The sequence below is a fragment of the Oncorhynchus mykiss genome, chromosome 7, assembly GCF_013265735.2.
Source record: "Oncorhynchus mykiss isolate Arlee chromosome 7, USDA_OmykA_1.1, whole genome shotgun sequence".
NCBI lineage: Eukaryota > Metazoa > Chordata > Actinopteri > Salmoniformes > Salmonidae > Oncorhynchus > Oncorhynchus mykiss.
Window position 1 is genome coordinate 21,512,056 of NC_048571.1, and position 120,113 is coordinate 21,632,168.

General features: G+C 44.5%; 1 protein-coding gene across 2 annotated transcripts; it reads right to left on the reverse strand.

The window, feature by feature from the left end:
• Positions 1-1,776: 1,776 nt before the first annotated feature.
• Positions 1,777-70,999, reverse strand: LOC110527499 (zinc finger protein GLI2). Of its 2 annotated transcripts, XM_021608811.2 has the most exons (14): positions 70,497-70,999; positions 60,451-60,573; positions 39,605-39,710; positions 31,384-31,583; positions 28,746-28,925; positions 20,616-20,817; positions 18,356-18,554; positions 17,258-17,368; positions 16,131-16,271; positions 11,860-12,009; positions 9,720-9,884; positions 6,577-6,840; positions 5,055-5,424; positions 1,777-4,931 (listed from the first exon to the last, which is right to left on the reverse strand). In XM_021608811.2, exons 2-14 carry the CDS (start codon positions 60,563-60,565, stop codon positions 2,542-2,544), a joined length of 4,593 nt encoding a protein of 1,530 aa, XP_021464486.2. In that variant the 5' UTR covers positions 60,566-60,573; positions 70,497-70,999; the 3' UTR covers positions 1,777-2,541. The 2 variants fall into 2 exon arrangements, with proteins under 2 accessions (XP_021464486.2, XP_036838884.1); XM_036982989.1 differs by lacking the exon at positions 31,384-31,583.
• Between the last annotated feature and the right edge of the window lie 49,114 nt (positions 71,000-120,113).

A 120,113-nucleotide genomic window follows, 5' to 3' on the forward strand; every position in this document is an offset into this window, starting at 1 on the left:
GGTTAGGGTTGAACCAGGATGTGGACATGAAGCTAGGGTTAGGGTTGAACTGGGATGTGGACATGAAGCTAGGGTTAGGGTTGAACTGGGATGTGGACATGAAGCTAGGGTTAGGGTTGAACTGGGATGTGGACATGAGGCTAGGGTTAGGGATGCTAGGATTGAGGTTAAGGCTGTAATAAACCTGGGTTCTTTTAAAACATCTCCAGATTTCTAAGGACCAAAGTTTTTTTCCCTTCAATGTCTACCCAATATAGATGATGTGTTTGTAGTCTATGCATACTGCACAAGTCAGTACATCTCTCTATTATCATACTATTAGATCTACCAATACATTGAGGTGTTGCTAATTTATGACTTGAGTCTCACTAACCCCTTTACTGATACGACTTCATATCCTCGGGCTATTTTCTCGCTTTCATTTCTGAGAGAATAAGGAATGCCTGTGGCAAAAGCTCTCAAAAACCTCAGATCAAACGTATTCTCGGCTGAATTAGCTGTCAGAATAAAATCATTTGTTCCTCAGCGCCTACACTCTGCTTGACGCTTTGTCCCTCCCTGGACCTCACTCTCGCTCTTTCTCTCTCTCTCTCCAACTGGTGGGTGTTTTATGTGGTTTCAACAGGCATTTCCTTTGGGCTAATCTGACAATGCTAATGTTGGACTACACACAGGCTAACTTTTTAAACTGCTCTGTATGCGCTCTGCGCTTTTACAAGTGTGTCCTTTCTCATCGGTTTCTAGAGTGAAACTAGTATTGTGTCCATGCCAACATTACAAGCAGGGGCAAGACAGGGTCAGAAGAGCCTATTTCAAAGCCTCCATAATCACCTTGAAAGATAGCCGGTGTCTTATAAATGTCTGATATGATAGGATACGGTGTGGAGGGGAAGAAATGCTTTGTTGGCAGCAAGGAGGGAGAGAACTTGTGTGGCTTCAAAGAAGACAGTTTTTCTCCTGAATTATTTAAGCAATCAACACTCATATACTTCTGAGATTAAAGGAGAGGTTAACAAAGAACAGTTCAACTCTCTGATGTACCGGCTACTGTGTATTGTGTCGACTGTCTCCATGTTCAGTTTTGAACCAAGGAGTGGGAAATACAACAACGTACCATTTATATTGTGGCGGGGATTTCTGTACTTTACTTTTCTAGTAAAGTGTAACATGAATTTACAGGCCAATTTGAATTAAAATCGGCCTGGTACTGTATATGAGAGAGCTAAAACAACGCAACCTCATTTCAAACATGTCATATTCCACGAGAAAAAACGCCCATGGTTTGAAATAACTCACCAGACAGCAATTCTGTAAAAAAAAAAAAAAACAAGATTGTATTTCATAAAAATGTACAAAATATATATACATATCCAACACAACAGAGTTGCACGGAAGTATACAAAAAAAACTTTGATTCCTAATACTCTATGATATCTTATTATTCTCGTCATCATCAAGGACTGGAGAAAAAGTCATTTGACACTGAAAAGGAGGATCCTTTTTCCCTTTTCGATTTTTCCTAATTCATCACCAAGCGTTAATGGCAACGTTGTCACCCCCAGAATACGTATCAGATCAAGTATTTGCATATTCTTTTGAAATGGTTGTCTAATTCCAGTCACAACTTGTCCCCGACACTGAGACGTCACTGTTCATCTCAATAGTCCAACTCAACCACACAGACAAATAAGACAATGGCTCATATTGAAGACACTGTATGGAAGTAGACCTGACATGACTAAATAGATTCCAAAAAGATTTCTTCTGACTCTATTGAATTATTTAATCATTTTTCTCCCATATTTTTTTTTTTTTTTTTTTTTTTAGCAATTTCTCTGACAGAATTTTTTTTAATGAGTTTCAAATAAGATCTGAAAGAAAGAATCAAATCATTTTAGATCAAGTCATTTACACTATTTACATATATACGTGTGTCTTTAAGATCGAAAAATCCCAAATCCGTATCATACAGAAGGACTTGGTTGCGTTTCAACGTGAACTGTGTCATATGCTCGTCTTGCATATTCTGCGGCATAGCCAGGCACTTGGTAAACTTGTTTTACTGCAGAACTGCACACTATCTCATGTACAACATTAACAGAATTGTGCTGTGGATTACATTATACTTACTTACTCATCTAAGGCAAAATATGGCTTCTCAATAGATATGAAATCGCCATATTAGCTTCATAATGATACTGTACAGGATAATACAATAAGTAGCACAAACATAGTGGTGTTTTAGCATGAAGTCTTCAGAATCTCATAGGTTCCTTAGTCTCTGGTGGTCGTCAAACTTCTCCAATGAGGTGCTTAGTGTTCAATCACATGGTCAGGAGGACCTCTGCAACAATGTTAACTAGTAGGTCCCCCTCTTGTCATTCACACAGTCAGTTTAAACTCTTGGTGGTAGATATACTATCGTTCATAGAGCTTGGGTCACAATAGGTCATTTCTTTTAACACACGTCCTGGGCCAAATACACCAAGGTAGGTACCCTGGTTTTACCTCTGTCTGCCTTCAGTGTATTTGGGATCGTCCTTATGACATCATGTTGAGGAACTTGTTCTCTTCTGCAAGCGCGGTGAGCAGGGAGCTCATATCGCCGATGGCCATGTTGCTTCCCCCTGCAGAGAGGGGCAGGGAGGGCAGGGTGACAGAGTTCTGGGGGGTGGTGAGTCTGGAGGAGGTCTGGGACAGACTCTGGAGGATACTGGGGCTGATGGTGCCTGACATCAGGCTGGAGTGGTCCCCGTCATCCAGCATGGTGTCAAAGTCAATCTGGGGATCCTCTGCCCCTGTCCCATTGGACGAGTCCACCGTACTGGAGACCTGGTTGCTTACTCCCGGTGAGGTCATGGCGGTCTCAGTGCTGTCTGAGGGACATTGAAGGACGTCCACTACTGATGATGCCATCATCTGCATGTTGACGTTTCCGTTTGGCTCAAACACGTGTATCTGTCCTGTGTATAACATAACATTGCTGTTCTTGTTGTTGCCATTGCTGCAGTGATTGCCAATTGAGTTTTGTCGCTGCATTGTCATTGACCCTGAATGCTGTCTGCTTAGAGACTTAGGTTCTGTGGGCGGCCTTGGCTGGAGGAGTATTTGACCTCCATTTTGGATGGGATGCTGAACCTGGGACGCTATATTATACTTCTGTGAGATCATCCGCAAAGAATTCACACCGCTATCCTTAAAAGTGACTTGAGACGATTGACTCCCCCCTGGCTGCGCCCCCAGCCGGCTGTTCTGCGTGTCTACAGTGTGCACCGTCTGTTGTTGTTTACTGTTTTGGCTCAACATACCCAGAGTGCCACCAACTGCCATACTACTACAGGAGGACCGCTGGTTAGCGTTAGCGGTAGCATCGCTAGGACCAAGACCCTGGTTAAACCCATGCCCGAGACTCACTGGTTCATTGAGGTTAGCATTAGCAGGCTGCTGTTGCTGTAGGCTCTGTTGCTGGACATAGCTCAGCCTTGAGTCTGCCTTCTGCAGCTCTATGTATCTCCCCTGCTGGGCTGCGTGAGCCAGGTTGTGAATCATCTGTGCAATGTGTTGGTTGGAGTTAAGATTCTGATTCTGGAACGAGACAAAGTTCTGTTTCTGTTGGACCATGGTGAGGTTTGGGTTGCTTCGACTGAACGGCAGCTGTTGACTTGGGTTGTGAAGAGCTTCCACAGTACCTGAGCTGACCTCGTTCCACTGCACCGGCATGGTGCTCGTCTTACTGGGTAAGGAGGGGAAAGACTGCTGCGGATGGCCTGAGCTTAGGGCACAGAAGAGGGGCATGGTTTGTGGTGCAGATGAGGGGTTCATATTCATATTGGTGTCCACCACAGCCATCCTTTGCTGGTGGTAAAATTGCTGTTGCTGCTGGGGGTTAGGGTTTATTGTGTTTCCATGGAAACCACATTGTGCTTGTCGGTTGTACCCGTTGGCACAGTCTGACTCTCCAGCTCCGCCCTGAGAGGCGATGTAGTGAACTACGTCATCAGGAAGTACCATCATCTCCTCCTCACTGTTGTTGCGACTACCGCTCATGTCGCCGGCCATGGTCTCCATGGCCACGTTCTCAGAGATGCTGGGCGGCCGGGGGCAGTATGGGTATCGCTGCAGACTGCCGTCGGAGCGCGGCTGGTGGCTCTGGGGCGCCAGGTGGCGCCGCTCGGCTGCAGACGGGGCCTGGTTGGGCTGGGAGGCGTGTGGGTGGAGATTCTGCATGTTGCCCGTGCTGTTGTAGCGCTGCACCTGAGGCTGATGGGACAGCGGGTCCAGGGGCGGCGGTCGGGGGACGGGGTCGCTAGCCCGACGGGGAATGTTGGACGGAGCTTCGTGGGGCATCATGCTGCGGCCATTATAGCCTCCCATATCGCCGCTGCAGCGCCTGGGAACACCACTGGGGGCAATGGGGTTGAAGGAGGAGTAACCAGACGACGAGTCTCCCTGGGAAGCATCCCTGTAGAGGGCCATGCAGGTCTTGAGACTCATCCTCTCCATGTTGGGTAGAGGTGTGGGTGGGGCTCCGCCTGTAGCCGCCGCATATTTAGCCTTGAGGTGGTAGAGCTGGGCGGGGGTGAGGCTGAGGTGACTGGGCAGCCCTCCCCCTCCTCCACTCTGGCTGGCGTTGCTGGACCTCCGGGACAGGTCTGTAGAGATGGGGTCGTAGGAGCCGGTGGAGCTGATGTTGTGGTGGCGGTGGCCACTGAACGTGGAGGCGTCGCTGGAGCGGCGGCTGTAGTGGCAGGGGGAGATGCCAGAGGAGCGCCGGCTGATGTAGGCAGAGGAGACGGTGCTGGTGGCGCTGTCCCTGCGCTCCATCAGATGGTCCAGCTGGTTCAGGACAGTCACCTTACTGGAACACAGCTCACTGAGGCTGAGGAACGATCCAGGCCCACCATCCATATTTCCTCTCTCCAGAAGGGACCCTGAAGAGAAGAAAAATGGATTTCACACAGGAGAAATATAGAGTGGTTTTCTGAATGTACTGAATACTCAAAAAAGATAATTATGACAACACTGGTTACTTCTTTCTTTTTACGGTCACTCACCGCTTACTGGTATGGGCGGTAGCTTGGTGTTCTGGACTGGAGGAGCTGGATGATGATTGGCCCACTGGCAGGAGTCCCTCACCATCTTCTGTTTCTCCTTCTTCAGGTGTTCTAGTCTGTGGATGTGGCTGAGGCCTAGGTGTTGACGGAGGTGGAGGCCCACCCCGACCCCTGCTGTCCCAGACCAGAGGCCAGAGAAGGAGGAGTCCATGAGGGGCCCTGAGGGGTCGTCCAGCCCAGTCAGGTCCCCCATGCTTCCCCCGCTGCTGTGGAGGGCCATCTCTACTCCACTGTCATGGTTGGTGGAACTGCCAAGTGGCGACGGCTCGCTGCTACATGACGACTGACCACCAGGGCTGGACTGATACATCTAGAGAGAGAGAGAGAGAGAGAGAAGGAGAGGGAGGGAAGGGGAAAGAGCGAGAGAGTGGAAGAGAGAGAAGCAGAGAGAGAGAGAGAGACAACATGTTTATAAACTATCTAAAAAGGAAAGGGATCGCCATCTAACGAAGAGAAAGTGGAACAGTGATAACAGAACAACATAAGGAGATGTACAGTGAATCATGCAAGTTCTTTTCTCCACAACTTTAATTGTGAATAACGAGTGTTGGTTGGGGTGGCTACAGATTACAGCTCCCTTAAGACCGTCTGTGAATTAGAAATGGGGGAGATGAAAGGATGCTTGAGTACATGCTAAGCCAGCACACAGGGCTATGAATCTATGGCTCTCCGGGTTGTTGGGCTCCCCAGTCCCTCTTTATGTTGTACAGTACGTGGGACTTAAAATTCTGTAATAACTATTATACACATTTTTGGACTGTGTTCCTTACTGGCTGTGGCTTGTCATACAGCAGTAGTGCATGAAATGATGAAAGATATTCTGTATTGAACTGAAGCTCAAACTGAAGCTGTGCTCACCTTAGTAATGTCTGTCCTTAAGGAAAAGTTCAAAGAGAAGAGAAATGGAAAGGAAATGTGCAGAGAGTGTTAAATAGGAAGGATAAAAGTTTGTTAGGTAAGATTTGCATGCCATTGTTAGTAGGGGCTCAGACTGAGAAAGTAGAAGGGCATTATCTGACTGCACAAATCTATAAAGTGGCTTAACCATAGATTGGGAGGCACACATTTTTTATCTAACAAATCAGTTAACAACAAATTGTTATTTACAATGACGTCCTAGGAACAGTGGGTCAACTGCCTTGTTCAGGGGCAGAACGGCAGCTTTTTACCATGGCAGCTTGTGGATTCGATCTAGCAACCTTCCGGTTACTGGCCCAAATCTTTAACCACTAGGCTACTTGCCATAACCGTATGGTAAACATAACCGTATGGTAAAACTGCCTGTTTGCTGAATTATACTTCTACTCCAAATGATCTCTCATTGGATGACACGCTGCAACCCCAAATGATCTCTCATTGGATGACACGCTGCAACCCCAAATGATCTCTCATTGGATGACACGCTGCAACCCCAAATGATCTCTCATTGGATGATTGGCTGCAACACCAGATGATCACTTACCACAGAGTTCTCCGTCTTGATAGACGTGGCCTGGAGGTAGTCCTCCGTGCCTCTCGAGGTGCTGTCCATCTTCTCCTCCATGCCCCGGCCTGTCTCGTTCTCTCCATTCTCTTTGGGTGGCATGGGTCTGCTGGGCGGCAGGTCGCTGCGCTGTTTCTTGGTGACGTGGGCCTCTGGTCCGTGGACTGTCTTCACGTGCTTCCTGAGAGAGCTGGGGTCCGTGTAGCGCTTCGTACACCCGGGGACTTTACACACGTAGGGTTTCTGTGGACACAAATGTATTTATTTCACCTTTATTTATAAAGGTTATACTCAGAGAGATAAAATACATTACAATAGAGACATGTCATGTACATCTACAGTTGAAGTCGGAAGTTTACTTACACTTAGGTTGGAGTCATTAAAACTTGTTTTTCAACCACTCCACAAATTTCTTGTTAACAAACTATAGTTTTGGTCGGTTAGGACATCTGCTTTGTGCATGACACAAGTAATTTTCCCAACAATTGTTTACAGACAGATTCTTTCACTTATAATTCACTGTATCACAATTCCAGTGGTTCAGAGGTTGACTGTGCCTTTAAACAGCTTGGAAAATTCCAGAAAATGATGTCATGGCTTTAGAAGCTTCTGATAGGATAATTGACATCATTTGAGTCAATTCGAGGTGTACCTATGGATGTATTTCAAGGCCTACCTTCAAACTCAATGCCTCTTTGCTTGACATCATGGGAAAATCAAAAGAAATCTGTACAAACAATAGTATTCAAGTATAAACACCATGGGACCACGCAGCCGTCATACCGCTCAGGAATGAGACGTGTTCTGTCTCCTGGAGATGAACGTACTTTGCTGAGAAAAGTGAAAATCAATCCCAGAACAACAGCAAAGGACCTTGTGAAGATGCTGGAGGAAACAGGTACAAAAGTATCTATATCCACAGTAAAACGAGTCCTATATCGACATGGCCGTTCAGCAAGGAACCTGAATGGCCGCTCAGCAAGGAAGAAGCCACTGCTCCAAAACCGCCATAAAAAAAGGCAGATTACGGTTTGCAACTGCAGATGGGGACAAAGATCGTACTTTTTGAACAAATGTCCTCTGGACTGATGAAACAAAAATAGAACTGTTTGGCCATAATGACCATCGTTATGTTTGGAGGAAAAAGGGGGAGGCTTGCAAGCCGAATAACACCATCCCAACCGTGAAGCACGGGGGTGGCAGCATCATGGGGGTGTTTTGCTGCAGGACGGACTGGTGCATTTCACAAAATAGATGGCATCATGAGGCAGGAAAATTATGTGGATATATTGAAGCAACATCACAAGACATCAGTCAGGAAGTTAAAGCTTGGTCACAAATGGGTCTTCCAAATAGACAATGACCCCAAGCATACTTCCAAAGTTATGGCATAAGGACAACAAAGTCAAGGTATTGGAGTGGCCATCACAAAGCCCTGACCTCAATCCTATAGACAATTTGCGGGCAGAACTGAAAAAGCGTGTGGGAGCAAGGAGGCCTACAAACCTGACTCAGTTACACCAGCTGTGTCAGGAGGAATGGGCCAAAATTCACCCAACTTATTGTGGGAAGCTTGTGGAAAGCTCCCTGAAACGTTTGATACCAAATACTAATTGAGTGTATGTAAACTTCTGACCCACCTGGAATAAGATGAAATCTTTTTAAGCTGAATTAAATCATTCTCTCTACTATTATTCTGACATATCACATTCTTAAAATAAAGTGGTGATCCTAACTGACCTTAGACAGGGAATTTTTACTAGGATTAAATGTCAGGAATTGTTTAGAGTTTAAATGTATTTGGCTAAGGTGTATGTAAACTTCCGACTCCAACTGTATTTAATCTGAAGCGATTTACAGTTCAGTGAGTGTATACATTTAAATGTGGCCCCAGCGGGAAGGAAACCGACAACCCTGGCGTTGTTACCACCACACTCTTACCAAGTGAGCCACATAGGATCCAGAGGGAGATGAATATCATGCAGTTCATATTCTGTTTAATAACATTCAAATACATGACTGGGAATTAGAATATCCATCCCCTCCTACTTACTCAGATTAGCTGTGACTAGCAGTTGTTGTAAACACGCAATTAGAGTGTATAAATTATGTATGTAAGACCAGTGACTTGTTGGTTCTGCTTACAGCCACGGAGTATCACTAAGATTTATATGGTTTCCAGTAATAAAGTTAGTTATATTGGTGGGATGGATCCAGTCTTATTTTTCATCCCGAGGGGTTGTGTGTGTGTGTGTGTGTGTGTGTGTGTGTGTGTGTGTGTGTGTGTGTGTGTGTGTGTGTGTGTGTGTGTGTGTGTGTGTGTGTGTGTGTGTGTGTGTGTGTGTGTGTGTGTGTGTGTGTGTGTGTGTGTGTGTGTGTGTGTGTGTGTGTGTGTGTGTGTGTGGATCCATGGGATGCTGTGCTCTCCCCCTATACCTCCCTCCTCTATCTCCTGATGGATAGGCCAGTAGGAGGCTTGAAACGGTTCCAGGGTTCATTTTGTATTGGTGATCTGCAGGTGGTCTGGGTCTCCATTAGGGATGCCTACGCTTGATTCACACTAATCCGTTGTGGGGCTGCCATGCTCATTAGTTCTGTACATCATTATTTACTCATACACACGCCTGCATACACACACACACACACACACACACACACACACACACACACACACACACACTTAGGAACACACGCACGGCCGTGGTTTAATGCAAGAACAATCACTGTGCGTGATGAGAAAAAGTCCACACATCTCATTTCAGCCTGAATATGTAAAAGGCTAGCAGACAACATCATTTTCTTGATGCCACAATCTTTTGGCCCAGGACCTTACAGTAAGTCACAAAAGGTAGAAGAGTATTGATCCTATGGATGTCTGTCTAAGAGAATATCTAATGGGCTCTATAAGTGAGTCTGTCTGAAGTCTTGGCAGGGCAGAATGGAGCTGCAGTGCCGTGCAGTGTGGGAACGTGTCTGCATCCAAAATGGCACCCTATTGCCTGCGTAGTGCACAGTTTTTGACCAGGGCCCTGAAAGTAGTGCATTATGAAGGGAATAGGGTGGTGTTTGGGAGGCTACCCCAGTAGGACCTCAATGAAGTGTGTGTGTGCGCGTGTGCACACCTCGTTGGAGTGTGTGCGGTTCTGGTGCTTGGCTCTGTCCGAGGCATTGGAGAAGGCTTTGTTGCATCCCTCGTGGTCACACACATATGGTTTTTCCCCGGTGTGAGATCGCAGGTGGGTCTTCAGATTCTCCAGGCGAGAATAGGCCTTACAGCAGCCCTCAAACTGCAAGAGAGAGAAAGGAAAACACCAAAGCAGTCAAACACAGGATCTTTGTACAGTTTATTTCACATCTATCCTTGTTTTCCATTTCCGTTTCATTTCTATAAAGATGACCTTTGCAATTATTGTGTAATGAATGACACTCTGGTGTGGAGGCATGTACAGCGCATTCAGAAAGTATTCAGACCCCTTGACTTTTTCCACATTTTGTTACATTACATCCTCTGTCACGACTTCTACCGAAGGTAGCTCCTCTTCCTGTTCGGGCGGCGCTCGGCAGTCGTCGTCACCGGTCTACTAGCTGCCACCGATTCCCTTTTCTGTTGGTTATGTCTTTATTGGTTTTACCTGTTTCTTGTTTCGGGGTTATTGCAGGGCTATTTTAAGCCTGTTTAATTGGGGTCCACCTGTGGGAAATTCAATTGATTGGACATGATTTGGAAAGGCACACACCTGTCTATATAAGGTCCCACAGTTGACGTGGCTTGGCTTGTCCATAGAGCTCAGAGACAGGATTGTGTCGAGGCACAGATCTGGGGAAGGGTACCAAAAAATGTCTGCATCATTGAAGGTCCCCAAGAACACAGTGTCACGTCTGCTCTCACGTTCCTGCCGGTTCATTGGGCTTCCATGCCCCAACCGGCTTGCCCAGCGCCCATGACTCGGCCGGTTCGCCGGGGGGCGCCCCTAGAAGGGGGTGTACTGTCACGTCTGCTCCCGCTGCCCTGCATCATTGCACTCCTATCATCCATTACACACACCTGCCTTCCCTCGTCACCCGCATCAACGATATTGGACTCACCTGGACTCACCCATCACCTGTTATTACCTCCCCTATATTTGTCAGTTCCCCAGCTCTGTTCCCCACTTCTGCATTAGTTGTTTTTTGTTTGTTTTACCTTTTTCCTGACCCTGTTCCTGTCTCGTTCCATGTCCGTTCTATATTAAATGTTTTACTCCCCGTACCTGTTTCGTCTCTCCAGCGTCAACTCATGTGACACACAGTGGCCTCCATCATTCTTAAATGGAAGAAGTTTGGAACCACCGAGTCTTCCTAAAGCTGGCCGCCCGGCCAAACTGAGCAATCAGGGAAGAAAGCCTTTGGTCAGGGAGATGACCAAGAACCCGATGGTCACTCTGACAGAGCTCCAGAGTTCCTCTGTGGAGGTGGGAGAAACTTCCAGGTCAACCATCTTTTCAGCACTGCACTAGGCCTTTATGGTAGAGTGGCCAGACGGAAGCCCCTCCTCAGTAAAAGGCACATGAGAGCCCGCTTGGAGTTTGGCTGAAATCGCTGCCAGAGGTACTCCAACAAAGTATTGAGTAAAGGGTCTGAATACTTATGTAAATGTGATATTTCTGTTTTTAATTTTGTATACATTTGCAAAAATGTCAAAAAATCTGTTTTTGTTTTGTCATTATGGGGTATTGTGTGTAGATTGATGAGGGGGAAAAACTATTTGAATACATTTTAGAACAAGGCTGGGTCGTAACAAAATGTGGAAAAAGTGAAGGAGTCTGAATACTTTCTACATAGTCACCAATCCTAACTTCAGAAACAAATCTCCCCCTGACACCAGTGCATGATTTATGTGAAAAGTTAAGGATTTGGCCTGAAGAGAGAAAATCTTAGATGTTGTACATGAGGGACTTACAATACAGTACCGTAGAGGATATATCTAGGTCTTACTGTAAGAAGGACCCATTGCCCTTACATGATATAATGGTAATAACAGCTGGAACTACTAACATACACCCTACTAACCAGCTTAGGGACATCCTCTATGCGAATATGTAATGTAATCACACTGTGAGCACATTTTTCCTTCTTTTCTAGAATGATCACGTGAAATATTGAGAAAAGCCCAAACGGCATTTCTATATTTGTGTGTGTGTGTGCGTGACGGTACACTCTGCAAGTGTTTAGAGAGGCAAATGCTCAGCGAAAGGCCGAGCCTGGCGACGATCAGTTACTCACGGTACACTTGTGTGGCTTCTCCCCCGTGTGTCTCCTCATGTGAACCACCAGCATGTACTGGGCCTTAAACGGCTTCTGCTCCCTGGAACACTCATCCCAGCGGCACACAAACTCCTTCTTCTCCCCGTGGATGTGGTCGTTATTGATGTGCTGTGGGGGAGACACGCCCGGATGAGACTGGATCTCTACAACCTGTGAGACTTGCGGACCTGTCCAGGAACAACCCCTAGCCCCTAAACACTTGTGTCGATCTAAGGGATTTGGATAGGTGTAAAGCAACAGTCATTCGATTGTAGTAATTATTTTACATCTACATAAGTGCCGAAGGGGGCGGGATTTTCTTTCTGTGCATGGCCTGCAACTTCTCCTGTTGTTAATAAGGTTTACATAATGTGGACATATTTTTTCATTACTCATCTTATATATACAGTTGAAGTCTGAAGTTTACGTACACCTTAGCCAAATACATTTAAACTCAGTTTTCCACAATTCCTGACATTTAATCCTAGTAAAAAATCCCTGTTTTAGGTCAGTATCACCACTTTATTTTAAGAATGTGAAATGTCAGAATAATAGTAGAGAATTATTTATTTCAGCTTTTATTTTTTTCATAACATTCCCAGTGGGTCAGAAGTTAACATACACTCAATTAGTATTTGGTAGCATTGCCTTTAAATTGTTTAACTTGGGTCAAACGTTTCAGGGAGCCTTCCACAAGCTTCCCACAATAAATTGGTTGAATTTTGGCCCATTCCTCCTGACAGAGCTGGTGTAACTGAGTTAGGTTTGTCGGCCTCCTTGCTCGCACACACTTTTTCAGTTCTGCCCACACATTTTCTATAGGATTGAGGTCAGGGCCTTGTGATGGCCACTCCAATACCTTGACTTTGTTGTCCTTAAGCCATTTTGCCACAACTTTGGAAGTATGCTTCGGGTTATTGTCTATTTGGAAGACCCATTTGCGACAAAGCTAAAAATTCCTGATGGATGTCTTGAGATGTTGCTTCAATATATTCACATCATTTTCCCGCCTCATGATGCCATCTATTTTGTGAAATGCACCAGTCCCTCCTGCAGCAAAGCACCCCTACAACATGATGCTGCCACCCCCGTGCTTCACGGTTGGGATGGTGTTCTTCGGCTTGCAAGCCTCCCCCTTTTCCTCCAAACATAACGATAGTCATTATGGCCAAACAGTTCTATTTTTGTTTCATCAGACCAGATGACATTTCCACAAAAAGTACGATCTTTGTCCCCATGTGCAGTTGCAAACCGTAGTCTGGCTTTTTTATGCCGGTTTTGGAGCAGTGGCTTCTTCCTTGCTGAGCGGCCTTTCAGGTTATGTCGATATAGGACTCGTTTTACTGTGGATATAGATACTTTTGTTTCCTCCAGCATCTTCACAAGGTCCTTTGCTGTTGTTCTGGGATTGATTTGCACTTTTCACACTAAAGTACGTTAATCTCCAGGAGACAGAACACGTCTGATTCCTGAGCGGTATGACAGCTGCCTGGTCCCATGGTGTTTATACTTGCATACTATTGTTTGTACAGATGAGTGTGGTATATTCAGGCGTTTGGAAATTGATCCCAAGGACGAACCCAGATTTTTTCCCATGTTGTCAAGCAGAGGCACTGAGTTTGAAGGTAGGTCTTGACATACATCCACAGGTACACCTCCAGTTGACTGAAATTATGTAAATTAGCCTATCAGAAGCTACTAAATCCATGACATAATTTTCTGGAATTTGCCAAGCTGTTTAAAGGTACAGTCAACTTAGTGTATGTAAACTTCTGACCCACTGTAATTGTGATACAGTGAATTATAAGTGAAATAATCTGTCTGTAAACAATTGTTGGAAAAATGACTTGTGTCATGCACAAAGTAGATGTCCTAACCGACTTGCCAAAACTATAGTTTGTTAACTTGTAGAGTGTTTGAAAAACAAGTTTTAAATGACTCCAACCTTAGTGTATGTAATCTTCCGACTTCAACTGTGTATATACCGTATTCTATTCTACTGTATTTCAGTCTATGCCACTCCGACATTGCTCGTCCAAATATGATATATTCTTAGTTCCTTTACTTTAGATTTGTGTGTATTGTTGTGAAATTGTTAGATATTACTTGATAGACATTACTGCACTGTCGGAGCTAGAAACACAAGCATTTCGCTATAACATCTGCTAAACGTGTACGTGACCAACACAATTTGTTTTGTTTTGATTGAGCGTTTCTCTCCCCACAGAAGTCCCTCTGAGGTTGTCTTTTTTTACTAGGTCTCTAGTTGTGTTCTGTTCTGTCTGTCATTGAGTGCATTTGTACTACTTCGAGAGAACACACTATCACCTGGAGACAGAGGTTTTCTCTGTGACAGAGGTCCGTTAGAACAAGCCCATTTCAGCTTGTGACAGAGGCGGAGCAGCCATTTGCCTTTCAAAGAAATTAGGAGTAAAGCCATCAATCAAAGTTTGCCGGTAACTTTCCGTTTTGTCAGACAGTGAAGAAAGACGACGTGATTGTGTTGTTGGGTACGCACTATTTGCCGTGTGGCTCCGTTAGTCTTTGATAAATGAGTTCCACTGGTCTACACTCTTTCCACAAGAGGGATTCTACGGTTAGGGAAATTAAAATCAGTCGTCAAACGGGCAAATGCTCCTTTGCTCCGCTCTGTTTGTATGTGTCTAAAGGGGCAGCCTCTCAACACTTTCATTTAATGGAATTGCCCCGTGACGGATTTCCAACTCTCTTATCCAAGATTGATGTGGCATCCCGCTGGCTGGCGTGCATAGCCTAGGACAAATGGGTCTGGACAGGAATTGTGCTCTTCCCTCATTAGGGCTGTAGTTTTTAAGTGCAGGGGCCCAGTGAGTGTGGGGGGATTACATCTCAAACACCACCGTTTCCTGGGATCCCTTGATGAGCACATCTGCAGAAATAGACCTAATACCCTGAGAACATCAGGAATTACTAACAACCAGGTAACCAATAGGAGGCGTGTGTTTCAACCATGCAAGCTTATAGAGCTAACAAGCATGTATGCATTCACACACACACACGCACACATACACACACACACTTCAGTGCCAAGGACCATCATTGTGGTAGCTAAATGCCAGCATATTCCTTAGGCTACTCTCTCTACTTGTTGGTTTGATGTCTGGCCCATGATAATTAAGCCAAAGACACGGTTGAGCGTGCGTTGACTGCTCTCTCAGACAAGCAGCTCTTTGTCCGTAACTGCCTAACCTAAACCATCCTGGCCTATCATTAGGAAGGTGTTTGTGTGTGTGTGTGTGCCTATCATTAGGAAGGATCTCCGAGAGGTTTAACGTTCAGCTGGAGTGTAACTGTTGGTGACTGAGGGAAACAATGAGGACAGATAATGGAGGCCTTAGTCTGAGCTCTGCGTCACAGTGCCCCACCCCCCACCCTCTCTCTCTCTCTTCCTCTCTCTTTTATCTCTCTCCCTCTCTTTTATCTCTCTCTCTCTTCATCTTCTCTCTCTCTCACTCCCCCCCCCCTCTCTTTCTCTCTGCCACCCCTCTCTTTCTTTCTCTCTCAGTCTCTCTCTCCGTCTGTCCCCGTCTCTCTCTGCTTCAGTGATGGCCTGGAATGCCCCTGCTCGTCCAAAACTCTACATGCCAAAAAGTCCAATCGAGTAAAACAATCCCAGTCTCATGGAAGCTAAACACTTAGCGAAGCTTACTTTATGTGAACAACCAATGAATCAGCTGACTCTCAGTATCTATCTGGAGGAACGCATAATAAAACAGGAGCCCAGTTGAAGTACATTGACAAGCCTCAGTCTTAGAAAGCACTGAAATATGGACTCTTAAGTATGTTAGAGGTTACTGTGGAGACAGGGAAATCAGGGAGGGGTTAAGGGTTTAGTGTTCCTGGCCGGACGGCTTTATGTTGGGCTTCAGAGGTCAGAGGTTAGGGAGCACATATAGACCAAGAGGTCAGTGGGATTTATTCTGCACTTATTCCAGCTGCACTGAAAGGCAGACCTCCTCTCTCCCACCACACACTCATCAGATAGTGACCTTCCTCTGCTCTTGGCCCAGGGCCTGGTTTCTTCGTTAGAACCACAGGTAATATACTTAGCCGTAAGGTGCTTTTAGGAAACCGGCTCCAGGTTGGTTGATTTAAAACAGGCAGGAACATTTTCTGAGCTAGATAAGATAAGGAAATTCTTGTCTGATGCCTGTCCCCTGTCCCGTGTCCCTGTCCCCTGTCCCGTGTCCCTGTCCCCGTCCCCTCCTTACATGGACCAGTTGTTCCTGCGTGTCGTACTCCTTGGAGCATCCTTCCCAGTGGCAGTTGGTCTCATACACCATCTCTGGCTCATGCTTGCATTCATCTTTATCCAAGTCCTCCTTCATGTCCAGCATCCCACCTAGATGATCCTGTTACGAGAAAAGAAAAGAGGAAGACTTTATAGTTCATTCTATCTTACTGTCTAGGAAATGTGTATTTAATTTGAATTTTAACCCAACACAAGCCATTAACACTATTAACTGTTACTGATGTGGGGAGGGGACACCCTGGCATTATCTGAGAGAGCCCAGATTGACTTGACTGGAGGAACAGACAGATGTGTTCATTTTGTTTCTGACCAGGCAGGGATTCGTTGACACGGCTAAGACAGATCCCAGGCCTGCAGGCCGTGTGCGTGTTTGTGTGACGTGCAGCACATCCCCTGGTCTCTTCTTTCCCTCTCCACAGCGCCAGCCTCCCACCCTTCCCTGCTCCAATGTGCTGACTGCAGCATGTTTATCTCTGCACCTCGCCACTATCTTCATCAATTCTACTGGCCCCAAGACGACTATGTACACCGCCATCCCCATGCATCAAACCTGCCTCTGAGTCGAAGAGGAGGGCTCCGCAAATTTGTCAAAAGAGAGAGAGAGAGAGAGGGAGAGAGAGAGAGAGCGTGAAAGAGAGAGCGAGGGAGGGAGAGAGAGAAAAAAGCACCTCAGATGACAATAACGTGGGGCCAATATTTCATTGAAATGAAGTGCTGTGGCACAGTTTACAGCGGCCAGGGAGAAAAGAAGAGAGGGAGGAACAAACGAATGGATGCAAAGCTCTTATCACACAGAGTTTTTCTTCTTTCAGCCGTAGCAGAGAAAGAAACGGGGTCAGGGGACTGGATGGTTCCCAGGGGTCTGTGTCAATTCAGGACAGAGGAGTATTTGGGCAGAGGAAAGGAAGTAAAGGAAACAGTTTTTTTTTCTTGATCAGTTGCAAAGGACTGATCGTTTTTTAATTGCCCTCAACACATCATTCTCTTTAGATCCTATCAGCCCGTACGTCTCACTTCCTGTACAGGGCAACAAAGTTCATCATGACAACTGATTTATAAAGTAGTAGATCCTAATCCCATTCTTACCGGAGAACATGGGGACAGTGGCCTCGGACACTCCACCTCTGTCTTCACCTTTGACCTCTTGGTGATCATGGGATTGACTGTACTGCTCACTGCCGAGTCCCCACTTGTGTTCTGGAGTAGAGGAGCGGAGAGAATAGGAGAGGAGACGAGATGAGAGGAGGGGAGAGAGGAGAGGAACGGAGAGCGGAGAAGAGAGGAGAGGAGAGGAGTGGAGAAAAGAAGAGAAGAAAAGTTAGGGGTTAATACAGGGCTCGAGTCAAATAGACAATCATATATCAGAGTTGAGTCACCACAGAGACTAAACAATTTCAAGTGTTTTATGATGAGAGGGTGGAGTACAATATGAAAACATCCCATCCATCTACAGAGTGAGACCACTGCCCGGGGCTTCAGTGTAAACCTCAGGTGACTCCTGGAGAAACGAGAGTAGGCACACCCCACCACCTACACAGTTGATGCTTCACAATAAGCTGACATAGGCCGTATCTGGCAGTTGACTTTAATAGTCATGCTAGACTGGGATTCTGGGATTGCACTAAACCACAGCAAAGTGTTCCTAATCAGAGGAAGACTTTGCTTCTCCTCAGCATCCCACTGTGTTTACTGTGGTCTGTAACAGAACCGTGGGGTTGGGATCGTGTGTGTTTGGAGAATGAGGGTTTAACGTCCCCAGTCCCCTTATTCATGGGTATGGAGTTTACCTTACGGAGGGGCATTTCAGTGAATGGTATGATAAGAACCACAGAGACAACCACAAACCACAGTGGACGTACACAATGGATGAGGGAAAGGGACAGCAGTATTTATGTTTTAAATCATCTTAAAACAAGTTCACTGACAACGCAAACAAACAGAAGAAAATTGTACGGCTATAGATGTCATACTGGTTTAATTTGAGCGTCCCACACAATACCAGGATTTCCAGAAGGCCACAGGGCAAGGCTCACATTTGGCGGTTATGGATAATGAGAAGATCTACCTCGTACCAGACAATTTAGGCACAGTTCAGGAAGAAGATTGACAACCTGGAGGAAAAAGTCTACGCACATCAAAGCTGGTTTGCATACCACCGTTACCAAAGAAGAAGAGCAGTCTCACCTTTGACTGTGAGCCATTGTTGTGGTTGTGTGAGGCGGGGGGCAGAGAGGAGAGACCCAGGGCAGACTGGCGACTGGAGAAGGTGGGTGGGGGCTGGATGAGAGGAGGGGTGTGGCCGAACACACTCAGGCCTCTCTGCTGGGACAGGAGCTGCTGGTAGGCCATGGGGTTGATGTGATGGGGGAATGTAAAGGACGGACTGGAACACAAGACATTAACGCACATGAGAGATGTGTCTCTTATCTCCAACTGTGACACAAAATTCCACTTTCAACCCAGGTAGCCTAGAGGTTCAGTGTCTTGGGCCAGTAACTGAAAGGCTGCTGGTTTGAATCCCTGAGCCAACTAGGTGAAAAATGTATCAATGTTCCCTTGAGTTAAGGCACTTAACCCTAATTGCTCCTGTAATTCAAGGGTCTGCTAAATGACAAAAATCTAACTCACACGTTGCAAACTTTTCACCCGAACCCAATGTTAGTCATGTATAAGACTGTGGCAGCCGTGCAGTTCTGTCAGCCGGTGATTGTCAAGCAAATAACTGTCGGTCTCACGGTAATTGAACATGAATTAACATAAACACTTTTAGCAACTCCTGGCTTCCACACACAGCCTTACAAGCCACTGATGCAGATCTTTGGAACATCTACATTTTAAAAAGTCTAATGAATCCATGTAATATAGCCCACACCGTCACAATACATCCATTATTTATTTTAGACAGGTCTAAAGAAACATGATATTAAGGAAAAGTAGTCTATTTCAGAAGAACAGAATAGCATACTCTGAGTTGTCCTGATGCTAGGCCCTGATGGCTGTGGGCTACACTAGTTCATTCAGCAGACAAGATTTGCTTAGAATTCCATAGCATTTTTTATATTATTTTATAGTATCATGAATACAATTGAACATAGCTGAATAAAATAGAAAGGATAGTTTCTCCAAACAATTTGAGGGAGTGCACAAGTGGCTATTCTGTGTTGAGTTGTTAACAAAGAAACAGGTCCTCCCATATGCTTAATTTAGAGTTACATTAGTTGTGATATAAACGTTGGGCTATATGTTTGGATTTTTAATACATTCTAAGGCTGCATACTGCGACTCTAATGATGATTTGAAAAAACTTGAAAGGCATGAGCTCTGCTTTGTTTTTTTTTTACGCAGGTTGTACACACTTCATCAGTCTCTCATTCACAATTTGACAAGAACTTGATAATGCCTTACATTTCCTGGCTGCATCACCTTTGTGTGGCCATAATACCCCTTAACAAATCCATGCCTTTTGCGACCCAAGTGGCCGTTGTGCCGTTGGGCTGAATATAATAATTATAATCCCCTTCTCTCGGGCTCCTTGCTGAAGCACCTCTCACTCACATGGCTCTCTGTCAAGTAATCAGGTCTTTCTCACAGGCTACAAGTGAAGGCAGACACATCGGGGACTCAACTACGCACGTCCTTATCCAATTCCGAGGCGCATATTGAAGATATTGGAAGAACTGTCCACATTTACTTTTCGTCAGCCTAACGAGTACTGAGTAGGCCTAACAAACAGCAAAAGAACTAGCCTATGTCAATCTACTATCCCCCATAGTACAAAAGTTTACATTCTATTCTGTGCGAGAAATAAATATTCCAAACATAGTCTTGGACACTAGCATAAAGAAACTGTTTAAGCAATGAGCCTTATGCAACAGATGAGAACGTTTAGCCTAAAAAAGGCAATTTCTTAACATTATAAGTGTAGCAATATGCACATGGCAGTAGGCTATAAGCGCGAATGTTCCATAGGCAGGAAAACACCATTCTCAAAAGTGTCCACAAATGCGATTATGCATGTAATGCTTTTATCATCAAGGTGCATTGTTATGGTGAAAATTATCTTCCCCAAACTTGAAACTATGCCAGTTAGGCTCTACACCCATTGTAAAGCGGATTCATGTGCTTCATTTTATGACGTTATTTGGCCACTTTAGTTGTGATACAATCTTTATCAACATATATAGGCCTATGGGATAGGCCTTATGGGTCTCCCGGTCGGGACACAGCCTGAGATAAAAACCTGGGTCTGTAATGACGCCTCTAGCACTGCGATGCAGTGCTTTAGACCACTGCGCCACTCCGGAGGCATGTATAACTTTATATGACTTAAATGGAGTTTATAATCATGAGACCAGTATATCAGTTAACCCTATCCAAGCATCTTATATCAATCGTTTGAGCAATCAGTTATTACTACATATTGACTAGTTACTGGCTAGGGTACCTGATGCCTCCAACAGAGAGGTGTCCGTAGGAGCTGCTGGCTGCAGAGCTGGAGCGTGAGTTGTTGATGTAAGCCACCAGAGAGTTGGGTGAGGTACGGATCATGGTCTGCAGGTCGATGCTGGCATCCGAGAGAGGAGAGATGGACAGGGCTCGCTTTCTGTTCAGCCTGGGGGTCAGTCTGGGACTGGAGAACCGTGACACTGTGGAAAAGAAAAACACACAGACACATACAGACCGTTAGTCTGACAACCTCTGAACTTCTCCTCTCAGCTGGGCATAGTTGCATCTGATTCAAGTATGCAGAGACTTATTGTCGTAGTTTGCATATACTGAATACATACGTACATGTGTGACGCACACAAAATGTATGGTCACATTCGTGTTTATGTATTGTTTCTTTGTATTGGGGAAGAATGCTTTTACTGAATTGTCAGTCCCCCAAGGTTTCGCCATTGCTATGCGTTGATACTACTGTTGGCCAGTAGGGGGCAGTGAGACGTGTTCGCTTCGCACTGGAACTATATGCGATCCTGCACGTGTGTGTTCTAATAATCAGAGGTGGAAAAAGTACTAAATTGTCATACTTGAGTAAAAGTAAAGATACCTTAATAGAAAATGACTCAAGTAAAAGTGAAAGTCACCCAGTCAAATACTACTTGATTCAAACTCTAAAAGTATCTGGTTTTAAATGTACTTAAGTACTGTGGTGGAAAAAGTACTGAAGTGTCATACTTGAGTAGAAGTAAAAAGTAAATGCTATACATCAAATTCCTTATATTAAGCAAACCAGACGACACGGTTTCCTTACTTTTATTGTTATTTATTTATTTATTTGACAGCCAGTGGCACACTCCACCACTCAGACATCATTTACAAACTAAGCATTTGTGTTTAGTGAGTCTGCCAGATCAGAGGCAGTAGGGATGACCAGGGACGTTCTCTTGATAAGTCCGTGAATTGGATAATTTTCCTGTACTGCTAAGCATTTCAAATTGTAACGAGTACTTTTGGGTGTCAAGGAAAATGTATGGAGTAAAGAGTCCATTATTTTATTTAGGAATGTAGTGAAGTAAAAGTAAAAGTTGCCAAAAATATAAATAGTAATGTAGAGTACAGTTACCCCCCAAAAATGACTTAAGTAGTACTTTAAAGTATTTTTACTTAAGTACTTTACACCACTGCTCATAATTGAGAGAACCTTTGAAAGAGCCACGTTCTCCTGTTTCATAATTTATCCTGTCAGTAAAGTGCAAAAATACACTGAATATCACAATATAGTTATGTAACTTGTCCGTTGAAGTGAATGTAATGATTTTGAACAACATAGTAATTGTATAACTTTGTACTAGATAGAAAACGTATGTCGAGTGTAAAGTGAAATGATGGCGGGGAATTCCTTTGATCTAGAAGAAAACAAATGGTTAACTCCTGAACATTTTTATTTAAAAAAAAAAGACACTCCTGACAATATCCTAAGGATTTAGAGAATTTAATGTTGCAACTGTGATGTTTAATAATTTTGTAATTGTTGTACTGTAAATGTTAGAAAAGCTGCTAGCTTAGAGCTAGCTCCGGTTAGCTTTTGGCTAGTTCCGGTTAGCTGTTTGCTAGCTCCGGTCAGTTGGTTGCTAGCTTCGGTTAGCGCTGTGCTAGCTTGTTCAGTCATTTTTCAATAATTAGCATTAATCTCAGTTGCAATAGTATTGTCTTTCTATTATCCCTTCTTACACTTGGGTGAATGTATTTTGAGCATCGGTTTATAAAGTAACTTCTAATGAGTTATACCAGTCTTTAAAAGTGTTCATGCTTTAGAGTCTCCTATGGGGCTATAGTGAGCAACAGTCAACCACATAATTATAACCTAAACAAGTGAATTCCAGTTAAGAGTAAATGTGTGTGGGGTATAAATGTAAGGAATTTTTGGATTGGAATTCGATTGGAATGTAATAATTTTTATGTGTGAATTTATGTATTTTTGACATGTTTATGAAATAATATGTCAGGGATTTATAAGACAAATTATTAAATACACCTTAAAGAAAACAAAACAAAAAATGTAAATGCAATGAAAAGACAGAAAAAGACGATTTGTACTTGAGAAAATGTTGAATAAGATAATTGAGAGAACCTTTGAAAGAGAAGCCACGTTCTCCTGTTTCATCATTTATCCTGTGTTACAGGAACGATTATCTGCTCCACCAGTCCCAAAACTGGGACCTGTAACACATGCATTACATACAGTATATATACAGTACCAGTCAAAAGTTTGGACACACCTATTCCTTCAAGGGGTTTTCTTTATTTTTAGTATTTTCTACATTGTATAAGGATAGTAAAGACATCAAAACTATGAAATAACACAAATGGAATCATGTAGTAACCAAGAAAGTGTTAAACAAATCAAAATACATTTTAGATTTTAGATTCTTCAAAGTAGTCACCCTTTGCCTTGATGACAGCTGTGTACACTCTTTGCATTCTCTCAACAAGCTTCACCTAGAATATTTTTCCAACCGTCTTGAAGGACTTCCCACATATGCTGAGCACTTGTTGGCTGCTTTTCCTTCACTCTGCGGTCCAACTCATCCCAAACCATCTCTATTGGGTTGAGGTTGGGTGATTGTGGATGCCAGGTCATCTGTTGCAGTACTCCCATCACTCTCCTTCTTGGTCAAATAGCCCTTACACAGCCTGGAGGTGTGTTTGGTCATTGTCCTGTTGAAAAACAAATGATAGTCCCACTAAGCGCAAACCAGATGGGATGGTGTATCGCTGCAGAATGCTGTGGTAGCCATGCTGGTTAAGTGTACCTTGAATTCTAAATAAATCACGACAGTATCACCAGCAAAGGACCCCCACACCATCACACATCCTCCTCCATGCTTCACGGTGGGAACTACACATGCGGAAATCAGACCAAAGGACAGATTTCCACTGGTCTATGTCCATTGCTCGTGTTTTTTGGCTTAAGCAAGTCTCTTCTTCTTATTGGTGTCCTTTAGAAGTGGTTTCTTTGCAGCAATTCGACCCTGAAGGCCTGATTCACACAGTCTCCTCTGAACAGTTGATGTTGAGATGTGTCTGTTACTTGAACTCTGAAGCATTTATTTGGGCTGCAATTTCTGAGCCTGGTAACTCCAATGAACTTATCGTCTACAGCAGATGTAACTCTGGGTCTTCCTTTCCTGTGGAGGTCCTCATAAAAGCCAGTTTCATCATAGCGCTTGATGGTTTTTGCGACTGCACTTGAAGAAACTTTCAAAGTTCTTGAAATGTTCTATATTGACTGGCCTTCATGTCTTAGAGTAATGATGGACTGTCATTTCTCTTTGCTTATTTGAGCTGTTCTTGCCATAATATGGACTTTTACCAAATAGGGCTATCTTCTGTATACCACCTCTACCTTGTCACAACACAACTGATTGGCTCAAACGCATTAAGAAGGAAATAAATTCCACAAATTAACAAGGCACACCTGTTAATTTAAATGCATTCCATGCACCTCATGAAGCTGGTTGAGAGAATGCCAAGAGTGTGCAAACTGTCATCAAGGCAAAGGGTGGCTGCTTTGAAGAACCTCAAATATAAAATATATTTTGATTTGTTTAACACTTTTTTGGTTACTACATGATTCCCACATTATTCCTTATGTGTTATTTCATAGTTTTGATGTCTTCAGCATTATTCTACAATGTTGAACATAGTAAAATAAAGAAAAACCCTGGAATGAGTAGTTGAGTCCAAACTTTTGATTGGTACTGTACACACACACACACATATACATATTTATCCCACACCATGCTTGATCTATAATGGCTATCAGTTTAACCTTTTATGCCATGTATGTAGCCTGCTTTCTGCTCCTCCCCCTATCGCTCACTCCAAGCCAATTTAAAAGCCCAGTGTCTCTCTCTCTCTCCCTAAGGGAAGGCACCCACTTTACCACTGTGAGATATTACGAATGTTTGCAAATATTTGTGTTTATTTCATACAGGCAGAAATAATTATATCGAGTCAATCTTTTTTTCTCACTATCATTGTGTCATTTCCCCATCCTACCCTGCCCAACTCTGTGCTATTTCTGGAGCTCCAGCGAGCGAGACAGACCTAGAGGAATGCTCCAGCTCAGCCTAGCCTCTAGCCCAGCCTGGGACTGGGTGATGGATGCTAACGCAGCCTCCCTCCGACACCCAAACCCCCTGGGAAAAGAGCAGCACTATCAATAAGTGCTCAAGATTGATTCCCAGCTAATACAGTAAACAATTTGTCTGAGGTGATGGAAACCGAGCCTGGCAGAAGATATTGTTGCAGTAAAATAAACTCATCTCTTATCCGGTGCTGGAATTATAGCAGGGGAAGGAAGTAAAGCAGAGGACGGATACGGGATGGAGATGAAAGATGAAAATAAAAAACCTAAAACAACAATCCTCAAACAACTTTAATGTGCCCTAGTGACACACATTTTCCACGTACACAGTCTAAAATTTCAATAACACAAAATGCTCCAAACAAACGGCTTCTATTCTGTTTGAAAAGATCTTAGCTCTGTTGTCTTTCAAAATCGATGCATCGTAAATGGCAACCCATTTCCTACATAGTGCACCACTTTTGACCAGGGCCTTATGAAGGGAATAGGGGGCTATTTGGGATGCACCCATAGGCCACGGTGACCTCATTAAGATTCAGTGTAAAGGATAATACATCTAAGTCTAAATAATGTACTTTAATTAAAACAGATAAAAATCTCATTGTGATCGAAATAACATTCTGTACTTCACTTTGGTAAATGAGGCCAATTTAGAGAATTGATTTCAACTGAAATGCATGCAAAGTGTTTTTGATCACTCTTATGTTCATGGTTTATAATGTGCATTTTGTCACAGTTTGTTTTGTATACGTCGCTAAGCTACCTGGTCATACTTTGAAAAATGACAAGGTAGGATAATAATTACATAATAACAATCCAATAATTACTTAATGAAAAAGTGCCACTGTGTTTAATTTGCTACTAGCCAGGTACAGCAGTTACTGTAACCAGCTGTTTAAACATATTTTAAGACTAAAAGCCTTAAACTGTATCGGTAATGGCATTTTGTAAAAAAATAAATAATTCAAACACCAAATCACCGGTGAAATTCATAAAGCTGGTTATTATCTAATTTCCTATGATATGTAACCGGTGTGCTTCTGGAGTCCGTTGCTCTAGGGGGGCCAGTGATGTCAGCAGGAGAGCCAGTCAGCCAGTTGTTCAGGGCTCAACAGGTGCTAGACATTAGCAGTGGTGTTAGTGGAGCCAGTCCAGAGCAACAGTGTCATTAGGACCTGTGGGATAATAACCAAAGACAATGCAACCGGACGTCCATAATGGCTCAATAACATGTGTTGCCAACACCAGGCACTGCACCAGCAGCTCTACACAAACAGTGCCTCGGCTGATTAAACTCAGGCTACTGTACCACCACAGAGAATAACATGCTGAGCCATTATTCTTAGCAGAAGCTCTAATGGCTAACTGTCATTTCTACATTTTATCTCCAATACAGTAACACACACGTGCTCAGTTTTAGTGTTTTGGGACTTTCGGAAATGTCCTGGGACATATTGACCAGGGCTGGGGTCAATTCGAATTGAAGGCAGTCAGTTCAGGAAGTAAACTTGAATAACAACAATATATTTTTTTAAATGCATCTATTTTCAATGACTTCTCAATAAACAGATGAGTAGAAGATATTTATTTTTTAAAGTTTACCATTTACATAAAAATGTAAAAAATCACTTTTAAATTAAAATGGATCCCAGCCCTGAAAGGGACTCCACCACTGTCTCTCAGGTGATATTTCTGCTGTCAAACGTAGTATAAATACATTTCTCACATGAGCTGTTAAAGACATTGAGCACACGATCGGGGGAGGGGGTTCGCGTTGGAGAATAGGTGTTGTAATTTAGCGGTAGTTAACTAGTTAATAACTCAGGTTCATCCTAAAAAAAAAGCTGAGCTGAATTTAGCCCTTAGTATTTACATTGCATTACTGGCTCTATAGTTTCAGTGACTGGGACAAGCCATTCAGAAATGGCAGCCTTATTTATCTGTGTTAGCGGCTCACCTCAGGGGAGATGTGTTTATTAATGTGCCACTTCCCCTGATAAATGAGGTAATGGAAAGCCGGGCCTGGCGCTCACCACACCTCTCCTCGTCCCCCCTCCCCTCGCAGCACCTCTCCTCCCTTTTCCCCTGTGATTTATGTCAGCAAGCCAGGCACCAGGCAGCGACCGACCGACTGCTAGGCTGTGTGTGTGGACAACCGACTGCTAAGTTGTGTGTGTGGACGACCGACTGCTAGGTTGTGTGTGTGTGTGAAGTGGACCCCTCCTCCTCCAGAGGCTGGGCTGGCCTTGAGTCCTGAGTGGCCATGTCACTAAATAAGGCTGGCTCTCACACTCACAGCCTGCTCTGGCCAGGCCTCCTGGAGAAGCTGTGTGAGCCAAAGTGTCTGTGGTCTTACTTAAACTTTTTTTCTCCTGGTAGTTAAGGTCCATTGTGTCTCTGTGTAGCATAGATATTACACTACTAACAAGCCAAATGCATCATACAGTACACAGCATTTGTCTTGGGAGCTGGGCTACAGAGAGGCCTGCTCAGTGTATTTCACTGTTTGGGAATGAAGTTATGACAGTTTTTATACGCACAGCAAGCTGAGGCCTTTGGCTGCGTGCCCCTGGTTGGCCTGAGCAAGCAGAAGCTTGGCCCAGACACAATGCAGCACAACAGCTCATTCAGAACCCCGGGCCTGCTGGATGCTGTACAACTCAGAGACTGGAGGACAATGTTTACTCTCTCACAGTACACCCAGGTAGACCGACTAGCCTCAGAGCAATAATTGAACTTGTATAGGACAGGTAGCAAAACTCACTGTCTGTGTGTCAAATCAAACCCTACCCTTCACCTGGGGCAGGATCTCTCTTTCTCTGAGTGTTTGGAGCGAAGTGTGAGCTGCTTGAGGCGACATCTATGGGGTGAGTTGTGTGTTTTAATTGGCAGAGGAAGCAGTAGTGGTAGTAGCTACCATAGCAACACCGGTAGCAGTGAGCCTCATATGGTGACGGATCAGGGCCGACAGTGTCTCCTATTGCCTTGACGTCTTTCGGGATTCCTGTAAATGTCACGCAGCGATACAGTAAAAGGCAAGTGAATATCAGTGGCTGTCCTAATCTGAACCCATCTGTTATATAAAACACAGTCAACTCGTTTGATGTCCACGCTTCTGTATCGGTTGGTTTTTGTTGTCGTGTTCCCTCACACCACACTATAGCCTAATGGGTGACGCCACTGCACGGTAACACTATCCCTGTGTATAATAGTCCGTCTCCCCCTTAGACACCACTACCCTTTTAAGGTGACAGAGGTAGTCGAGGATGAAAGTAGGCATTCATTACATTAAAACATATTTCTGACCCAGGCGCCCTCTGCCTCACCCCTCCTCCCCCTGTCCCCCTCCTCCCCTCTGAATGAGCAACCTCCTCCAGTAAATGTCGTCTCGGTACAATCAGGTCTGTAGTTTATGGAATGTCCTGGCACAGACTTGAGAGAGGGAAAATACTTACTGAAGCTATACTGTGGTTACAGTACCTGAGGGCTTCTGGCCCGCCCTTTGAAGTTGTTTGTAATGAAAAATGTATAAAATCCTTTTTTTTTTTTTATGTTCTGCTGCCTACAGTTCCATTGATCTGGGGTTTCATCATTCTCCTAAGGTGAGGTCGTTGCAATCTCAGTGTTGCTTTTAAAAGTTAAATACCTTCCAATACAAATGCCACCATATCATAGTCTTAGAGTACACACTGGCACCAACAGAGGAAGGGGCAGGGGACACAAAGAAAATCGTTCCCCTAAAATGAATGTTACAATTCATACCCACACACTTCCAAGGGTGGAAGTCTGGGAACTGGCGAAGTCTGAGAACTCCCCACTGTAAATCACCAGGAATTGAGTGAAAAAATACTCGTAAAAATGTTTCCCCTTTTGTTCCCATGCATTCCAGCCCTTCCCACACAGACAGTATCAACCTGTTGTGTAGATACAACAGATATACGGTAAAGAGGAGTGGGCCTCTGTGGTCCCAGTCTAACTCACCATCCATGGGGGTGATGTAGTCTGGCAGGTGTGCAGCTGCCGCCCCACCCCCCTGCATCAGCAGCTCTCCGTAGGGGTTACGGTGGCTGGCCATCAGGTGGTAGTACTCAGCAGGGCTGGCTCCAGGAGGGGGAGGGGGCAACCCAAACAGACCCCGCTCTTTCAAGTGTTCATGCGCCACTGCAGGGGGAGAGGAAGGAGGAGAATGAGGGAGGGAAGACCGACATTAAAGGAGAGGAAGGAGGAGAGGAGGGTGAGAGAGTGAGTGAAGGCAGGAAGGAGGAGACGTGGGAGAGAATGAGTGAGGGGAGGAAGGAGGAGACGAGGGAGAGAATGAGTGAGGGGAGGAAGGAGGAGACAAGGGAGAGAATGAGTGAGGGAAGACAAGAACATTGCAGGGAGAGGAAGGACGGTTTAGGGGGAATGAATGAGATGAAGAGAGAGAGATAATGAGTGAGGGGGGAGAAAGACATTCCAGATTCCAGCCCCGGTTGGTCTACTTGGTCTCACCACATGCTGCCAGAGCAGTTTGAAAAGGGTTAGGGTTAGGATTGGCGACATCATGGCCCTGTCCTAGGGAGACATTACCTACATCCCAAATTGCACCCACTTCCCTATATAGTGCACTACTTTTGACCTGGGCTCTGATCAAAAGTAGTGCACTATATAGAGCATATAGTGCCATTTGGAACCCAGTCATTGATGCAGGACAAGAGGAACGGGAGGGAATGGGAGGGCTAGGCTGGCTGGGCAGTGAGGTTAGTGATGTGCAGTGAGGCATGTCAGAAGTCCTGCAGATTAAAGAGAGAGAGAGAGAGAGAGAGAGAGAGAGAGAGAGACAGCAAGAGAGAGACAGAGCGAGAGAGAGAAAGGGCCCCACTCAATATTCCTGCATTTCCTCCAACTCAGAAACAAAGTAGTGTTGGGGTTTCTCTCTTTGAACACACACACACACACACACACACACACACACACACACACACACACACACACACACACACACACACACACACCCTGAAGGAGCACCCTGAATCCTACAGTGACAATGGTGTTAGTCTGTTAACAACTACACCCAGTAAAGCCCTTTTAAAAGTGTCAGGGGCAATAAGAGTGGGATATGGCCTATAGCTGCTGTTGAATAGCAGCACTCTGTCCCAGAGGCTTCCAAAGTCCATCTGTTTCTCCAGGAATTTAGGAGGAAATATCTGCTCTGTTTATAGTTTGGGTCAAGTTCCAGAGGAGGAAGAGACCAGGACTCCCCTCTTTTTCTCTCCCTCTCGCTCCCCTCTCTCTCTCTCCCCCTAATGTGTCACCTCTCCCACTGTAAGTGATCTTTCAGACACAATTAGGCCGTGCTGCGCTAAAAGAAAACAGACATGTGCTTGTACTGACTTCATATAGCAGAACCAGACCTTTATTTTCTCCTTCTCTCTCTCTCTCTCCTGGATCACATAACCACTTAAATGGAGGGAGTCACTTTGGATCAGCACAATGAGGAACATATCTTTTGAAGCAGTCCGATGAAGGCCCGAGCAGAGCTGAGCTTCCCTGCCATGCAACTGTTCTTTTTTTTCAATCAAATGAACAGAAAGTCCATAGAAAGAGAATGTGAATGACAAATAGAACACAGCAGACTGGGCCCAAAGGAATCCTGAGGCCTGTCAATGCTAATGTCATGCTAATGGGATGTAGCGCAGAAACGGCAATAAGAAAAGAGCAGCAGAAACTCTGCCTGTTCTACCCCTGTTATACCTCTGTTATATGCGTTGGCCAGCGACTAAGAAGAGATTTTCCTGAAACCATTTCATTTCCATGGGTAGTGTTCTATATTAAATCAGTTTTAATTGAAAACTAAAGGAACAAAATCCAGACTGAAACACGGTTGCCCTATTCTAGAAGATATAACAGTTGTTTTTGAAAAGGCTCACATAGGAACATCAAACGTCAAACTAAATGTCCGCCGTCTCTCAATGAAATCCAAGGCCGTCTCTCCTCTCTCGCCAAACCACCTATTTGCGTTCCCTCAACCGAAAATAGCCTCCTTCATTTGCTCCCTCTTTCCCATGGCTTTATCACTGCGAGATCTCCAACCCTGCACTGCTTATTTAACTTTAAAAGCAGGACCACATTACTGTTGACAGACTGTAAAAGGTGATTTATTTCCTATTCTGGCTCCTCGCCTCCACCCGTTATTGTAATTCAGCTCTGAGGTAAAGGGGGAAAGTTGGGGGGAGTTCCATTGGGACTGTTTTGTTTGATCAATTTCCATGGCTTTCCAATAACACCCTTGTTATATTGAACCCGTGGTGAGAAGAGGGAGGTCAGAGCTTCACAAAGAGCAATATGTAGCATATATGACTAATTTATGCAACGATGTAGCACTGTCTCCATGTGTCTAACCTAATCTGAATGCCCACTCAAACATGCTGTTTACTGACAATCACAACAGCAAATCCCCTCTCCACACTGAAAACAATTGCGTAACTCTTCAGAAGTGAGAATCCTTCAATTCTCCACCAAGCTTTCAGTAATAGATCAATGACACAATTCCTTCTGTTGGGATCCACATTGTAAGGTGATGCTCATGGCAGTGAATGACCTTGGATGTTGCACAATCTAGGCATGCAGTTGAACTCACAGTCTGCAGGGCTGAGTCCGCGGGCCGCAGAGATCATGGACAGGGTTGGGCTGCTGTGAATGGAGCGGAGGTAGTGCTCCATGTGAGGGTTGAAGTAGGGGTGAGCGGGGCTGAAGGGGGACTCCCCCGTTCCGGCTGCGTGGGGGGACAGACGGATCAGAGAGATGTCTGACATGACCGGGCTGCCACCTAGTCCAGGACTGGAGAGGAGAGGAGAGGAGAGGGTGCGTTATTATCTTAGTTCACGTACACTGTGGTTCATGGCGTATTTAGACGGAAACTATTGAACAGTTTCTTGTATCTCAAGTTCCTGTGATTTTCTTTAAGTTACAATGGAAATACAAACAGTTACAAATGAAAGTAAAACAACGGGACCCTCTGCTGTATCTCACCTGACCTAAGTCCTTACATGACATAGCCTAAGGCCTAACCATTTCCCCATCTGATACTACAGAGCGGTGCAGACCGTGCTGCGCGATGCAGTCAGAGCACTCGTTCACACACACACACCTGAGACGTTTGTATAAGTGTGTCAGCCAGCCAGGTCTAAGCCTGAATAATGAATCTAAGGTGAATCTGATACGCTCTGTCTCCTTGCTCTGTGTCTATAGACTGGAATGAGAATGAGATCACGTCTAATATCATGGCCTGCATCCCAGATGGCACCCTATCCCCTAGTGCACTATAGGGCCCTGGTCAAAAGTAGTGCACTGTATAGTGATTAGGGTGCCATTTGGGACGCAGGTCATTCCACATCCTATCAGGGCTTTGATCTGGAAATACGTTGCAACAGAGGTTTCCTGTGAGATGGGGTCATGGAGCAGACTGTGTGTGTGTGTGTGTGTGTGTGTGTAACGCAACCATGCAATGTAATGATATTACAGCCCTACGGCATTACCTGATGTCGTACTAATTTACCCTAAGTTACCTCATCCACAGACAAATATACTGTAACATCAGGCAGGCAGGCAGACAGATAGACAAAAGGTTCAACCCTCAACATTAAAAGACGTTGGTCTGGCTCTGGCACTGTAGCTGGTTTCAGCATTTCACCTGTCCTTGTTCCTTTAATCCCAGACAGGGATGATACTGAAGATAGTCACACTGTGTCTGATATGAGTTCTAACCTGACCCGGAGAGGAGAAATTGAGGAACTCATGGCATGTCAATGCGAGGTGTGTCTCCTGCCTGGTTGCTGCTAGCTGTACAGATAGATCCTCTGACAGGCTGAAGATCCGAGGATACAGTAGCACACACCAGGTAGTCTCTTCCCACAGCCACTGTATGTCTGAACCTCTGGGGTTGGAACCATGAGTCTGGAAAGCCAGACTACTCACTATGCAGGAGATACCAGACTCATTTTCCTTCAGCACACCAGAAACTAGTACATACTACCTCCATTCAAATATAGATATACCCAGACGGAAGACTTAAAGCAGGTTGAGTTTCTATAGTTTCTCTAGTTACCCTATGAGAAATGAGTGTACAGTTTAGTGTCTGAAGCTGGAATCTTCGTCTGTTTGTACTCCTTCTGAGACGCTTTTTGAATACAGACCCATATTGACCTCAATCTCTCAGTTATCCCCAGTACTGTCTGTCTCTAGGGGCCGGTTGGTCTGTGCTTGACCCAAAGTGAGTCCACTCCGTTTCCAGTAAATGCCCCCCAGACGAGCAAGGCTTGTCTCAAAGCCAACTTTCTGCCATGGGACTTAGCTAACGGATGACCATAAAGGGCTCTGTCGTTGGCCTGAGAAGAAACAGATATTCCATACACAGAAAGACTTTAGATTACTGGGCAACTTAAAACTTCAACTTGATATTATGGACTGGAACCTGGCTGCAAAATGCGCTTATCTGCCTATAGCTCAGTCAGTCGCTCTAGCCACAGACCTTTTCATCTCCCTGAGTCTACCTGTACCATGGGAAGGAGTCTACTAGGTCCAGAGAGCCAAAAGGAATCACCAAAGTATGTGGACACCCCTTCAAATTGATGGATTCTGTCACGTCTGCTCCCGCTCCCCTGCTCAAAGGTGCTCAAAGGTGCCAGGCTGCCCATCATTACTGTCACGATCGTTATAAGGAGTGGACCAAGATGCAGCGTGGTATGTTTCCATCCTTTATTATTGAATAGAAAACTTAAAGAACAAAACAACACGAACAACCGAAACGTGCCGCTAATAATATGCTCAACAGGCAACTATACATAGACAAGATCCCACAAAGAACAATGGGAAAATGGCTACCTAAATATGATCCCCAATCAGAGACAACGATAAACAGCTGCCTCTGATTGGGAACCATATCAGGCCAACATAGATACACAATTCCCCTAGATAACCCACCCTAAATCACACCCCGACCCAACCAACATAGAGAATAAACAGCTCTCTATGGTCAGAACGTGACAATTACGCACACCTGTCACCATCGTTACGCGCATCAGCACTTCTTTGGACTCCATCACATCTTTGATTGCCTCCCCTCTATCTGTCACTTCCTCAGTTTCTTCCCTGTGTCTGCATTAATGTTGTTTTGTTTCCCTTGGCCAGACGCTGTCTGTATTTTGTTTCATGTACGTTATTAAATATTCACTCCCTGTACTTGCTTCTCGTCTCCCAGCATCTGTCCTCACAGATTCGGCTATTACAGCCATACCCGTTGCTGACAGGTGTATACAATCAAGCACAGAGCCATGCAATCTCCATAGACAAACATTGACAATAGAATGGCCTTACTGAAGAGCTCAGTGACTTTCAACGTGGCACCGTCAGAGGATGCCACCTTTCCAACAAGTCAGCTGGTCAAATTTCTGCCCTACTAGATCTGCCCCGGTCAAATGTAAGTGCTGTTATTGTGAAGTGGGGCAACAACGGCTCAGCCGCGAAGTGGTAGGCCACACAAGCTCACAGAACGGGACTGCCGAGTGCTGAAGTGCGTAGGGCGTAACAATCGTCTATCCTCGGTTGTAACACTCACTACCGAGTCCCAAACTGCCTCTGGAAGCAACGTCAACACAAGAACTGTTCGTTGGGAGCTTCATGAAATGGATTTCCATGGCCGAGCAGCCACACACAAGCCTAAGCTCACCAAGCGCAATGCCAAGCATTGGCTTTAGTGATGTAAAGATTGCTGCCATTGGACTTTGGAGCAGAGGAGACGCGTTCTCTGGAGTGATGAATCACACTTCACCATCTGGCAGTCCGACAGACGAATCTGGGTTTGGTGGATGCCAGGAGAACCTGCACCAATGCATAGTGCCAGCTGTAAAGTCTGGTGGAGGATAAATAATGGTTGGGGGTTTTTCATGGTTCGGGCTAAGCCCTTTAGTTCAAGCGAACGGAAATCTAAACGCTACAGCATACAATGACATTCCAGATGATTCTGTGCTTCCAACTTTGTGGAAACAGTTTGGGGAAGGACCTTTCCTGTTTCAGCATAACATTGCCCCCGTGCACAAAGCAAGGTCCATACAGAAAAGGTTTGTCGAGATCGGTGTGGAAGAACTTGACTGGCCTGCACAGAATCTTGACCTCAACTCCATCGAACACCTTTGGGATGAATTGGAAGGCCGACCCAAAATCAGTGCACTAATGCTCGTGGCTGAATGGAAGCAAGTCCCCGCAGCAATGTTCCAACATCGAGTGGAAATCCTTCCCAGAAGAGTGGAGGCTGTTATAGCAGCAAGGGGGGGACCAACTCCATATTAATGCCCATGATTTTGGAATGAGATGTTCGATGAGCAGGTGTCCACATACTTTTGGTCATGTAGTCTATGTAACATTGTGACTCGAGAGAGAAGCCAACGGTCGTATTCTATTGCAGCAATACAGTGTGATTGCGTCACGAGTGAAGCAAGACCTATTGTTGGATCTGAAGGAGATAACGATCTGATTGATAGTTAAAATGTCTCAACGTCATTAACCCTCGCACCACCATTAACTATTAACACGTCATCTGCATGAACTGACAAGACCTTGTCATAGAATACCCCGGGGTTGCCGGGGTTACAGTAAGCTATTTGCATAGGACCTGAGATGTTCGTATATCATAACAATAGCAAGCACCTACATCAGGCATCAGTCCCGTCACAAGATCATAGACCTGAATAGATTTAACTGACTTTTAAATATGAATCACATAAATATTGATTTCTTTAGCCAGCAGTCATGCAAAAAAACGAGAAATGCTTAACTTAAACAAAACCCTCGTCCACAAAGAAGAGTAGGCCTTTACTTAAAATGATACGATGTAGAGAGAGCAGCACCCTAAATAAGTAATACAATATTCAAATGTTGAAGGCCCTCCCGTGGAATGGTTTCATCATTACTCTGCGGAGGCCTGGGCTTCAGATGCGACGGGAGCTTCAAACATACAATGCCAGGCTGTGGAGCGTATCTGGGCCTGGCGCCCGGTGGGTGTGAGATCAGGGAGGTTGTGGGGTTCTCAGTCGCCCTGCAGAGCAGGAGGCTCCTCCAGTCCTACCCTGGCTGTTAGGACTAGACCAACGAGTTGCTAGCCTAGCCTATACAGTTGTATACTTGTTCTAATTAGTCCACTTAGTGTTCTGTCTGAAACACTTTGGGTAATTGAACAGTGTATGTTATCCCCCGGCTGTTCAGTTGACGGTGGTTTTATATAGGCTGTCTGGATTTAAAAGTGTGCTCAATATGAGATATAATTTGTATAATGAGGTGTGGATAATAATGTGTGCGCGTATGCTTTGTGTCTGTGTGTGTGTGGTGCATGTATGGCTGGTGTGTGTGTTTGTGTGTGCCTGTCTGTGTGTGTCATCACCCTGCGCTGGGCCGCTGCGGTGAGCGACACTAGAGATGAATTACAATGTGACGGTGTCTCCTCTGTAGCTACCTCAGTGCTGGAGATGTGATTTAGATAAATCACATCGTCCACTGCAGGGCTGGAATGAACTACTGCTGTAGATTTATATGGGCCTGGACTGCAACATGATATGGATGATTTGGGCTTAAACTTAGCATGCAATACTTTCAGCAGTTCCACATATGCAGAACGAGGGGGGTAATTACTTACAACAAACAGTTGTTTTGTGGGGTTTGAAACAATGGAATGTTAACATATCACTATTTCTGTGGACACAACCATCCTTTGTTGACTCGGGTCAGCACGGTATTGCTCCCAGTGGCGGTCAGTGCCGTTTATGTTGAGGGAGGACAATTTATATATATTATTTTTACAACATAGGTCAAGAGAGCTTATCTACGGTGTAATCATTAGTCCAACAGATGCAAATGAGAGTTTCTATTGGACAAATTCAGTTTTTTTTTTTGCTTCCGTTTAAAAAACTTTTCCCAACAGAATCGGTGTAATGAGTACACCCCTGATTACGCGTAAACACAGTTCACTTTCATAGCATCCAAGGTGTATTCCTTGGATGCTATGCTTTCAGTACTAGATTCATTCTGTGATCCTTTGATTGGGTGGACAGCATGTCAGTTCATTCTGCAAGAGCTCTGAAAGGCTTCCTCTGGAAGTTATCATAATTTGTCTATGGAAGGGGGTGTATTGAAGTCAATGTACCCAGAGAAGGAAGGAAGCAAGCTCTCCTCCGGCTACACCATGGTGTTATCCTACAGATTGCTGTTGAGGTTACTGTAGACCATCATTGCAAAACAGAGTGTTTTAAATCAACTATTTGTTGACATGGGAATATATTTTGCATAGTTGTATCTAAAAAGTAACTTTTTAAATGTTTTAAAAATGTTATTTGTATTAAATTCACTGAGGAGGATGGTCCTCCCTTTCTTCCTCTGAGGAGCCTCCACTGACTTCTACCTACTAGGAAAGCTGGCCAACCTGTAGCATTATTTGCCGATTGATAAAACATCTACTAATTGTTGTGTTTAAAACTAGAGCTGACAGGTAAAACTGTAGAAACAGCACTGCCGTAATAACATTAGAAATAGTCTTGCTTGCCTGACTCATAGCGATCCACTGTGGGAAGAAACTACATGATTCACCCTTTTTAAAAATGTACCTTCTGGGCTGACAACACTTTACCAATCAACCAAACAAGTCATCTCTGCAGAGTTGTTCCTGGTAGCTCTAAACAAACAGATGGGAAATGGGAATGAGACAGCGATTATAGAGTCGTTAGAACTGAAGTCACAGAGCAACAGAGCCAGAAGCTACAGTGTTATGATATTAATGGGAGTGTTGCACTCACTGGCAGCCTCTGTCAATGACTTGATCTGATCTTATAGCCCTGGGCAGTTTAGTAGACGCAATCCGCCTCATAGATAATAATGGGCAGACTGAGACACTGTTCTTTTTTCACCCCCTAGTCTGGGATACTCAGGATGGGAGCAACAACATCTAAAGAAACTGAACCACAACGTGCACTTTGTTTTAATGATCATATTGATAAAGGTAAAAACAAACAAAAAAAAGATTCTCTCTGGGAATAATGCGTGTTAAAATGATATCATATTCTCTCTGGATTGTCATTCGTTGGAAAGTACCTAACTATGCTGTAGCTGAGCTTATATCTTACAACAGGTCTTCGGGTGAAAAACTACTCCTAAAATGTTTTGGGAGGTTTCTAGAACAGCCATGATTTGTCATAGTGTCATGAATGCCGGGACAGCTTGTGCCGACGCACACACTCCATGCGGGTGGTTTATATCATAGCTTGAGTCCAAGCTCCTGCATAGCTACTCGGCACAGCAAAGGAGGTTAGTATCCCCATCCCTACTGTTCTCTGTCTCTAGCTGAACCACTGCTTTGAGCCCAGGACTGCTCCTGTCCTCTCATTTGACAGTGATTAAAAATCTCTCCTCCATACAGTAGAAAAACCCCAGAAGAAGAGACTCTTCCCACTTCCTCCCACTGCCGCCGCTTCCTCCCCACTTTATGACAGCTGTGACAAAATAACCAGCCCTCTCATTATGTTATATGCAAACAATGATAAAGGGGACTGTATGGAGATGTCATGTTCGACAATCAAGCCGAGGACCTCTGACACGCAGCCACCAGCGTATAATAAAGTGGGCCTGACTGCCGCGTCTCCTCGACAAATGACACCACACTTAATTTGCTGTGCAATGTTCCTGTAATTAGAGTGAATTTGGCACAGGCACGGGGAAAGACAGCTAGATCAAGGTCTTGATGAATTAGGGGTCCACTGTCAAGATCAAATCACATTAATCAAGGTGGCCGTGTGTAGAGACAGATTTTCTTCCCCCTCTACTTCCCTGGTGCTGTGATAAATAGCCCTGCTGAAGCCAGGCAAACAGTATGTATCACCATCAAATCTACTGAATTGAAATGGAAATTAAGGCGAACACTATTTCCAGAATTCTATTGACTTTTTTGTGTTTTACTACTATCGTTGTGAAGATAAAGATAACGTCTTTACTATAGCAAAGTCAAAAGATGTTCTGGTTCACTTGTTAAAGAACTGAGATGTTGCTACCAAACCAATCATGGCCACTACTAAGCAAGCTAAATATCCAACAGACAGCACAATAACCTGAAAGTTGAATGAATGTACATGTAAGCATCATAGAACCAATTACGATACTGTATTGGAGACCTCTGTACTTGTACTGTGTGGGAGAGTAATGATGTTGTTTTCTTGGGTCCAAACAGATTAGGTCCACTATAACACAGTAAGGAACATAGAGGACTGTTGTAGGTAGAGGGGGAAAGGTTGTGTGTGTGTGTGTGTGTGTGTGTGTGTGTGTGTGTGTGTGTGTGTGTGTGTGTGTGTGTGTGTGTGTGTGTGTGTGTGTGTGTGTGTGTGTGTGTGTGTGTGTCTGTGTGTCTGTGTGTGTGTGTCTGTGTGTCTGTGTGTCTGTGTGTCAAGTCATTTGTGATGGATCCAGCCCTGTACAGCTAACTAATGGAAAGAGGATGTGTATTGGCTGGCCACAGGCTTGTAGGTTGATACCTGGCAAAAAAGCAACGCTGTCCCCCATAATCATCAACTGTTATAGGAAATGAGAGATGTAAGGAATAATGTTAACATTCTGTATGAAATGACATTGGATAGTAATTTGTAAAGATAATAATATTTCACCTGTGATATTAAATCTGGCCAACACTTTTGCTCTCATCCTTTAAAGGGAAGGTTGCCCTTTAAATACTATGCAGTGTTGGCTAAAACAAGGCCATCTAATAGCTAATTTCTATCTATTAGTGTAAACAGCTTGTGTATACAGTAGAGACCAGCCTGAAGAAGACTTACCCATGCATGGCATGTAGGGTGTGTGGTTCATAGAGGTATCTTCCCTCATGGTGACGCATGTCAATCGGGATGGGCGTGTGGAACGTCGGGAAGACGTGGTGAGGGGCTGCAGAACAGAGAAGAAAAGGGCGAGACGGAGAGAAAAACTGTTCAGACTCAAAAATAAGAGCTGGGCTTTTCAAAAGCTTAGTTTCAAAGGCAAAACGGGGCTACAATAAAGCAACATGAATTTCAGTGCAAGCTGAGCAGTTTCGCCTAAAATATTGGCACTATCACACAAGAGGAGTGGAATAAATAAATAATCAAAGTCATCCTAAGAAATCCTACATCTTGAACATAAAAGATCTCCAACTGGGCTTTTGACAAAGACCTGCAGCTAGTCAGTCTTTGAACTAAGAGGGATGATGGAGTGCATCAAGGAGAACTGGAGTCCCGACGCAAACTGGGCCTGACAGCATTGGGAAGAGGCTTCTTCTTCTAGCCCCCTGCAACAACACTACCCATCCAAACAGTAACAGCACCTCTGACGTCTGAGCAGGCGGTAGACAGTAGACACCGTAGACAGCAGTGACTGGGTAGTATAGTGTACCCAGCTACTCACTCAGTCACACTCTAGTCTAAAGCATGCTTGTGAACATGACAGAATCAAATTCCCGAAATGCCACAGTATTATTTAGCTGTGAGACAAATTATTATTCAGGGTTATACAGGATTACAGCTCAGAGTCAGAGCCCAATGAAACACACATGAAATAAATTGTTGTTTAATTTACTCAAGATATATTAGTACATTTACAAAATATGTCTTAGTAAATGCTTAGTAATCGAAGCCGCTTTCTCAGCAAGGCTGTTGGAAGAGGCCTAATTTTTGTTTAAGACACACAGATCATTTTAAGATACTTTTCAAAGTCACGTTAGTGTATTAGGGTTAGCATGAAACGGCTTTAAAAACAGCTTTACAGTCTCTTAACCAAAACCAGACCCAGGGACACAGGAATTGTATTATTTATGTCCGGAAACACAAGAGAGCACAGCTGGCCACGCATGGAAAATGGAAAAAAGCAAGAGAAAAAAAATAAGGTTTTATGAGGGTCAGGTCATTTTTTTTTATAAAACATTGGTGTTAGGCATTTCAAGACAAATTTGAGGGCCCCCAAGCAGACAGTCAAGGAGCAGGCCGGTCTCCAACCGGGAACTCCCCCCTGCTAAGGCACCGGTCAGTCTTGGATCCAAACCAACAGGAGGCATCCCTCCACATGCGGCATCCCACAGCAGCTGGTCCTAATTTATGTTTTACAAGAAACTCCCTGGCTGAGATTGTTTCTCCATCCAGAACCTGTTGAAGTGAACGCTATGCTGCGTCCACTGTAACAGCATTGCCGTGTTTCACAGCAGAGATTTCTAAAGCAACCCTGGATGACTCTGGCCTGAGGGTGATCAAATGGAATTCAGTGAGGAGGTTAGAAGCTAAAGTCCCCCCACTATCTCTCTCCTGACCACACCTCTTTAATGGAGAGAGTGCTGGGCAGGCAGGTCACTCCTGAGGAGCTGAACAAGTTCTTTGTATAGAGAGGGCAGAGTTTGTATAAGCTAAGGACACAGAGGTCAGAGGACAATGTGGGCGGAGAGGAGCCGGGCCAATCCTCTTATACTAGCATTCACAGAGGAGACCTCTGGTAATCTGGGCTGAAATAGGAGCTGCTCTGTCCACCCACCACCACAGAGTGGTTTCTGTAGTGGCCACCACTGTTGGCCTGTTTGAAGGGCTTAGTTGTAGTGGAGCTTTCCATTCTGGGAAGACTTGGAGCTCTTTCTAAACATCCCTGTATGAAAGCCAGTCGAGAGGGGACCTGATTTACATCACAAACAGCAGTGAAGTACCTCGGACAAAACAAACAGTGAGAAGTCAAACCACTAGGCAGCACTAGTAAGGTCACGGGATATGTGTCATGAAGACCGTTGCCTTGTTTGCAAATACAGAAGTTATAGAGTTGCACATTTCACTTGGCAGGTCATGGATACTGGGCAGCGTCCCATCGAGTCAGAAGAGACTGTTTATAACGTGCTGAAAGGACAGGGCCGTTGGAAGACTGGTTCTATTTTAGCGTTGTTAGAGGGATCAGACTAGGAAGCAGGAGAGGAGTGGTGAGAAGCGCGAGGAGGCAGGAAGCGGTGGCTATTTCTGGCTCACAACCATCCATCACCGACAGGGCTGTATACAATGAGGAGAAGAAGAGGAGAAGAATGGTGCATCATTCACAAACAGTCCCAGCTTCGTTATTTAGTTCCCCCTCCTTTCAGTAACGTCCCACACCATGGAAAGAGAACACTCCGATTGCCAGACTGAGATCCAACCTCATCAAGACGCCACTTCACACCATTAAATCAGCTGACATGGTCACAGCTAATACACAGTCTTATATACACGCCGTCAAACAGCCACTCGTTTTCAGTTGTTCTTTTCAGAGCTCGACAACATGTTTTTCCCCCTTTCTGTTTGAGATGAACTAGGACCTTGTTTAAAGGTGCAGATCTAAATGGGCCTTTGGAGTAATTCCCCATTCAGCTGGTACCTACACCCTTCACTGAGGTGTAATCCCAGCCGCCCCCTGTAAAGTGTTCCAGTGGGGTAATATGAATGTTGGCAGGCGAGCACTCTGACAGCCGCGGCATATTTCATGTATTGTATTTTAATTATGTCCCTCATTCACCAGGTACACAATCTTCCTTGGCTTTTCTCCACAGTCTCCTTTTTTTTTATCACTGGGCTCAGTCGTAAAGATAATAAACTTCTGGTTTAAGGTAATTACTTAAATCAGGACAAACCTGTGTGTTAAGCAGTGCTATTAGGCGGTGTGGTGATTAATCAGACCTGTAGCGATGGTGTGATGCTGCTGGGTGATTACATCCACTGTGTAATCAGTCTCTGGAAGACCCTTGCAGTCGTTAAGTACCTAAATCACACAAACAGCATGCTAACACCACGCCGCTTGTATCGGGCCGTGGCGGAGGACAGAGGCCCATCAGGATGTTTGTTAATGCCAGCCAGGTAGCCACCAGCACAACGCAGCACAGTGATGCATGGAGGTTATTGGTAGGTGGCTCAGGACCCAGCTGGCAAATTCTGATAACTTCCCCCTTCTCTCCCAGTCCCACAGCTCATGGTGGGGTACCGTAAATATTACACTGAAAGTAACAATTCAAATTGACCAATAACAGGAAGGACATGGTGGAGCTTTTGGTGTAATTCCTTATAATCACATTTGTATTTTCAAAGCTTTAAAATTGAGAGGCTACTGAGAGCTATTCCGAAAGCCAATCTGAAAATCTAAAGCCGCTTGTTCCCCTGTCATCTCCCAGAGTGCCGTGCAGCATGAGGCCCTGTGTGTAACAGCAGTTGGCATGGGGTTTTGTAGTTAGAACCCCAGGCAGATTGTACTGGAGGTATTTCCTGTCTGAGTGAGGCTAATTTCCCCCCATCATTCTGCTAGTAAGACAGAAAAGCTTTTCATTTCACTGCTGAGGTCTCTCCTCCCAGGATATCCATTAATCCCAGTGAGCCTATTACGCCATCCAGATCTGGGATCAGTTTGGACCTGAAACAAGAGGGATTTATTTTTGCCTGTATAACAGAAAAGCAATAGGACTGTCAACACCTGATGTAAGTATACGCTGACTTAAAGACAGACACAGAACGGATTCCACTTCGTATAATTGCGGGAATGTCCCTAAGTGGATGGATCTCTGTGTGAAATAGCATGAAGAGTTGGAACGTTTAAAAAATAAAAGAGTTTTCCACCATCAAATGTGTTAGTGCTCCAGGCCAGGCCAGTTCAGACAATGCAATGTACAGTCCGGTCCCATTAGAACCCAGTGTTTCTGCATGTGGAAGGGTGTGTGTTCTGTGTGTGTATGTGTGGAAGGGTGTGTATGTGACTATGAGAAAGTGAGAGGGCCTGCTGCGGTGCTCCACCAGATGTAAAAACAAATGTTATCACCCAAAGACTAATAGATGTGAGGGCCTAAGCACCGGGACATTCCAACACTGTTTCCCCCATGGGGGGGATTGGGCCCAGTCAGTGAATCAGGTGAACGCATGCAGCCTCCTGAACTCTCCAGAGCGCTCGCCTTTTGTTCTCCCCCGCTGCGTGTGAACAATGGACCTGTCTGGGTGATGGAATAAACCCTGCTCAGGGTTGGTCAATCCCCCCCACTGGTCCACTGAGCTGACTGGCTCAGGACGCCCATGCTGCCTCTTCAGCCTGCCTCGGGGCTCTCTCAGGGCTACGCTACAGACAACGTCCCCCCCCCCCGAGTGGTGAAGCCTTTTTGTTGACATGTGAGAAATGTAATAGCAGGTATCCGTAAGGGATGGAATTAGTGGCTAACACTGTATGCACGCTTGTGGAATTAAAATAGCAGCTTGCAGTCTTTTTCATTGTCACAGCAAAGTCACTTTTCCGGAATAGGTCAGTGAGTGTTGAGTGTGATGACACCATGGTGTGGTGTTGGGAGCCTGTTCGCTCCGTCATATTTAGGTGACCTAGTTCTGGCTACTCTTTGTCTCCTGTCCCACCTCGACCCCTCAACCCCTCGCTCCCCTATTATCCCCTCCCATAATTCACCCCCAACCATTATTAATGGTGCATTAACTTGGCCGGCACATTGAATGAGCCTGTTTGGTTTGCACCCACTCAACCACCCTGCGCAGTCACACAAAGAGGGCTATTATTCTGGTGTCAAAACATCACTATGGTGGAAAACGCCTGTCCCACACACAGGGGAGAAAGAGGCCGGTCAGATAGATCCACTGCTACAGACTACGGAGAAGACCGCCAGTGATCTGCTGAGGGGATGGGACTTAGTTACAGCAGCAACGCTCCTCTGTTTTCCATGTTGTGTTTAAAACAGCTGTGGAGCATTATTGTTGTGCCTTCCTGCCTGCCTGTCTGCTGGAGTTTTGAATGTCAGGTGTACTTTGTTTTATGAGGTTTTAGATAAATTAAACAGAACCCCGGGCATGTTTCCATGACGAACACTTCAGAGGCGGAATATGACTCAGGCATGAGTCACTCACACAACAGCTTTAAAAGGCCCCCGCTGTGGTAGAACGCCACTAGAAGCCCAAGCCCTGCAGTACAAAACATTACTGAACACTACAGTAACTATGCGCTGTGGCTGTAGGACTGAATCGTGTTTTCAATTGAAAAGCAATGACTTAATATGATCAATCAGTCAAGTTACCATCCTTATTCTAGAACACAATCACATTTCTTAAGCCATATGTTTTTTCACCAGAGCTTACATTTTTGTTGCTAGTCTCTAAAACTAAATAAAGCTCAGACACCAGAGAGAGGAAAGGTAAAAACAAACATTGGCCATCTTGAGACAAAGCATATACCCTCAAATAACCACTCCTCTTAAATCACAATACTCTGTGGCATTGTGCAGACCTGCTGGAGTGGGGCCATTTCCTGTGTCGTGGGGACGGGCCTGTCCATCATGTTGTCAGACTACAAAGTGAGAGGAATGGCCTTGGAATGCTGACTCACACAGGTTCTGTCCCTACACTGTGCTCTGTGGGGCCCCGGCCGGGTCCCAGAGGCCCCTAGTGTGCATGGCAGGTACAGATAACGATCTGTGGCCCTGACCCCTCTGACTCTCTGCTCACCCTATAACGCAATTCCCGCTGGTACCCCCAGGGCGGGGCTCGTGATGCCCAAAGACTTTTAATACGATTCAGAGATCAGCTGGCTGCCCCTCCTAGATCTCCGCTCGGTGCTGTCCTCTGCTCTCCTCTCCTCTCAGCAGAAGAACATCACACAAGTTTACAATTAGAAGGTACGAACGTAACTGAACACAGGATGGAAACGTTCCAAGTTCGTAACAACTACCTTGATAAGGAACAGGAGAATAAAGAGAGTTAATGCCCTCATGGAACGTTTTCAAACATAAAGGTCAGAGTAAAGAGAACAAACACACACTGTTAATGAGAAACAAAACTCTGTTAAAAAACATAAAGACCCAAAACTTGCTATTCATATGGCACTAAAAACAAAGAGGCTCGCCTGCACCACACGTCAGCTGTTATCACAACAGTTAATGAGGAACGCCTGTTGTTTTTATTAAAGAGGACCAACGCCAAAACATTTTCTACTAAAGGATTATTTGCCGAACATATGAAAATTGCCACAAAAGAGTTGCATGAACAGGTTTAAAACCACTTCATACAGCCTTGCCGTGAACAAGCACTTACAATAAACAATCACCGACAAGGACATGAGGGGGAACAGAGGGTTAAATACACAACATGTAATTGATGGGATTGGAACCAGGTGTGATGGAAGACAAGACAAAACCAAAGGAAAATGAAAAGAGGATCAGCGATGGCTAGAAGGCCGGTGACTTCCGACCGCCAAACTCCGCCCAAACGAGGGAGAGGGACCAACTTCGGCGGAAGTCGTGACACTTACTTTTTATGGAGAGATGACGGCAGGAGCCTGTAGCCTCACTAGCCTGTGAACCTCAGACCAGTGTTTCTGACTAGGACCAAGTATCGCTCTCCTGACCCTGCTCCGCCACTGCCTTGCTTTCATCCCCCTTTCTTTGGACATTGCGACGGGAGCCTGCTCCATTTTTACTCCAGCTCTGCCTGTGTCGTGCTCACTGCTGTCACTCTCACTTCAGCACTAAGCAGCAGGCCAGGCAACACACATCGAAACAGCCAACAGGGCTCAGCCAGGAGGATACCTCCACTCTAGTCTCAGAACCCTGGCCAAGAACTTCAGTCACATCCTTTGACATGTTCTGTAGTCTGGCTGCAGTAGCAGCTGCTTGTCTCTGTGTCAGTAGGCTACATCCCGCCTAGCTTTCCTTTGGTCGTGCACACTAGACTATTCAAACCCTCTAACATTCTGGCAAATATTGTTGAACAAGCCCTGTGCACACTTGCAACAATATGGGCCTGGATGAGGCTGGGGCCAGGTCTTTATTAAGACTGCAGCAGTGACTTGACTCCACCACCCTCTCCAGCCATCCCTCTCTCCCTCTCTTACACATCCCCAATAGGACACCCCTGACCCCTGTAATTCAGGGGCTGAATACCAATGGCAGGGGCACACAAACCAGGCAAACAGAGCAGTGTGTAATGATAGTGCTTAGTCTGGGAAAGTGGCTGGCCACACAAAGAGAGAAGAGTACACAGTCAAAACACGGAACTCAAACCTCTCATCTAAGCGCGTATAAGATTAACAGAGATCTCAACAACTCACAACTCACAAACAAGAGATTCAAACAATGGAAATATCATTTTTTTTAATTAAGCAATCAACTAAAGCAGCGGTAGGCAAAGCATTTTACACCAACAATTAGTCTACAGAAGGACCATTGGCCTACTGAGAGCATCAGAGACAGTAATAACAAACACGACACTCATTTCATCCATTTGTCGTATACCTTAATTAACATACATACTGTACAGAAAGAACATTGACATGTAGAATCCAATAGTCAAATGAAAGCCCATTAGAGAATTTTGCTACTCTAACCTTCTACTGCAGTGGTCTAAATCAGGGTCACACAGAGTGATACTCGGTAGTCTTCACACCTCACACACGTGGCTATGGGCTTAATAAAAGAAGACACTTGTACCATGTCAGATATTGAGTTGAAATGTGTTACATTTTGAGTTTGCATCCCAATATTACACTTTATATGCATCACAGAAGGCTGAAATATAACAAAATGGTTTGACATTGAAACCCCGGATTTACGTTGTTTAAATTATTTTTATTAATTATGAATAACAATCCACCCATGAGGCCACTTTTGGTCATTGATTGCAGTACAATTGAGAACTGTAACTTTTGTCGTTGGAAGGAGACCAAGGTGCAGCGTGGTAAGTGTTCATGATTCTTTAATTACTCAGCACACCAAACAAAAACAACAATGAACGTCACGTTCTGCAGGCTTCACAGATCTAACAACAAAAAAAACAAGATCCCACAAACACCAAAAGGAGAATGACAACTTATATGTGATCCCCAATCAGTGGGAACCACACTCGGCAAAAAACAAAGAAATAGAAAACATAGATATAAAGAAACTAGAATGCCCACCCTAGTCACACCCTGGCCTAACCAAAATCGAGAATAAAAGCCTCACTATGGCCAGGGCGTGACACATCCAAGTTTTCCAAATAATACTACAATCTTGAGCTGCACTCTCAAAAGAAAGAAGAGAACAGTGAAGGTTTTTACTGACTGAGACCCTGTTTGTGAGTTGTCCTCAGACTCAGCTACTATCAATCTTACCAATCTTACCACTTTCTCATAATTACATGGAGTAGAGCTCAGTGATTCCAGTATAATTTGAGAGAGGAAGGGAGGAATCCCCTTGATTGTGATACGAGGGGAGAAATCATGGGTCCTGCTGGTTAGAAAGCGTGGCTCAACAAACCCTGCATGCTGCATCACACCAGTGTGTGTGTGTGTGTGTGTGTGTGTGTGTATGACTATGGGGCCACAGCCAAAGCAGAGAGAATGCTGCTGTGCAGGACTATCCGTTCTACTCTGGTTACACCCCAGACGCTGGGTCGGCTCTGTACAACTACAACCTCCAACCACTACAAGGTAATAGAGCTGACAGGTTGTGAGATATGATTGAGTTTTACCTTCAATGAGAAATGTGTCATTACACCCACAGCTCAGAGACGAGTTTTTCCAAAATGTGTTCCCGCTGTGTTTTTAGTTGAGTTCCAACCACATGGGGTAGAGATAATATTTAAATGAAAAAGCCAGCGTATCAAGTAAGTTAAATCATACAGATTTTGTTGGTAAAATTATTTTATTTTGTTAAATATGCGTATCAGTATTTGATCTTGAACTCGAGCCAATGTAGAAAAGGTCCATCCATCCCTGCCCTGTTTTTAACACGGTGTTCAGTGAAATCTGCAGGACTGCTAGCCAAGTCATTAGCTAGTGAAAACAGATCAATCTCTCACTATTTAGTCTCCTTTCACCTTCTGACTTTCTACATCCTCCACCACCGCGATCAATGGAAACCCTGTGTGCGACTCAGATGGCACCCTACTACCCTATGGGCCCTGGTCAAAAGTAGTGCACTAAATAGGGAAATGCCTATGCCTCGGTTTTCCCTCCCTGCCACTTCACTCAAGGGCCACTGGGTATTTTGACTTTCTCCATGCCTGTTCTGTTCTCATTGGAATCTCCTTCCCCTTCCCTTCTCGTCCCAAGCCTTTTTTAGGCAGGCAGACTGACTGATGATGGGGGATCAGGAGGAGTGGCAGTGACGGGAGGAGGAGAGGAGAGGGAGAGAGAGAAACCCCCATTTGGGGGAAGTACAAAGGGTCTCATTGAGAGGCAGGTCTTTCGTCAACCCTGAGGGGAAGAGACGTTCATTACCGGAGGGGAATACAGTCACCTTCGTTGGGCCTAGATTTGTCAGTTCCACTGAAGGTTTGTGGGACTTCCCAGCTCTACTGGGGTCTAGATTTGTCAGTTCCACTGGAGGTTGGTGGGACTTCCCAGCTCTACTGGGGTCTAGATTTGTCAGTTCCACTGGAGGTTGGTGGGACTTCCCAGCTCTACTGGGGTCTAGATTTGTCAGTTCCACTGGAGGTTGGTGGGACTTCCCAGCTCTACTGGGGTCTAGATTTGTCAGTTCCACTGGAGGTTTGTGGGACTTCCCAGCTCTACTGGGGTCTAGATTTGTCTGTTCCACTGAAGGTTTGTGGGACTTCCCAGCTCTACTGGGGTCTAGATTTGTCTGTTCCACTGAAGGTTTGTGGGACTTCCCAGCTCTACTGGGGTCTAGATTTGTCAGTTCCACTGAAGGTTTGTGGGACTTCCCAGCTCTACTGGGGCCTAGATTTGTCAGTTCCACTGAAGGTTTGTGGGACTTCCCAGCTCTACTGGGGTCTAGATTTGTCAGTTCCACTGAAGGTTTGTGGGACTTCCCAGCTCTACTGGGGTCTAGCCGGAATTTTGGAGGCTGACTGACTTGAAGTTCCAATATTTGCAAGGGTGTACTTGTTCTGTGTTTTATGGACTATAACTCGATTGATTACCTAAACTATTTGATTATTGCTTTCACATGATCAGTGTACATTATACACGTATGTATTTACTCGAGGGGTGTGAGAGCGTTGAATCTAATGCTCAAGAAATGTATAACACATTTGGATTTGGTCTGGGTTCACACTCCAACTAAGAGCCTTTTAATTGGAGTCTTTTTAATTATCTTGCTAATAGGGGCCCGTTGACTTCACTGTGTTTATGAGGGAAAATACGGCTCAATCAGGGAATGAAACCGCCTGCACTTGTTTAATAGTCATGAATTGTTGGCCATGGGCCTCTGGTGATGTGTGGACTGGATGTGTTATAGGTTATACAGTAAAACAAAACAAAAACAGGAGGTGGAACACCTAAGGTTTATTTTCAAACCATAAATGTACCGTAAGAACCTGGTCTTTTTGTAATGATTCATAATTAGCAGACAAAATACACTGCTGTGGTGTTTTATCCTCCATTTGAGCTTTGATTTGTGTATTAAACTCTTGACAGTTTTAATGAGATGTTATTGCTTCATCTCCAGCTGTTTGTCTCCGTAGTTACAGGGCAATTAGTCCGCCTTCTCTTATTTCAAATCCCCTTTAAGCAGTGTGATAATAGGTACAACGTTATTGCACTACTAGTAAAGCAGTTAAATATTGCAACTGAAATACAAAAGGGGACAAATTATTACTATTTTGTATAAAAAAAAGGTCCCCCACATTTCTTTTCCACAATATTTATTTTCCTATGAATGGTAATGCCTCAAAATCAGATCAAAAAAATGAGTTTGAGGGAGCTAGGAGTTGATGGTAAATGTCTCAAAAAACTCTGAGAAAAATGACCTTATATATATAATGAAATATCAAATATCCCACCTCATAGCTCATATTTTCCCTTTTGATAACATTACAAAGACAAATTGCCTCATAGAAGCTGCATTTTCCCCACTGTATGGGGGTGAATACGCACGGGGAACGCTGGTGTTACCACTAACCAGTCTTAAATCCCCCCAAAGAATCACATGTCATTATGATGGACAAATGAAGCAGGAGGCTTGAATAGATGTGAGAGGGTCTCGTTGTTGATCCAAACGGAACCCCCTCCGACTCGCCACCCTGCTCAACACCCACCCATCCAGTCTCCTGTGTCTCCCTCTGCCTCTCTGCCTCTCTGCTTCAGCCCACAGATTCCTCATGTCCTGCCCCCCTCCTTCCTTCCATTTCCCTCCTCCTTCTCTCTCTTTTGTCAGATGGAGTTAGGAACGGGCCCATGCTGGGATGGGAAATATTTCCACATCAACTCTTTGGGCCTTTATTATCATTGCTTAAAGTAGCATTTCTTATTTGTTCATCATACTTTTAGAAAAATAATTGGGGGATGTAAATCAACAACTTGGGTCAGGCCACAAGCTATTCAAAGTACCTAGTTATCAAGTGAATTTAAACTATTTCAGGTCCAGTTAACAAAATGTAGGGACCCCTAATTCATTACTTGCATTAATGTGATAAATATTTCGATACATGTTTAGTCATGAAGGACTTCCTCCCCTCACTGTACTGTATAAGCCTCACTGTTTGTAGGTTGCCTGAAGGTGTGAATGGATCGACTCCACACACAGCATTGCTGATCCCACCAGCACCACCAGGCAGAATGACGTGGGAGGACGGGGGCCTGTTTTTAAGGTTTGGCACAGCCGTGACGGCCCTCACAGATCCAAGACGCCTGGGAGTCTCCTCACCTCGTCTCCCCCAGCAGGGTGAGGCTTGCCTGACTGACTAACGGGGGAGGGAGGGTTTACCTGGAGCCCAGGGATAACTGGCTGCCAGCCAGACTACCCTTGGCAGGGTAATGTCTACACAACACAACACGATCGAGTGAAGAAAAACAGAGGAAGAGAGAAAAACAAAGCAATATTACACCACAACACAAATACTCTGATAGTGTCTCGCATGGGCCAGTCAGGACTCACCCAAGGGTGTCCTCTTGTCTCCTCCACTCCTCCCTCTCACTCGCTTCTTCGTCTCCTCCCCTTCACCTGTTTATCATCCCCTCATCATGCAAATGAGCACTGTGTGCAGCAGGGCGAGCACCAGCACACGACTAAAGCGCCTGAGACACAGACTCCTGCTGCAGCCACAGTGATTTGCAATGCTCAATAATTCTTGATGTGCTCTTTTCTGGATGGTTGAGTATCACAGATCAGTACCACATGAGTACATCTGCTGTCCTGTTGCCTGGTGCTCCAGTCCTGACCCTAACAGTTAACTACTGAACAGGCAGAGAGCGAGCTCTGAGAGGCTCTGTCTGGGGAGAGGCTGAGAGAGGTGTAGCCTCAACTTGTCTCTTCTTTGAGCAACTGACCCAGCCCACTGCAATGAAGACTCCATGTTTCAGATAAACACACAGCGTCATGGTAAAGTGAACCTCGGTTTACCGTATGAGGTTACGAGCTAAACGAACACATACACACACGTGTTGTGTTTTAATTCTGCAGAGGGCAGATGTGTCTAAGCTTTTTAGTCAGTCTGGTTTGAGCCCAGATGACCCGTCCACCCCTCGCTAGGGTCCCACGCCCTGACCTGTTTACACAAGGAGTGCACCATGCTAGCTGCCCTTGTTCTGTGTGTGTGTGTGTGTGTGTGTGTGTGTGTGTGTGTGTGTGTGTGTGTGTGTGTGTGTGTGTGTGTGTGTGTGTGTGTGTGTGTGTGTGTGTGTGTGTGTGTACCGTCTCCCTTCCCACGTGCTCCCCTTCCCCTGTCTCTGTTTATTATGGTTTGGGTAATCCACAGGCCCTGTGGCTACGCTGTCAGACAGTGAGCTAACAGTGGCAGTCTGGGGCTGGGCTAGATCCCTGACTTAGAGCAAGAGATCACTGGGGCGCTGGTAGTGGCAGCAGATTCCCATGTTCTGGACTGCAGACCCCTTTCCTCTCTGTCTGAGAAGGGTAGCTCACTGGGTCTGTATTGCAGCCTACAAGAGCAATATGGTGATCTGAAGAGGACGATAGAAGGCAACCAACCTGCCCCAAAACTCAGACATGGACACAACCTTCTTCAGAGACGACAAGGAGTCATTTGAATTTATAAGAACACAACACAACACACGACAGGGAAAGCAGCGCTAAATCAGAACCTTCTGGGAATGGTATGTCGCTTCTTGAAGAAGAAGATGAAGGGAAAAAAGAAGTGGGGGGTTAGACTCTTAATCCCCTGAAGCATTCAAATATCGCTCTCTAAACCTCTCTCAACCTCTCCAAACCTCTCTTCCAACACTTGTAAATCTCCAGGAATGTAGCATGTTGTTTTTGGGGCTCAGTGCATGCCAACTCAGTTTAATGGATTTGATAGATTGATGTTTCTAGACGTTGTTGCCCAAAGCTCACTATTACATTAGACTTTGAACTTGGAATAGAAGTTAACCAATGGGACAAGTATTGTTTGATACCCATTATTACAGGGACTGTTAAGAAGGTCTAGAAATCTGCTCTTGATTCACAGTGATAAACCGGAAAACCAAGACTTCAGCTAACAAAACATAGATTTATAGTTTACTATAGTCACCTCGGTATAGGGATATTTTAATAACAGGTCCCACCTTTTGAAATAATTCACAGTCTTAGATATTCAATACAGCTGCAGTGGCTATGCTTTTTCCCCCATTAGTTGTTTTGCTTGAGGAAGACAAAAATCACGCAACTTAAAATATATCTGATATCTTGAATTATCTGGGCCATTCATCTTTAAACTTTAACTCTCTCTAATCACAAGGATATCCCAGCACAACAAGAAACGACTTCTTGAGAGAGAGAGAGCGAAAGAGAGCGAGAGAGAGAGAGAGAGAGAGAGAGGAGATTTTAAGTATATATTTATCTGGGCAATCAATTGCCCTGCCTATAAATGGACAACAAAATTAGAAAAAACTTATGTTTTCACTTAGTCTACCTAATCTTAATGGTTGCCTCCAAGCTAGCCAGTCCCCCAAGTACACATTCAGATAAAAGGGAGAAGGAAGAGGGCATCTTGGAAAGTCATCTAGCTAAATGTTTACAAAAAAGCCACAGAAATGTATTTGTGCGGAAAGAAATCCCATTACCAAGCCGATTATTCTGTCCTCAGAACAACAGAGTGTTTCCATGTGGAAAGACTTGTACGCTCTATTGAAAGACTACAGCCACTACTACCTGAAAGCACAGTAGCTACAAATGACCGAACTGTAACTAGAGGAAATCCAGTTGAAAATGTGCAACTGTAATTCATTCAATTGACTTCTTAATCAATACATGCTCATATTAGACACTACTGACACAGTATGCCTCTATGGTTCTTTATCCTCTCTCAAATGCACAGTATATGTTACTGTTCACTGTTAATTGCATTTTATATCCAACTTTTTGGGATATAAAATGCCACAAGGCTGTTAAGAATGAGAGATCCCAGTCTGCCTGAGTTGTAAGTAAACCTTAGTTCCCAGTGTCAGCGGGCTCGTTTCTCCTCTCGCTTCTCCTCTCGTTTCTCCTCTCGCTTCTCCCAAGCCCTGTGAACCCTCCCTGAGAAGGCCTCATTTAGACAGAGAGAGACAGAGAGAGAGAGACAGAGAGAGAGAGAGAGAGAGAGACAGAGAGAAAAAAAGAAAAGAAAATTCCCTTCTCAGGAAGATTAGTGGCCGTCCTTTTGGACTAGTAGGAAGAGGTGGACTGGGGGATGCAGAGGCTTTTTCTGCCGCATTTCTCTCTGCCAGCGGCCTGACCCCCGAGTGCTCCCTGCCTGTCCCCCAGTAGCTCATGTGCTGCTGCTGTAGAGGGAGCCAGTGGTGGGGGCCGGGGGCTGGGGCCCGTACATCCTCGATCTAGCCTCAGCCGCCATCAATTATTCCCTGCTGTAGCCAGGCAGCCCCCGGCCCTAGGACCAGACATCAAGGAGGTGATAAAGAAAGCGTCCTTATCGCTAACACACCTCTCTTTAAAACACTATTTACACAGCCCAGACCCATCCTCCATCTCCATCCATCTAGCGGAGGACCCAATGACCAGGGTCTCGGATTCCATTCCTCCCAGCCAATCAAAATAATGTTACTGTAGCTCTAACCACCTTCATACTGGCTAAGGCATGAGAGGACCTAAGCACTTTAACAGCCAGCAATGTTTAGCCCGGTAAAGATAGCTACGACAGTGCCGCCCGTCATTGATCATTACCTCTGTTTATTACCTCAAGAATAACATAGGCATAAGGCATCGTCTAAGAGGAAACAGGCTCAGAAGAAAATATATCTCATTGTTTTGTCCCTGGTCTCTCCTCTCCCTCTTCGCTCCTCTCCCTCTCTGCTTCTCTCCCCTGGCGCAGTGGGACTCTCTGAGCCTGTTTAGGCTTGGCCTGTGGGGGCTGTGGGACTCTGTTTAGGTATGGTCCCGGGTCCAGGGGGCCAGACTGGGAGGTGCTAAGTACTTGGCATCCTCCCTACGGGCAGCCCGACTCAGCAGAAAGAGCCAGAGCATTGCGGGGGAGAACCAAGGGGCCCAGAGGTGCTCGCCGGGCCACATCAATCACACTCTACAATGACAAACTCACTCTCAACAAGATGTACACTACCGTTCAGAAAGGTTAGGGTTTGTCCATTAAAATAACGTCAAATTTATCAGAAATACAGTGTAGACTGGCTGCTTCATGAAATAGTATCCGCAAAACACCAATTTCAACATCAACAGTGAAGAGGCGACTCCGGGATGCTGGCCTTCTAGGCAGAGTTGCAAAGAAAAAGCCATATCTCAGACTGGCCAATACAAAGAAAATATTAAGATGGGCAAAAGAACACAGACACTGGACAGAGGAACTCTGCCTAGAAGGCCAGCATCCCGGAGTCGCCTCTTCACTGTTGACATTGAGACTGGTGTTTTACGGGTACTATTTAATGAAGCTGCCAGATGAGGACTTGTGAGGCGTCTGTTTCTCAAGCTAGACACTCTAATGTACTTGTCCTCTTGCTAAGTTGTGCACCGGGGCCTCCCACTCCTCTTTCTATTCTGGTTAGGGCCAGTTTGCGCTGTTCTGTGAAGGGAGTAGTACACAGCGTTGTACGAGATCTTCAGTTTCTTGGCAATTCCTCGTATGGAATAGCCTTCATTTCTCAGAACAAGAATAGACTGATGAGTTTCAGAAGAAAGTTATTTGTTTCTGGCCATTTTGAGCCTGTAATCGAACCCACAAATGCTGATGCTCCAGATACTCAACTAGTCTAAAGAAGGCCAGTTTTATCGCTTCTTTAATCATCCATCACAACAGTTTTCAGCTGTACTAACATAATTGCAAAATGGTTTTCTAATGATAAACTTGGATTGCTGATGGTTGGTTGCTGATAATGGGCCTCTGTACGCCTATGTAGATATTCCATAAAAAAATCAGCAGTTTCCAGCTACAATAGTAATTTACAACATTAACAATGTCTACACTGTATTTCTGATCAATTTGATGTTATTTTAATGACCCCAAACTTTTTAACGGTAGTGTGTGTCACCAGCCCACCAAAGCCAGTGAATCAAATCATTACCAGCGAATAGCACCAGGCTCCCATGGCCTAGGTTAGAAAAGGAATTCAAATAGCTTAATCCTTTGAAAAAAAAACGTTGCCCCTTTCCGGTTTCTCAACCCCTGTTACAGACCTTCCTATATTTCACCCGCTCACAACTTTTTGTTTTATTCAAAGAACAAAATAATATTCACCAGCACATATCAATAAGGTTGAATAAAATTATAGCAAATATTCACCTCTTCCGAAAATCTGAGTACAATTTCGACAATGTATGATGTCTATAAATGCCTTCCAAATTATGAAACGGATTTGAAATCATAAAAGTCATGCATGAAACCCCATAAACCTATACACCCGGTCTGCCCGGGCCCGCAGCCTTTATAACCACTAACCAGACAGATGCGGGCTGTCACAGAAAATACAGGAGCTCATTTCAATTCATTAAAGGGAACCAAAACCCTGTGCACGGCCCAGTGGTGAGGGTTAGCTGTGCTGTGTCCAGGCCCAGCAGTTACCAATGAACACACACATACAGACACACACACACACACAGAAAGGGAGGCCAGCCATGCTTCAATAAGCAACGTGGGCTGCAGTCCGGAAGTCACAGGCCAGACTTTTTATAGGTCCAGTTAACATCACCTTCCTGGTCCTTCCACCAATATAAATGACAGATTGAGGACAGGAGCAGCAACTAAAGCTCCATCCATCCACCCACGTACTTACACACACACACACACACACACACACACACACACGCACACGCGCACGCGCACACACACACACACATCATCAACAGGACCAGACAGGCTAGTCGGTCGGTGCACCTGGGCCCCCATTTTAAACAAAGTGACTCCTACTTGAGTCCAATGTGTGCACGCGTCGACTCCACCCCCCCATTTCCATAGACCTCTGGGATATGAGACCAGACCTGGGCTGCCTGCATGTTCACATCAAATAAATGACCGCTCCATGATAAATGGTTCTATTAGCAATCCAGATTGTTAAACTCTGATATAAAAGATGGGAGCGGCCCATTCATTTCACCCCCACCCTTCCGGTCTACACACAGAGCGCTTGTTTTTTTTTTAACGTGTAAATAACATTAAAACTCTGCATTAGCCCTGTCCTCTGATAGAGAAGATATTGTTGTGAATAAATAACACAGACAGGAGAATAAAACAGGGGGGATTCTATAATGGAGCTGGTCGGCCATGTCTGGTCCTCTGAGGTGGGCCCGACTTAGCTGACAAGGATCCACCAGCCCGTAGTAAACTACACACTGACAGTAAAGCTACAGCGCCGGGAACAAGAGGCGGTATATTACAATGGTCTACTTTTCATTCCAAAGCAGGAGGCGGTTCTGCCCGGGAATGTGCTTTTTAAGTTCAAGGACTTTGTCTCTTTTGGCTGCACTCTCACTGCATATTCACTTATCTGTGTCTGGCAAACAGGAATAATAATGCATGTTATTGAGATAAGTAATTGCCCTGTCTTGGTGTGCTGGCAGATTTTAGACCTATGAAGCTGCGACTCTATAAGCTGGTTCTACCCAGACCGGATTCTATTGGACTGAGGGTGTGAGTGTGTGGTGTTATTAAGATTAAAATATGGACGGTGACACTATTCTAATAGTGATAGGGTAAAGGAGTTATGGGACGAGAGAAGCCGATGGATGCAGGTTTAACACAGCAGCTCCACTTTAGGGGGGTGGGGTGGGGTGGGGGGGGGGGGGGGCAGAGCAACACAAGCCTGGAACACAGCACTTGTTCTGGGCCAAGCGGACCAGGCAGAGACCCTGCAGATCCAGAGCCATTGTAGACCAGGGAAAATCATAGTTATAGCAGGGCAGGGAGGAGACAGAGGGTGGGGTGGCACAGGGGGCCTGCCTTGTTACCCTGCGCCTGGTAATCAAGATTCTTTCTCCAGGCCCCTTTGAAAGTTAAATCAACCTACTTTAAAAGACCCTCTCTACAGGGCTGAGGGGGCTTATCCACAGAAGACGATTGGCCCAAACAGAAGGGCCTCTCTATCGCTCGCTGCGGCCGAGAGTATTTCCACATATGACCTCAGCGTGTGTGAATTGGCTCCATTGAGGAAGGCATACTGAGATTAAATTAGAGAGGGTGATCACATTAACAGATTAGAATTTCAGGTTCGTAGGCAGTCAAATGTTTTCTTAATTGCCAGAAGGCTCAGGTCCGGAAACATGTTCCTTCACGACAAAAGAACCATTGTTCAGACATTCCAAGCTCCATATTAGAAATGCTTATTCATGGCCAGTTATATGATTGAAGTAATTGTAGAGTGATAAAAAATTAATGAGTTAGCCGGAAATAAAATGGTAAGTCAATATAATTGAGTTAACGATATTGATGTCGACATGAAACAAGTTATTGAAAACAAAGTCCCACTTGATTCATGTCCCATTTATAGTGTATGTAAAATATGTCCTAGATTCATTTAGCCTAATAAACAATTCGTCTTTCATTTCTTTATCATGGCAGGCCACCAAGCCCTTCATTAAAGAATGAAAATGTCACTAAAATCACAAGAAGTTGTATTACCATTTCAAAGGTAGCCGTCAATCTGCATCTCTGTCAATCTCTGAAGGAAGGGCCATGTCGCCCACTGAGCTCTGCTCTACCAGCCATTTTTAGTAATTCATCAGTGTGATACTCTGGAGGTAAGAACAAGGTCTTTCAACCTCATTATACTGGCATTCACTGACATCTTTAAAACATGCATTCTCTATATGTCTGTTTCTCCTCATCGTGGTGGACACTAGTCTTGAATGTCATTTCAAAGACAAACTATCCTCGTGTCATCATACACGTGTATTAATTGAAGTTATCAGTGACATCTTGAAATTGGTCTAATTAACTAATTAGCTTTGGCCCTTCTGATAGGTTATAGAATTAGGGTTCACTCTGAATTAAATTAGGAGAAAAACTGCTGGATTCTGTTGCAGGAATTCCTAGTAGACATTTAAGACATCACAGAATCGCCCCTATAGACGCCTACTATTTTACTCTTTGTCAACTCAAATTGTCTTTCCTTATTCTTACACAAAATCATGAATTTATTGTTGGACTAACGGGCATTGCGCTGCAAACTCCACAAGGTTATGAAAACAAACTTGAGGTCTATAGAAGGTTTCAAAAAAATTGGGCCTGATGTCAATCGTTGGGGCCAGAAAATGTATGGCCTTTTTTTATCTTTGTTCTTCCTTAAACAATTAATGGATATTTATTTATCATGGCAGGCCACCAAGCCCTTCATTAAAGAGTAAAAATGTCACTAAATCACAAGAAGTTGTATTACCATTTCAAAGTTAGTCGTCAATCTGCATCTCTGTCAATCTCTGAAGGAAGGGCCATGTCGCCCACTGAGCTCTGCTCTACCAGCCATTTTTAGTAATTCATCAGTGTGATACTCTGGAGGTAAGAACAAGGTCTTTCAACCTCATTATACAGGCCTTTCATCACACATTCACTGACATCTTTAAAACATGCATTCTCTCTCTGTCTCTCCCGGCCGCCCTATAAAAGAGGCACACTGCTACTTTTCATTAATTTCAACAAACACAGCCATTTTACCTTTCCCAGGCCAGCCCCATGTAGTTATATGAACCATTAATCAGAGATTATGCCGCCAAATCGAGCAACGTCGCTGTCTTTAGTCTTTATGAACTTCTCCCTGTGACAGAAGCGCGCACGCACACACACACACATGCGCGCACACGCACACACACACGCACACACACACACACACACACACACGCACACACACACACACGCTGCAGTACCTGTTCAGTATTAATGATGCTCTTTAACAGGGCCCTGCGTTACATTACTGATTCCCATCAGCTCTACTGTAAGTCACCTCTGACTGCTCCAGGTGCTACAGGAAGAGCCTTATCGGGGACGATTAGAGCCCAGAGCAACTTCTCCCAATACCGCGTTTTATCTTTCATATGTATATTTCATGTGCATGTTCTCTCTCAAACCTCCTCCTTACCCCCGGCCCTGTCAGTCTCTGTAAGACCTTGGCTTGTGTGACAGTCTTACAGTATGTAGGGATGCAGGGACCCTTTACCTTACAGTGAAACCTGTGTCGGCAGGAGAAACCGGCCTGGAGTGGATGTGCACAAAATAATAGAGACGGACCCTTATCCTTCCAGTAAAACTAAACCCCCCCCCCCCCCCCCCCCCACCCCTCTTTAAAGTCATTGAAGAAAAGTGGACAGTACCTCTGGTGACAGCTGAAGGTGACAGTTTCTTCGGGAGGTCAGTGAAGCCGTTTCCATCCAGACCAGAGCCTTTCTTCTCTGTGGTCGTCGGGGCAGAGGTCTCCATTCCGGACATCAGAAGCTCTGAAGGAAACGACATGGGGTGGCATCGTCATTATCATTTCATTATGTGACATGTATACAGTAGGCCAATGCTATGTATGCAGTAGGCCAATGATATGTAGGCCAGTAGGCCACATTATACAGTAGGCCGCATCCTCTGAAGAGACCCAATGTGTTTCCTCAACACGTTTGAAGATATAAGGGTGTATTATTCTTAGCAAGCGAGGCTGAACAATCAGTTTAAATAGCGCTGATGAAAAGATCCACAGTTAAATAAACTTTGATGCCAGCCCAGGCTAGGTTACGCCAAACCACCTTTGGAGACAGCAAACCGTAGCACGGATCACTGGGGTCCTGGAAGAAAGCAGCAGCAACTCAAATTAGATTTCTTTCAGGACAAAACCACTACATGTTTGCACTGCAACCAAAGATAAGCGGCTAGGTTCAACAAAGATAAACAAGCGACGCGCTGCCTGACCAGTCATTCTTCGTTTAGGTGGCTGTTTGAGCGTGTTGATGGCTGTTTGAGACTGCAGGCTGGGCTCAGTTCAGTTGATATTATAGTTTGCTACACATGCTTTACACAATATAGGGGAGGTTTTTCCTTGAACCTGTCGTGAAGCACGGGCTTAGTGTATCTATCTAGCTACCCTATATTGTGTAAAGCAGGTGTAGCAAACTATAATATCAACTGACCTGAGCACAGTCATCAACGTCCTCAAACAGCCATCTAAACCATTTTTCCTTGAAGGTGTTCTCAAGTCTGGGCTTAGTGTATCTAGATCATAATGGGTGTCTTACTAATAAGACTAGCCTCCAGCCCAGACTACGTGCAAGTGGGGTATGTGGAGATGGGGGAGGAGGAGCGGTAAAATTGTCCCTCCTCCTCTGAAGAGCTGCGACACATGGTCATATCTTCCCCCGGCGGAGACTGGCCGGACGGACGGGAGACAGGAGACAGAAGAGCCAGAGCTATGGGACACTACAGGTGTCAGACACCACACTGACCGATGGGAACCAAGGTAAACAAATGACCAGGGGCACGCTTGATTCCTCCTGTTGGTCACCAGGGCTCACTCCACTCTTGTCTGCTCTTGTCTGCTCTCCTCTCTCTTGTTCCATGACACTGATGAGGAGGGCATGTCAATAAGATCCACGGATAGTTAAAAGACTTTCAACACTCCGTGAGACTAATCCCAACCTCACCTAAATGTGTGAATGGCACATATTATTACTAGGGTGTAATGAATGACCAGAAGGAGGATTGAGCAGCTAAAATCTCTAGCCTGACTGATGTTTACTAATGGAAACCTAAATACACCAAAGAACTGGCTGACTGGGACATGAATGAATGACACGACACTACTGTCTCATGTGCCACATTTACCACCTTCCCCACAAAGCAGCGTCTGTGGAGAAAAAGGGCCCCTGGCCCCCCCCACACCTGCTAGGCTGTCTCAAAGAGACACCACAACAGTAAAGACAGTAGACAAAGCTGTCCATCAGGCTTTTACATCCTGCCAACCCTCCCAGCTTGTTCAAGGGGCAGTAAACTGTGTTTTAACAATGTGGACCTACAAATTCACTCTCTGTTCGGCGTGTTTAACTGTTTCACTCTGTTAACTGCTTGTGACTCAGTCTGTGAAAACTAAATGGGTTCTCAAGAATGGCACAAGAAATTCAGTTCATGTCAAGTGTGTGTGTGTGTGTGTGTGTGTGTGCGTGCGCGTGCGTGCGCGCGTGAGATTGTGTTCCTGAGTGTGTTATTTTGTGTGTGCCTTTGTGTCAAGATATGAATGTCTTATCTCTGAGAGTCATGGCTAAATCTATTGATGGTAGAAACAATAAAACATACCTTTATTAAAGTTGAAAAGCGAAATAAATATACGCCAGGGAATAGACAAGTATTATTTTAGTAGCTAGGAGATGGTTAATTACCATGATAATAAACCCAGCAGTAGATTTAGATACGCAGCTGTGAGGAATAATGAACTTCTACCTCCTATTGTTAACCGCCATTACCTTTAAAGACGACACCCAATGTTCCATTTAACCGTGAAAACGAACAATGCAAAGCCTAACAGAAAAAGGTTATTTATGACAGAAGAACAAACTACTTTTCTCATTCAGCCTCTGTCTGTGTGTTGAAACCAATGCCTGTTTGTTTTAGAACCTCGGTCTTTAACTGATGCTCCCTCCGATAAGGTTCAACTCTCCTTTCCTTTCAGGAGCTCTGAGAGGAGAAGAAGCTCAAGCCTCTTCCCGGCTTTTTTTGTTGTTTTGTTTTAGGTATTGCAATTTTGTACAGGGTCTACCCCATGTGTCTCGAAACCACACCCTACTCGAGCTACAAAGGTAAAGATTTAATGCGCTGTATCCTGTTCCCACTCTTCAACTATTATATATTTAAAATGGCCTCGGTACTTATGAGTCATTGTAGTTTCAGGTCGTTAAAGCGTAATAATCAGGAAACTGTCTGAATAAGATAGGAATGGAAAGATGTTCCTATGAGACTGAGAAGTGATTGAGTACAGTTATCCAGTTAACCCACTGTCCAGTCCACTTCCTGTGTGCAAACTCAAGTAGAGAAAACACAGCTTAAACATGCACGGCCAGCTTTAACCACTCATAGCTGAACCAATGGAGACTTTCCTCTTGTTGATCTAATCCTCTTTTCACGAACAACCTCTTAATTCCAAGGGCAGAAATGAACTAAACATTAGCCATGATTGTTAGACCGTATGAAAAAGAATCTTGGACAAAAAGTATAGTATCATATGGTTAATTATGAGCAACAAAAATATCTGGGTGTAGTTCTGAGTTACTCTGACATACATGTATTATTCTTGTAAGAAATGTCCTAGGATTCAAAATGGCCTGCAGTGAGAGAGAAGGGTATTCCCAGTGTCTGGAAAAAATGTATGTCTCTGCATTCCAGGTGCTGGTCTCCTGCTTTACCGGGAGCAGAATGCAGTTTGGCACGTCACAGAGTATTACTTACAGCTTCCCACAAACCATCACCACGCTTAGTTATTACACCGCGAGCTGTCGGCCAAACAAATGACTGTGACTGAACACTGAAAGGTCACAGTAGTGCAGTAAAATCACAGAGCAGAGTCAGGCCCACTACCGAGCCTCTCTCTGAAGGGACTGAAGCCCGGGCGTCGGGCACTTTCTGGAATTTATGGTTACGTCTGAAAAATTGTAGTCACGTAAAAGCAGCCCACATACTGCTTATGACTATAAGCACAAGTAGGGAGATCACTGGTGGTGTGGCGTTTGAATACGAAGAATCTTTACTATTCGGAGTACTGTTATGTATGCAGAAAATGTCAAAGTTAAACAAGGTTGTTGTGCCTAACAATTTGAATAGGTGAATCATTTCCCTCTCAAAAGGCCCACCAAGGGTCTCCTGAGAACACACTCTGAGGAGTGTGTTAGTCACTGGACGAGTCTCTAGCCTAGAAACGTTTCATCACAACAAGGGCTATCGTTGACACAATGTCCCTAAAACATTTACCATGAAAACATTAGAAAAAAAAAACATGAAATAATGTATCGTTCGTCTCTCTGTGTTTCATAATGTTCCTTCAATATGCAATAGGCTGAATGTATCTCACCGGAGAAAGCATCCGAGTGAGAGAAACAGCGCCCCTCTGTCTCTGTATGTGTAGCCCATCTATATGATGCTGTCTGGTCAAAAAGAGTATGACATTGTTGCTGCCCATAGCATTGAATGCATGGGAAGACAGCGAGAATTTGGCTTTGAGCTAAATTGAGTGAGCTGAGTGAGCTGAACATTTTGCAACTTGCGGTAACTCTCCGTGTTTCTAAATCAGTAGTTGTTTAGTGGTCTCGAAAATGTTGGAAATATTAACTTGCTTGACCATGCTGTACGTCATGTAAACTAACTGTCTGTTACATGCAATATGCTTAGTGGACTACACAGGGCAGAGGTTACTCTCCGTTTTTGTGACGAAACAAAGGTGTGGTTGGATTTAGTCTCTCTCTCTCTCTCTCTCTCTCTCTCTCTCTCTCTCTCTCTCGTTGTGGACAGACGAAGCAGAGAGGAGGCGAGACGAAGAGAGGAGCCCCGTGGATAAGAACCCATCCCCTGCCTGTAAGTGCAGTATCCTGTGGGTGTTCTCTTCAGGTCCTGGCAATGCCATACAGATATTGGGCTTATAGCTCCAACTCCACTTCAGGGGATAAATCACCTACTAGAGGATTTAGCCGGTCACCCTGACTCAGCCCAAAAAATGACTGCTCCTCTCTCGTCTGCTAGAGATATAGGCCTCTTCAGGCAAAGAGGAGGAGGCTCTCGTCTCTAAACACAGATTCACAGTAGCAAACAGGGCTCGCTCCGCTAAGTGTATTGCCCAGAGCAACGAGGGTTACACCCTGGCCCTTCATATCCCTGATCAACAGTGAAATGGCATGTGTTAAACTGTGTTACACACCTCATGTTTTAGTCACAGTTTGGACTCCTTCCGTCATCTCTGCTGTTGGCAGCTGAGGCTCTAAAAGGGTGAGTAACTGTTTATCCCCAAAACGCCACCCTGATCAGCAACGCCCTGATCTCCCCATTTAGCACAACATTAACCTCTTAACCAACCAGTAAGCTCCTGCTCAGAGGAAGCTGTCGCCATGACAGGGAAGCACCACAGCCAGGGGGATCTCTTCAAACACCCTTAAGCCATGGCTGTAACCACTCTCCAGTCCACCAGCCACAGCTGCCAAACAGCGGAATAACAGAGTGAAACCCACACAGCTCACCTTAAAGCCATGGCTAATGGCTATTGACACAGTGGAAGGCCCAGTGACCCCAGCGAGGCTCTGTTGCTCAATGTGAAGGCATGACGGCCCACAGGATGAAGAGTACTACTGCCTCTGTCAGCCCTTGGCTGCGTCCCAAGTGGGACCCTACTCCCTATATAGTGCACTACCCTATGGGCCCTGGTCAAAAGTAGTGCACTAAATAGGGAATAGGTCGCCCTTTAGGATGCAGTCCTTGCCTTCAACAGGGAGGAGCGAGGCCTCAGAGGGCCCACGGAGAGCCCCAACCATGTCCTGACCCTGCGCCTGATTGTAGGAGCTGGGAGCTGAGTGTGCTGCCTTGTGGGGGGAAGAAGGCAAAGGGGATTGATTGCTAAGGGATAACACATGGGCTGGGTGTATACCACATGTAAGACAAGCCCTGTCCTGGGTTCTTTAGACTGTCAGTAAGGAGTCTGTGGCTTGGCAGCATTTTAACCCTGATCTAATACAGAACCCCTACAGGCAGGATTTGGGTTGCCTGCTTTGAAGCTATTCAGCGCTGACAAATAAGTTATCACATCTCAAGTTTCTTCCCTTGCCATGGCCAAATCATGAAGGCATTTCTTTATGCGAAATCAAAACGACCCCTTACCCTCTGACACCAATCAAAGTCCACTGATTCTCTGGCACCCGTCACTGGTTTTGGGCTGCATTTGAAATGGTTGGTGTTGTTGATACTGTTTACTTCTTTTCACTGCACGAGGACATTTCTATTACTGATATCACACACACACACACACACACACTGTTGCTGTCAAAAAGAGTCAGAAGAGGTCGTCAGGGCTATAGCGTCCCTTCAGGAATTAATTAACTAGTGAATCAAAGCAGAGCCATACTACATTAAATACAGTACTGAGGACGAGGAGCAGAGAAGGAGAGAGGCCCATGTCCCCTGTGGCCCTCTGGTCCGGACCTTTGATTTCTCATGTCTCTTGGTGTGTGTGTGTGTGTGTGTGTGTGTGTGTGCTTACGAGCGTGCGTGCGTGTGTGATGTATCTTGGTCTGTGTGTAATGTCTTGTCATGTGTGTGTAATCTGTGATGCCATTGCATGAAATGGAGCTCTGTTTTCATCATGTATAATTGCATTTGCGTTAAAATAGATTTTTCTGCATATGATGCAGTATCTTAGTATGAGGGGCACAACTGGTTGGGATTGATGAATAACAATTACAATCTAGATTATGCAAAAACAAAGATGAGAGAGAGAAAGAGCGAATAATAGAGGCAGTCTAGCTGTGAGACCAAACTGATTCTGGAGTTGAGCTCTGTGTTGTTGACGTCTGACCCTGCTCCTGTGGAGTGCTGGGAGAGAAAACACAACTCACTGTTTGTTTGATCTAAAGAAATTAAATAAATATGACCTGTAGATATCCTCAAACAGCTGAGCCCCTTAAAGCTGCAATTTTAATATATTGTTAAGATGGTCTTATAATGCAAGATACATCCCAGCTAGCACATTTGATTCCTTGGAAGTTGTGGCAACGTACATTTTAGGTTTCCCATTGATTCTGGGAATGAAGCCATACGTTTGGTAAAAGGGAAAGTATTTCAAACGTCCTGAGAACGGAAGTAAAAATTTGGCCTGTTCTGGGAAAGTTCATTTTTAGGTTGCAGGGAGGTTCTTAGAACGTTTTACTGTGGTTCCCTGAAAGTTTTCCTCTGAGGTTTTATTAAAGTTCAGAGAGCTAATATTATAGTTTATTTGAATAATGATTTAATGTTCTTAGAACATGTTTCAATAAGACCTAAAAATACTGCTAGCTTGAGTTAACAGTTTTGAAATTAATTTCCTGAGGCATTCATTCATTTGCTTAGGCAATCATGCAAACACATTTATTTTTTATTGTGGGAGATTTCAGGGGGATTCAAACCTATAATCTTCAGCTTGCATGCCATGTGTTTGTTTTTTACTCATACAGAGCTGGTCATTTTTGTCTGTTCAAACAGACCTCATTTCAAAGGAAACAAAGCACTTATTAGGACCAGGTGTGGCCAATTAGTGGGCGTGGCCAACACCCCTGAACACACTTAACAAAATAGAGCATAGAGAGCGATTTGTTTACGCTGAGAACGGAAAGTATATGTTTTTAAACAACATTCTTACAACGTTCTTTGAATGATACTGTTTTCTTGTGGTTAAATAGAACCATGACGAAACCTATAGAAAACGTAATGCTGAATTACTCAAATTGTCGCAGAGGAACGCTCTCGGAACAATTTGAGAACATTGCTTAAATAGAACCACGAGGAAACGTGTAAGAAAAGTTATGCTGAAGTCCTGAAATTCACACCTAAGAAACATGAATGTTATGCGCTAGCTGGGTACCCTGCACCATTCCCAGAACATTGTGGGAAGGTTGTACGCAAAATAACCATAGGACAACCACACTCTCACCAAGCTCTAACAAACATATGGTTCTCAGAATATTATGTGCTGGCTGGGATATTGGCCTCTTTTTTTGTTAACATTTTTCCAAATTAAACAAAACGTATATTAGACAAGGTAGTGTAACGAGCAGATAAATAGTTGATGGAGGCTAAGTTAAACAATGGAATTAACAACGTTTGATTAATATTCCAATTCCCTCCAAAGATAGCATTTGGTTTGACCTGAGCCAGATGTGATGTGGTGTTCAGAGGAATAGTGCAACAATGTTCAAGTCTTTGTCTGAGCCAAAGCTGTAGAAACAGCCAAGCTGGATAACTGTAGAATACCGTTTACATGAAGGTGAAAATGCATGGTATTAACAGTGACAGTTTCAAACTTTGCGGTCAGAGTTTTTCCCCTGAAAAACGTCTAGCTAAGCAACCTGACAAAATTGACTCACTTCACATGATGTAATCCATAAGGACTATTCCATAAGAAATATGTGAGGTGGTTCTAGTGTTGTCCCCTTAGGACAGAGACAGTTAATGCTGCCTTTGTCGATAGAGCCATAGCACGCGTGCACACAGACGCACGCACAGCCTCCAGGGCAGACTGCTGTGGTCAGGGGCCTCTCTGAACAAACCAAAATATTTGTTTTCTGGAGGGTATGGCAGCAATTACTGTGTGGGAAAGAGAGAGAGAGAAAGAGAGAGAAAGAGAAAGAGAGAGAGAGAAAGAGAGAGAGAGAAAGAACGAGAGAAAGAGAGAGAGAGAGAGAGAAAGAGAGAGAGAAAGAGAGAGAGAGAGAAAGAGAAAGAGAAAGAGAGAAAGAGAGAGATAGAGAATAAGTATTCCATTGTTAGTCTACACCTGTTGTTTACGAAGCATGTGACAAATATAATTTGATTTGACTTGAGAGAGGGAAGGAAGGGGTTAGTCATGTGACGTGATTAAGTGTAGTTTGATTGTAAATGGACACTTCTTAACAGTTGGACATCAGATGACGTTAAAAATGTGAATACAATTAAAGATAACCGTGTATACTGTAGGTATCTCATACTAATTTCTCATATTTTCAAACAGGCAGAAGTAAGAATAAGATAGCATACAATAGAAAGCGTATTTCACTACATGGTAATGCCAATGGTTTAAGCCTTAACCAACCTGTTATTTCTAGTGTTTAGCCAGTGGCATTTCCTTTCCCCTGCCTGAACGACTTCCTAGGCCAGATAGCTTAATTGGTGCTGTGTTCTTGTTTATGGGGGATAAGATACTTTTCAATCCTCTCAGTGGGGAGTTTGACTCACTTTTCATCCAGACATCTCCCCTGCTCCTCTCTCTCTCCTGAATACCAGACTCAACTTCTATTCCACTTTTTCAAACACTTAAGAAACCAGGAAGTCCCTCTCTTTTTGTCTGTTCTCTGGAGAAGAGAAAAGCTAGCAGAATCAATAAAGGCATTCGTGGAGTGGGCCAGCGGTGTGAAAACGGCTGCAGAATGGCTCTGCTTGGTGAGTGTCCATGTCCCAAATGACACCATATTCCCTATCTAGTGCACTGCTTTTGACCAGGGCTGGATAGGATGCCATTTGAGAGGCTGAGATGAAAGTGGGGGTAGGTTGATGACCGCAGCACCAAGCCTCAGTCCCCTTTGAATAATGTGAAAGGCCCATCATTTCTTTAAATCTTTTCAACTCTTCGCAGCCTGACTGCTGGAACTCTTCATCCTGCACAATAGAAAATGCACTAAAACTTTTTTCTAATGCAAATGAACTAAACCAACCAACCAATTCACATAAAAACACACAGACGTCCCAGGCCAGAACCAACTCTGTTTGGAAACAGAGAGCGGTAACATAGTAGAGGAAGGTATTGATTTATTTAGAATCTTTTTTGATGTTACTCATCTTCGTACATTTTGATTATAATGCTTATCTCTACTAACAACCACCCCAGCTTATTTTCTCTCAAATAATGATGACTATTAGCAAATGCATCTTCAAATGTTGTTTCATGTTTTGATTTATTCACACATTAATAACACACCAGAGAAACATTAACAATGCATATTAATTGCAGCCATTGAAATGCACAGCAATGTACATTTTCCTGCATTGGGTGTGACTGCTAATGACTCTCAGTAGCAAACACACTAACTTTTTTGCGAGTTGGATACCTTTCAGATTGAGGGGATTTAGGAAGGGTCTCTTTCATTCAAGCAGCCTAAACTCGCGAAAGCTCAAGTTAAACCTAGAATCCTTAATTGAAACAATAACAAAGCAAACATCCAGCCTCTGTTTTGGTACAAAGCTGAGGGATGGGCCTGGAGAAATGTAACCGGACTGGCCATCCATGGTATCAAAATTATAGTTTTAACCATGTTTTGAGGTTTTACAGCGTTTGTTACATTTACATTTACAAATATTGGACTAAAACAAGCTTATATTTGGGGTTATGATGGGGTACGACAGTTGAACTAAACTCACAAGGCATTTATTTATAAGTTATATTCTTCAAGAATCAATGGGTATATAATACATTTTTTTATGTAAAAAAATATATATAAAAAATATTTTTTTTAAAAACGCTATTTTAAAAGGTTACGTTTAAATACTATTTTAGGCAATTCAAAGTAACAATTTCTGATGTGCACTAAAATGATTTACTAGCCTATTCATAATGAGAATAATCTTCTAATAATGAATAAGAACGATGATTTCCAGAGTTCATCATCACATGCATGTCCAGTACACCTACCTTAGTGGTGATGCCTGTGGTCGGTATGGTCCGAGTCTGACCCGGTGCGTCTCCCTCCGTTCTGTTTGTCCACTAGTTCTGTACAAGTTTCAGCAACGCTATTGGAGATTACCGTTAGGTCTAACTTTCTCCGTCAAAAAGCAAGAAGTAACAAACTCCTTCCAATGCAAGGATGAAATCCATAAAGTATATTCTAGTAGCCTAAACACGATCAAGACTAACTACATTCCTCTTCCCAACTTCTCATAAAGTTCACCGTAGAGTTTATGTGCGTCGTCTCAACTTTTACAATCCATCACCGAGAATAACGAAACAAGTTCTTGAAATCGATCCTCCCTTACTAACAAAACATTGCAGGATATCGAACTTTGTAGCCTAAAGAGGTCTGAAAGGTTTGAGGGTGGTTCGTTCTTCGTTAGAAATGTGCTTTTGAGACGCCAGGCTGATATGTTTTCAATCTGGTCCCCCTCATTCTCTCTCTCCTCTCTCTCTTCTCGCACTCCTCTCTAGCTCTCCGGTGAGTATTTCCATTTGCTGTACCAGATGGGCCGGTCTAGCCAAACCAACTAAGGCTCAAGGTTTAGGGAAAAGTTGTGTAAAGTTTCACCATTGTTTAATATTAGGTGATTGACCTGTATCCAAGCTGCCCATACGATGTTAGTGTATCAGCCAATTAAAATATACATGTTTTAATTATAATGTTTTATTTAAAACATATTAGACTAGTTTGTATGTGTAGGATATGGTATGTGTAGATAGGCCTTAACATTAAGAAATAATTGCATAATAATAACATTACATTTAGATAAATGAATAAACTGGAGTCATTCTGTGAGCTGAAATGTATGCAATTTATTTATCCTCAATAGTAAACAACCAACGTCCTTGCCACCTGAATTCCAGCCCTTCTTATTACCTTGAAGTGCAGACACTGAAACGTGTGTAGCCCAATTTAACGATTCATTAAATGAATTACATGAACTATAACAAATATGATCATTAATGCCTATTTGGAGTATTGGAGCCAAGAAACCAAATCTGCCATAACAAGGTAATTACCCTAATGTATGCTATAGGTATTTAATCTTACTCTAATTTATTAATAATGTATTCATTTGGACAATCATATCAATCCACGGCATGTTGTCTTGCCCAAATCTCTAGAGCACCTGTGTTTGGATTATTTTTTTCGTTGCGCGGTTATTAATCAATCGAACTAACGATTTTGGACATTTGTAGAATATAGGTTTATTTCATTTCTAGAATTGATTCTAACAAAAAAAAATGGATGATATCCATTGCTTCTTAGACCATTGAATTGTTTTATTTACATGGCAGAACTGTATTTATTGTGTACAGGCCTGGTGGTGATTGACACATTTTGAAAGGTCCTCTTCCAGTAATTGCCGTGATTGTTGCAGACAGCACAGCACGGGCCCTTTTCCTTTCTAACCATTCAGACTAGTTCCGGTTTAAAATTCAGTTAGTGTTTCAATACAAGCATATAGGTAGGCCTACGGTCTGTCACTTCATAACTCAGTCGTTAAAAATATGTTCATATATTAATAATGTGTGTGGTGAGACACCAATAGAGCATAACTGTGTTGTATTTAACCAATAGTCCAGTAGCAAGGCTGAATATGGTCATTTCATATAAAATAACGACATCTAGTGGAGCAATGGATAACTTGCAAGGACAAAGACATTTAGAGAGCTATCAACAGGCCTTCCTTAGGCATTTAGAGCCCCCGTAGCTTCCAGGTTTACAGTGCAGAACATTTTAAATCAAATACAATTTATTCTAAGTAACCCATCCATCATGGTAGAGATCGGCGCATTCTACAACCCACCGGGCAATTTTTAGAACTCATGGAGGCCATAGCAGTGCACTCTGTGTCCATGCCTGTTTTTAAAGGTTTGTTCACAAGTGCCAAGTGACATTCGCCTTGTTCTTGTGCCAGAAGATCGTAAAGGCAGGAATTTTAATGAGTATCTTAGCATCCTGTCATCAGAAGAAAATAAAACAAGAGAGAGGAGGGATAGAGGCCTTGGGAGGAAGAGGCAAAGAGGTGTCAGAGTTGGGTTGTGGTTGGTGGTTGCACAGTGAAGTTATTGTGAGATCATACTTGTGACATTTTTTCATATGATCTCACACAGTCCTAAATCAGCACCACCGCCTGCTGTATACCGACAGAGCCAATGAAGCCATTGTTGGGTGCAGCTGCGGGTTTTCAAAGTCCGTTGTTTTGTGTGTTTTAGCGTGTATTCGAAAACAATTTGAAAATGAGGATGGTGAGCAAAAGGGTTTCTTTCTAGCACTGCATAATAAATAAATAAACAATTATTTATTGTGAATGAAACATGATGAAATCAGTCTTTTTATCGGAAAATGTTCCGTTTTCGTTCTAATTTCCTGCCGTCCACCATGCTATTCCATATTACACCACATAGTGGCAGTAAGTCTCCTGTTGAGATATTCGTGACCATATTTCCATGTTTGAGTGCGTTACAACTGCTTCAGTATCTGCTCCTCTGTAGCTCAGTTGGAAGAGCATGGCTCTTGCAATGTCAGAAGTGGGTGCAATTCAAATGTATGCACCCGTTACTGTTTGTTGCTTTGGATAAAAGTGTCTGCCAAATGGAATATATTATTATACAGTGCCTTCATAAAGTATTCCGACCCGATGACTTTTTCCGCATTTTGTTATGTTACAGCCTTATTTTTTAAATTGATTAAATAAATAAAAATCCTCAGCAATCTATACACAATACCCCATAATGACAAAGCGAAAACAGGTTTTAAGATTTGTTTACAAATGCATATATATATAAAAAATACATAAATACCTTATTTATATAAATATTCAGACCCTTTGCTATGAGACTCGATATCGGTTTCCATTGATCATCGTTCAGATGTTTTTACAACTTGATTGGAGTCCACCTGTGGTAATTTCAATTGATTGGACATTATTTGGAAAGGCACACACATGTCCTACAGTTGACAGTGGATGTTGACAGTGCATGTCAGAGCAAAAACAAAGCCATGAGGTTGAAGAACTCCAAGACAGGATTGTATCGAGGCAGACATCTGGGGAAGGGTACTGAAACATTTCTGCAGCATTGAAGGACACCCAAGAACACATTGGCCTCCATCATTCTTCAATGGAAGAAGTTTGGAACCACCAAGACTCTTCCTAGAGCTGGCCGCCTGGCCAAACTGAGCAATCGGGAGGTGATCAAGGTGACCAAGAACCCGATGGTCACTCTGACAGAGCTCTAGAGTTCCTCTGTGGAAGAACCTTCCAGAAGAACAACCATATCTGCAGCACTCCACCAATCAGGCCTTTATGGTAGAGTGGCCAGACAGAAGCCACTCCTCAATAAAAAGCACATGACAGCCCGCTTGGAGTTTGCCAAAAGGCACCTACAGGACTCTCAGACCATAAGAAACAAGATTCTCTGGTCTCTTGAAACCAAGATTCAACACTTTGGCCTGAATGCCAAGTGTCACGTCTGGAGGAAACCTGGCATAATCCCTACGGTGAAGCATGGTGGTGGCAGTATCATGCTGTGGGGGTATTTTCCAGTGGCAGGGACTGGGATACAGATACAGGTGTGCCAAGCTTGTAGTGTCATACCCAAGAAGACTCGAGGCTGTAATCACTGCCAAATGTGCTTCAATAAAGTATTGAGTAAAGGGTCTGTATACTTATGTAAATGTGATATCTGTTTTTTGTTTTCAACAAATTAGCAAAAATCTCTAAAAACCTGTTTTTGCTTTGTCATTATGGGTAATTGTATGTAGATTGATGAGGAGAAAAAACAATTGAATCCATTTTAGAATAAGGCTGTAACGTAACAAGATATGGAACAAGTCAAGGGGTCTGAATACTTTCCGAATGCACTGTCTAGTGTTGGGTGGTCCTTTGCATGGGGGGGGATGTAAGTTTCCTTTAACAGTCAGCCTTCCAGATGGATGACAAACACTTTGGTATAAAACTCTTTAGTAATAAAATGCAATTGCAAACAGAGATTCACATACAGAGTACCTCAGTAGTCTATAGTAAACATCTGTGTGGCGAAACAGGAGACAACACTCTTCATACAACCTACCGTCAATCATATGTTAACATTGTTGCATTGGATTACATGCAAAGTATCTAAGATGATAAAAACATGTCTAGACTCTGGTTTTTCACTCAACTATCTTGGCCTTGAGCCTGCGTGACTTATCAGCAGCTGCAGGAAATTCTCAGCCTGAGAACTAAAGCAGTACATGTCCATTTACCCAGTACTTTTCCATCATTGCTTGTTGCTAGCATACAGAGGTTATCACATATACAGTTGAAGTCGGAAGTTTACATACACCTTAGCCAAATACGTTTAAACTCAGTTTTCCACAATTCCTGACATTTAATCCTAGTAAAAATTCCCTGTTTTAGGTCAGTTAGGGTCACCACTTTATTTTAAGAATGTGAAATGTCAGAATAATAGTAGAGAGAATGATTTATTTCAGCTTTTATTGCTTTCATCACATTGCCAGTGGGTCAGATGTTTAAATACACTCAATTAGTATTTGGTAGCATTGTTTATGTACCACCTGCACTGAGAATGGCAAAAAGCAAAACGTTTGACCAACTCTCACTGGTTCATCCACACAGGGTTGTACAGAGACAGAGGACACTGAATCAAACAGCCTACCAGATGACACAAAGTGCTCATTGAAACAATTCAGCATTTCAGTTGTCATATATAGCAACAGAGTCCTTCTAAACACATTATTTTTTACCAGACATAGACTTAATAGCCTTCCAAAACCTTCTAGGGTCATTCAGGTTATCAGTGGTAACAGACATCAAATATTCAGACTTGGCCTTCCTGAGAAGAAAATAACACTTGTTTTGTAACCGCCTAAAAATAAGCCAATCAGCATCAGAACATGATTTCCTTGCTTTAGCCCAGGCTAGATTACGGTCGTGAATAAAAGACAGCTCAGAAGAAAACCATGGATTATCCCGCCCTTTAACCCTGAACCTGCAGAATGGGGCATGTTTGTTTACTATTTGGAAAAAAACATAATGAAAGAATTTCCAGGCAGTTTCCACATCAGGGATAAACTCAATCTAACTCCAGTCCAAATAAAACAATTAATGAAAGAAAGCCTGCTCATTAAAACACTTCAAATTTCTCTTACGAATAAAACGTGGGTTTGTCTTTGGAACCTTAGTATTTCTAACAGCAACAACAGCACAATGGTCACTTAAATCATTACAAAAAACACCATGGTGATATAGAACTTGTTTTACTGTGGATATAGATGCTTTTGTACCCGTTTCCTCCAGCATCTTCACAAGGTCCTTTGCTGTTGTTCTGGGATTGATTTGCACTTTTCGCACAAAGTAAGTTCATCTCTAGGAGACAGAATGCGTCTCCTTCTTGAGCGGTATGATGGCTGCATGGTCCCATGGTCTTTATATTCGCGTACTATTGTTTGTACAGATGAACCTGGTACCTTCAGGCATTTGGAAATTACTCCCAATGATGAACCAGACATGTGGAAATCTACAATTTATTTTCTGAGGTCTTGGCTGTTTTCGTTTGTTTTTCCCATGATGTCAAGCAAAGAGGCGCTGAGTTTGAAGGTAGGCCTTGAAATACATCCACAGGTACACCTCCAATTGACTCAAATTATGTCAATTAGCCTATCAGAAGCTTCTACAGCCATGACATAATTTTCTGGAGTTTTCCAAGCTGTTTAAAGGCACAATCAACTTAGTGTATGTAAACTTCTGACCGACTGGAATTGTGATACAGTTATAAGTGAAATAATCTGTCTGTAAACAATTGTTGGAAAAATGACTTGTGTCATGAACAAAGTAGATGTCCTAACCGACTTGCCAAAACTATAGTTTGTTAACAAGAAATTTGTGGAGCGGTTGAAAAATGAGTTTTAATGACTCCAACTAAGTGTATGTAAACTTCCGACTTCAACTGTATACAGTAACCATGGCACTGGTGTAGCCCCACACCCGACCCCCAGGGTAACCCCCAACATTTGAGGCTACTTAGACTTTTATAACCTAAAACAGAAATTGACGTTAAACATCTGGAACTTTTAACCATTCACATATAGGTAGTATAGAAATCATCCTCTGGGTCAGTTGGGCAAGCGAGAGGGTCGTAGTTGGGGTCAACACCAGTGGCATCGTAGTATTCATCACAGGAGGCAGGTAAAGCCAAAACCATTAAACCAGACATGGTCTTCTTTACAGCCCATTTACCAAGACAACAAAATTCTAAACACAGCAAAAGTCTATCAACACAGGAACTACAAATGATTAGATACCCATTCAAATCTGTCCCATAACATTTCCAAATTTCCCAGTGAACCATTTTCCCATCCTGGTCAGAACATCATCGTCACTGGGGCTAAGAGTATTAGAGAGCTTAGACATATCAAGCAGAGTTTTGGTCATGTTATCAGAGGAGTCAGGAAGTAACATTACACATTCGTCAAAATTAACACCGCAGTCCCGTTTGGGGACACTTTTATACCTAAGTCTCGAACAAACTTTACCCACGCGTACACCCACACAACAAGTAGTGTGGATAGAGCCAACACAGTCAACCACCAACGACCACATGCTGTCGTCTTCCCTCTCTTATACCCCCTAAGTGTTTGTTTATTTACAACATAACCTTGCTGATCATGTAAAACAGTTGGTTCTTCAGGGCTTTGGTCTTGCCCTTCATCTTTTTCAAGTCTTTGGTCTCGACTCACATCTGCTTCTGCCTCTTGTTTCAGGCTGTATCTGGCTCCATCATCTCCTGTGGGCTGAGAACCTTCTGGCAGTGGGGCAGGTGGTGTCAGCCGGACCTTTCCTGAACTCTGACCGATATTGGTGTTGCCATGGCTACCTTGAATGGCCCCATCCATCTTGGCTGGTCCCATTTTCTCTTGTGGACCCGGATTTTGACCCATTCTCCAACCTCCACAGGCAGGTAGTCGGGGTCCTCACCTGGTACCTCCTGAGTTTTCCTAGTGTGAGAGTGGAGAGATCTGACAATAGTAGTTCGCTCTCATGTACTCCAAGTGTTCTACTTCAGCTAGAGTGAGGTCTATGTGTCTGTCAGTCATGGGTCTGTGTGCGAGAACATTCATGTGTCTTCCTGTCAACATTTCATGTGGTGTACACCCAGGCCTTTATTAACACAACTGGGCATTTTCATTAACACCAGAGGTACACAATCCACCCAAGATTTCTTGGTGGAGTGGCATGTCTTAGCTAACCCTTGTTTAATGGATTGGTTAGCTCTCTCCGCAACCCCATTACTCTGGGGGTGGTAGATGGACACAAACTTCTGGTCCACTCCCATCATTATGGCTACCTGCTTCACTACATCACCAGTGAATTGAGTACCATTGTCTGCAGATAAAACCTCTGGAACACCAAATCTAGGTATTATCTCCCTCACTAGTAGCTTTGCTACTGTCTCAGCATCACAGTGTGTGGTGGGAAATGCCTCCACCCACCTTGTGAACCTGTCAGTAAGGACTAAACAGTACCTTTTCCTTTCTTATCTTTCTGTAAGATCTATAAAATCCATGGCAAGATGGACAAATGGTCCTCTTAGCGTAGGGAAATGACCTGGTTTCAGAGGTGCTCCTTTGGCAATGTTAAATTGCACGTAGCACATCGAAACAGAAACTGTTTCACATGCTGAGTCAAATTTGGACAAAACCAATCCAAAGAAATTGCCTCCATCATATCCCCCCTTGACAAATGGGCCACACCATGGGCCACCTGGCAAACAAAGGAGACAAGACAAGCAAGCAGACACGGTCCGCCAGACAGAGTCCATCTCCAAGCCTTAGAAACGGGGTCAAGTTTACAACCCCGCTGTTGCCATGCCAAATGAGGACCAACATCCAAAGCCTGTTCAGATGCCAAATCATCGGTGTCTTTCCCAACAGTAGCAGAGAAGAACATGGAGGGCTATGGCAATTTGAGGTAGCCAATTTAGCAGCCTCATCTGCCATGGCGTTACCCATATTCACAAAATCTTTCCCCCCAGTGTGAGCAGCAACCTACACAATAGCCAAAGCAGAGGGCCGCATCATAGCCTCCAAGAGATCTAAAACCACAGTTCTATTATGAATAGGACTTCCACAAGCATTGTTAAAACCCCCACTCCTCCAGACACCACACCAGGAGAGACAAACCCCTATTGCATATGCAGAACCAGAGAAAATTGTAACCCTTTTCCCTTCTCCCGTTTTACAGGCAGTGGTTAGTGCCAAAAGTTCAGCTTGTTGAGCTGAGAAAGTATCTGGTAATGGTTGTTGTATGTGAGTGGGCCTATCAATTATCACAATACCAAACCCTGCATGTTTCTTCCCTGTAGTTTGATCTATATATGCAGAACCGTCAACGAAAAGCTCCAAGTCAGCATCAGTCAGGGCAGTGTCAGAGGTCAGGCTCACCCTTCATTGGTGTGGGACCCACTGTCTCCACACTGCCTTTGGTTGAAGCTGTCATGGTGCCCCGTGGTTTTGGTTTAATCAGGTTCTATGTAATGTGGACTGAGTGACTTATCTGTATGTAGAAAAACCTAGTTCTATCCCCGTGTACGGGTAGTAGAACCTAACATAGGATGACATACCCAACGCAGTTCTATACCCGTATACGGGTAGTAGAACCTAACATAGGATGATATACCCAACGCAGTTCCATACCCGTATACGGGTAGTAGAACCTAACATAGGATGATATACCCAACGCAATTCTAACCCCGTATACGGGTAGTAGAACCTAACATAGGATGACATACCCAACGCAGTTCTATACCCGTATACGGGTAGTAGAACCTAACATAGGATGATATACCCAACGCAATTCTAACCCCGTATACGGGTAGTAGAACCTAACATAGGATGACATACCCAACGCAATTCTAACCCCGTATACGGGTAGTAGAACCTAACATAGGATGATATACCCAACGCAGTTCTAACCCCTCTTCTCCTTTAGTTCCACTACATTTATTCACTAACCACGCTACTGTAAATGGTTCCACATATGTGTGGTGTGGTAAATAGCCACAATTGGTTTCAATTGGTTGAAGGGGTCTCTCTGTCTCCTCTCTTGTGGATGTCATGGAAGAGTAAACTCACATGTCTTTCCCAATACGCAATTCGCAAATGTATCCCTTCTTGTACTAATCTTAAAGACTTGTTGTCTATACCAGTCTATATCTATTTAAGTACATAGAAATTCTTGATATTGACAAGTATATATCCATTCACTGTTATCAAATGCACTAAACTCACACAACAATTGTCCCACAACAAACCTATAATCCCACCAATTATAAATATATCAAAACAAAACCAGTGTCTTCCCTCAGGTAAGAACACCATACATAAAACTAGTGTCTTCCCTCAGGTAAGAACACCATACATAAAACTAGTGTCTTCCCTCAGGTAAGAACACCATACATAAAACTAGTGTCTTCCCTCAGGTAAGAACACCATACATAAAACTAGTGTCTTCCCTCAGGTAAGAACACCATACATAAAACCAGTGTCTTCCCTCAGGTAAGAACACCATACATAAAACTAGTGTCTTCCCTCAGGTAAGAACACCATACATAAAACTAGTGTCTTCCCTCAGGTAAGAACACCATACATAAAACTAGTGTCTTCCCTCAGGTAAGAACACCATACATAAAACTAGTGTCTTCCCTCAGGTAAGAACACCATACATAAAACTAGTGTCTTCCCTCAGGTAAGAACACCATACATAAAACTAGTGTCTTCCCTCAGGTAAGAACACCATACATAAAACCAGTGTCTTCCCTCAGGTATGAACACCATACATAAAACCAGTGTCTTCCCTCAGGTAAGAACACCATACATAAAACCAGTGTCTTCCCTCAGGTAAGAACACCATACATAAAACCAGTGTCTTCCCTCAGGTAAGAACACCATACATAAAACCAGTGTCTTCCCTCAGGTAAGAACACCATACATAAAACTAGTGTCTTCCCTCAGGTAAGAACACCATACATAAAACCAGTGTCTTCCCTCAGGTAAGAACACCATACATAAAACTAGTGTCTTCCCTCAGGTAAGAACACCATATATAAAACTAGTGTCTTCCCTCAGGTAAGAACACCATATATAAAACTAGTGTCTTCCCTCAGGTAAGAACACCATATATAAAACTAGTGTCTTCCCTCAGGTAAGAACACCATATATAAAACTAGTGTCTTCCCTCAGGTAAGAACACCATACATAAAACCAGTGTCTTCCCTCAGGTAAGAACACCATGCGCATATAACACTTTCAATCACTTGTCACCCAGTACCTCAGTACTGACTTGGTTCATCCTAATCTACAACCAAGTTCCTCACACAAGGTTCCATTAGACCCCCAGGAATGTCTAACTATTACACCTGGGGTTCCGTGTCATTTATCACATATACATCCTATATGGGCGTGTACATAAATGTAGGTATCGACTGTTCCTGTAATTATCAACCCCATGAGTGAGGTGCCACTTACGTACTGGAACGAGTCATCAACCACACGATGCTTTTTCTCATTTCAGACTTCTGGTTTTACAGGCGTCTGCTTACCTTATAATTTGCTGCGCTGCACAGCGGGATGAAGATCATCCAGACGCGGTGGTCACTCTCTCCTGGCGAGCTCGCCAAATGTTGGGGGGTCCTTTGCATGGGGGGAGGGGGTGGGGGTAAGTTTCCTTTAACAATCAGTCTTCCAGATAGATGACACAGACACAGGAACCTTGGTATAAAACGCTTTAGTAATACGGAGATTCGCATACAGAGTACATCAGTAGTCTGTCGTAAACATCTGTGTGGTGAAACAGCACTCTTTATGCAACCTGCCGTCAATCATATCTTAACGTTGTTGCATTGGATTACATACAACGTATCTACGATGAGAAAAGCATGTCTAGACTGTGGTTTCTCACTCTACTATCTCGGCCTTGAGCCCGCGTGACTTATCAGAGGCTGCAGGCAATTCTCAGCCTGAGAAGTAAAGCAGCACATGTCCATTTACCCAGTACTTTTCCATCATTGCGCATTGCAAGCATACAAAAGGTTATCACACATATACATAATAATCATGGCACTGGTGTAGCCCCACACCTGACCCCCCAGGGTAACCCCCGACACTATTATGGTAGCCTAGAGTGATCGTTTTTGGAGGCCATGGTGAGAGGGTGAAAGGGTTAGATGAGCTATCTTAGTAATGCAGCAGGAATCCAGACAGGCTATTATAAGATCTGTGAAATGAATAGTCCCTGAAATCCTTTCGTAAGTCTCCGTCTAGTGGTATTACAATCCCTCACGGTACACAGAGAAAGGACACTAATGGCAATAGGTGTACAGCGCGGTGAAGATAATGTACGGGTTGATGTTAATTGAACGACACAATTTCAAAGTGGATCTTCGATAGCTAAGGCTATTCAGAAGATAACTTTAGTCCTTTAAACACGTTCACTAAATGTTCCAGTTCACATAGAAAAATGGCAATCAAATGAAATAAAGGTGGATCTGTGATCAAAGAGGTAAATCTGTAATGAATCTTGGCTAATTTACCTGATGGATGGGTAGAGTTTAGCCTTCAGTAACCTTAGAACTTGAACACATGCTAGATGACCTCTGACCTTTAATATCCGCAGAGGTTTCTTTGTGCCCCTAAAAGACACACACACGCACACACGCCGTGGCCCGAGTGTGTTTTGTATCAGATATGCTGCCTGGCCAGGTTGCATGAATAACACCCTGTCTTACTTGACCCCACGTGACCTGTACATTTTCCATGGTAATTGATTAAGAGCCCAGACTCAGCCATGTTTGTTATGAGTGAGCCACACTGTTGACCTTCACGCTGGCACAGGATTGAGATTGATCCACCGTGCAGCAGACCCACAGCACAGCACCATTTGATTGTGTGGTATCATTTCACCAGGGTGGGATGACGTTACGTCACTGTGAAAACAAGATACAGAATAGGGAAATCTGCTGAATTGGGTACCTTCTTTGACAGGGTTCAAAGACACAAGGAATGAATGCATCCTTCATAGTCCAGTTTACTTAGTTCTGTTCCGTCCTCTTTTGTAAAGTAGAATGCAATTAGTACCCATTCATTATATATTTTGTATTAGATCATTACGCTCAGATGACTAACGCACGAAACGCACAGAAATCTCAACTTAGATTTATTCTTACAAAACTTCCAGATCAGGGTGTTCAGCAACGAAGATAAAAAAATGACGCATTGGTGTCCTCAGGGGTGTGAAAGGAGTATGCCCTCCTCTGCCATCATTTATTCAGCTTCCTGCCAGCCCTACAGTTCCCACAGATCACAGAGAGCACTCTCTGTTTTCCCCCTGAGTGTGTCGGCTGGCGCCACGCCAGGACGGGCTGAGCTGCTACTCTGAGGGACGAGGACAAGGGACGGCAGGCCCAGCCCAGTGAGACCAGAGACAATGGGCGGTGACACACCGACTGACTGACTCAGCCTGGCTGGCCTGGGCTCTGTCACACACACGCTCTGTCTCCTCTCCTTCTGTCTTCTCTTTCAGCCTGCTAGACCAGGTGGAGGCTGCAGTCTGCAGGGACAAGAGGGGGACTACTGTATGAACGGTTTTACTCTATGACATTGTACTCGTGAGATGGCGCTTTGTCCTTCATACTGTATCTTCGACCAGCACCAAGTAGGTCATCGTTTTAAGTCCTTGTGTATGTACTGTGTTGGTAACCAACAGGCATTTTCAGTGACATTTCAGTTGTTTAATAAACATACTTGAACAACTTGAGGTGTGGACTGTGTTAGAGTATTGTGGCTGTCATATACTGTATCCATGATTCATGATGTTATCCTCAGCCAGTGGTTTTACAATGCTCAATAAATCAAATTCATTTCTAAAGCACTTTTATCATCAGCAGATGTCTCAAAGTGCTATACAGAAACCCCAGCCTAAAACCCCAAACAGCAAGCAATGCAGATGTAGAAGCACGGTGGCTAGGAAAAACTCCCTAGAAAGGCCGGAGCCTAGGAAGAAACCTAGTGAGGAACCATGCATAGATAGATGATGGCATCAAGTTCACCTGTTGCCGACCTCTTGATGGACCCTGCCCCTCTAATGTGCTCTTTTGTTCCTGGTACTACAGAAAGAGTCTGTTTCGAGTGCTACAGAGAGTCTGTTTCTCCATGACACTCCAGAAGGCGGTTTATTCATTCACATGCATTGGCAACACGTTGGACCACTTGTCTCATCCCGCTGCATGCACGTGTTTCGGTGTGAGAACCAGCGACCACCAGACAATCCTTGTCAGCGTTATTGTCCTGAACTGAGAGTCTGAGACACCATACTGGGCCCAGGGAAAAAGGAAAGTCACACTTAAGTGATCTCCATGTAGCTGAATGTGAAGTCCAGATGAGTCCTTTTGTTTTGGTCCAGTCACATCTCAGTGGACTAAGACGTTCCAGTCCTTGTCCTGCCCCCAGAAACACTCAGTAAAAGGCCTGCCTGCCCAGAGCTTCCAGTGAACTCCCTCCTCTCTATTCTGTCTCAGGCTTAGGCCTGTGTGCTGCTAATTCAATAAGTGTTTATTTGTCACATTCAGGAAAGCAATAAACGCCTCGTTGTTTCATTTAGTCTTCATTTATTCAATTGCCATTCCCCCTGCATTCATTCAGAAAAGCCCTCGCTCTCTCTCTCTCTCTCTCTCTCTTTGATATCAATAAGCAGCTCTTCTGTTGGGCAGACACAGGACACAGAACTTGAACCGCGGGCCATTTGACAGAGGCTTGTTTTAGGGATGGGAAATTCGCTGGCGTTATTAGCGCCATTGTGTGAAGCTAGCTGCATCGTGGGCTGTGGCTGCGGAGGGGCCAGGCCCTGAATGGTGCGAGGCGAGCCCACAGCGAGGGAACGACCCGGGGGAGAGAAAGGGGATTAAAGCCTGTAGAAAAAGACAGGTTTCTGGTCATTGTGCGCCGATGTAGGGGTATGGCTTCCACACAGCAGTGGGAGATCTTCCGGCTGCTCATTGTTGAGAGGAGAGTTGCACGTCCTGAGAGGCTTATAGCATCAGGAATCCTTTCGGCGGCAGAGCTGACCCTGTGACTTCATTCTGCTGACACACTGCTGTCAGGATGTGTCTCCCCAAATCCAGTCAGACTCCACTGTGAGCCCTTAGAGCTAGGCTGCAGACTCCACCAGGCTACCTCATTTTCTTACTTCAGGGTATTGGGTAGGGCGCTTCTTGGTGGTGCTCTGAGTGTAATGTAATCTTGTTGTGTTTGGGTAGAACTGCATAATTAATGCTGAGATCTGTGAAAGGTGAAACGTTGCCACAGGTCACCCCATGCACATTTGTTATTGTTGTTTTTGTAACGGAGGAGTAGAACACGCTCCGCTGTTCTGTGGTATGTGCAGTGATGTCCGAGGGAGTAAGACGGTGCTTGTTGTTCGAAGTCATTTCCTTGTTGTAATATCACAAACAACTGTGGCAGTTTCACCGCAACAAACTCCAACTTTTGATGTTTTTTTTTATTTTTTAGCTTCACACCCAATAGTGTGTGATTGCGGCCCGCAATTCGGGGCGTTCCTGCATCCCATTGGTTCCTGCATGAACGCCCCCCTTCCGAGCACAAACCTCATCACGCTTGTGTGGCGCTTTTTATTTTCTGGATTTCCCCTGATTGTCGATGCAATTAAAATGTGGTTCACAAAGGAAAATCAGTTTTTTGGTGGGGAAGGACACTGTCTACCCGTGTCCTAGCTAGCTAGCTAGCTACCGGTGTCGCCCCTGCCTCCCACCTGCTGTTTACCGGAGTCCTAGCTATCAAACACAGTTCTATGAACGACGCCGAGGGCAGGACACTGTGCTTTGCTTCCGCCTGCCGAACACCTGCCCACGCCGTCGTTAACAGAGCCGAGGGAAAGCAGTGCCTGACAGTGCCTCTTCTTCTTCTGTGGGGTTTATCGGCAGGTGCCATCCAATGTTATGGTGCGTTACCACCACCTACTCTACTGGAGTGCCCCCGCCTCCCGCCTGTGTACCAGAGTAATTAGTAGGACCAATAGAAGTATAAAGAGGGGTTCCTGCAGATACAGGAGCGCCCGAAATTGCACCCTTCTCTTCACACTAGGTATCACTGTTATTGCATATTTTGAGCTGTAGGGGGAGACATAACTCAATAAGTGTAGTGTAGTAGAAGTATTTTACACTGAGCGATTCAAAAATAAAGTATTAATCTAACAAAAAATGCCCGTCACAATGGTGCTTATATAACGCACACTGTTTCATCATGTAGGCCTAGCAGGTTACAGGATACATTGAAAAAGTATTTAATTGAAGCTTTTCAGACAGTGCCTTCCTATCTGTCAACCCTTAGGGATAGTCTAATAGTTGTGTGTTGTCGACACTATTAAGGAGCAGTTATGCAGATGTGAGTTGGTTTTAGCTTTGGTAATGGTCTGAGTTCTGAGGCCCATTCAACAGCAAGCCATCATAGCATGACCACCAATGATGCTGTCACAAGGTAAGTTCAATTGGCGTACAATTGGCCCAGCGTCTTCTGGCTTAGGGGAGGGTTTGGACGGGTTAGGCCGTCATTGTAAAATAATAACTTGTTCTTAACTGACTTGCCTAATTAAATAAAGGTTTACAAAAATTAATTAAATAAAAGTCTGAAACTTGAACTACAAGGACTTACAAAGATATCCTTTTGTTGACTACTGGATTGAAATATAGAGAGGCTTACTGTACATCAAGTTATTATGTGGTTATAACGGGACATATACCCCCCCCCCCTCCCCCGCCCCTTCTGCCCTCTGAACAGCCTCAATTTGTCGGGGCATGGACTCTACAAGGTGTCGAAAGTGTTACACAGAGATGATGGCCCATGTTGACTCCAATGCTTCCCACAGTTGTGTCAAATTGGCTGGATGTCCTTTGGGTGGTGGACCATTCTTGACACACGGGAAACTGTTGAGCAAGAATATCCCAGCAGTGCCTGGCACCTACTACCATACACCATTCAAAGGCACTTTTTTGTATTGCCTATTTACCCTCTGAATAGCACACATACACAATCCATGTATAAATTGTCTCAAGGCTTAAAAATCATTCTTTAACCTGTTTTTCCCCTTCTACACTGACTGAAGTGGATTTAACAAGTGACATCAATAAGGGATCATAGCTTTCACCTGGATTCACCTGGTCAGTCTATGTCATGGAATCTGTTCTTAATGTTTTGTATACTCTGTGTAGAAGAAGCTGTTTGGAGCCAACTTTATTGACACTAGAGAGCAGTAACGAGCCATAGGACTCTGTCAACCAGAAGACATTGAACTTGACTTATTCTGTGTGGTGATAGAATCGGATTATTTTTTTTTTTTAATTTATTTTTATTTTACCTTTATTTAACCAGGTAGGCAAGTTGAGAACAAGTTCTCATTTACAATTGCGACCTGGCCAAGATAAAGCAAAGCAGTTCGACAGATACAACAACACAGAGTTACACATGGAGTAAAACAAACATACAGTCAATAATAAAGTATAAACAAGTCTATATACAATGTGAGCAAATGAGGTGAGAAGGGAGGTAAAGGCAAAAAAGGCCTTGGTGGCAAGGTAAATACAATATAGCAAGTAAAACACTGGAATGGTAGTTTTGCAATGGAAGAATGTGCAAAGTAGAAATAAAAATAATGGGGTGCAAAGGAGCAAAATAAATAAATTAATTAAATACAGTTGGGAAAGAGGTAGTTGATAGGGCTAAATTATAGAGGGGCTATGTACAGGTGCAGTAATCTGTGAGCTGCTCTGACAGTTGGTGCTTAAAGCTAGTGAGGGAGATAAGTGTTTCCAGTTTCAGAGATTTTTGTAGTTCGTTCCAGTCATTGGCAGCAGAGAACTGGAAAGAGAGGCGGCCAAAGAAATAATTGGTTTTGGGGGTGACTAGAGAGATATACCTGCTGGAGCGTGTGCTACAGGTGGGAGATGCTATGGTGACCAGCGAGCTGAGATAAGGGGGGACTTTACCTAGCAGGGTCTTGTAGATGACATGGAGCCAGTGGGTTTGGCGACGAGTATGAAGCGAGGGCCAGCCAACGAGAGCGTACAGGTCGCAATGGTGGGTAGTATATGGGGCTTTGGTGACAAAACGGATTGCACTGTGATAGACTGCATCCAATTTGTTGAGTAGGGTATTGGAGGCTATTTTGTAAATTACATCGCCAAAGTCGAGGATTGGTAGGATGGTCAGTTTTACAAGGGTATGTTTGGCAGCATGAGTGAAGGATGCTTTGTTGCGAAATAGGAAGCCAATTCTAGATTTAACTTTGGATTGGAGATGTTTGATATGGGTCTGGAAGGAGAGTTTACAGTCTAACCAGACACCTAAGTATTTGTAGTTGTCCACGTATTCTAAGTCAGAGCCGTCCAGAGTAGTGATGTTGGACAGGCGGGTAGGTGCAGGTAGCGATCGGTTGAAGAGCATGCATTTAGTTTTACTTGTATTTAAGAGCAATTGGAGGCCACGGAAGGAGAGTTGTATGGCATTGAAGCTTGCCTGGAGGGTTGTTAACACAGTGTCCAAAGAAGGGCCGGAAGTATACAGAATGGTGTCGTCTGCGTAGAGGTGGATCAGAGACTCACCAGCAGCAAGAGCGACCTCATTGATGTATACAGAGAAGAGAGTCGGTCCAAGAATTGAACCCTGTGGCACCCCCATAGAGACTGCCAGAGGTCCGGACAACAGACCCTCCGATTTGACACACTGAACTCTATCAGAGAAGTAGTTGGTGAACCAGGCGAGGCAATCATTTGAGAAACCAAGGCTGTTGAGTCTGCCGATGAGGATGTGGTGATTGACAGAGTCGAAAGCCTTGGCCAGATCAATGAATACGGCTGCACAGTAATGTTTCTTATCGATGGCGGTTAAGATATCGTTTAGGACCTTGAGCGTGGCTGAGGTGCACCCATGACCAGCTCTGAAACCAGATTGCATAGCAGAGAAGGTATGGTGAGATTCAAAATGGTCGGTAATCTGTTTGTTGACTTGGCTTTCGAAGACCTTAGAAAGGCATGGTAGGATAGATATAGGTCTGTAGCAGTTTGGGTCAAGAGTGTCCCCCCCTTTGAAGAGGGGGATGACCGCAGCTGCTTTCCAATCTTTGGGAATCTCAGACGACACGAAAGAGAGGTTGAACAGGCTAGTAATAGGGGTGGCAACAATTTCGGCAGATAATTTCAGAAAGAAAGGGTCCAAATTGTCTAGCCCGGCTGATTTGTAGGGGTCCAGATTTTGCAGCTCTTTCAGAACATCAGCTGAATGGATTTGGGAGAAGGAGAAATGGGGAAGGCTTGGGCGAGTTGCTGTTGGGGGTGCAGTGCTGTTGACAGGGGTAGGAGTAGCCAGGTGGAAAGCATGGCCAGCAGTAGAAAAATGCTTATTGAAATTTTCAATTATGGTGGATTTATCAGTGGTGACAGTGTTTCCTATCTTCAGTGCAGTGGGCAGCTGGGAGGAGGTGTTCTTATTCTCCATGGACTTTACAGTGTCCCAGAACTTTTTTGAGTTAGTGTTGCAAGAAGCAAATTTCTGCTTGAAAAAGCTAGCCTTGGCTTTTCTAACTGCCTGTGTATAATGGTTTCTAGCTTCCCTGAGCAGCTGCATATCACGGGGGCTGTTCGATGCTAATGCAGAACGCCATAGGATGTTTTTGTGTTGGTTAAGGGCAGTCAGGTCTGGGGAGAACCAAGGGCTATATCTGTTCCTGGTTCTAAATTTCTTGAATGGGGCATGTTTATTTAAGATGGTTAGGAAGGCATTTAAAAAAAATATCCAGGCATCCTCTACTGACGGGATGAGGTCAATATCCTTCCAGGATACCCCGGCCAGGTCGATTAGAAAGGCCTGCTCGCTGAAGTGTTTCAGGGAGCGTTTTACAGTGATGAGAGGAGGTCGTTTGACCGCTGACCCATTACGGATGCAGGCAATGAGGTAGTGATCGCTGAGATCTTGGTTGAAGAATTTATGAGATTTCTAGATACACAACATGATCAACATGTTCACGAGACATTTTTCAAATCCATTTACAGGACCATTATGAAATGTTATTGAAGTAGAATTAGAATAAATGAGTGCATAGAGTGCATTCAGAAGGTATTCAGAGCTCTAGGTTTTTTCCACATTTTGTTACGTTACAGCCTTCTTAAAAAATAATAATCCTCTACACACAATAGCCCATAATGACAAAGTTAAAACAGGTTTTTCAACATTTTTGCAAATGTATAAAAAAACAAAAACTGAAATACTTTATTTACATAAGTATTCAGACCCTTTGCTATGAGACTCGAAATTGAGCTCAGGTGCTTCCTGTTTCCATTGATAATCTTTGAGATGTTTCTACAACTTGATTGGAGTCCACCTGTGGTAAATTCAATTGATTGGATAACTGTCTATATAAGATCCCACAGTTGACAGTGCATGTCAGAGCAAAACCAAGCCATGTGGTCAAAGGAATTGTCCATAGAGCTCTGAGACAGGATTGTGTCGAGGCATAGATCTGGGGAAAGGAATTCTGCATCATTGAAGATCCCCAGGAACACAGTGGCCTTCATCAATCTTAAATGGTAGAAGTTTGGAAACACCAAGACTTCCTAGAGCCAAACTGAGCAATCAGTGGAGAAGGGCCGTGGTCAGGGAGGTGACCAGGAACCCAATGGTCATTCAGTCAGAGCTCCAGAGTTTCTCTGTGGAGATGGGAGAACCTTCCAGAAGGACAACCATCTCTGCAGCACTCCACCAATCAGGCCTTTATGATAGAGTGGCCAGACGGAAGCCACTCCTCAGTAAAAGGCACCTGACAGTTCTCTGGTCTGATGAAACCAAGATTGAACTCTTTGGCCTTAATGCCAAGCGTCACGTCTGGAGGAAACCTGGCACCATCCCTACGGTGAAGAATGTGGTGGCAGCATCATGCTGTGTGGATGTTTTTCAGCGGCAGGGACTGGGAGACTAGTCAGGATCAAGTGAAAGATGAACTGAGCAAAGTACGGAGAGATCCTTGATGAAAACCTGCTCCAGAACGCTCGGGACCTCAGACTGATGCAAAGCTTCACCTTCCAACAGAACACAGTCAAGACAACGCAGGAGTGGCTTCGGGACAAATCTCTGAATGTCCTTGTATGGCCCAGCCAAAGCCCGGACGAACATCTCTGGAGAGACCTGAAAATAGCTGTGCAGCGACACTCCCCATCCAACCTGACAGAGCTTGAGAGGATCTGCCGAGAAGAATTGGAAAAACTAAATACAGGTGTGCCAAGCTTGTAGTGTCCTACTCAAGAAGACTCCAGGGTGTAATCGCTTCCAAAGGTGCTTCAGCAAAGTACTGAGTAAAGGGTCTGAATACTGATGTAAATGTGATATTTCCGGGGGGGGTTTGTTTATTTTTTGCTTTGTCATTATGGGGTATTGTGTGCAGATTGATGGTAAAAAAAACTCAGTTTAATCCATTTTAGAATAAGGCTGTAATGTTACAAAATGTGGAAAAAGTCAAGGGGTATCTTTCCGAATGCACCGTATGTGGGGTGTGTTGAAACATTTTTTTTTTACACTCAGCATCACTACATCAAGGGAAATGTATTATTTTTTCTAACAAAGATATCTACATATATTTCAGGATGTTGTGTATCCCTGGATATAGTCAGAATTCATATAAACATAACAGTTTTGAAAACATAGTTTGTCCAAAAAAAGTGGTCTCTTTGTTTATCTTACCCCGGTATGGGGTAAGTGGGCGATGGTGTCCTGTTTCAGTGGGTGATGGTGCTGGTAGGTCAAATTTTAATTCATGGAATGGGGGGTGGTATATTGTATATCTTAAACGTACTCCTTTAAGACACAGACGTTCAGATATACACTGAGTGTACAAAACATTAAGAACCCCTACTCTTTCCATGACGGACTGACCAGGTGAATCCTGCTCTTTCCATGACATAGACTGACCAGGTGAATCCTGCTCTTTCCATGACATAGACTGACCAGGTGAATCCTGCTCTTTCCATGACATAGACTGACCAGGTGAATCCTGCTCTTTCCATGACATAGACTGACCAGGTGAATCCTGCTCTTTCCATGACATAGACTGACCAGGTGAATCCAGATGAAAGCTATGATCCCTTATTGATGTCACTTGTTAAATCCAATTCAATCCGTGTCGATGAAGGCGAGGAGACAGGTTAAAGGAGGATTTTTAAGCCTCGAGACAATTGAGACCCGGGTTGTGTAACATGTACCTTTCAGAGAGTGAATGGGCAAGACTTAATTGCCTTTGAATGGGGTATGGTAGTAGGTGCCAGGCGCAGCGGTTTGAGTGTGTCAAGAATTGCAACGCTGCTGGGTTTCTCACGCTAAACAGTTTTCTGTGTGTATCAAGAATGGACCACCATCCAAAAGACAACTTGACACAACTGTGGGAAGCACTGGAGTCAACATGGGCCAGTATCCGTGTGGAACGCTTTCGACACCTCGTTGAGGAATCGAGGCTGTTCTGGTGGGCAAAAGGGAGAGTGTGGGGGGGGGGGGGGGGGGGGGGGTGCAACTCAATGTTATGAAGGTGTTTCTAACGCTCTGTTCGATATCACTTACTCTTCCATTTCTTGACCAGTTGTCTGGGACAGGGATGTTGTTTCAATTCGTAGGCAAGTTCACCATATTGAAGGCTACCTAGCTCATAGAATTGGTCTGCGAGGTTCTTGATATGTTCAGCAAGCTCAGACTCCATGTCGTCAGATATGAACATGTGTGTCTCTGCTACTCTATAATATCTTCTCTTTCACACCAATACATGCTAGTTTTCTTTTTTTTTATCAACGTAACTCTTCAGTGTCCTTCAGTCTATTTTCTCCTCCCTTGCTGCTGCTCAAATGGACTTCTTCCCTTCTCTCACTGACCTGGCTGCTCTCTTAAGAACCCCAAGGGGGGGGGGGGGGGGGGGGGGGGGTTCTATTCTATATTGGTTCAACGTAATTTCATTGAAATAACATGGAAACAACGTTGATTCAACCAGTGTGTGCCCAGTGCGAAGCATCACAAAACTTTAAATGAATTTGACTTTGTGAAAATCCGTTTTTTTGGACCTATCATGCTTACCCATTTTTCCATGTGGTTTCTAACTTCACAGACTCCATGAAATGATGGCAACTTCCTAAATATTCAGTCATATTATTAATGTTGTAGATGGCTTACTAGTAACAAGGGGTGGCTCAATTAACCCTACTCTCTCCTAAAGCACTCTTGTGCAAGGACGTTGCTTAAACTTCATGCCAACATTTTCATAATTGATTGATCTATCTTTTTAGTGTGTACGTGCGTGCATGCATTCGAGTGTGTACGTGTCTATTTGTGTGAGAGAGGAAAAACAAAACAGGTCTAACTATTGAGAAACCCTACATTTTCACCTTGTTATTAATGGGCATGAATGCACAATGTCCTGTGTCTCAACAGTTTCCCAAGGTACCTGTGTACCAAGGGGAACCCCCCTGACATAAATAGGATCATTGTACACCTCTGGAGTGATGTTTTCAGGACCCCTATGACTAAACAAATTGCTATGTGACCCCAGCGCCCCCATATTTACTTGTGACAGGTGTATTAATTACAGCCGGGTTCCCTCCCCACCCTCCTCATTACACCCTGCTCTCTGGGCCTCTTTGTGAAGGGTTTTCCAACATGAGAGTGTCTAACCTTTGACCTTTAACTCTCGTATGGGTCCCCTCCCCTGGCCCCTGGCCTTGGTGGTCAGGGCCCCCAACCTGCCTTGTCTAAAGACGCCTGATTTATTTCTCAACACTCTAAGACTAAATTACTCCCTCTCTTCCCTGACCTCCCCCATTGTGCCGGATGAAGAGGCGAGAGGAGGAGAGGAGAGGAGGAGAAGAGGAGGACAGCTTTCCTTCACTCCAGGCCAAATACAAGGGAGCGAGGCTGGAATTGGCAGCAGAGGACATGCATGAAGCAACCACGCCACTGACCAAGGAAGTATTTGAAAATGAAAATACGTTTCCCATCTGTGTCATCTCACAGTTTCTCAGAGGAAGAGAGGGTGAGAGGGAGAGGAGGGAGACAGAGAGAAGAGAGTGAGAGAGGGAGAGGGGAGGGAGAGAGAGAGAGGAGGGAGACAGAGAGAAGAGAGTGAGAGAGGGAGAGGGGAGGGAGAGAGCATGTTTTTAATTATTTGTTGAAGAAGATAAGGAAATATATTAGGAACAGCCAAGATAATCACCTGATAGTAAGAACAGAAAGCCACTTGATAACATGTAACAGTACGTTCATTCATGTTACATTTTGTTTGACAAAATCAGTCTTGGTGTGAACCAGTGGACTATGGTTGGGGTAATGAGTGACTCCCACCCCACAGGCTAATAACCCCCCTGTGTTTCAGTGTACGTGAGGGGAAGCATAGCCCTGAGGGCAGGAAGTGGGGGTTGATGGGCTCCTCCCATGCCCCACCCTCTGTACCCCCACTCCCATGTCTATGGTATCATCAGCGCAGGGGATTGAGAGCCAGTGGAGCCCTGACCTCCCTCCCTGTCACACACACACACACACACACACACACACACACACACACACACACACACACACACACACACACTCCCCTACACACATACACACTCCCATCCCACTGTGCTGCTCAACTCTGTCTGTCACAATGGAATGGCAGCATGGCCTGGCTGTCACAACCTATTATCACTGAGGCGCCTCTCATACTCTGCCTCCATCTCTCATACTCTGCTTCTCTCTCTCTCATGTATCTCTCATGCATCTCTCTCTCTCTTGCTCTATCTCTGTATCTCTCTCTCTCTTGCTCTCTCTCTCTGTATCTCTCTCTCTCTCTCTCTCTTTCTCTCTCTCTCGCTCTCTCTCTCTCTCACACACACTGGACAATGGATGCCTGCTATCGTCTCAGATGCTGATATTTCAATCAGCCTTTGTTTACTTGGCATCGTTCGTGGCCTTGGGAGATCAATTGCAGCGGTGCTCTTTGTTATCTCTGTGAACAGGCTGGAGGAGGAACGTGAGAAGAGTAGGAGGGGAGAGAAGGGAAAGGTGAGAGCGGAGGGACGTCCCGTAACATGGCTCCTCCCCCCACAGCCAGGCCCAGCACCATAGAGGAGACCTCAGAGACCAGAGGGACCAGAGGGAAGATGAAACCGCAGCACTAATCACTGGTCTTCTCCGTCACCTCTGTCTAACCTCTGGCCGGCTCTGATTTGCACGCCTCACTTTTCTCGCCCTGCAGTTTGAGCCTGACACCACGGAGAAAGAGACGGCATCGCTGATTGAAAACATGGGAGGATGATGATGGCACTAATGATGGCGATGATTAGGATGATGAGGAGAGTGATGATGTCACAGTTGATGATGATAAAGATGATATTGACATTCACTTTTGCACGTACCAGAAAAAGGTTGCAATCGGAGTCTGACCCATCCTAGCCAGCCAGTGTTTGTTTTATTTAGTGTTTGTGGTCCAAATGGCACCATATTACCTATGTAGTGCACTACATCGGGAATAGCGTGTCATTTGGAACGCAGACAGTGGAATTAGGTGTGGTACAGGCTGAACTTCATGTGATGGCCTCGTACTGCATTCCAGACTGCTGGAGCGTCATCTAATAAGGTGGACTGCAGACCAACATCTTACTCCTCCACCGGGATGTCTGTAGAAGCAACAACACGGACAGGAAAATGAGTCTCTTTCCGTGTGGTGGTGGCCGGCGGCCCCAGACGTACTTGTCCTTCCCATGATTCTCCACAGACTCGCTAGGTCAAGGCATTTCCCTTTCCACATTATTTACATCTCACCCAACCTTCACTCAACTTTGATATTGCAACGCCACTGTTGCTCTTTGCTGCAGTACGCATTAAAGTAGACCCGCAAGGTTACTCTGTCTGTCTGGAGCTCTGTACGACCACACGTCTGGAATTGTTCTGCGGTAAGAATTCATTTTCGAAGGAAATGAAACGACGGTGGTATTTGAAGTTGACAAAGGATGGATACCGTCACCGCGAGCCGCGAGGCTCTGACATTCCTGCTTTAAGTCTCTTGTTTTGGGATAATAACTGGTGCATTTCTGGTGCAGATAGACAAAGGGGTTACAAAGAGAAAACAAATGCCAGCAATGGACTTTGTGCTGAGACGAGAGAGAGAGAGAGAGAGAGAGGGAGAAGAGAGAGAACTTTTTCTCTATTTGCTTTTTCTCTATTTGCCTGGCCTCTCAATCTCTAGGGGTGGAGGTGGTGGAGGTGGAGGGGACTGGGGACAGAGGGGTGGAAGTGGTGGAGGTGGAGGGGACTGGGGACAGAGGGGTGGAGGGAGTGGAGGGAAAGGTCAACAGGGTCCCTTTTGTTTTTTCCTCTTCTTCTCTTCCCACACGGCCCTCTAGTGGTGATGAATCAGACTCACACGGCCCTCTAGTGGTGATGAATCAGACTCACACGGCCCTCTAGTGGTGATGAATCAGACTCACACGGCCCTCTAGTGGTGATGAATCAGACTCACACGGCCCTCTAGTGGTGATGAATCAGACTCACACGGCCCTCTAGTGGTGATGAATCAGACTCACACGGCCCTCTAGTGGTGATGAATCAGACTCACACGGCCCTCTAGTGGTGATGAATCAGACTCACACGGCCCTCTAGTGGTGATGAATCAGACTCACACGGCCCTCTAGTGGTGATGAATCAGACTCACACGGCCCTCTAGTGGTGATGAATCAGACTCACACGGCCCTCTAGTGGTGATGAATCAGACTCACACGGCCCTCTAGTGGTGATGAATCAGACTCACACGGCCCTCTAGTGGTGATGAATCAGACTCACACGGCATGCTAGTGGTGATGAATCAGACCCACACGGCCCTCTAGTGGTGATGAATCAGACTCACATGGCCCTCTAGTGGTGATGAATCAGACTCACACGGCCCTCTATAGTGGTGATGAATCAGACTCACACGGCCCTCTAGTGGTGATGAATCAGACTCACACGGCCCTCTAGTGGTGATGAATCAGACTCACACGGCCCTCTAGTGGTGATGAATCAGACCCACACGGCCCTCTAGTGGTGATGAATCAGACTCACACGGCCCTCTAGTGGTGATGAATCAGACTCACACGGACCTCTAGTGGTGATGAATCAGACTCACACGGCCCTCTAGTGGTGATGAATCAGACTCACACGGCCCTCTAGTAGTGATGAATCAGACTCACACGGCACGCTAGTGGTGATGAATCAGACTCACACGGCCCTCTAGTGGTGATGAATCAGACTCACACGGCACGCTAGTGGTGATGAATCAGACTCACACGGCACGCTAGTGGTGATGAATCAGACTCACACGGCCCTCTAGTGGTGATGAATCAGACTCACACGGCACGCTAGTGGTGATGAATCAGACTCACACGGCCCTCTAGTGGTGATGAATCAGACTCACACGGCCCTCTAGTGGTGATGAATCAGACTCACACGGCACGCTAGTGGTGATGAATCAGACTCACACGGCCCTCTAGTGGTGATGAATCAGACTCACACGGCCCTCTAGTGGTGATGAATCAGACTCACACGGCCCTCTAGTGGTGATGAATCAGACTCACACGGCCCTCTAGTGGTGATGAATCAGACTCACACGGCCCTCTAGTGGTGATGAATCAGACTCACACGGCCCTCTAGTGGTGATGAATCAGACTCACACGGCCCTCTAGTGGTGATGAATCAGACTCACACGGCCCTCTAGTGGTGATGAATCAGACTCACACGGCCCTCTAGTGGTGATGAATCAGACTCACACGGCCCTCCTCTGGCTCTCCTCTGGAACCTCTTTGAAGTTCATGGCAGGCGGCGGGCGAGCTCTTTCTCAGACGGATGCCCTTGATGACAAGAGGCACCCCCGTGTTTATAACACTACTCTGACAAGTCATAAAAGTCTGGCCCGGGCCAGACAGCCAGTGTGGGTCGAATAAACAGGCTCAGGCTACCCACCCCTCCTCCGTTCTCAAGATGCCAATGAGAAGTTTTGGTTCCACATCAACAGTTTTGGACAATGTTGTCTGATATCAGATGAGGGAGCGGCTGGGGGAATATGTGAGATTGTCGGACTGGGTTACTTTAGGAATGAGAAGCAAAGCTACAGTATATAGCACAGATAGATCAGCAAATGATTCACAAGAGGTTACATTCAAAGGCCAAAGGTGATGTCTGCAAAGTCTCAGTTGAAGACGTTGCATTTAGACTTTGTATTTAGTCATTGCCAAGTGTTGTCTGCAGTACACAAACTATATAAACTGAGTGTACAAAACATTAAGAACACCTGCTCTTTCCATGACATAGACTGACCAGGTGAAAGCTATGATCCCTTATTGATTTAACTTGTTAAATCCACTTCAATCAGTGTAGATGAAGGGGAGGAGACAGGCTAAGGAAAGATTTTTAAGCCTTGAGACAATTGAGACATGGATTGTGTATGTGTGCCATTCAGAGAGTGAATGGATAAGAAAAAATATTTAAGTGCCTTTGAACGGGGTATGGTAGTAGGTGCCAGGCTCACCGGTTTGAAATCTAAGGGGTCTGAATACATTCGGAATACACTGTATATATACACTACCGGTCAACATTTTTAGAATACTTACTCATTAATGGGTTTTTCTATATTTTTACTATTTTCTACATTGTAGAATAATACTGAAGACATCAAAACTATTAAATAACACATAGAATCATGTAGTAACCAAAAAAATGTTCAACAAATCAAAAATATATTTCATATTTGAGATTCTTCAAATAGCCACCCTTTGCCTTGATGACAGCTTTGCACACTCGTGGCATTCTCTCAACCAGCTGCATGAGGTAGTCACCAGGAATGCATTTAATTAACAGGTTTGCCTTCTTAAAAGTTCATTTGTGGAATTTCTTTCTTTCTTAATGCGTTTGAGCCAATCAGTTGTGTTGAGACAAGGTAGGGGGGGCTATACAGTAGATAGCCCTATTTGGTAAAAGACCAGCTCAAATAAGAACAGCTCAAATAAGTAAAGACAAATGACAGTCCATCTTTACTTTTAGACAGGAAGGTCAGTCAATATAGAACATTTCAAATGAATTCACATTTTATTTTATTTGTCACATACACATGGTTAGCAGATGTTAATGCGAGCGTAGCGAAATGCTTGTGCTTCTAGTTCCGACCATGCAGTAATATCTAACAAGTAATCTAACCTAAGAATTTAACAACAACTTCAAATCTATTTAATCAATTTTAGAGTAAGGTTGTAACGTAACAAAACGTGGAAAAAATCAAGCGGCCTGAACACTTTCCAAATGCACTGTATACACAGAGTATACAAAACAGTTAAGACACCTTCCTAATATTGAGTTGCACCCCCTTTTGTTTGTCTCTTAGTTGTATCCCCTACAGCTTTCAACTGGATTCACCAGGTCAGTCTGTGTCGTAGAAATGTTTGTGTTCTCTGCATGTTGTGTAGAATTGTCTTTGAAGAGCAAGAACATGTGGACAATAGGCCGACAGTGAGCGTTTGTGCTTCAGTGCTTGCCTCTAAAGTTCAGTGAACTGCCTTTTAAAGGGAGTCTGTTGGGAAAGTAGTACAGCAGAAAGCAAAGAAAGCACAGCATACTTTTCCAGACACAAGGGAAACACTTTGTTCTCTCAGAGGCTGTGGCTAGCCTCACAGCAGAGTCAATGTACGTGTTTGAGATCGACTACCGCAATCAGAATCGCTACTCTATAAATCCCCTTGTATACCAAATAACTATGTATAAGCGATTCTTGTGATTGAGATTGGCTGTTCTGTGCCTCGTCTTGCTAAAACAGATCCCCTCTAACACGTAGATTGTGATAAAGCCTCTATCTGCTCACAACACACCACCACCACCAGCCCATTGCCCACGGATCAGCCTTTGTCTTGGTGCCTGGACCAAGTCCATCTCTCAACTCTCAAGTCCATGTCCAAGGACCATGTCCATGGCTTGGAGGGTGTGAGGCGTGGGGGTAGCGGTGGATGATAGGAGTGGGAACCAAACAGGACACTGCGCACAGCGAGTAACCTGAGAGAAGTGACCTGGGCGTCGGGCCATATCGGCAGGGAGATCAGGCCTGGAAGTAAAGCCTTCTCCAAAACAGCTCTGGGGTTTATCAGTCCATCTCTGGCCCCTCTCCAGCCCACTCTGATTGACCCCTGGCAGGCCCTGACCCTCTCATGTGCCGCTGTATGTGTGTTTGCTGAGCACCTCAATGACCGTGGCCTTTGGTTTGGGTTCTCTGTGTATGCATGTGTGTGTGTGTGTGCGTGTTTTGAGAGGGGGTTTGATGTTGTCCAGGGCCTTTGCAAGACATAATGCTGTCGCTGATGTATTTAGGAGTAGGTGCTGTTCTGTGAGACAACACATTGTAGGTTTCAGATTCTATCAGCTCTAGATACTGAGCCTTCCTCTGACCTGACCTGTCCTTGACACCAGATACTCCACTGTTTGGATACCATTACATTTTTATGGCTCTTTTTCGGGAAATGGAAACCTTTCCTCCTCCAACTCTTTTTTCCCTCTCTACCGAGCAGCAGGCACCTCATAGAAACCTCCCCAATACTACTGGACCAATTTCTGAAGAAGCGTTCTGTCAGAACCTCCCAAGGAGATGTCAAAATGTTGACGTTAAGTTAGAAAATTGTTTCCTCCGGCGTGACTTTAAAAGGGAAACATGTGTCTGGGCCTAAGAAATGAAGAGGTGATATATAAATGCAGATGCACTCAGCCCATCTCCAGTTCAGGATATGAATGAGTGAGATAAGAATGTGGAGTATTTGGCTGTGGATGTTATAAACCTGCACTGTAAACAGAGTGGGTGTGAGCAGCAGGCTGTGGCGTGGTGGTTGGTGCCCGAGGGTCCATGGGGGTTTGGGGACCCATCCTGGAGAGAGCCCTTCTTGGTGCAAGTTTACTAAGGCTGCTTTTGGCCACTGACTCTCTCTCTCTCTCTCTCTCTCTCTCTCGCTCTCTCTCTCTCTGCCCCCCTTCACTCTATTCTGCCTCTCCCTCTGCCCCTTTCTCTCTCTGTGTTCAGAAGAGGAGAGACTGTAATCCCACAGTGTGTGTAGAGCTTTCTCTCCCTCTCTTTGCTCTGATACTGCCAGGCCAGCTGCAGGCTGCAGGCATTCCACTCGTTACAGCGTGTCATCCAGCACCTCTTTAAACTGGACAGGCTCTAGGGGGCTGGAGCTGGGGCTGGAGCTGGGGATGGAGCTAGGGCTGGGGCTAGAGCTGGGTCTGGGGCTGGAGCTGGGCTGGGGCTGGGGCTGGAGCTGAGGCTGGAGCTAGGGCTGGGGCTGGAGCTGGGTCTGGGGCTGGAGCTGGGGCTGGAGCTGGGTCTGGAGCTGGGCAGCATGCCAGGGCCTCAACCGCTACTTAACCAGGCCTACGCACTTTATAAAGATACCCAGGACAGGTTTCTAGCAGGACACACCCCGTGAATCATTTTGAATTACCTTACGGAAGTAGAACAGGAATTAGACTGGACAATTAGATGGCAAAACAGATTAGGTCTTTGTTACATTGTAGTTGCTTAATCTTCCTAGCAATGTGTCATATCAGGGTTATGCTGTGCGGTAGAGGTGTCCTGTGGAGTCGGTGGATGTGTGAGACTTCTAACATGTGTTTGTATACTGTTTGGAGAGTTTCATGTACATTTCTACATCTAAATGACTTTGAAACAACTTCCATTGACATGTGAATATGTCCTAATATGGACACCGTACTGAAAGTCACACTGCCTGAGTCCGTCTGGGACGTTTGTTGATGTGCCTGGTCACGCTCAACACATGATAGCTGTGTCACGGTTCTCTGGGCAGACAGTTGCAACGCCAAGCGGCCAGAGAGATCACGTAAAATAACAGCACAGCATCATTTGGCTGCTGCAGGCTGAGGCTATGCAGTTGTGTAACTATAGGTCTCACAAAGCTAGCTATTTAGCTGCCCTCATTCTGCCCACAAGCTTAACAAACTGTAAATCTGTAGGAATCTCATTAAAGCAATACCGGAGTCTAGACTGGGGGATCTTCAGGCACGAGTGTTTATTACCCTATAGCGGATGCTGCCACATCCAGCAAGTAAACAAAGTGTAATCCTCTGAAAATGTTACAGCTCACTGAGGCATAAATCTTCCACAGCCGCACAACATCAGTTGAATTGGGAGTCCCAAACTGTATCAATGTATACTGCAGTTCATATGTCAAAGTAAGTAGGTATTACTAAGCATATGTCTGTCTCTATATGTTAAACAAATTCACGTACAGTTTCATATTTTTGGGTCAGTGAAATGTATATTTAAAAAAAGATGATCTCATGTTTTGGCGTGAGTTGATTGTTCGTACTTCATGTTGGATATTAGAGCAGGATAAGCTTTACAAACAGGTGTTTCAAATGAAACAGGCTTTGCCTAAAGACTTTAAAATACTGTGCCTTCAGAAAGTATTCGCATCGCTTGACTTTTTCCACATTTGGAAGTGTACAGCCTGAATTTAAGCTGAGCTGAGCTAAAATACAATATTCCAGAAATGTTCCATATGCACAAAAATATTATTTCTCTCAAAATGTGTACATACATTTGTTTACATCCCTGTTAGTGAGCATTTCTCCTTTGCCAAGATAATCCATCCACCTGACAGGTGTGGTATATCAAGAAGCTGATTAAACAGCATGATCATTACACAGGTGCACCTTGTGCTGGGGACAATAAAAGGCCACTCTAAAATGTGCAATTTTATCACACAAAACAATATCACAGATGTATTGAGGGAGCGTGCAATTGGCATACTGACTGGAGGAATGTCCACCAGAGCTGTTGGCAGAGAATTGGATATTTATTTCTCTACCATAAACTGCCTCGGACAACGAAGAGAAATTGCATTTCATCAATGGCAATTTGAATGCACAGAGATACCGTGATGACATCCTGAGACCCACTGTCGTGCCATTCATCCTCCTCCATCACCTCATGTTTCAGCATGATAATGCACGGCCCCGTATTGCAAGAATCTGTACACAATTCCTGGAAGCTGAAAATGTCCCAGTTCCTGCATAGTCACCAAACATGTTCCAGTTCTCTCCCTACAATATGCAGCAACTTCGCACAGTCATTGAAGAGGAGTGGGGCATCATTCCACAGGCCACAATCAACAGCCTGATCAACTCTATGTGAAGGAGGTGTGTCGGGCTACATGAGGGAAATGGTGGTCACACCAGATACTGACTGGTTCTCTGTTCCACCTTTTTTTGTTGTGGTATTTTTTAGGACCAACAGATGCACATCTGTATTCCCAGTCACGTGAAATCCATAGATTAGGGCCTAGTTAATTTATTTCAATTGACTGATTTCCTGATATGAACTGTAACTCAGTAAAATCTTTGAAATGTTGCGTTTATATTTTTGTTCAATATATATTAAATTGTGATTTTGTGTCACTGGCTTCCACACAATACCGCATAATGTCAAAGTGGAATTATGTTTTAAGACATTTTTTTACAAATGAATAAAAAATGAAAAGCTGGAATGTCTTGAGTCAATAAGTATTTCTTATGGCAAGCCTAAATTAGTTCACAAATAAAAATGTGCTCAACAAGTCACATAATAAGTTGCGTGGACTCACTCTGTGTTTCAATAATAGTGTTTAACAGGATTTTTAAATACAATTATCTGTAAGGTTCCTCAGTTAAGCAGTGAACTTCAAACACAGATTCAACCACAAAGACCAGGTTTTACAACGCCTCGCAAAGAAGGGCAACCTATTGGTAGATGGGTAAAAAAAAACATTTTGGATGGTGTATCAATACACTCAGTCACTACAAAGTTAGAGGCGTCCATCTTAACTCAGTTGTCTGAGAGGAAGGAAACCGCTCAGGGATTTCACCATAAGGCCAATGGTAACTTTAAAACAATTACAGAGTTTAATGGCTGCGATATGAGAAAACTGAGGATGGATCGACAACATTTTATTTACTCCACACTACTAAACTAAATGACAGAGTGAAAAGAAGGATGCATGTACAGAATAAACATATTCCAACACATGTATCCTGTTTACAACAGGGCATTACATAAAAGTGTAACAACAACAACAAGCCTGGTTCAGTCTGCTTTCCAACAGACACTGGGAGACAACTTCACTTTTCAGCAGGACAATAACCTAAAACACAAGGCCAAATATTCACTTGTTGTTGTTTACCAAGACGACATTGAATGATCCTGAATGGCCTAGTTACAGTTTTGACTTAAAAATTATAATATGCAAATATTGTACAATCCAGGTGTGGAAAGCTCTTAGAGACTCACCCAGAATGACTCACAGCTGTAATCGCTGCCAAATGTGATTCTAAAAAGAATCGACTCGGGGGTGTGAATACTTATGTAAATGAGATATTTCTGTTTTTCATTTGAAATAGAATTGCAAAGATGTCTAAAAAACATGTTTTCACTTTTTCATTAGGGGGTATTGTGTTTAGATGAATGAGGAAGCAGGCCGGCCGTAGCAACAAAATGTGGAATAAGTCAAGAGGTATGAATACTTTGTGAAGGCCCTCACCCTCATTGTCTGTTTGTTATGAGATGATGATTTATTGAGATATGCATAGAGTAGCCTTCAGAAATCTACACAGCACAGTCTTATACCGAGAGAACAAAACATTAGGGAGACCTATTGAGTTGCACCCTCTTTTGCCCTCAGAACAGTCTTCCACGGGGATGCTGGCCCATGTTGACTCCAGTGCTTCCCACAGTTGTGTCAAGTTGGCTGGATGTGCTTTGGGTGGTGGACCGTTCTTGATACACACGGGAAACTGTTGAACGTGAAAAACCCCAGCAGCGTTGCAGTTCTTGACACACTCGAATTGGTGCTCCTGACACCTACTACCATACCCAGTTCAAAGGCACTTCAATATTTTGTCTTGCCCATTCACTCTCTGAAAGGCACACATACACAATCTGTGTCTCAATTGTCTCAAGGCTTAAAAATCATTCTTTAACATGTCTCCTCCCCTTCATCTACACTGATTGAAGTGGATTGAACAGGTGACATCAATAAGGGATCATAGCTTTCACCTGGATTCACCTGGTCAGTCTGTGTCATGGAAACAGCCGGTGTTCCTAATGTTTTGTACACTCAGTGTACTCTATGTGTCACCAAGAAGTGCCCGTTCACATGATACAGCATGTGCATTGAATATCATCGCATTGTCATATAACCAAACAGACAGAGGGTCATTAAGAGAAAAATGGCCTTCGAGACTTTTCCAGTCACCCAGGCAAGAGACAAAGCTTCGTACTTATCCTCAATCAAACACCTCAAAAAAAGCACTTGTGCAGCATTAAGGAATTCCATCGGATGAGAGCCAAGTCAGTGAGTCAATAGGCGATGGATACTTATCCAGCTTTTATTAGGCCAGTGAATGAAGTGGTTTCCCCATTAACAGCAATAGGTTCTTAATCACAGCTCTACCGTCTGTGGCAGTCAGAGCTTGATTCGCCCGGACGGGAGGGACGAACTGTTATCTAAAGCAGATACAATTAAGTTCCTGGCATAGGATTAGTGGTCAGTAGCATCTGCTGACTACCGGCCAGGAGGGGAGTCGAGAGGGGAGTCCCAGCTAGGGCCGTATTCTGATTAAAAGGGGACCTTCTGCCCTCTCCAGTCCCTTCTCCCGTCTTGGCCAGGGCCAAAAAAAGCATGGAGAGGCCTGGCCAAGGTTGGCGTACTGGAAGTGGACACAGTACAGCGTGCCTAATAAAACGCCTGGCGTTAATATGAACCTCTTCCTCTCCTCAGTCCACTCCTCATCCATCAGTTTTCAACTGGACTGGACATATGGGGTTCATTAGGCTAATCGACCGGGAGGGAGTAGAGCGGGCGTGAGGGGCTTACTTTGTTCGCATGCCACTCACCCTCCTTCAACCCCCCCCAACAGAAGGTATTTCGGTAATGAATTTGACAGAGGTCAAGTTCACGAGAACCATGGCGTGTGTGGAAATCCTGACTGACCTTGTGAGACGATGCAGAAGGGGTTAATACTGTGTGTGTGTCGGTGGGTGGGGGGGGGGATATCTTTAACCTACAGATATAGGATCTGTATAGCAAGTAAATATTTATCTAAGATCAATGTTTCGGTCACATAGAGTAGACCGTTGTCTGTTCACGTCAACGTTCCCCCAAACGTTTCTGAGATCGGCCCCACGGCATCTTTTGCGTAGTACCCACTTTGTGGTATTTGGCTATTTTGCGTGTTAAATTCAAGTCTTTATGTGTTCTAAGTTTAGTAGGGTAATGTGTTGAAACAGTGGGTCTACCCAACACTGGCTCTATGGGTCAACAGAGTCCAGACTGTATAAGGATTTGATAAAGTCGCACAGATTCAAGGTAAACTGAGATGAATACGGCAGCCAACTGTTGTCTGCTGTAAGTGATGTTGGGATAGTAGATGGTAGTCAGTTCTGGTCGGTGGTGTGGTGCAGCCACTGACCAGGAACGCCACGAGTGTCTATCTGACCCTAAGCCTGTCCCTAAGCTTCATGTCCTGCAGATGAATGCGCAATTTGTGTGGATGGATCATTGCTGTGGATTTTGCAGAGTCAGGGGGGCGAAACAGGCTTCATTTCTTGAGGAACATCTTGTGTCATCATGGTAAGTACCCTGCCATTAATGTGCAAGTCACACCCTATCAATGTTGACCACTTCTCTGAAATCTTGAGTCATTGGGTGTGTGTGTCACATGAATTGTGAATTAAAAGGGATTTGTTTATGACAGATAAAAACATCATTGTTTTTCCAATGAAAGTGCCAAAAAAATCTTGCAACGGTTTTGCCTTTGTTTTGGAAACCACAATGCCATTTGAGAGCACAGCTAACTCTGTCCAGCTGTGATGCTCACAAGTCTGTCCTGTTCTAGGAGTTGTAAATCAGGAAAGCTGTTCTCTTGAAGACAAATTGGCTCTGGGTTTATCCCATCGATCAATGTTTGTACTCTGTGTGTGTGTGTGTCTGTGTGTGTGTGCATGCTCTGGTAGGGGTCTCCCCTGTGTGTGCCCACCACATACCAGTGTTCACAGGAAATTGACCACAGCTTTGAAGATGCGGATCAAGGGATTTTTTTTCTCCATTGGGGATCACAAGTTAGTTCTAAACCACATTGGTTTTGATTATGGTGACTGTTGATGCGTTTTGATGAGGGAACCATGCTTGTCAACATAGTTAAACATGTGGTAAATTGATGTTGGTTTGAACCCCACTTGGACTCCCGGATGTTCCAGCGATGCGTAGGCATGGGATGTGAGGTGAAATGTTTATGTCATTTGGCAGAAGTGAGTGGGGAAATCTTTGGATCGTGAATCTTGCTTTTAAAGAGATTGATGGGTAGAGTGTATCATGATCAGTTCTCTACGTTGTCATGTCTGCCACAATCCCATTGTGATTAGGCCAAGCTAACAAATGACAACTCATTATTAAATGTTTCAGGAAGAGACTTCGTAGGCCATGCAATGTCCATCGAAGCAAAATCAACATTCCTTTTGCAGTTCCAAGCATTCGTTATTTGTCTACTTAATTCGTTTATTTAATCAGCTAGTTAATCATTTAAGCCATTATCAGTTTATCAAGCCACTGCCATTCAATTGTACATGAACGGTATCAGAATATCTGTTATTGATCAGAGTGAACACAATGCCCATCCAGAGAGGGCAGTGTAGCCTACCTACTGCAGCATGAGTACAGTAATATAACATCCAGAGAGGGCAGTGTAGCCTACCTACTGCAGCGTGAGTACAGTAATATAACATCCAGAGAGGGCAGTGTAGACTACCTACTGCAGCATGAGTACAGTAATATAACATCCAGAGGGCAGTGTAGCCTACCTACTGCAGCGTGAGTACAGTAATATAACATCCAGAGAGGGCAGTGTAGCCTACCTACTGCAGCGTGAGTACAGTAATATAACATCCAGAGAGGGCAGTGTAGCCTACCTACTGCAGCGTGAGTACAGTAATATAACATCCAGAGAGGGCAGTGTAGCCTACCTACTGCAGCGTGAGTACAGTAATATAACATCCAGAGAGGGCAGTGTAGCCTACCTACTGCAGCATGAGTACAGTAATATAACATCCAGAGAGGGCAGTGTAGCCTACCTACTGCAGCGTGAGTACAGTAATATAACATCCAGAGAGGGCAGTGTAGCCTACCTACTGCAGCGTGAGTACAGTAATATAACATCCAGAGAGGGCAGTGTAGCCTACCTACTGCAGCATGAGTACAGTAATATGACATCCAGAGAGGACAGTGTAGCCTACCTACTGCAGCGTGAGTACAGTAATATAACATCCAGAGAGGGCAGTGTAGCCTACCTACTGCAGCGTGAGTACAGTAATATAACATCCAGAGAGGGCAGTGTAGCCTACCTACTGCAGAGTGAGTACAGTAATATAACATCCAGAGAGGGCAGTGTAGCCTACCTACTGCAGCATGAGTACAGTAATATAACATCCAGAGAGGGCAGTGTAGCCTACCTACTGCAGCGTGAGTACAGTAATATAACATCCAGAGAGGGCAGTGTAGCCTACCTACTGCAGCGTGAGTACAGTAATATAACATCCAGAGAGGGCAGTGTAGCCTACCTACTGCAGCGTGAGTACAGTAATATAACATCCAGAGAGGGCAGTGTAGCCTACCTACTGCAGCATGAGTACAGTAATATGACATCCAGAGAGGACAGTGTAGCCTACCTACTGCAGCGTGAGTACAGTAATATAACATCCAGAGAGGGCAGTGTAGACTACCTACTGCAGCATGAGTACAGTAATATAACATCCAGAGAGGGCAGTGTAGCCTACCTACTGCAGCGTGAGTACAGTAATATAACATCCAGAGAGGGCAGTGTAGCCTACCTACTGCAGCGTGAGTACAGTAATATAACATCCAGAGAGGGCAGTGTAGCCTACCTACTGCAGCGTGAGTACAGTAATATAACATCCAGAGAGGGCAGTGTAGACTACCTACTGCAGCATGAGTACAGTAATATAACATCCAGAGAGGGCAGTGTAGCCTACCTACTGCAGCGTGAGTACAGTAATATAACATCCAGAGAGGGCAGTGTAGCCTACCTACTGCAGCATGAGTACAGTAATATAACATCCAGAGAGGGCAGTGTAGCCTACCTACTGCAGCGTGAGTACAGTAATATAACATCCAGAGAGGGCAGTGTAGCCTACCTACTGCAGCGTGAGTACAGTAATATAACATCCAGAGAGGGCAGTGTAGCCTACCTACTGCAGCGTGAGTACAGTAATATAACATCCAGAGAGGGCAGTGTAGCCTACCTACTGCAGCATGAGTACAGTAATATAACATCCAGAGAGGGCAGTGTAGCCTACCTACTGCAGCGTGAGTACTGTAATATAACATCCAGAGAGGGCAGTGTAGCCTACCTACTGCAGCGTGAGTACAGTAATATAACATCCAGAGAGGGCAGTGTAGCCTACCTACTGCAGCGTGAGTACAGTAATATAACATCCAGAGAGGACAGTGTAGCCTACCTACTGCAGCGTGAGTACAGTAATATAACATCCAGAGAGGACAGTGTAGCCTACCTACTGCAGCGTGAGTACAGTAATATAACATCCAGAGAGGGCAGTGTAGACTACCTACTGCAGCATGAGTACAGTAATATAACATCCAGAGAGGGCAGTGTAGCCTACCTACTGCAGCGTGAGTACAGTAATATAACATCCAGAGAGGACAGTGTAGCCTACCTACTGCAGCGTGAGTACAGTAATATAACATCCAGAGAGGGCAGTGTAGACTACCTACTGCAGCATGAGTACAGTAATATAACATCCAGAGAGGGCAGTGTAGCCTACCTACTGCAGCATGAGTACAGTAATATAACATCCAGAGAGGGCAGTGTAGCCTACCTACTGCAGCGTGAGTACAGTAATATAACATCCAGAGAGGGCAGTGTAGCCTACCTACTGCAGCATGAGTACAGTAATATGACATCCAGAGAGGGCAGTATAGCTGACCTACTGCAGCGTGAGTACAGTAATATAACATCCAGAGAGGGCAGTGTAGCCTACCTACTGCAGCGTGAGTACAGTAATATAACATCCAGAGAGGGCAGTGTAGCCTACCTACTGCAGCATGAGTACAGTAATATAACATCCAGAGAGGGCAGTGTAGCCTACCTACTGCAGCGTGAGTACAGTAATATAACATCCAGAGAGGGCAGTGTAGCCTACCTACTGCAGCGTGAGTACAGTAATATAACATCCAGAGAGGGCAGTGTAGCCTACCTACTGCAGCGTGAGTACAGTAATATAACATCCAGAGAGGGCAGTGTAGCCTACCTACTGCAGCGTGAGTACAGTAATATAACATCCAGAGAGGGCAGTGTAGCCTACCTACTGCAGCGTGAGTACAGTAATATGACATCCAGAGAGGACAGTGTAGCCTACCTACTGCAGCGTGAGTACAGTAATATAACATCCAGAGAGGGCAGTGTAGCCTACCTACTGCAGCGTGAGTATCGCAGATACGCAGGTTAACCGATCAATTGAACGATCATTCCCGCCGTTTGGTGTATGAGATGAGATGACATCCTGTGACAATGAGGCTATAGACAGCTGGTGTGTCTGATCAGCACAGATTGGTTTTAGTGGCACTAATAAAGCTGATTAGCTATTGGACCGCAGGCCCTTTAACCTGATACAGACACCATGTATGCTCTCAGTGTGTGTGTGTGTGTGTGTGTGTGTGTGTGTGTGTGTGTGTGTGTGTGTGTGTGTGTGTGTGTGTGTGTGTGCCACACTTCCTCGGACACTAACACACACAACGTTAAAAGGAAGAGTTTAGTTAATAAGATACCTCATAGATTAAATAGCCCACTTTCAGCAAAGTTGTCTGAAAGTGAGGTGCAGAAAATCCACTATCTGCAATGATTAGATTCCTGTGCCTGGTTGCATAAAACAAGCCTTGAGTCTAGCGACAGAGGTCTAGACAGAGGTGCACAGTGGCGCTGAGGTAACATGCTGTCTGGAAGGTACAAAGCCTCGACTGGAGGAGTCTAGGGAACGCCTCAGAACACACTGAGAAGACAGGAGAGTCCAAGCAGATAAAGCTGTTCAATATTTAATGCTTGGTTGGTTCCTCTTTCTCAAATGTCAAAGGAGCCCCCCAGAGTACCACGGACAATACTATGAAAACAAACATTCACTGGATGTTTCTCTTTTAAAAAGTCTATCTATGTTGACCTATCAGATATCTGGATATAGGAATTCCTGGCTGACTGAGCCTATGATAACAGTTATTGTAAAAGATTAGGAGTAAGGGAAGATGGGAGAGAAAATGGAAGAATCCGCGATTCAAAAACATCACAAATGGTAAATGATCTAAATCTTTGTTAGTGCATTACTTTTGACAGCCAACAGTGCCATGTAAAGACATGCTGAGGATGTTATATGTTTGAAGAAGAGAAATCACTGAAAGCAATTCAATTCAAACGTTGACTTCATGTAGTGATCATGGAGAACATAGTTTCCATTTTTCATACTGTTTCTCCTCACATTTACAAATGACTCTAGGAAAGCAACATTGTCCTCACGTTAAGTCTTTAACCACAGTGTGAGGGCAATAATGATCTAATGCCCGGACGTCTCAGGTGGAATCTAACTTCTGGGCTATCTACAGAGCAGGTTGGCATTTATTGTCATGAATCTTGGCCTGGAGGCAGCTCTGCAGAGTATTCACTAGCTAGCACAGCCACAAAGTCATGCAATCTAACCCTAACATTAACCACACTGCTAATCCTAATGCCTAGCCTTAACCTTAAATTAAAAGCACATTTTAGTTTTCGTGAATTTTTACGCCATAGTCAATTTTGACTTTGCAGCTGGCCCATTTAGCCAGCCATTTAGTTTTATCTCAATCTCCTCATTCAAAGACTCAATCATGGACACTCTTAATGACAGTTGTGGCTGTGTTGTATGATGTATTGGTTGTCTCTACCTTCTTGACCTTTGTGCTGTTGACTTTGCTCAATAATGTTTGTATCATGTTTTTGTGTTTCTACTATGTTGTTGTCATGTTTTGTTGCAACCATGCTGTGTTGTCATGTGTTGCTGCCTTGTTATGTTGTTGTCTTAGGTCTGTCTTTATGTAGCGTTGTGTCTCTCTTGTTGTGATGTGTGTTCTGTCCTATATTTATATAGCATTTTCTATTTATTTATTTTTTAAATCGCAGGCCCCCGTCCCCGCAGGAGGCCTTTTGCCTTTTGGTAGGCCGTCATTGTAAATAAGAATTTGTTCTTAACTGACTTGCCTAGTTAAATAAAGGCTAAATAAAATACAAGTATTTTTTTTGTTTGTTGCTTGAATCGCTCAGTTCTGCCTCCAGGGCAAGATTCATGACAATAAACGTCAACCTGAGTCTACAGAGCTCCTCATTGTTTACTGTTCTGACTTGAGCCACCTCTTTAAAGGAAGTTAAAACCACCATGATAGCCCATGAAGATCAAATGACTTTGTACCCATCGTTCCTTCACAAAGTGTTCAATTGTGTCCCGTTGTGGCTTTCTTCGACAGTGAACAAAGCTCCCTACAGTTGAACTGTACATGTTGTATAGGTGTACAGTGGATTATTTTTATTTTGCGCTCCATGGACTGTGAAAGCAATCTGGCATCAAAGGGAAGCCAAGATAGAGGTAACACAATGCTACATCAGTGACCATACAGTAGGACTGTTAAGGTGTGTTTTGTGTTCTCGTCTCTACAACCCCCCCCCCCCCTCCCCACTCCCCCCTCCCTTCCCACAGTGATGTAACATAACAAGGTTTTAATGTGCACGCTCAAATGACAAAGACGCTTTGTGAGCGCAAGGCTATGTACGAATCCATTGACCTTAGAGAAGTAGATCAGTGGATATAACAGCACGGGCTCATTCGTTGTCAGAGAGTGACACACCAAATGTACAGATGAAACAGATAAGGGGGACTTTTTTATCGCCTTTGTCAGAAACAAAGACTTATAAAGTAAGATGATAAATGTGTGTTGTAAGGGGAAGAGCACCATGTGATGTTTATTCTGGGCTGCAGGTGGGCGTGATTTTTATTCTGGGCTGTAGGTGGGCGTGATGCCCCTACATTGAGGTCTGTTGCTTTTTCTTGATGAAGCAAATCGGGTAGTGGTTCCCAAGTTATATTTAGCTTTTAGGTTCGCTGTGAATGATCTGCCACACAGCTCGTATGACAACATAATCTTTTCCGTTGTCATTTACACAGGAGTCAATTGACAATGACATTCAGTTATTGTTTTTGACAATGGTGAAGAGCCTCACTTCCACAATGGACCCTTTATCTGACGGTCGGAGGCAAAGACTGCTAATCAGGATTACACTTGAGTCTTCATGGGACATAAATGAATTCCTAGACTTTGATAGATGATTACTCTGAGATGAGATTTTAATGGCTTAATGTTGCCAGCAATTAATCTTCTAAGAAGCTGCTGAGTCTTTGTGCTGATTTGACCAGTGGGACCGATACACTGCTGGGGACCGAATCTATTTAATTAATCCTTCAGTGTGTTTGTTCCACAGGCCAGTCAAACATGTTGCCTTTCAATTAGAAAAACAATGACTCATAATAACAGTTCTTCATGTGTAGTGTACATCTGAAAGAGGAAAGGAGCGCTATGAAGAATAGAATGATGAAAAGGTCAACTATGGCGATACTGTCAGGGATTAAAGGGGAGAGTCTAGTTGAAATGATGATCCCATTGGATCATTCTTAAGACAGGCAAAACAAACAGACACTAGAACTCCAGTGGCAGAACCACATGCTATAGTTTCTCAATGAAGTGATAACTAGGTTTTAGGGCTCATACGTAAAATCAAGGCAATTATGTAATCATATCAAAGGCTTGAGGTAATTACTGAAAACATAGATACGGACTAAAGTTCAAGTTCGACTGAATATTTCATTTGGTTTTGGTTAGATGATGTCATATCAATATTTTGAGATGTAGTCATAGTACCATGTGTAGATACGAACATTCAATAGATCTTGACATTGACTACTACTTTAATTGATGCATTTTTATTTAGTTGACATTTTTTTATTGAAGCTGCTCAACATTTACGTTACATCAGTCATCTAGCAGACTCCCACCCAGAGTGACTCACAGGAGAAACCAGGGTCAAGGGAATGTCGACAGATCTCCCACCAAGTCAAGTCGGGGACAGCAAACCAGCGACCTATCGGCCACCGGCCCAAGCTCCCAACGGCTAGGCCACCAACCATCCAAGATCCCCCACAGTTCCCCGAGAGCTGCCCCTCAACCATCCAAGACCCCCCCCCCCATTCACCACCCCCAAACACCCAACAAGCCACCCTCCCCCAATGCGCCAACAACCAACAAAATGAACAAAAGAGAAAAACTAAGGAAAACAACAGAAAACAACAACACAAAAACAAAAGACATCAAGGACAACAAAAATCATAACAGCAAGGCAGACTGTATGCGTTTGAGTGCCTGTGTGGCACTATTTACATGTGTGTGTGTGTGTGTGTGTGTGTGTGTGTGTGTGTGTGTGTCTGTCTAAAGGCTTGAGAGAAGAGAGGAGGAAGGATCTGGGGGGTTAAAGCACCCTTCCAGGCTGTCCCCCCTCTTTTTGGAGGGAGATAAATGTTTGCATGCGTGCAGGCGAGTCCAAGCAGGCCCAACAAAAGCCTCTAATACCGATTTTGTATCTCAACCCTTCGGCACATTTCTGTATGCTTTGACAGGTCAACTACCATGCAGCAATCTATTCCCCAAATATTTGTTTTCCTCGACTTAAATCACTTATTACCTAGAGCGAGGAGGGCGAGGAGGAGGGGGAGGAAGAGGATGAATTGCCCCAGTAGGGGGATATGTAGAAGCTGGAAAAGTTCTAGAAGCCCGTGTCTGTGACATTCATCAACAAGGAGCTCTCAAGTATGTAGTAATCACAAAGTATTTCCATTATATTTTGGCCTAGTTGCTAGTTCCTTTATTGGTATGCTATCTATGATAGATAATATGTGACTTGCTCATACTTCAATCACATGGACCCCAACATACAATTTGTTAAAACATCCGAAATGCCTTGGTTGAGTCCTTTACCTATTTGGCATCACAAATTACAATAGTTATGTTGAGTAATTTGCTTGCTACTGTATAATGATTGATCCAGTATATACTGTAGCTACTTACCGTGATTCGGGTTATACTGTAGCGATTTACCTGGACTCTGGCTACCTACTCACCAGAGAGATTTGACATGATGATACTGACAGATGTACGGTTGAAAAGAGGAGGCTAAGCTTTGACTAGATCATCTGCTAACTATCTTGTTAGCTAGCTAATTTGTTTACAAACGAGTTCAGTTTGTGAGTGTGCTAGCGAGCTAAACATCTACAGTTGAAGTTGGAAGTTTACATACATACTCATTTTTCAACCACTCCACAAATTTCTTGTTTACAAACTATAGCATTGGAAAGTCGGTTAGGACATCTACTTTGTGCATGACACAAGTAATTTTTCCAACAATTGTTTACAGACAGATTATTTCACTTATAATTCACTGTATCACAATTTCAGTGGGTCAGAAGTTGACTGTGCCTGTAAACACTAAGTTGACTGTGCCTGTAAACAGCTTGGGAAATTCCCGAAAATAATGTCATGGCTTTAGAAGCTTCTGATAGGCTAATTGACATAATTTGAGTCAATTGGAGGTGTACCTGTGGATGTATTTCAAGGCCTACCTTCAAACTCATTGCCTCTTTGTTTGACATCATGGGAAAATCAAAAGAAATCAGCCAGAAAAAAATTGTAGACCTCCACAAGTCTGGTTCATCCTTGGGATCAATTTACAAACGCCTGAAGGTACCAGGTTCATCTGTACAAACAATAGTACGCAAGTACAAACACCATGGGACCACGCAGCCGTCATACCGCTCAGGAATGAGATGCGTTCTGTCTCCTAGAGATGAACGTACTTTGGTGCGAAATGTGCAAATCAATCCCAAAACAACTGCACATGTGGACAAAGATGGTACTTTTTGGAGAAATATCCTCTGGTCTGATGAAACAAAAATAGAACTGTTTGGCCATAATGACCATTGTTATGTTTAGAGGGAAAAGGGGGATGCTTGCAAGCTGAAGAACACCATCCCAACCGTGAAGCACGGGGGTGGCAGCATCATGTTGTGGGGGTGCTTTGCTGCAGGAGGGACTGGTGCACTTCATAAAATAGATGGCATCATGAGGAAAGGAAAATTATGTGGATATATTGAAGCAGCATCTCAAGACATCAGTCAGGAAATTAAAGCTTGGTCGCAAATGGGTCTTCCAAATAGACAATGACCCCAAGCATACTTCCAAAGTTGTGGCAAAATGGCTTAAGGACAACAAAGTCAAGGTATTAGAGAGGCCATCACAAAGCCCTGACCTCAATCCTATAGACAATTTGTGGGCAGAACTGAAAAAGCATGTGCGAGTAAGGAGGCCTACAAACCTGACTCAGTTTCACCAGCTCTGTCAGGAGGAATGGGCCAAAATTCATGTATTCATTTATTGTGGCAAGCTTGTGGAAGGCTATCTGAAATGTTTGACCCAAGTTAAACAATTTAAAGGCAATGCTACCAAATACTAATTGAGTGTATCTGGGTTGGGGGCTGTGCTTTGGCAAAGTGGGTGGGGTTATATCCTTCCTGTTTGGCCCTGTCCGGGGGTATCATCGGATGGGGCCACAGTGTCTCCTGACCCCTCCTGTCTCAGCCTCCAGTATTTATGCTGCAGTACTTTATGTGTCGGGGGGATAGGGTCAGTTTGTTATATCTGGAGTACTTCTCCTGTCTTATCCGGTGTCCTGTGTGAATTTAAGTATGCTCTCTCTAATTCTCTCTTTCTCTCTTTCTTTCTCTCTCTCGGAGGACCTGAGCACTAGGACCATGCCTCAGGAGTACCTGGCATGATGACTCCTTGCTGTCTCCAGTCCACCTGGCCGTGCTGCTGCTCCAGTTTCAACTGTTCTGCCTGCGGCTATGGAATCCTGACCTGTTCACCGGATGTGCTACCTGTCCAAGACCTATTTTTTGATCATGCTGGTCATTTATGAACATTTGAACATCTTGGCCATGTTCTGTTATAATCTCCACCCGGCACAGCCAGAAGAGGACTGGCCACCCCTCATAGCCTGGTTCCTCTCTAGGTCTCTTCCTAGGTTTTGGCCTTTCTAGGGAGTTTTTCGTAGCCAATGTGCTTCAACACCTGCAATGCTTGCTGTATGGGGTTTTAGGCTGGGTTTCTGTACAGCACTTTGAGATATCAGCTGATGTACGAAGGGCTATATAAATACATTTGATTGGATTTGTATGTCAACTTCTGACCCACTGGGAATGTGATGAAAGACATAAAAGCTGAAATAAATCATTCTCTCTACTATTATTCTGAGATTTCACATTCTTAAAATATAGTGGTGATCCTAACTGACCTAAGACAGGGAATTTTTTACAAGGTTTAAATATCATGAATTGTGAAAAACTGAGTTTAAATGTGTTTGGCTATGATGTATGTAAACTTCCGACTTCAACTGTTGCTACTAGCCAAAACAAAATGTTTTGAAAGTTTAATATTTGGCTCTGTTTAAGTCCATGTGATTTGGATATTTTTGCCTACCATATATGTCATGTATTGTCATGTTGTGTCTTTCTGTCCTTTCCTTTCACCCTGTCTCCCTCTGCTGGTCGTATTAGGTTACCTTTTCTCCCCCGCTTTCCCCCAGCTGTTCCTTGTCTCCTCTTGACTACCTCGTCACCCCTTCTCCCACCTGTTCCCCTTTTCCCTCTGATTAGTCCCCTATATCTCTCTCTGTTTTTGTTCCTGTCCTTGTCGGATTCTTGTTTGTTGTGTTTCATGCCTGAGCCAGACTATCGTCATGTTTGCTGTAACCTTGTCCTGTCCTGTCGGAATCTGCCGGTCTATCTGAGCCTACCTATGTTTGGTTATTAAAGAAGCTCTGTTTAAGTTAGTTCGCTTTTGGGTCCTCATTCACTCACCGTAACAGAAGAATCCGACCAAGAATGGACCCAGCGACTTCGGATCCTCTCCACTCAGCCGTCGAGATCCAGGGAGCGATGCTAGGCAGACACGAGCAGGAATTGTCTGCTGCTCGACATGCCGTTGAGACCCTGGCCACCCAAGTCTCCAACCTCACAGAACAGGTTCACCATCTCCGCCTCGATCCACCGGCCACTTCCAGGGCTTTCGAATCTCCGGAGCCCAGAATCAATAACCCGCCGTGTTACTCTGGGGAGCCCACTGAATGCCGCTCGTTCCTCACCCAGTGTGATATTGTGTTTTCTCTCCAGCCCAACACTTACTCCAGGAGCACTGCTCGTGTCGCCTACGTCATATCTCTCCTTATTGGACGGGCTCGTGAGTGGGGCACGGCAATCTGGGAGGCAAGGGCTGAGTGTACTAACCAGTATCAGGACTTTAAGGAGGAGATGATATGGGTTTTTGATCGATCTGTTTTTGGGGAGGAGGCTTCCAGGGCCCTGTCTTCCCTATGTCAAGGTAATCGATCCATAACAGACTACTCTATTGAGTTTCGCACTCTTGCTGCCTCCAGTGGCTGGAACGAACCGGCTTTGCTCGCTCGTTTTCTGGAGGGTCTCCGCGCAGAGGTAAAGGATGAGATTCTCTCCCGGGAGGTCCCTTCCAGCGTGGATTCCCTGATTGAACTCGCTATTCGCATTGAGCGACGGGTTGATCTTCGTCACCGAGCTCGTGGAAAGGAGCTCGCGTTCTCCGTTGCCCCCCTCTCCGCATCACTACCATCTTCCTCTGCCGGCTCGGGAGCTGAGCCTATGCAGCTGGGAGGTATCCGCATCTCGACTAAGGAGAGGGAACGGAGAATCACCAACCGCCTCTGTCTCACAGTATAGTATAGCACCACTAGACTTATTGCGGTTCTGCTGGTCATTTTGTCACTTCATGTCCAGTAAAAGCCAGAGCTCATCAGTAAGCGGAGGGCTACTGGTGAGCGCTACTACTCCTGTCTCTCCTTCAAGATCCTGCACTACCTTGTCGGTCCATCTACGCTGGACCGGTTCGTCAGCTTCCTGCAGTGCCTTAATAGACTCTGGGGCGGAGGGCTGTTTTATGGACGAGACCTGGGCTCGGGAACATGACATTCCTCTCAGACAGTTAAGGGAGTCCACGGCCTTGTTCGCCCTGGATGGTAGTCCTCTCCCCAGGATTCAGCGTGAGACGCTACCTTTAACCCTCACTGTTTCTGGTAATCATAGCGAAACCATTTATTTTTTGATTTTTCGTTCACCTTTTACACCTGTTGTTTTGGGCCATCCCTGGCTAGTTTGTCATAATCCTTCCATTAATTGGTCTAGTAATTCTATCCTCTCCTGGAACGTCTCTTGTCATGTGAAATATTTAATGTCTGCTATCCCTCCTGTTTCCTCTGTCTCTTCTTCACAGGAGGAGCCTGGTGATTTGACAGGGGTGCCGGAGGAATATCACGATCTGCGCACGGTGTTCAGTCGGTCCAGGGCCACCTCTCTTCCTCCACACCGGTCGTATGATTGTAGTATTGATCTCCTTCCGGGAACCACTCCCCCCCGGGGTAGACTATACTCTCTGTCGGCTCCCGAACGTAAGGCTCTCGAGGATTATTTGTCTGTAGCTCTTGACGCCGGTACCATAGTCCCCTCCTCCTCTCCCGCCGGAGCGGGGGTTTTTTTTGTCAAGAAGAAGGACGGGTCTCTGCGCCCCTGCATAGATTATCGAGGGCTGAATGACATAACAGTTAAGAATCGTTATCCGCTTCCTCTTATGTCTTCAGCCTTCGAGATCCTGCAGGGAGCCAGGTTTTTCACTAAGTTGGACCTTCGTAACGCTTACCATCTCGTGCGCATCAGGGAGGGGGACGAGTGGAAGACGGCGTTTAACACTCCGTTAGGGCACTTTGAATACCGGGTTCTTCCTTTCGGCCTCGCTAACGCTCCAGCTGTCTTTCAGGCATTAGTCAATGATGTCCTGAGAGACATGCTGAACATCTTTGTTTTCGTTTACCTTGACGATATCCTGATTTTTTCACCGTCACTCCAGATTCATCTTCAGCACGTTCGACGTGTCCTCCAGCGCCTTTTAGAGAATTGTCTTTTTGTGAAGGCTGAGAAGTGCACTTTTCATGCCTCCTCCGTCACATTTCTCGGTTCTGTTATTTCCGCTGAAGACATTAAGATGGATCCCGCTAAGGTCCAAGCTGTCATTGATTGGCCCGCCCCTAAGTCACGCGTCGAGCTGCAGCGCTTTCTCGGCTTCGCGAACTTCTATCGTCGTTTCATCCGTAATTTCGGTCAGGTGGCAGCTCCTCTCACAGCCCTTACTTCTGTCAAGACGTGCTTTAAGTGGTCCGTTTCC

Coding starts and splice junctions, on each gene's coding strand:
- LOC110527499 (XM_021608811.2), bottom strand. CDS start 60,565: ATGTCCGGAATGGAGACCTCTGCCCCGACGACCACAGAGAAGAAAGGC. Junction 16,272..17,257: donor CACTGTCCCCATGTTCTCCG/GTAAGAATGGGA, acceptor TTCTCGTAACAG/GATCATCTAGGTGGGATGCT. Junction 5,425..6,576: donor TCAAGACGGAGAACTCTGTG/GTAAGTGATCAT, acceptor CTCTCTCTCTAG/ATGTATCAGTCCAGCCCTGG.